The sequence below is a fragment of the Neopelma chrysocephalum genome, unplaced genomic scaffold (assembly GCF_003984885.1).
Source record: "Neopelma chrysocephalum unplaced genomic scaffold, ASM398488v2 Primary Assembly neopelma1_25, whole genome shotgun sequence".
Taxonomy (NCBI): domain Eukaryota; kingdom Metazoa; phylum Chordata; class Aves; order Passeriformes; family Pipridae; genus Neopelma; species Neopelma chrysocephalum.
The window spans coordinates 21,414,992-21,559,170 of record NW_020897694.1 but is presented as its reverse complement, the minus strand read 5'-3'; positions in this window follow the sequence as shown (position 1 = coordinate 21,559,170).

Genomic DNA, 144,179 nt, shown 5'->3' with positions numbered 1-144,179 from the left:
TAATAGCAAATGTGAGGGGAAAAAGCAGTCTAAATTTCTAGGCATTATAGGAGGGAACTGTAATCTCTCTGTGTTTACAGAATAAATGAATTTACAGGTAATTGCATAAAAATACTTTTCTGAAAGATCCCCATGGTTCAGATCATGGTATTCCTCAGTTCCAGGTCTGTTTTCAGGGATGCAAACAATCCACTGATTTCAAAAGAACTCACAAAATAGAAGATGACTCAGGAAAAAATATCAAGTATGCAATCCAATACTACTTCAAGTTAAAAATTAAAGTTTGAAAACTTTTCAGCATCACCTCAGATGTTGTCAAATGGACAACACACCACAGGGTTTTTTTATTTTTTTAGAAATATACAGATATTTGGACTAAATGTAATAGTATTTCCATATATTATGGTAAAACCCTAGTCTTATGGGAGTTAATTTACTTCTGAAAATCACTAATTTCTGCAAGAGATTGGGAAAAATGGATGGCATATTCCAGGCTTTTTTTGTGAAGTACTTAATTTTATTTTGAAATCGGCCTTCATTATTGCATAAATGAATGATTACTGCTTCACTAGATTGCACATACATAGTTGAGTCACTTGAATAGTAGAGGCATATTCTCTTGAAAATTTTCTTGCTTCAGCCTGGCTTAGATACACCCCAGCTAGTGCTGTTTCCAAGATATCACCATTCTGTGATGATGAAGACAATGAACTGAAGATGAGAGGTAATCTTCCATGCTTTTAGAGTTCCACTTTCTAGCCAGCAGTTTTACTCCCTAGTCACTCAAATATGAGTGAACCCCAAGACTTATGTGAGTGAGGAACTTGTCTGGGTGCAAGGATGGAAGAAAAAATCCCAGTGCTTCCAGTTCAGCATTTGCACAAGGCTTTGTTCTCTAACAGAAACATCTATCAAGGTCTTGAATTATTAGAGAGATGGGAATTAGCAAGTGAAGTATAAGTGAGAGAAGAAAAAGGGAGATCTGCTTTCACTTACAATATCCTTCAAATCTTATCTTCCTTTGCTTTAAAATTATAATTATATGCAATTTATAGTGATGTCATGAACTTTTCATTTTTATTCTCTTTTGTAAAATCTGTATTGTAAGTCAAATATATTATGGTTACTAGAAGAAAAGGGAAAGAGCCCCTCTCTATGTTCATCGGCAGTATAATTTTGAGGGTTTTGTAATGTCTTATTTCTGTCGTAGATAGAGATCCAGAAATTTCCATTCTGCACTACGCACAATAAGACATGGAAGATATTATGTCTAAAATGGAAAGGAATGACATAGTAGAAGACTATAAAAACTGTAAAAACATGATAATTCTTATCTCAGATCTCAGGATAATGAGACTTTAACTTCTAATTCAGCACACTTTCTTCTCTAGTGTGTTTCCTACATAAATATATCTGATGGTCTTGATATATTTTTCTTTTACGTGTTTTACTCAAGGGAAAAAAAAAAGATGTCTTGTTGTCAGCTGGCTTCACTTTATGTAATATTATTTTAGATGACCAACTTATTTGCACCAGCATTTGGTTTCATCAGACTCCTTTTACAGTCTGCGGAGCGTAGTAAACCCTTCTGTTGTGCAATCCCTACAATAAATATCTAAAGCAGAAAAACTCTGGTCTGGGAAATCCTGCTTTTATCTTGTGTAAGCCTAGTGGATGAGATACAAAAGAGAAGTTTCAGAGTTCAAAAATGTTGGAGAGCCAGGGCGGGACAGCATTGTGTTTAAACCAGTAGGAAAAGAATGAAGTTATTCAAATAGCTTTTTCATAAGAGCCAGCTGAGTTATGTTGAAAATATTTTATATGAAAATTAAGATATGTCTATGCAGGAGAAAACCTGAAGGTCCAGAGTGCAAAAATGTAAAGACTGTTTTAGAAGACTTTTTATAGAAAGCATTATATGTATTTATAAAGAAAATGTTTACTTCTTTCAAGTTAAATACCAGAAGACTAAAACCCATGTGCAACTCCTTGGATTGAAGGGCAATCATTTTAACACTACTTACCAGTAGCAGACTTCATGACACTTGACAGAGCTCTGTGACTTGGCAACTGCGATAGCTTTACTGAAAAAAGTAAACATTAGGAAACTGCCCAAGCAAATTGCATATCAAGAATTAAATCTTCATCTAATTGTTATTTTATATCAGAAATTCATCATGGCTAGGCTTCGCGAACGAAGATTTGGGAAGGGCTCTACCCACTATTCTTGCAAGCGCGTTGGTGGCTAAAAAGGCCAATACGGGAAAGACAAGTCCGGTTGCAAAAGACACAGCAGAAAGACTCCTTAGATGGTATATTCTGCAAGGCTCGATTCTTTCTGCGTTGTCTTTTCTCCTCAAGAGTGATCCTGCGTGCTTTCTCAAAAGCATCAGCGGCGTTATAAATGGACTGTCTCCAGGCCTCCCGGTTAGAGGCCAGAGTAGACCAGTTATGGTGATCAATATGCCCGAGGCTGAGTTGTTGCTTCAGGGAGTCCTTGTATCTTTTCTTCGGAGCTCCTCTCTTGCGGCAGCGGGAGGCAAGTTCACCATAAAGCAGGATCTTAGGGAGGCGGTGGTCCTTCATCCTGGAGACGTGCCCTGCCCAGCGCAGTTGCGTTCTCAGTAGCATGGCTTCAATACTTGTGATTGCTGCCTGTTCAAGAACAGATGTATTGGTCACATAATCTGACCAGTGGATGTTCAGGATTGTACGGAGGCAGCGTTGATGGAAGCGTTCTAGGAGACGCAGGTGGTGGCGGTAGATGACCCATGTTTCGGAACCATATAAAAGAGTAGACAGCACTATGGCTCTGTAGACACTGATCTTGGTACCTTTCTTCAAGTGTTTATTACGCCATACTCTTTTATGGAGTTTTCCAAAAGCACTATATGCCTTCGCTAACCTATTGTCTATCTCCCCGTCAATCTTACCATCTGAGGAGATGAGGCTGCCTAAGTAATTAAACTGTTGGACTGATTTGAGTTCTGATTGGCCGATGGTGATGTGGGGATGATGGAGGACTTCCTGAGGTGCAGGTTGATGGAGAACTTCAGTCTTCTTTAAGCTGACTTCCAGCCCAAAGAGCTCAGCAGCATCTGCAAAGCAGGATGTTAAACGCTGCAGGGCTGCTTCTGTGTGAGCGACAAGGGCGGCGTCATCAGCATAAAGCAGCTCCCGGACAAGATGGTTCAGGGTCTTAGTGTGGGCCTTCAGTCGCCTTAGGTTGAATAGGCTTCCATCAGTACGATATCGAATGTAGATACCGTCCTGATCATCGAGGTCTGCCGTGGCCCTTTGGAGCATCATACTGAAAAAGATTGTGAATAAGGTAGGAGCGAGAACGCAGCCTTGTTTCACGCCGTTCTTTATTAGAAAGGGCTCAGAAAGTGTGTTGCCATATCTGACTTGGCCATGCTGATCTTCATGAAGTGAGGTGATCATTTTAAGGAACTTGGGGGGACAACCTAAACGTTCCAAAATCTGCCAAAGACCTTTTCTGCTCACAGTATCGAAAGCCTTGGTGAGGTCGACAAAGGTTACAAAGAGACCTTTGTTCTGTTCCCTACACTTCTCTTGCAGTTGTCTGAGAACAAATATCATGTCTGTGGTGCTCCTGTTGGCTCTGAAGCCACACTGAGATTCAGGTAGAATTTCTTCTGCTATAGCGGGAATTAGTCTGTTCAGGAGTATTCTTGTCAAGATTTTGCCAGCAATGGAGAGCAGAGTAATACCACGGTAATTTGAGCAGTCTGATTTAGTACCTTTCTTCTTATACAAGGTGATGATGACTGCATCACGAAGGTCTGAAGGTAGTTCACCTAGTTCCCAGCAGCGCACCACAAGCTCATGAAATTTAGCATGGAGTGCAAGGCCCCCATGTTTCCAGACTTCAGGTGGAATTCCATCAACCCCAGCTGCCTTGCCGATTTTCACCTGCTGTATGGCCTTGAGGGTTTCTCCTAAAGTGGGGGCAGTATCCAATTCGTATTTCACCGGTCGTTGTGTGATGGACTGAATTGCTGAGTCTTGGACTACACGGTTGGTACTGAAAAGAGTCTGAAAGTGTTCAGACCATCTATTCAGTATGGAGGTTTTATCTGTCAGAAGCGTTTGACCATCTGCACTGAGTAGTGGGCTATGGATTTGGTATGTAGGCCCGTATGCTGTTTTGAGGGCCTCATAGAATCCTTTGTGGTCCCCTGTATCTGCACAAAGTTGAGCTTTTGCAGCTAGATCGGTCCACCACTTGTTCTGGATGTCACGGAGTTTCTGTTGGAGTTTGCTGCATGCAAGACGAAAGGCTACTTTTCTTGCGGGACAGGATGGCAGTGCAAGGTGTGCTTGGTGGGCGGTTCTCTTCTTCCTCAACAATTCCTGGATTTCATGATTGTTATCATCAAACCAGTCTTTGTTCTTCTTGAGGGAGAACCCTAAGGATTCTTCGGAGGATTGCAGGATGCAGCTTTTAATATGGTGCCAAATTGCTTCAGGAGAGGAATCTGCAGGATCTGTGGAATGGTTATCAAGCTTAGTTTGAAGGTTTGCCTGGAATCTTTCTCTTACTGTGGCTGATTGGAGATCGTTAACTTGGAGTCTTCTCCTTGGGATACTGCCCTTTTTGGGTTTGAATTTGAGATTGAAATTGAGTTTACAGCGCACAAGCCGATGGTCTGTTTGACATTCTGCGCTGGGCATCACACGGGTATGGAGGACATCGCGGACGTCTCTCCGTCGCACCAAGACATAATCAATGAGGTGCCAATGCTTAGATCTGGGGTGCATCCAGGTTGTCTTTAGGCTATCTTTCTGCTGAAAGATAGTGTTGGTAATGGTAAACTGTTGCTCCGCGCAGAATTCTAGCAGAAGTCGACCATTATCGTTGCAGTTTCCAACGCCATGCTTGCCTAATATGCCTTTCCATGCTTCAAAATTTTTGCCTACTCTGGCGTTGAAATCACCAAGGATAATGATCTTATCGTCTGCTGGTACCTTTTGGGTAAGGCAGCGCAGGTCAGAGTAAAATTTATCTTTTTCAGCAGGGTCAGCTTGGAGAGTTGGGGCATATATGCTGAAGATGACAACGTGTTGGTTGTTATTTAGTGGAAGGCGTAGGGAGATAATGCGATCAGAGTGACCTGTCGGCAGATTTTCGAGTTTAGGGACAATAGAGTTTTTGATCATGAAGCCGACACCAGAGAGATGTTTTTCGGTTCTGGACTTACCTGACCAAAAGAGAGTGTAACCGGCACCGTGTTCTCTGAGGCTGCCTTCCTCATGAAGGCGAACTTCACTGAGAGCAGCTATGTCGATGTTGAGACGGGCCAGCTCATGGGCAATTAGGGCAGAGCGACGCACAGGACGTCCGCTGTCCGCAGAATCGAGCATGGTTCTGATGTTCCAGCATGCTAGAGTTAATTTAGGTACACCTTTGGAGGCAGGTGCGTGCCTTTGTCTTTTGCTCTTTGTGCGACCGCATTGGAAGAAGATGCCCGTCGGTCTGCGGTTAACCATGGTTATCACACAATTATACTGTTAATTTTGTTTCTTGCTCTCTATTTTTTCTTTCCCTCAAAAATTAAATTTTTTGGTTCTTTGTCTCTAAATCAAGAGTTATAAAATACCGAGTATCAAGACAACTTATTTTCCCAGATTTCTGAGCAATATCTTGAGCCAATATTCATTAGTAACCCTAGAAAATTAAGCTGCTTTTTGTAGATACCACTCATGTCTTGGATAAAGAATTTCACATCTAGAAAATTAGTTCCAGTGGTAGATTTTTGTACTGCATAAATCTGAAATGAGGTGAAGTAAAATGCAAGGAAACAACTGAGATACTGATAAGCTCCAAGCAGCTACTTGGTTGCTTGTGGAGCCCTGTGGAGCATAGTGATGTATATTAATAAACAAGTGTAGACATGGTCTAAATGCCCAGAAGATATTAAAAAATCTGGTTCAGATAGCAATCAAAGAATGCCTTTGGCACTGTATGACAAAAAATTGCCTTGATAGTATAGCAAAGGAGGACGGCGTTCCTTATCTGTTCCAGATACATGTGAGGGAAGAAAACATAAAAATATGTATAAGAAAAAATAGAAGGAGAATAAAAAAATATTTGTCACAAAACTAAAGAGATTTAACATTTTGACCTTTTCATTCAAAAAATATCACAGACTTTCACATAAATAGTCACAAAAGCTTCTATTTCTGAAAACTTATCTAAGCCTACTTAATACAGTAAAAAATGTCAACAGCAGCTATTTTGACAGGTTTGTTGTCAAGTGATGTGGACAGTAGGAATCAAAAATTCCACTAATATGTAACTTCAAGAGGACTGAACTGGATATCTTATTTCTCAGGAAGCTATCATAGACTAGTTTTTTACTTCTTAGAACACACATTAAGTCAAAAGTCAGGGTTTCTATAAAGCAGATAGGACCATATTTATGAAAAGCAGCTTTTGTTTTGTCCTATTCAGCAGTGCAATACAAAGTTTTTATCCTTGAAGCAATTACATATGATTAAAAGTTTCTTCACGTTCAGAGATATCCCCCTTTTTTGTTTGTTTTGTTTGTTTGTTTTTGTTCTTATTTGACTTTGTGGTTGGTTTTGTTGTTTTCTTGGTTTTTGTTTTTTTTGAGAAGGGGAGGAATTATGGCAGACACTAATTTATTCTAGATTTTGTCTTTAATTGTAGTATCTTTGTAGATGCAGGATATTGATATAAAAACTCAGGGGTTTGGATGAGAGAATGTTACCTGTAACTAACTGTCAGATGCATTTTTATACAAATTTATTTATTTATGTCCACATGTGCACACACTCAGAGAGAGAGCTAGACACAGAGATGCATGTGGAAACAAGCCGAGGGACCATACCAATCACTACTTTTTGTTAAGGTGCCAAAAGCCGTGTTAGGACAAGGTCACATATGCAATTACTTTGTTAAGATAAGCAAAAGTTCTCCTGCTGTATGAGAACAGGTCTTCAATCTGTGTATATCTCCAAGTTTTCTCTAGCTTTGTGTCAGGAATATATCAGTTACATACCAGTTCCCTCTCATTTTATCTTGTTACTTAAGGAACTGTCTTTATTTTTCTATAGAGGAAAAATAAAACTTGCAAGTTCTTTAGAAATGAGGGTACCTCCCAACAGATCCCTAACAAGAGCAATGGACCAGTCCAAGAAGTGTACCCAAAGGCAGATGCATTCAGACACAAATGAAGTATGTTAATATATCGAAGGTTTGGTTTGAAGGGTTGTTGCAGTAGATAAACTGGCACAGGTTTTCAATACATTACAACAGGTCTTTTTTTCTTTGTTGTCATTTCTTTTTGGCATAAAATTTTCAATAAGCTGTTTATTATGAGTATTATTCTTTTGTATGTTTCAAGTTCAGACTTCTGAATACATATGAGTGCGTTATTTGAAAACTGAGACCTGTTTTGCTCTGCAAACACAGTTTTTTTTGTATAAGCTTACTTGAAAACAATCTGAAAGCATATTAATGAATCCAGGATACAGACAATACATACACAACCTTCAAGGCTGAGCAACATTTAGTACCTGTAACTTCTAGTGGTAGCTTCTGACATAGTCTGAAACACTGGTTGCTAAAAATGTTGGTGAGATGGACTAATAAGACACTATTAAAATGCATTATTCAAGACACAATAGACTGATGAAAGTCGAATTCTATCACACTGCAGCATTTTGCCATTAGTAAAGTCTGTCCTTGTAATCTTGCTTAGTAGTATATCTTTTTACAGATTTCATAAACGTTACTCTATTAAAAATGTTCACAGAATTTTTATGATGACATCATTTTAGCCTTGGATTTTATTTTGGGGTTCCTTTCTTCCATCTTGCTAAGCACTAATCAGCTTTTAAGTTGAATGCAATTTTACAGAAGCAAACAGTCTAAAAATGTTCCAGTCTCACCATCAAATATATTTACATTAAACCTTAAATTACATTGAGCCTCCATTTATAAAGTAAGAAGATTTGTTTTATTCACTTTTACGGCTCCAACTTTTTTCAAAGTTAATACAGCTTTGTAACAGCTGTGCATTTATTTGTCAAAAGTATTGTTCATGTCTGGTTTAAGCTTGAAACAGAATGATTAGAAATGATTGTTGAAGTCATGTTTAATAATTTGTTTGTGCTTTTTTTTTCTCAGCCATTTATGTTTCATTAAGACATTCTGCATTTACTAGTGACTGCTCAAGGACCATATTTTGATATCCATCTGTTCTACCATTTCTGTTGCTCTTGAAATACCTTTAACTCAGTATGCCATCCAATACTGGACTATAGCTCCACTTCCAATTTTTATTCATTTTACTCAATTTTGCATTGCCCTCCTGAATTCCAGTGACGTTCCCTTCTATCCTCTGTCAAGCCCTCAGTACAGTGTATGGCACTATACTTTCTCCAGTGTCCTGTGTCTCAATAGCAAAAGGTAAGAAGGTAGATATGACATCTGTCTTCCATGTAATCATCAGTCGTTTTCACAGTTATGTCCTTGATCTCCTCTCTATTCCCAGTCTCTTCTTATACATTTCTCCAAAGAAATTATTCTTCACTTTGCAGGTCCTAAAGTCATGTTTCCTGTCTCTGATGAGTCCTACAGGCTTTGCAACTATAAACTCTCTGCTCAGGAACAATTTAGTTTATAAAGATTTATACATGTTTAAAGCAGGTAGCTTAAAATTTGTTGTTCATATACTCTAAAAACCTCCTTTTGTCTTTACATGCACACTAAATCATTTCCCTCTTGACTTTTGAATTCCTGAACAGAAAGGAAGTTTTTAAAAGTTTCTTTTTTACCTAATGTTACTGATTAGATTTTAAATTTTGCACTGTACTGTATTTATCTGACTAATTTTAAACACATTTTAAGGTTTGTTTCTGCTATCAGATCATGGCAAGATGTGCTAGGATAAAAGAAAATGTGTCTTTAAATCCACACAAGTCACTCATATCTATACAACTCCCTCTGATGTCTAACAATATGTAACAATAAAACTCAAAGGAAAATCCAAATCATGAGAAAAAAACCCCAAATGCTGCAATAAAGAGTGTTATGGATAATTTCAAGGTCTTATTTCTTCACAAAGAAGTTCAACAGACAACACTTCTATTAGGAATCTTTTGCAGTGCTGCCTGTAGATTGATTTTTGCTGTTATAGAATAATAGGATAAATGCATATGAAAATGGTGAAGATATTCAGGAAGCACCAGAAAGTGAGGTATAGATATTATGATTTTAAATGTCTACACATCTACTGATTTACTCTAATGTAGGCATTTAACTATAGAAATAAAATCAGATCCAAACCTAATTTAAAAACCTGTCCAGTTTCCAATTCTACCTCCTACCTCCAGCTAAAATCCCCTCTGTGATAAATATATGTTTGCTTATACACTTACTAAACAGAATAACCTTAAACGTATTTTGTGATATAGTTTTCAAATTCAGTTTTGATTACAAAAAGGAAACAAATCACCATTTATTAATAGACTTCATTTATTATTAAAAAATAATGTGTAACTTTATTGGAAAGGAAAAATGTCACTTGAAGTATCCAAAGGCTAAAATTGCAATTTTTCTAAAGCTGAATGCAGGAAGATTTGTTTCCTTAAGTGGCTACAGAATGAAAATAATTCCAAATGTTTGCAAAAATTTGTATTCACTTTAAAAGCAGTTTTATGGCCAGAGATAAGGTTCCTTTGCTTGTGACAATGTTTTTATCTGCTTGAAGAATGGAAAAAAAACATGTCTTAGGAAAATTATGGCAAACTGTAAATAGCAAATAAATTCTTGTGGAGGACTTTGTGTTTGTTTGGTATTTTTTCTGGTTTTTTGTTTGTTTTTTTTAAAGCAATAACCACAATAAGTAGTACAATGACCAGTCTGCAGGCTGAAAATTCTCGATAAAGGATTCCTCAAGCAATTTTGAAAAAGTTTTAAAATCTAACATGGGTAATTATGAAATTGGCAAAAAGCTAGATTTGTTGAAAATATATTTTCAAGAATCAATTCATAAGCTTGGAAGGGATCTTTACTCCTTGTCCTATTGCAACAGCCTCTACTGAAAAGTTTGTCCCCGTCTTACAAGTCCCTTTTCAATTACTGGAAAGCTGCTAGAAGCCCTTCCTAGAGCTTTCTCTTCTCCAGGCTGAACAACCCCAACTCTCTGAGCCTGTTTTCATAGGAGAGCCTTAATCCCTCTGATCATTCGTGTGACCTTGCTCTGGACTCGCTGCAACACGTCCACGCCCTTCTAATTTTGGGGGCCCCAGAGCTGGATGCAGCACTCCAAATGGTGTCTCATGAGAGAGGAGTAGAGGGGGTGAATCACCTCCCTTGACCTGCTGGCCTCGCTGCTTTTGATGGAGCTCAGGACACAATCAGCTTTCTGGGCTGCAAGTGCACACTGCAAGCTTATGTCCAGCCTCTAACCCACCAACACCCCCAAATCCTTCTTGTTGGGGCTGCTCTCAATCCATTCATCACCCAGCCTGTAATGATACTGGGGGTTGCCCCCACCCAGGTTCAGGACCTCACCCTTGGCCTTGAACCTCACGAGGTTCACATGGGCCCACTTAAATGTGTCCAGGACCCTCTGGATAGCATTCTGTCCCTCAGGAGTGTCAACCACACATGTGCTTTGATATTCCTTTTCTGTCTAACATACTTGTAGAAGCCCTTCTTATTACTCTTTGTATACCTTGCCAAGTTCAGCTCCAGGCACACACTGGCCATCCTGACCTCATCCTTACACAACTGGGCAGCATCTTTATATTCTTCCCAGGATACCTGTCCCTGCTTTCACTGCCTGTACTTTTCCTTCTTGCTCTTATTTTGACCATCAGGTCTTTACTCACCCGTGCCAGTCTCTTGCCTTCCTTCATTTCTTACAACTAGGGATTAAGAGCTCTTTTGTGCTGTATGAAATGTTCTTAAAGAACTGTTCTGCTTCCTTGTCCCTGAGGGCAGTTTTGCCATGAATCCTATTGACTAACCACTTGAACAGCTGGAACTGAGATTCTTTTATAGGGGACTCAGTCAGGGCACTTGCTGTGGTTATCAAGCCTGTATTTATTCACTGGGAAAATGGAGGGGTGAGAGACATGATATAATGCAGGGCCTAAATCAGAGCTAAGGAGTAGAAGAGATGGAAGCCTGTGACTGTTATCTGGATGTTCTTATTCTGTTGAGTATCTCCCAGAGCTGCTGTCACAGACACATTCATAACTATATGGACATGTTTTTTAATGTTCCTGTCAGATACTTATTTACATTTATCTCTCAGGTTTATGGGTGGAATTAATCTGCTCTAACCTGAGAATGTGCAGATCAGATGTCTGTGGCAGGAAGAGCATAGCAGGGAACCATGGGAGTTGTAGTCTCCTGGGCTCTCATGCATGCTTAGACAATACTTGACTGTCATTGGATGGAAGATCACATGACATGTAAGGCGCTGTATTTAAACCTAACCGTTGGAAATAAACGACAATTCTGCTCTGGCACTTGTCCGTGTCTGAGTGGGGTTCGTGCCCATGTACAACACCTCAGATGTCTAAGCCTGAGTAGGTCACCTTAGACTTGTCTTATTTTAATATAGAGAAATAAATGTCTTCCTGATGTAATCAATCTTATTTTGTTAGAAGATGATGTAAATTACATGAATGATTCTCTGAAGTGTCTGATTTTACCTCTGACTGTAAAGGCAGTTTGGCATTTTTAAACAGATTCATTAAAGTACAATTTTTATATCTAAGAATGAGTTGAATCTTTTGCTTAATTGCTTGAGATGAATATGCTCAGCACTGTGACTTACTTGATGTGGTATTCTGTTTCACCAATTTTCTGCCCTTCCAGATATTCTTATATTAATTTCAATACAAACACTCAGGATAGGATTAACCTCACTGGTAGTTCTCTATCTGTGCCTTTCTCTAGAGGAAGACTAATATATATGAACTAGCCACCTTAATTTTTAGTTTACAACAGACATCTAATTAGTTTTTGGAGTTTGATGTCCATATGAGCTTGTCATGGCTTATTCCCTAGAAGCATTTTTTTTTAAATCATGTAAAAGTTCCCCCTCATAACTATCTCAGAGGTCTTTCCATAGGATTTCGAAAATGAGACAGTTGATTCTTAACTGTTCTGCTCTCAAAACCAAGAAATTTTCAGCATGTGCAACTGTAAGAAAATTCTAAATTGGTCAGAGGAAATGCTATTCTTACTTAACTAACTGAATCCATATACAAGTGTCCCAGTTTTTGCTGGGATAGAGCTAATTTCTTCTCAGTAACTGGTATAGTGCTGTGATTTGGATTCAGTACGAGAATATGTTGATAACACACTGATGTTTTGCTTCTTGTTAAATGCTGTTCATCCTAAGTCAAGGACTGTTTTTGTGTTTCATGCTCTAACAGTGAGGAGTTACACAAAAAATCTTGGGAGGGAGCATAACTGGGACAGGTGACCTGAACTGCCCACTGCCCAATATAAAAACTGGGGGAGGTACCTGGAAGGGGAGCCAATCAGGGTGCAGGGACAGGGTCTGGCATTGGCCAGAATGTAGTGAACAATTTTATTTTGCATCTCTTGTTTTTCCTTGAGTTTTATTTTTTCCTTTTATTAACATTACTATTATTTACTATTATTATATTTTACTTTTGTTTCAATTATTAAACTGTTCTTATCTCAACCTACGAGTTTTGCTTTTGATTCCCCTCTCCATTCCACTAGGATTAAGGGAGTGAGGTGAGCAGCTGCATGGTACTTGGTTGCCAGCTGGGCTTAAACCATGACAAGTTGGGCATCTAGTATAATTCCTCCAAGAAAATTCCCTCTATTGTCATAGAAAGAAAATAGGCATTTCCAAAGTAGGAAACAACTTGGCAACAACCTTATACTTTTTAGACAGTGAAATTTAAGTGAGACAAATCCAAAATGGGTAAAGAATACTTTACATATGCATACAGGTCAATTTGCACATACTGAAGTTCAGATTTGTATTCCCTGTTATCTTGGGAAATTCATATCATCTACAAAGGTTGTTTAGCTCTGTAAAATAGGAATATGATATTCTTCTGTTTTGGAAACCAAATATAAAGAGTAGTTGCTATGTTTATGATGCCATTAGCAGACTACGAAAGGTATTTGGCTGATAAAAGATAATTTGCCTGGAGTAGATAAAAAAATGGAGGTCTTTCCACCAAACAACAAACACCTAGCTGATGGTCACTGAGCAGGAATATGTTTATCTGGGCTTCTTCCCTAATAAGTAGGAAGAGATAATCCTCCTTGGATGTTTTTATACCTAACGCTAAATTGCTTTTTAAAGTCTCTTTTTTCACCTTCAACTAACCGCACAGTGAGTTCATGATAAATAGAATCCCAAAGTATTTGAATAGGTGGCTAGAATTAAGGAAAATGAAAAAAGGTCAGACAACGAAGTCTAAGGAATGGAAATTGCATATGCAAATATGTGTCTCCAAAGGTGACAATGTTTCTCCAGTAAATATATATATCAAGGAAGTTTGTGACAAGGAACAATCAAGATGTGATCTCTCAACGGAATTTTCACACTAGAGTCAGATGTTTTTATTTATGAGAGATATTTCTCAGGACAGGTAATTACATTTTCACCTTTCCAGTGTCAGAAATTTTGAGGAAAATTATATATAATTAATATATACATATTGTATGTATATGTGTATACATAGAAATATGTATATATATTAATTTTTTGTGCTTTTTATATTCAATTTGAAAGAAGATGAGCATGTCCTGCAGGAAAAGCTAGATGGTGTAAGACAGCCTGTCAGTAAGATGCAAAGTAATGACAGGTGACTATTTTCTTCAGGACTATCTTCCTTCAACCTGATTTACTTGTAGCAATAATTATTTTTTGCCATTTTTTTCACATCATCTCACACAGCTTTACTACTATGATAGAAGCAGGTGACAGACCCTGTCTTCTGAATCAGCACAGTAGTTGTACTAGATCAGCAAAACATAAAGGTCTTACTCATCAAGTAAGATCTAAATAGTCTTGAGCTATGACAAGCATGTAGACTCAGCAAATACACTTCAAAGGAAATGTAGATGTTAAAAAGGAAAGAGTGAGCATAGATTCTTTTATAAATGCCTTTAAAGACTACAAAACCTGTCACACTGTGAATTCAAACAGTTTAAATAGGTTGGCACGATAACTTAGGACTAAAATTAATTATTTTAAAACAACTGATTTTGGGTTTTTTTGTTTATTTGTTTTTCTTATATTAAGATGAGAGTGGCTGAACATATTTGCTGTTAAATAGATGAAAACTTACATAGGTTTTGTTCTCACAGTTAAGTTATAAATTCCATACCACAGGCACTAGTACATAGTTTGATATAAACTGTGTTCCTGAAGCTCTTCCACTTTATAGAAATAATAAAATAAAATTGCTGTACATGGAGCTGCAATGCAGTGATTCCCCTTTTGTTTTCTGTATTAATATTTTGCCCATCAGACCAAAGAAAGACATTCTCTGAATAGAGTATTGGAGTATTTCTGAAGTAAAATTGGATCAGTTGCAAGAGGAGAAAAGAAGTCACTGTTCTTGCCACTGTAGTAGTTTACCTAGAATCCCCAAAGTACAAATATGTGTCTAAATCCCTTTGGCAGAGAAGGGAATTGAAATTTTCCATAATCTGAGTCCTCAAACCACTGACCTAAGAGACTGCAGAAAAACACTCTTATCACAGAATCACAAAATATGTCATTATTCATCTTCAGTTACCCAAAATAGTTTCTTCCTTTTTTTTTTTGTTTGTTTGTTTGTTTGTTTTTGTTTTTTTTTTTTCTTTTCCCCTCCAGACAGAGTAGCTGGTAAATTTCTAAACACACACAGAGAAAATTTCAACTCAGGAAAAAACACATACTATTATATACCTCTAAATGCTATACAATTTAAAAAAAACCAAAACAATAAAACATCTTCTGAGAAGGGACTGAAAGTTTCCCAAGTCCTCAATTTCTAACTCCAGCATAAGTCCAACCTTACTATTCATATATACAAAAATGGAGTATAGGGATCTTAACTGCACTATGAAAGTTCTCTGTAGGACAATCTTGTCTTTTTTTTTTTTTTTTCATAAAATTATGCTGCTCCTGTGCTCAGTCTAATATTCACTGGTCCATCTGATAAGTCTGCTAGTGTGTCTATGTCAATTTGTAGAATCATAGAATCAGCTGGGTTGGAAAGGACCTCTAAGATCATCAAGTCCAACCCTTGGTCCACTACCACCGTGGTTACTAGACCATGGCACTAAGTGCCACATCCAGTCTCCTCTTAAAAACCTCTAGGGACAAAGAATCCATCACTTCCCTGGGCAGCCCATTCCAATGTCTGATTACCCTCTCTGTAAAGAATTTCTTTCTAATATCCAACCTAAACCTCCCCTGGTAGAGCTTAAGATCATGCCCTCTTGTCCTACTGCTGGTTGCCTGGGAGAAGAGACCAACCCCCACCTGGCTACAACCTCCTTTCAGGGAGTTGTAGAGAGTGATGAGCCTCCTCTTCTCCAGGCTGAACAACCCCAGCTTCCTCAGCCTCTCCTCATACGACTTGTGCTCCAGTCCCTTCACCAGCCTTGTTGCTCTTCTCTGGACCTGCTCCAGCACCTCAATATCCTTCCTGAACTGAGAGGCCCAGAACTGGACACAGTACGTCAGGTGTGGCCTCACCAGCACTCAGTCCAGGGGAAGAATCACTTCCCTGGTCCTGTTGGCCACAGTGTTCCTGATACAGGCCAGGATGCCATTGGCCTTCTTGGCCACCCGGGCACACTGCTGGCTCATGTTCAGCTTCCTGTCAATCCAAATTCCCAGGTCTCTCTCTGCCTGGCTGCTCTCCAGCCACTCTACCCCCAGCCTATAGCACTGCCTGGGGTTGTTGTGGCCAAAGCGCAGGACCCAACACTTGACCTTGTTGAATCTCATCCCGTTGGAATCAGCCCAACTCTCCAGTCTGTCCAGGTCCCTCTGCAGAGCCCTCCTGCCTTCCAGCTGATCAATACTCCTCCCCAACTTTGTGTCATCTGCAAATTTGCTAATGGTACACTCAATCCCCTCATCTAAATCATCAATAAAGATATTAAACAGGACTGGGCCCAACACTGATCCCTGGGGGACACTGCTAGTGACCGGCCACCAACTGGATGCAGCACCGTTCACCACCACCCTCTGGGCCCGGCCATCCAGCCAGTTCTTAACCCAGCACAGAGCACCCCTGTCCAAGTCATGGGCTACCAGCTTTTTCTGGAGTATGCTATGGGAGATGGTGTCAAAGGCTTTACTGAAGTCCAGGTAGACCACTAGAAGTTACTACTGTAAGTAGTAATTTATAGATTAGCATCTGATCTTGTGAAGTGGGCCATATCCATCAATGTGTACGGAATTTTACAGGGTAGAACTAAAATTTACCCTATTCTCTTTAACCCTGTGGGCCAAATCAGGAAGTAACTAAACCGACTAAACTAAGAACCAGAAAAAATCATTTGTTTACTTAGAATATATATCAACAAAGGATTATTGGTTAAAAATAGGTATATTCATTTGATTACTTTGAAATAAATTTTCATTGTTAAAATCAAAATTAAAAATATCTCTACATTGTTAAATCTCAATATATACTATTTATTATTAAATTAACAATGAGTTGTTATGTCGTAAAGTAATACAACCTTTTTATCCATTAGTGGGTAATTATAACACGATAACATAATTCAGATTAATTTTTTCTTCATATTATTTGCAGTCAATATAGAAGTAAATATAGACATTGTTTCTGTTAAGAACTTCAATACTGTGAAGATGGTGCAAAGTTTCTTAATATTGACATTTTTCTTTAGAAACAAGTGATCTATGTAGTTCTATATTGTTCTCAAATAAAAACCTCTGCTCAACAACTAAAAAAAAAAGTATTCATTCCATAGTTAGTTACAACAATCATGAAGCCTTGTAAATGAGGATGATGGAAATTATTTTTTTAGCTCTGTATATTGAAAAGTCAAAGTTACTTTTATTTCTGCAATGACAAATATACCAATCTTTCTACACAAAGTGATAATTATGGAATTATCACCATAAACAGTTTGTTTCATTTTTTCATTGATGTTCAAATGTTTATAGTACATGAATAAATTCAACAAGGAAAAAACCTAAAAAAAAATAAAAATTGGGACATGTGCAGAATAGTTTGTACTATATATATAAAAAAAAAAGCCGGTAAGGATGGTCTAAGGAGTTTGATAAAATAATCCAAGATAGCTGAATACAAAAAAGCCTTGCTGACTTATGAACAAAAGCAACCCATAGAATTTAAAAGACTGATGCTTATTTTTGCATTGGTTCCTGCAAATAAACCTTTAAATCTAAAAGAGGCTTTCATACTGTCTCTTTATAGACCTTGATGAAATAGTCGTGATAAATAATTTATATACTGATGATTTTTTATTTTCCATGGGGAATGGAAAATAATTTATTTGATTACTCCACTAAATATGTAGACACTATATGGCTATGTCCTGTGAAACATTTACTTGTTTATTTTTCTGATGGCCGCAGGATCACAAGCACATGAAGGTTCAGCTTTGTCAAAACAGTTGTAAACCATGGTCACCATCGTTACATAAAATACAACTTTGCTAGTTCGTTATGAACAAAATAAGATCATAAAAAAGTATAATTATTCTTTGTTTTCAGGGTAACATTTCCTGCACTATATTGTGCCCATTTTTACACGATCATTTGCCTGACAAGCATAATTCATATGAACAGACAAATTTCTCCTTTGCTGCTATTCGGCACTTTTGGTCTGTCACCAGTGTCCAGACAGTTAGCAAATTTCTCCTAAAGCAAATTCTGTGTTTTTAGGAGAAACTAAATGACAGCTGATACTATTTCCACAGAATAGGCAGCTGAGAACTGGTTTGACTTTTAGTCACCTCTTGTTGCTCTTCAGTTGGCTTCTTGTATCTACTATACCTCCATGAATGATCATGACAGCAGTGGAAGAAGACAAAACCTTGTCCATCAAAAGGCAGCTTCTGACTCACCTTTTCACTTAGATAACTGCTCTCCCACCCCTTAGGTTGAAATTGCAACTAGAATACAATTGTCCCTTTTCCTAGATAATAGACTTGGTTGGCCACTGTAAATGTGTAAATTCATTAAGCTCAATGAAACTGCTTCTGCCTCTCCTTTCCCCGCTTTCAGAATGAGTTGAAGTGGGAATGGCACTGTGAACTGTGCAGAATATTATATCAAGTTCTCATGAAAATTTTAGTTATGCAGCCTTTGCACCTTTCCTCTGGACAATGGTCCTGAGTAACATGTTAGGAGGAGAAACATTATTTTGCAGAGCTTCAAGTCACAGTCACTTCACTCTTTTTTTTGTTTTAACCTAAGGTGGTTTTTTTCCTGTATAAAAGAATGAATTCCTATTGTGTTTCCATGAAAGAATATTCAGTCATTCTCACCTTTTCATTATGACCAGAATTTCACCACAAACACAAGGAAAGAGAGACTAGTGAGATTTTGCATTATATATTATCAGGAACAACTGTTGATTTTGTGCTGAACACATTCAGCTTGCTTCAGTATGTGCTTAGTAGATGTGGCACGTCTGTTCCTGTATAATATCAATACACATTAATGTTTACCATGTTTATCTCAAAACAGGATTACTAAAGGAAAATAAACACAAACACGCACATTATATATATATATATATATATATATTATTATTAACATATGTAGGCAGATGACTAGGCCCTGTCCTTGCATTTAGCTAACTGAACAGACCATGAAAAACATGACAACATGAGCTTAACATGAGAAAATGTTGAACATAACAAATTAGAAAATAATAACCTGACAAAACTTTCAGACTGTACTTTGAGAAATTACAGGATTTTGCGTGGGGCTAAGGGAAGTCATGTGAAACAGACACACTTCTCAGCTAATTGGAGGGGAGCAATGAGGACCTGCTGAGTACTAGGACCTTGCAAGGGTAGCAGGGTCTCAGTAATCCTATCAGAAATACCAACTTTGGGTACCGATGCAGCAGACCTGAGACTAAAAGGGAACACTCCAGATGTGAACTATTTAGCTGGGAGAAGTAAAGGGAAGAAAAAAGGAGAGATAAATGTGGATGAGGGGGGAACAAACGTGAAAAAGTGGGGAGATGGGAAGCTACAAGTGTCTAATAGACTCTCAGTCATTTTGCTTTTCTGCTGAGCTCTGTTCCCAGTGATTTCAGTCTGTCCAACCTTCTTACTGAACTTTACTTCTCACTTCACTCTGTGAGTGTGCTCTATACTCTGAGGCAATGATTGTGACTGGTAGTGAACTTTAGGCTAAATATGGATATAGGAACCAGCAACTGGAGAGACGGAGGTCTCTATCTGAGGTCTCTATCTGTGGTTAGCTGCAGGATAGACCTGAGTTTTGTGTGTATCTGCATGCATGTTCTGCTATAAAACTTCCGGTTGGACTAGCCAGTGTGTAGAAGAAGCCTAGGAAAGATCCAGGGTCTGAGTTTCTGAATGAGTTGCGGACCTAGGATTCAGGCATGGGTGTTAAGTGAATTTAAAATCTGTGCTAATAATCAAGAGACCAGTGAATGTGGGTATGACTGTGGGTTAAGGAGTGACTATCAACAGAAACCTTCAGTCCTGATCAGCTGGAGGGGAGGAACGGGATTTAGTGTTGTCTGTGTTCCTGCATTAAAGGTTTTGTTGGTTTCTGTGTCTGTATACGTGTGCATGCACTTGTGTTTGTGTGTGTGTACACATGCACACAGATCTTCTGGAAACATGTATTTACTGGCTGGATCTACTGATGGAAACAGTAGCAGCTACAACTAGGAGATTAGGATTCCCTAAGGAGTGAGTGTGTACCAAACTGAGCTCTAGCAGACCGGGAAAAAGGAATTCCCAGTGCCCTGAGGACCATCAGATTCAGTTTCTTTAACAGCGAGGAGCATGGGGAAATTTAGTTTAAGCACTTTGATAGTTGTATTCTTGCATGTGTATTTGTTTTGAGCTTTACCTGAACTAAGATGAGCTTTACTATGAAATACTACTGTTTATAAAATGCTGAAAATCAAACAAGAGTCTTTGCTGAGCAGCTCTGATATGCTGTTTGCATTTCCTGCATTTCTCCTGCTGTGTGCTCCAGGCTGCTTCTTTTGTGAAATTCAGTGTCATTGCTAAGAAACATACTAGATATAGAAGTGAAATTCAAGGACAAGTCCAGGAGAAAACAAATACAATCTAACCTGATTATAATTCTTAGGTACCCAGATGCTGAAACATAGACAGGTATTGAATATGAAATATTTTCTTTTCTCTTCATTGTGTGAGAATAGTTGGTTGTAGGACAGTATGTTTGACAACAGAATCTATGGACCTGAAACTCTCCTAAAGGCAAATGTTTACAAGCTTTCCTCTATATATGAATATGCGTACTTTTACAATTTTTCTTTGGAAATTTACCCAAGTGAATAGGAGTTAATCAAATGCTTGTCCGTCTTTTAATACTATTGAACCGTGAATGAAATCATGGCTAGGCTTCGCGAACAAAGATTTAGGAAGGCTCTATCCACGTTTGTTACAAGCACGCTGGTGGCTAATGAGGCCAATACGAGATAGACATGTTCGATTGCAAAAGGCACAGCAGAAAGACTCCTTAGGTGGTATATTTTGCAAAACACGATTCTTTCTGCATTGTCTTTTCTCCTCAAGAGTTATGTTGTGTGCATTCTCAAAGGAAACAGCAGTGTTATAGGTGGTGTGTCTCCAGACCTCCCGATTTGAGGCCACAGTAGACCAGCTATGTTGATCAAACCGTGAATGAAATATGCATCTGAAAATACTTGTTTCAGTACCTCTCTGATCAAAATGACATTCAAGCCAATTCTAGAAAATCAGCAGCTGCTTTGGAATACAATGTGGTAGAAATATTTGCTATGTAAAAACATTTACTATGCAAAAACATTTGCTATGCCTCTTATTGCAACTATAATATTGTGACTACAGGGACCTAAGGACGAGGGTGGAGAGGATGGAAAGTGAGATGGTATAGCATTCCATCCCCATGGTAAATGGTATAAGTAAAGTCCTGTCTCCTGTGTATGTATGTGAACATATGAAGCAAAAGAGAAAGAAGGTATTAAAAGACTGCATCTAGTCAAATAACCCCAGTATGACTATGATGCAAGACATGTAGTGCGATAGCTTCAACAATTAAAGTGCTTGGATGGATTCCGCCTCTTTAAGAAGCATAACAAAGAAAGGACACAAATTCTTGTACTCTATTTGAAGGAGTAGCTTGAGTGTACATTTATATTTCTAAGAGATGGATGATAATTTGCGGGTCAGGATTAGAGATTAGGTTAGCAGTGGAGGTGAGATCGTGGTGGAGAGATTCTGGAGGTCACATTGTTATGTTATGTGGTAAACGTTGTCTGCACAATCACAAGGATCAAGTTGGAGACCACTCAAGCAGATTGGGAAGGATGGATTGCATCCAGAAGACCTGGTTAATGTCTTTATGAAGCAGATCTATAACATCTTTGAAAGATTTGACAATCACAGAATTCCCTCATAATGTGAAGAAAGCAAATGTCACACCTTTCTTCAAAGAGTATACACGGAATTAAAAGCAGGTCAGGCTAATCATAGTCCTTGGGGACATAATGGACCAAATCCTTCTGGAAGATTAGTCCTTGGGGACATAATGGACCAAATCCTTCTAGAAGCCATGTTCAGGCATGTGGAGAACAAAAAGTGACAGGGAATGCCCAGTATTAGCTTACCAATGTGTAGGGCCAACAGGTTTGTCTTCTGTGATGAAATGACTGACTGTGAACAGGAGAGAAAACATTGTATTTACTTCGACTCTAACAATGCTTTCAATGTGTTCTCCCACAGTACTCTTTTAGTACTGTTGGTGAGTTATTGACTAGATGGATAGATGGAAAGGAATGTTGAATACCCCATGGACTACTGGATGCAAATATAATGAGTTCAAACGTCCAACTTGAAGCCATTAATGAATGACAGTTCTTAAGTGTTGACAGTGGAACCAATATTACCATTACTGACAAGGATGATGGGCCAGAGTGCAAGCAGTTCATAGATGATGTGCTCGAGAACAGGAGTACCAGAAAGGGGGACATCAAAAAGCTGGACAAATAGGATGATGGAAACCTCAAGGTTTTGAATCAAGGCATATGCACAAACAAGGCATGGCTAGACTGTATCTCAAACTTGCCGGAAAGGAGCCTTTCAGAAATTAGACTTTGAACTCCACATAGGCAAAAAGTTACATGTGAGTCGATTGTATGCACTTGTGGTGATGAAGACTTAATTTAGACTGGGCTGCATTTGTAAGCATATAGCTAGAAGGCTGAGGGAAGTGATTATTCTCTATTTGCATTTATGAAACCATATCTGAAGTTTTGCAACCAGCTGTAGGCCCCCAGGAAAATAAAAATTGGAGTTAATTCAACAGAGGATTATCAAGATTGTCAAGGGGCTGGTGAACATGTGGAGAAATTAAGAGACCTGAATTGTATAGTCTGAAGATGAAAAGGTTTTGCGAAATTTTACTGCTGTCTTCAACCACTGAAGAGTAGGTGGGAGATAAGTCAAACTATTACCAGTATTGCAAAGTGAAAAAGGCAAAAGGTGAACAGGCATAGCTTCCTGCAAGGAAAACTCTGATTAAATAAAAGGGAAAAAAACCTTCACATTGAAAGTGGTCAAATACTGAAACAAGTTGCTGAAAGAGGATGTGGAATCCCCAGCCTTTGAGATATTCAAAACAACTGCACAAAGTACTGAGCAGTGCAAGGTAACTTTGAAGTTAGCATTGCTTTAAGCAGGAGGTAAAAACAGATTATTTGCAGTCCTTTCCAACCTAAATTATTTTCTCATTCTCTGTTTGTATTAACGCTGGCATATCACAAAAAGAAAGATTTAAGCATTCAACCAAAAAGAGCATAAGAACAGCTATGACTATGCTGTTTAATATTAATTTTATATTAGAAAGGGAAAAGAGACTACTGTTTCAAGAACCCTTTGAATAGTTTTTGGAGCAAGACCTGTTATGAGTTTTCTAAATGAGTAGTCTATATTAAACTCACTCAAACTCAAAGTATAGTAAATCTACCACTATTATTTTGACCAAAACGTATGAAAACTGTTTCTTCATTTTTCCATTTGAGATACTCATATATGATTTTATGATCTTACACAAGATAATCAGGTAGCTAATCTCTGATTTTGTCGTATCTTATGCAAAGTAACAGAAGAAATTCTCAAAATTCTTAGCATTGAAAAGCTACCACTGAGAATGCAAACTCTGAGCCCAAAATACTGTGTTGTGAATAGAATGGTAGCAGGCACATAAATCCATATCTTTTATATTCTGCTTGCAATGACTAAAGATTATGAGAAATTTTTTTCTTTCCTAGCCAAATTTTTCTAAGTTTGAGGTGGTCTAAGACATCTGAAGATGCTTTTTGACTTGTATACTGAGAAACTCTCTTTAAGGCATATAGAACTTTCACATGATAGCAGAGTAACTACAGAGAAATGCAGGGGTTAAGTAGGCCTTATGTATAATTGATAGGAACTTAGATATTGAGCTTGAATCTTAATGGTGTTTAAGACCATTTTAGCTTCTCATAGTGGCCTGAGAGTATATATAAATTCATAGGAAACTTGGGTTATGGTCTACCTATGTTCTAGACTCTTTTTACCAGTGAGAAAGTGGCTAAATTGTTCCTTGTGAGGTGAATTTATTGGTAAATATATCTCTTCCCACAACAAAAAAATGGTCATCTAAAAATATCAACCATCTGTTGAAAGATATTTAAAAAGTCTATATGTTTGTCTTAATTGCCTACTTAAAATGACTGAAATAACCCTCCCATCCATCCCTTCCTATTATCTAGGATTATGAATAAGCCTTTAAACAAATGTACAGTCTTTTAAAGGCCTGATTCTCAGCTGGTATAAATTAACATATGAAATGTGTAAATTGGCAAACCTCTACTGCTAGTAAAGGTGAGAACTAACTAAGAAACTTCCCAATATTCCAGTGAAAACTCTTCAATAGTTTATTTAAAATAATGTATTATTTCCAGGATGGATTGTTGGGATATAAATGTATTTCCCTATGGAGGTAAAAATGGTTGATATTTCCTGTCTCAGTAGATCTCCAATAAATTTCCATAGGGCTTTCTTATACAGAATTTGAAACTGCTAAGTATGTTATCTTTATGTCTATTTACACAATAGACAATAACAGCCATGATTTTAAACCAAAATTATTTTATTTAATTAAAAGTAAATAGAAAAACAATCTAGTTACATTTATTTAGCTCTGTGAAGATTCTTTTGCTGTGAGCAGGAATGACTTTAAAAATAAATTCTAACTAGATATGTTGATTTTTTAATGCTTCTGACAGTGTCAGAGTCAGAAAGTTTCACTTCTTGCACTTTTAACTATACTGTACTATACTGGTACTGCTTTTCTTTTTCTTCAAGTGAGTTTCATACTTTGTACGTAAAAGTTTAACAGGTTTAACCTACTTCATGTCCATGAGATATACCAACATCCTTTCCAGTGACACTCTGAAACATATGACGAGTTATGTAAGTATTTTGGGACACCTATACTCACAGAAGAAGGCTACAATGACTTTGTACTCTTTAGGGTGGAAAGTGTGTCTCTTCTACAAGCAGAATGCAGAGTGGAAAATCAAGAAATATAATATACAGGAAACTTGATTCTTCTCTCAGGATCACACTGTAACTCACTTTTACCTATGGAAGGATCCAAAAAGATGGAGACATTTGCCTATAATACTGCTTGCTTTGATTGGGTTGTTTGAGATCAAATACATGAAATATTTTTTAAAAGTTGTATAATTTATAGCGTTCTGATGGAAGTACGTACTTGATACTGAAAAGTCATTCAACTCATATTAAAATACTCCCAAATTTACTCCTAATACTTAAGAAATAGATATCCAGGCACCAGCTCACCTTTTCAGTTATATATTCAGTTATATATATCATCCCTACAGATGATCATTAGGAAGGCCAGAACTGTACTTTTCATCATCGCAAGCAATATCAGAGAACTCGCATCTTGCTAATAATATGTCTAGAATAAAGACAAAATTAACAATCTTGAATTACATCCGTCAATATTAGATCCTAATTATAGTATCTTTTTCACTAGAAATTCAGATTATATTTAGCATTAGTCACAGCTTATGTTGTTCATATTTAGTGATAACAACATAGAGAAAGTAACTTTACTTCAGTATTTATGTAATTTTGCTTTTCTGCACTCTAATTTCAACATATTTTTAACAAATTATTCTTTGAGAATTTTAAAAGCACTTTGACAAACAAGAATGAAAATTGTCATGTAAAAGCTTATTTTGCTTTTTATAGAATGTATTCTATGAAGGTTTTCATTTATTCCGAATAGCAGATCTGGAAAGACACATATGTTGGTTCTTGCTTATAAGATATTTGGTAGCTGTCAGAAAAATTTGAGAAACAAGACCTTACCAAAAAAGAACTAAAATATGAGGATTTATTTAAAGATATTTTTTGAAGAGATTGCAAAAATATAGTAGTCCCTTATGTTAGAAGCAGTGTATAGGGCAATTACATTTTGAGGATTAGTAAGCAAAATAAATGCAGAGAAATAATTCCTGGAATCTGTTGTATTTGCATGATCTATCCTATATATTTTATACATAATCTAAATAATGTTTCATTTTAATAAATTAATGGTGAGTTAGGACAAATACTTAATAATTTTTCAGTTTCATGGCTGCTTACATTGGGTCTGGATGTCATGGAGTTAATTTCTCCCATAGCACCACTCATAGTGCTGTTTTGTGTTTGTAGCCAGAAGAGTGTTGACAACTCACCAGTGTCTTGGCTGCACAGCATCAGCTCTGTTTCTCCAATCCTTTCCCTCTCTCCAAAGGCCTGTAGTCTGCGGGTATGAAGAGGCTGGGAGGGGCACAGTCAGGACAGCTAACCCAGGCTGACCAAAGGCATATTCCATACCGTAGTGCTCAGCAATAAAAGCTAAGAGAAAGGAAAATCGGAGGGATACTAATTATTAAAGTATTCTCTTTGTAAAGCAACCTACTTCCCAGGAAGGAGCTGGATGTCACCTGTAGATGGAAAGTAGATGATAAATTTTTTTGCCTTTATTTGCTTCTATGTGTGACCTTTGCTTTTATTTATTAAACTGTCTTTGTCTCGACCAATGAACTTTTTGTCTTACTTTCTTCCCCTGTCCCACTGAAGAGAGGAAATGACAGAATGGCGTGGGGGCAAGCCAAGGTCACTCCATCCCATTACGGCTTCCAGCTTTCAGGTATTTGTGGCACTTATTATTTTCATTTAAATTATTTCATGTTTCAGTTTTCTTCTGGAGTTGAAAAGCAAGGAAGAGAAAAATAGACCTAAATGCCAATCATTCTGTTGCATGTTCAGACAAAACAAGGCAGAAAAATAATTAGTGGGAAGTTTCAATATAAAGATCACAAGGGGACACCAACAAATCTCCTGTCTTCAATTCTGGAAGGACGACTGAGTTTTTGTAAACAAATAACTCCCTTGCTATATTCTAGTTTCTCTTCTTTGTCTAGTATAATCTGAGAAAAATGTCCAAAGTAAAAGAAATACCTTCATCAGTAGTTTAGTCTGCCTAGTTCTGTGTCTAAAATTGTTTTCTGAACTTGTGTTATGAAATGATGAATGGAAACACTGTCTGAGCTGATGGTTTTCTATAAAAGACCCTGTAGATCTACTGAAGTTTCTATGTAGCACTGCTCCACTGCATGACAAAGTGAATCCATTGAAGTGGATCAAGTTTAGCATTAATAATAATATGAAATTTGATTTTTTATGAGAATTAATTTTCATAAAAAGAAATGTTTCTGTAAATATTTACTGGCAGACATACTGTGTTAACGACTGAAGGTACTTTTTAGGTACAGTAACTGTAGGGATTTCCACAAATATTATTCTTCTAGTAATTATGTGGAGAATAAGAAGAATTAAAAAAAAAAAATTAAAATCAGTACCTTTCAATTCAAGCTTTAATTGCATTGAATAATACATACTAAATGACATGTTTGAAATGTTATAAGAACTGCCCTTCACATGTCCTGATGAATCAAATCCCAAATAAGTGTCTTATTTTCAAAGCACATGACAATAAAATATAGCAGCATAAAGCCAAACAGAAGTAGCTGAAGATCACAAAGCTAAAATCCAAAATGTTTCAAGTTCATTCTGTATTGATCTGCTAATTGTTTCATAGATTGGAGGCCAGACCCAAATAAGGACTTAGCTACTCAAATGCACAGCCTTTTCAATATACTGGACTATTCAGTAATAAAAGTTATTAATAATACCAATAAAAAAAATCTGGAAAAAGCTAAAGTTAAACCAGTAAATTTTTTGTGCAGTTTTGATTCTTTTCGGCATTAACAATATCTTTAAAAAGAAACTTTAAAATCAAGACCTATAGAGATTCTACATGCCAAGAACCAGTTGTGACCCTGAATACTTCCACTCATTAAATTTAGACATGGGGGTAACTGATGCTCATCAGCAGACTAATTTGTTATTTTCAATTACCTCAACATAACCAAATTTCCCAAGAAGGGACAGTGTGAATATCTTTGGATTCAGTTCCTATTTAAGTACAACAAACCTGCGAAAATACATTCTTCTGCCATTTAAAAAATGCATTTACTAAACACACCAAAAAACTCATCCAGATCTGAACTAAGCAGTGTTGCCATTATTTACCTCTTTATTTTCAAACACTGTCATAGGATGACAGAATTGTAACTTTTATTCAATTAATTTTTATTGAAGCATTCATCTAGACCAAGTAACAGGGGTGAAGCTTCTGTCATAGTCTGAGGAGATTCCCTTCTTCTCTGATAAAAGAGTACTATAATAACTGGGCAATGCATTTCCATAAGTAAAAATATTCCTTACCCATTTTGAAAAAGTTGTTACAATGTGTAAAAAGATATATAGAGGACTTAGGCCCAACTAGCTTTTCTTTTTATTTCACTATGGGAGATTTCAGCTTCATGCAACCTCAGCAACACAGAGGCAAAGTGAATACTTGCCTTTTCCCATTGTATCTGACAGAATGGAATTTTTTTCTATAATGGAAGTTCAAGTGTGATTCATGGGCAATATCTGTTTTAGGTAGGTAGTATCTTGTCTTCACCAAGGGCAAGTCTTGCTTGACCAACCTGGTGGTATACTACGATGGAGTGACTACATCAATGGGCAAGGGAAGATAAATGAACAGATGTCATTTACCTGGACTTCTGTAAGCCTTTTAACCTGATCCCTACAACATCCTCCTCTCTAAATTGGAGAGAGATGGACTCAATGAGTCCATTTCTCTGAGACTGTTGTTGGACAGTGTCACCCAGAGGGTAGTGGTCAGTGTTTCAGAGTCCTGATTGAGATCTGTGACAAATTATGTCCCTCAGGGGTCCATTGTGGGACCAGTGATATTTAATATCTTCATTAATGACACAGACAAAGGGATCAAGTGCAACCTCAGCAAATTTACAGATGACACCAGGTTGAGTGGTGTGGCTGACACACCTGGGATGCCATTCAGAGGGTCCTGGACAAGCTCAAGAAGTGGGTAAGGTGTTGCAGTTGGACCAGATCAACCTCCAGTATCAATACAGGCTGGGGGATGAACAGATCATGAGCAGCCCTGCTAAGGACTTGGGGTGCTGGTGGGTGAGAAGCTGGACATGAACCAGCAATGTGTACTTGTAGCCTAGAAAGCCAACCATATTCTGGACTACCTCAAAAGAACTGTGGGTGATTGAGGAAGATGATTCTGCCCCTCTTCTCCACTCTCATGAGACCCCACTGAGAGTGCTGCATCCAGCTCTTGGGTCCCCAGCACAGGAAAGACATCGATCTGTTGGACTGAGTCCAGAGGAGGATCACCAAGATGATTAGAGGGATGGAGCACCTTCTATGAGGAAAGGCTTAGAGAATTGGGCTGTTCAGCTTGGAGAAGTCTTCAGGGTGATCTAATTGTGGCCTTCCAGAATCTCAAGGCAGCCTACAAGAAAGATGGGGAGAGGCTTTTTACAAGAGCATGTAGTGATACAGCAAGGGGAAATCGCTTAAAACTGAAAGAGAATAGGTTTAGATTAGTTACTAGTAAAAATTCTTTATTCGTAGGGTGAAAAGGCACTGGAGCAGCTTCCCAGAGAAATTGTGGATGCCCCATTCCTTGAAGTGCTCAAGAATCGTAGGTTGAATGTGGCTTTGAGCAACCTGCTCTAGTATAATACTGGGACTTGAAGAACTGGCCCTGAGCCAAAGTTGATCTATAAGCTGAACTTTCCAACCTAGTATTGTGTTTAGCCATATATCTGCTTATTAACCAAGATGTTATGCAATCCTTAGTAATGCTTTAAGAATACACGTTTATGCTTGTTAGAACAGTATATTATTAACAATTAATAAGGCTTGAATGTGCTTTAAATATGCCTTTTCTTTCCAGCCAACATTACGAAAAACAGTAGAGCCTCACATGGCCGAAGCTAGTTCATATTTGAGATATCAATGTAGCCTCTGCTGGGAGGGAGGAGGGAGAACATGGAAGGAGGGGTGAGAGAAAGGTGTTTTTAAGACTATTTCTCACTCTTTGGCTCTTATCCTGTTAGTGATAAATTTAAGTAATATCACCACTTTGACTCTGTTTTGCCTGTGAAGGTAATCAGTAACTGACCTCTCCCAGCTGTTATCTCAACTCATGAATCCTTAGCTGCTTTTTTACCTCTCTCCTCTAGTCCCGTTGCAGAGGGAGAGTGAGAGAGTGGCTGTAGTGGGTAACTGGTATCTGGCCAGGGTCAACCCACTACAAGCTTCTAAAAGAAGGCATCCCTGTAGTCTCCCACCGCTACCAAAACCCAGCCACAGAAACCCACTACACTTGCGTAGAGGTTGTACAAATGCATAGCAAAATCTCATCCATGTTCTTTATCTTGACACACTTTGTTACATTGAACGGTTCATATAGCGACAACCTGCCTTTACACATAGGCATGTGTGTCAGTGTGTTTTGAGTTCAGCTTCAGTGAAGTTTTTTTTGAAGTGCACTGCTGCTCTTACCCAAGGTATGTGCAAAGGGCACTTTTTCTATTCAAAGCAAAGGGGAGCGTGGGCTGTGTCACAGAGCTGCTTGTTGAGGACCCAGCATCCAGTCAGGGTCAACCCTGCAATACAGTTACACACCAAGAAACCACTATTGTTTTACACATCCAAAAAGTAACAAAAATAACACACACACATACACACATTTAGTGTTACGAAGTAATCATATCAAAAGGGATTATACTGTAACTTTCACAGGGGTGTTAATATCTGCTTATTATCTACTCACTGCCTGCTCAGAAAAGAGAGGGAAAGTGCATTCAACCTTTGAATTTTTAAATAAGGGGAGAATAAGATGAAAAAAAAAAAGTAGAGATGGGAGAAACTGAGACATCAAACTGAGTAAATGGCTGACTAACAGACTAATAATTTTTTCAGCCTTTTCCTTTGTTTTCCCTCCAGATACACCACGTCTGTTCATAGGCCTGACTTGTTGTGTCATGTTCGATTTAGTCTGTACAGGGCAGGAATCCTCTTTGTGCTGCATCTAGGTGGTATATGACATATTTCATGGGAAAATGAAGTATGCCAGTCGAAGAAGTGGCGTTCATCTCAGTAAGCAGAAGTGAAACACTATAAAACATTTTTGTAGAGCTGGGCTCATGTGTTTCACCAAGGTGAAGGACAATTGCCTTTCAAAGGTAGATATTTGTATGCAGTCCACAAAGAGTTTAGGACAGTTACTATGTGTAGGTTTGGCAGCACTAATGAAATTAACTTTTCTATGTTACCAAAATGAATATAACAAATTTTCTTGTTTAAAAACTTAAATTTTATTTCTCATTTTTTTGTACCTTTTCCAAATTCCTAATCATTAAGTGGACCACTAATAATGTAAAGTAAAATAGTATAGAATAAAACAGAACTAGTACCACTTCTAAGGAAAGATATGTTTAAGATGCCATGAGTTGCACAATGAACTCTACCTGGAAGGGAAAAAAAAAGAGAGAAAGACAGAGAGACCTAGAATGCTACTATGTAGGAATCCATCTCTAGGGGAAAAGAGAAATATTTCAAAGAATATACATGTTCTCCACTTAATCTGTGGAAATTTAACATATTTTACACACAATTTTCATCTATTTTTGGCCAGATAAGAATTGTTCAATTGCTTATAGTTGATTGGTTGTTTTTTTCTTTTTTTTTTTTAAGGGAATTATAAAAACCTTTTCTTTTTTTTCTTTTTTTCTTTTTCTTTTTCTTTTTCTTTTTCTTTTTCTTTTTCTTTTTCTTTTTCTTTTTCTTTTTCTTTTTCTTTTTCTTTTTCTTTTTCTTTTTCTTTTTCTTTTTCTTTTTCTTTTTTTTCTTTTTCTTTCTTTCTTTCTTTCCTTCTTTCTTTCTTTCTTTCTTTTCTCTCTTTCTCTCTTTTTCTCTTTCTCTCTTTCCCTCTTTCCCAAGGGCACCTAATTGGAAGATAATAAATACGTTTTTATGTTCTGCAGAGATACTGAAAAATGGTAAACATTTATATGTTTTTATTATTTTTATTATAATTTCAAACTAATATTTGTTAGATAAACTGTTAGCTTTTTGATGATAAATAAGCAACAAATAAATGAAGTTTATAACTGGATTATCAATCAGCCTGTATCAGTTCTAGCACCATGAAAACTAAAACCGACCTCAATCTTTATAAATTTTCAGACTAACATGACTTCCCTGTTCCAGCTGAACTTTATCACTAATCAGTGCACAACCATGTCCTGTTAAAATATATCTGGTAATATCATTCTTCAGTTCACACTGCTGTTTTAATAAAACTGAGTAGCTAAAACTGAAGACAAAATTTTAGTCTTAGTAATTTATTTTATATGTCAGAGTAAGAATATTCTGTTCAGCAGTTTGACTTCTTTTATGCTTCTATTATTTTCTTCTGTTTTCCTTTTTGCCACTGAGCGTGCTCATCAATATATAGACTTTTCTTTACAATTTACCTTTTCCATCTGAACCTGTATCTTTAGTTTATTTATCTTCATTTTAATATTACTTTTTTTTAAAGAAGCAGGCCAGAATGCAGGAAGGAGAGCAGGGATAAATATAACCTACATGACATTGATTCTACTGAATCTTGAGAAGAATTAGGAGGAAAAGAATGTAAAACCATTGCAAAAATCAATGAAAAGGGCTGAAAGTTCTGAAATATTCATTTTAAATTTAAGAAAATATTTTGTCTAGATTTTTTTTTTTTGAGTATTGAATTTTCCTGCCAGTATAGAAAAGCTTTATGGTTAGGAAGAAATAATTTTCCACCATTCAAAGGTTCTGGTGGTCACATTAGAAAGAGCTTTCTCATAAAAGATAAAATATATGGATTAAAATGATTGAGTCTTTCACATCTCACAGAAGAACATATCAGCTGTAATCTCTAATCTAAAACACTACGCATGCAGAGTTAAGGAATGTTTCTATAAAATCTATTTGATAAAAGGATATCTCTAGCTCACTGTTAAAGATGTGCTATAAACAGTTATCTTCACGAAAAATAGTATCTGTAAACTCCAAAATCTCGAGAAGTACTTGCCAGGAGGCAGAGTTAAGATACCTGGACTTGAGAAAAAACTGAGATTTGAGTAACACTAATGTTGTCAGAAACCCTGTCTGAATAATATTGTCAGAAATTCACCATTTTGTCTTGTTCTAACTGTCTGGACAGTATTTGGGTCTGAGCCTCGTGATCAGAATCGCAGAGGATGAATGACACCATTGGTGATATTTGTGCTTCAGTCTTGGCTGGATCTGCAGCCATGTGGCAAGAGCCACTTGCTCCCTCACTTGCAAGGAAATACAGTATCTGTGGGCAGTAGAGAAGGACTGCTGCATGGCCAGCATTCCCACCAGAAAAGGAGTCTGGCTTGCTCCAGATTAAGACTTGGGAAGTGTAACAACCAGATTAGGGGCAGGGGTTGGAGGTCTGGGCACACGGGGGAGTCATGTTCCAGGGAGCCTATTCTTTTGACAGGCATCAGTTTGCAGGATCAGCACAAACAGTTCATTCCAGACCACTGACAAGGGGTAATAAAAGCAAGGTCTTCAGATTAGGAGTTTCTCATTGTCTATCACTATGAGTGTTTAGGAAGCTATAAATTCGTAGAGAGAGAATTATTTCATTGCACATCCATTCTTCATGCATGGTCTCTAGTAACTACAGATCTCTTGCATGCATTAAGAAACAGATGTATCTCTGTAATAAGATGTTTGACAGAACTTTACATGTAGGGTGTTTTTAGAACACTATAACTTCAGAAATGTTATGTTTTATCTAACCTTTTTATTTGGGTGGGAAAAAAATATTGTATCCAGGAGGTCTCTATGGGATTGGTGTTGGATGGGTAGCTGGCAGGGGAGGTTGGGAGAGTAACAGAAGAGCAGGAAGTTGTTAACAGCAAAACCTTGGCATGTGAGTAATGGGTTATTTCACCATTCTACTAATACTGTTGATACTAACAAGGACAGACCTGTCAACAGAGTAGCTGAACTACTGACATTTGTCATCGCTTGTCAGCTCTCACATCTCTTTTCAATTTGGGCTCTGCTTCCCTAGAATGTCAGATTTTTGAGAAGGGCCCTTTTATGATACTCATAAGGCAAGCACAAGGGTACAATGAAGTGGATTTCCCTGAGTAATTACATCTGTCAGCAGTGGCAGTATTTATGATCCAGAATCATTAACAAGACACAAAAGATACCAGGATTTTGCCTGTACTATCTGAATGAGGGACTGCTACTGTCAACCATTGAATGGCCAGAGGAAAGGTGGGGATGATGGCTTTCAGAGATCCCAGCAAGAGTGGTAATGTGCTGGTGATAAACAAAGAAGTTGGTGTTTCGTTGATGCATACCTGCATAACTGTTAGCCTCAAGCAATATAGCATGACTAGCTTATGAATGATTGCATTTTGAGTGTTAGATTGATTTCTGTGCACTACCTTTCAATGACAGAATGAAAACAGCTATTCATAAATATAGTCCCAGTTCCTCTCTGTTCTCTTGTCAGCTTTAACTGAGAGCAGAGGATCTTATGTCAAAAGAGTTGGAGTTTCAGGTACAAAATTTCAGTATATCTGTAATTTCAATGATGACAAAAGGGCCCTGGCTACATGACTCTCTCACAGGGTTAATTAGTCAAAATTTTTAGGGATTATGCATATCTGTTGTAATAGCATTCCGTCCAGCACTGTTTATCAAATAGCAGAAAATATTATCCCTTCTACAGTTAGTATTTGCCTATTCAAGGCTGATATGAAAGCAATCTCACAGATATCTGTAGATGGATGATACAGATAGATGTGTAGTGCAGATCTAGCCATAGACATACATATGAAAAAGAGATGGAAAGTCATATCAAAGAAGGGTGAATATTTGAGGGGATGAAAAATCTTTTGTCAACTCATTAATTAGATAAGGATTCCAGGAATGGAGGTTAGTTAATACGACTTTTGCTCGTTTGCTAGGTTTTGGCTTTTTTTCAACTAAGAATTTCTCAAATGTTTGAGATACAAGTATGGACACATAATCATAGTATAACTTTTAAGAAATTAGACCCCCAGAGAAAGACATTATTTTTTAATACATTTTCTGAAGAAGACACTAATTTTTTTTTCAAGTGTATAATTAAAGTTTATAACAAGAAAAATTGTTTCTGCAGTCATTGATACAGAAACTTAACAGCAAAATAGTGTAAGTTGCTAGTGAGAACTTAAGAACAGATATTGCATACTGCAAGGGTATTGTGGTTCTACAGTTCACACAGCAAAAATAACACTGGATCAGCAGAATAGTAATATGGTCTTTCACCTTCAGTGTCAAGTTCTCAGATTTGCAGTAAAGTAGTTTCTATCAAAAGCTGTAGTAATACTAATGTGAATTCCTTCCTGCTTTCTATAATTTAATAATCCATGACCTGGGATTCCAGCAAAATTTAGATTGTATACAGTGATGTCAGTTGATTCAGAACAGATTACAAAGGAAATTAGAATTTTAGGACTATGATTCATTTCATGAAAGGAAATCAGCCTGGAGAGGAATGTTCTGGTGTGTACAGTGAGAAACAGAGATTTTCTTTAAGCAAAACCTATAAAATTAGGCTGAAATTATCCTAGTATTAATTTTTGTAGTTCTAATTAATTTAAATTAAACTTTTTAAATTGCTTTGCCCATACACATTATTTTCTGTGTCTACAAAAGTAATTTCCGCTTAATATCATTATATTGTAAATATCTATTGAATTGGGATACAATTAGCACAGTGAATGCAGGGCTTCATTTGAGTTAATGAAGATATATTTATTTATAGGTATTTTTCCGGTTCTCAGTGGGATGGCTTGAAAGCAGGCTGAAACACAGCATGCTCTGTGACCTTTGTTCCATCTGTTCACACAGGGGCCTTATGATACCCATAACTCACTATCTACATATTGCACCCAAGAAGTATTAAAAAACCTTGTCCTTCCTCCATCAGTAACATGATACTTCTTCAAGGCATGTAAAATATGTGTTGATGGTTAAAGATAAGCAGGCAATCTGTGACCATTTCCAGCTCATCTACAGTCCTTGTAAATCTGTTATTGATTTCACAGAATATCACAGAATGTTCTGTGTTAGAAGGGACCCACAAGGACCATCAAGTCCAACTCATAAGTAAATGGCCCATATAGGGATGAAACCCACAAGCTTGACAATATCAGCACCAGGCTCTAGCCAACTGAGCTAATCTCAGAGTCCTAAAACAAAGAATAAGTGCTAACTTTCTTTGTCAGATGGTGTATATTTTTTTCTTACTCCTGTACTTGAACACAGAGTCCTGCCTATAGCTCTGAGGTCCATAGTACAGGAAAGACATATGCTTGTTAGTACAGATCTGGAGAAGGTTCACAGAGATGACCAGAAGGCTGGAACACCTCTCCTACGAAAACAGGCTGAGAGAGATAGGTTGTTCAGCCTGGAGAAGAGAAGACTCTGGGGAGACCTTGTTGCAGACTTTCAGTTCTTAAAGAGGGTTTATAAGAAAGACAGAGAGAGGTCTTTTAAGAGGATCTGTAGTGAGAGGACACAGGGCAATGATTTTAAACTGAGAGAAGGTAGATTTGGATTGGTTATAAGGAATAAATTCTTCCTGTAAGGTTGGTGGTACACTGGCAGAGTTTTCCCTGAGAAGATGTTGATGTCCCATCACTGTAAGTGTTCAAAGTTAAGTTGGATGGGGCTTTAAGCAACCTAATCTAGTGGAAAGTATTCCTGTGCATGGCAGGGGATTGGACTAGACATCTTTGAAGGCTCCTTCCAACCCAATCCACTCCATGATTCTATGAAAATCCACAGAGAGTAATTTGAAGAATAAGTACATTACATTTGACACAGACAGGTTGAAGCACATATCCATACCTAAAATACAGAGTAGAAACAATCTAAATTAGTTCTAACATTTTGATACTATTATAAGGGGACACTACTCTTAAACTTTACTACTATTAGGGAACATGAAAAAGCGACTAAGAGGTCTAATAAGTTCGTCAAGCTTTGAATTCATAATGTGTGCATTTAGTTCAGCATGTTTTTCCCTATTGAAACATATTAAGTAAATTTAAAGTCCCATTTCCAAATGTTGCCTTTTAATTATTTCTTTTTTACTATATTTTAGCACGTCTGCTAATTGCTTCAAAACTCTCTTTGTAAAAGGACCAAAACCAGATCTCTGGTCTATCAATCTTCTTGTAGTATCACATATATTTCTCATTTATTTGTTGGAAAATGGAATATTGAAACAATTGTTCTAGCCATATTTGTGTCTTTGTACATGACTAGATTTATGTGTCCCTAACTTAAAGATAAAAAAAGTCTTTCATATTCTGATTTAAATTTTTGGAGAAGGAACACAAAACTAAATTTGTGTTTGTATTACATGTTTGAGACTCTTGCCACACATAATTTTCACCTCAGAAATAAGTCAAGAGCAGACTAAAAATGTTAAATATGCTGAATGTTGGAAGTTCATATCTGGTCTCACATTAAACCCCACAGAGGAAATATTGCATCAATAAGTATTAACAAACAGTGAGTACATAGTAAATTTAGACCCTCATTTCAAATATTCCAAGGGAAAATCAGTCAATCTATTTTTTTAAAAAATATATGTAATTCATGTCAAAATGGAAGACAGATAAAATCTTGCTTTTCCATTCAGACCTCAAAACAGTAACAACAAATTATATGCAAAGTACTTACACAGCTATTATTTTCCTTTTAAGTTTTTAATTCTCCATTCATTACCTGCCTATCTTTTAGCTTGAATCCTATTGGGGTTTTTAATGTAAGTAGAATTTTAACAATATATTATGATATTTACATGCTTTCACCCTTTTTTCCTGACTCAAGTTTCTAGTTCTCCATCTTTTTCTAGGAAACTATAGCAGCATGGCATGCAGCGAGGGAATGGGTCAAGTCATAAAAAGCAAAGGATGAAGACAATGCAAAGGTAATTGCTTGTCTGAGGTCCAACACACAGTGACATCATATGTAAAGAGTGAGCTGCTTTTAATTTTTCTAGTAGGTATATAGGCAAGCAACCTTTGAACTTTCAGCATTCCTTTAACAGGATCCTTTTCTCCTAAACAAACATCAGAAATAAAAGACCTTTTGAGTGTTTAAGTAATATAACCACTTATTGTGATGGTATTTAGTCTCTGTGTAATTGAACATACTAAGTTCCTCTGTAACAATGTGAACCTAAATGTGTTATGTTTATAACAAACAATTGTAAAATAGAAATTTCTTCCAGTTTCATGCACATATCCACAGGTACCAGCTTGCAAACGGGTTATATATATATATGAAGGTTTCAATGCATATACCCAATTAACATTCCTCTACATAGTATTACAGAGTTTACAACTTGGTGTTCAAATGTATTAACATCCACATGCTAGAGTGACTTTAAATTAAAAAGCCAGTAAGATATTTTCTGTGTTTTAGGTAGACATTTTTTTTGTTAGACTAGAAGACCCAATGATACTGAGCAGTGGTGTACAGATCATCAGGGCTACATACTGTACCCATTAAAATATTTTTTTCATCTGTTGGATCGTCTCCATAATTTTTTTCTCCATATAGTAAATATGAAATGCTAATTGTGTTGTAAGAAAATACAAATTAATAAAAAATGAGAGCAATTATTTTTTTCCTGAATTTTACTTTAATACTATGAGGTTAGTGATCTTTTGGTATATTCAGTTCCACGTGTAGTTAAAATGTACATGCTTACTGTTCATTGATAAAGTGGAATAAACTCTGCCAGCATTCAGAAAAAGCACAAATGCAACTTTTTCTCAAAAGAGTTATTTTGCCTATAAAATTGATAGAACACCTTGAAATATTCTGATTTGTTTGATCAATTCTAAGCTTGCTGGCCTACACAAATTTCTGCAAGCAGTGCTTAAATATATTAGAGTTTTTGACTCAAGCACTATTCTATAAAAATACATGAAAAAATTTTTGACAAGCAAGTCACTGTGAAATGGTGCATTACTGAATTTTTATTCAAGAAGAACTATAATATTTTAGTGTATTGTTTTCCTATATTAAAAGATAAGATGTAATAATCTAAGAATTATTATCATCTTTGTTCTCTGAGAACATATATATTGTATGCTACAAAGCATCATAATATGTTTCTACTACTTCATTACACTGATTTGACAACATAGAGAAAACCCAGAATATTTATTCAGAATAAATTGTACATGAAATATTTGACATGGGTTCTTAACAAAATATGTATATGTACTTACTTTTACCAACATGCAGAAAATATTTTACCAGTGCAATATTATACAAGAAAAGCCTATTTTTTCATATAGGCTTAAGTCTCAACTTCAAGTTCCTCCTCTTACTGAACTAACCTTTTGACTTACTATGCTTGACAGTAAACAGCCTATGGCAATTTTTCCCTTGAAAATATTCCCATCACATGTTGTACTGTCAAAGTGATTTAGGCCACTGTTTCTGAAAATGGTTAAAGTTGTTTTCTTTTGCTACAAAAGTATTTGCATGGTAAAAGCAATCGCATATTGTGTGTCTCATTAAGAATGTTTTTGACCCTTACCAAACTTCTTAAAATAAGTGACAAACTTCATATGTACATAAATAACCTTCTCCTGGAAGTGTCTCCTAAGAGAAGTTAAAATATAATAAAATAAAATATAATCAGGATACCTTGATCTGTGAAGGATGACTGATAGGGATTGTTATTGTCATATAGATTTATTTCACCAAAAGAACAACATTTGTGAGTGAAATGTTATTAATACTGGATTAGTCTTGTCGGCAACAACATATTATTGCAGAGAATTGAAAAAAAGAAAGAGTTGTAGAAGTTTTATTTTCACAAAAATTTTACTATCCAGATAAATATTAATGCCTAAGGTTTTTGAAGATTTTATTGATATCACTGAAATCCCTTTTTTTTTTCCTCTGAAATAATTTGTTTCTGGAAAAAAAAAAGCAGTGTCTCTGGAAAGATGTAACACATATGCTTTATGCTTTTTAAATATGCCATCTAGATGAGAGGTCTATGATGTACTCTGCCATTTCAACACTAAGGGAGAGATTGGTATCAAATTATCAAAGCAAGCATTATATTATTAAGGAGTCATCACATCACAGTGTTATTTTCAAATTTACTTTTTTGAACAACCTGGTTTATTCTGACATAATGTGACACGTATGTTAAAACTCAGAGGCATAGGACTTATATATTGGGGGATGGACTAGATGACCTTTAAAGATCCCTTCCAACCCAAACTGTTCTATGATTCTATATAGACGTAAACATTATATAGTGAATAGGTGTGCTGGGAAATATGAGTAGATAATAGTAGTAGTAATGCATATGGGATATACAATTTAGCATATTTGCAAGTATGGACTTAGTATTTAGGCACAGTAATAGGATGCTTGTAATAGTGCCTGATTATTAGGGTTTGCCTTCCTTTTTTCAGACCTTATTTCCATATAGTTATGTTTCTGAGAAAATTGAGCTGAAGTTCTGCATAATGATAGTCTGCATCACCCTGAATTTTGGGAAACTTTTGGATTACATGATCATATGATTCTGAGAAAAAGTTTAGAGTTCTTGTGTTTTTACATTACTTGAATGAACCATTGGCTTTTTCATCAAGGATACTTTTTCCTCATATTATTGCACAAATCTGTCTACATTTTGTTGATTACAAAATCTGTGAATAGCTTTATTTTGCTTGTGCATGAGCAAATATATCTAGTACAGCCTCCACCCAATCCATCTTTACCTGTGTATGGTCAGACTTACGAGTGCATCTAATACTGTACATACTGCTGTACGTGCAGAAGCAATGGGTTTTCTTACAGATGGTCTAAGCCGCTGAACTGTATATACATCATCATAACAGAAAAAATGACATTTGTTTTAACCCATCTATAGATACGAAGAGCTGTACTGTTTGCTCAGGGCATGATTTTTTTTAAATCCATAATTTTTGAGGAACTTTTTTCATCAGACTACTGGAAGTCAGGGTGCACAGAGGATTACACCTGTATGTCAGACTACTGATTCTCCCATTCACTTACATATTCCAGTCCTTTGACCAGACACATCTCATAAACTTTAATTTCTTTCAGGAAGTTAGTTATGGAGCTACTTCTGAAACAAAACTCAGGTATGCTTCAAAAAAAAAAAAAGTTCTTTTATAATTTTAGATGCTCTGGGCTGAAAACGAATATCTATACATAATTGTGCCTTCTAGTTAAAGAGTCCTGGGGCGATATGTCATTTCTCAGAATTACAGGATTGTTCAAGTCAGAAGGAGCCTCTGGAGATCATTTAGCCCACACTCCCTGATTGAAGGGGATTCAGTAAGAGTAAGGTATATGGGATCATGCCTGACCAGGTTTTTGTTGTCTTCAAGGCTGGAGATTCCACAGGCTTTCGGACACCTGTTCCACTGGTTCACTGATGCTGCGGGTTCACCCCATCTGATAGCTGAACGCCCATACAGCTGCTCCTGCCTTTTTTCCTTTCTAATATATACTATCTCCAAGGCACCATTTTGGTTGCAGGTCTCAGCTGTGCCTTATGGTGCATTCGAGATGTCTGGAACCGGCTGTGTTTGGCACAGGGCAGGCCCTGGCCTCTCTTCACAGAGGCCACACTTGCAGCCCACCTTGAAACCTAGACCCAATACAACCATCATCATATTAAAAAAGTGTTTGCTTATGTATAAGAATTCCCTATATGTCTGCTTTGCCCATTGCATCTCATGCTGCCACTGGGCACCACTAAAAAGGCTTTATTTATTCCCTCACCATCAGATATTTGTACATATTGATAAGATCCCCTCAGCCCTAAAGACTTCACCAAGGTGAACAGTCCCAGATCTCTCAGTCTCTCCTCATGGGATGGATGCTCCAGTTTCTTTGCCATCTTGGTGGCCCTTCCCTAGACTCTCTCTATTATGTCCATGTCTGTCTTGTACTGGGGAATCCAGAACAGGATTCAGCACTCCAGATGGCCTCACCAGTGCAAAGCAGAGAGGAACGATCGTCTTCCTTGACCTGCTGGTGACACTTTTCCTAGTGTAACATAGGAGGCTCTTGGTTTTCTTTACTGCAAGTGTGCATTGCTGCTTTGTGTTCAGCTTGTGTTTTACTAGGACCCTAGGTCCTTTTCCTGCAAACATGTTTTCATATTTGAGTTCCCCTAGAACTCATTGTATACACCATCAGATATTAGCATTTTTTTACTGTTCTTTTCAGTGATTTCTTTCAAAATCTCTTTACTCAGGTACAATACTCTGACTAATCCCCATTAGAAATAGTTTCAACGATCAAATCTTTCTACTGGCCTCTTTTATAAACTTTGAAGCAAATAATTAATTTAGCTTCATTTGCACTGGTTTCATTCTCTTTGAAATCTTATTTTACACTCTGATTACCCCTCATGCCTTTTTGATTCTCTGGCAGAATTCTTCCTTCTGACTTTTTCATTAAAAAACAAATTGAATCTCATAAAGGAAAAAGCATTTCACAAACAATTTTTTTCTTACACGAGACTATGGTTTGTGACTATTTTATAATAACTGCTACAGAAATTTTAATAATAATATCTTACTTAGAGACTCCAAAAATCATCACCTATATGAAAGTATCATTTCTAAGGGGTGTTATAAATGTCCACTGCCTCCAAAACCTGTGGCCCAACTGACCCTCTGTCAGTTGTTGGAACCCAGCCCCATGCCCTCGGGAGTCAGGTGTCTGTCCATGTTGAGGAATGTGTCTGCCACTTTCCTGTTTCCTTACTACACTGTCAGTAGTAAGACTGAATGAGTATCCAAAAGATAAGTGCCCACTGATGCACCAACACACACACACACACACACATCTAACATTAATAGAGCCAGTTACAGACAAGGTGCTGCCTTCAACAGCACCCACATACAAGACTCACATCAAACACAAGCCCAGACAGCCATGTCTCTTCCTCTCGGTCTGCCAGAAGCAGTCTAGAGGCACACACACCCCTACCTGGATCCCAGCTCTTCCTATCCACCCAATGGGTCCTATACCTATTTCTTACATCACGGACCCTCAGGTCTGCATCTTTACCGTTGTCAAAGCTCAGGTTTGCCTGCAGTTTTCTGATAGCCCTTAATTAGTGTGACTTGTAAGGATTGTTTCTTATCTTAGTCTCATCACGGTTGTCTGTCAGATTTGTTTCTCTGCATATTTTCTTTATGGCTTCCTCCTTTTTCTTAACATACCATTTGACATCATCTTTGATCAGACAATTTTACTGGAATAAACATTCTCACATTCCAGGTACTGTTGTCAGTTAGTCTGACTCACCAGTTTTGATTCTTGTTACTGCCTGCTTAACCATTTGTGTGTCTGATTTATGTTTCTGTATGTTTTGTTTACAACTTTCACTTTTTTTTATCCATTTTTGCATTGAAAAGTCACAGACTATGTACTCTTTAGGGAGCAGAACCTTTCTCTTCCACTTCCTACTACAATCAGTTTCCATATCCTAATTTAATGGCTGATAGAGTCCATGAATATTCAAAGACAGTTAGACATTTTTCTCAGTGGCCTGTAGCTGGGATACTTAATTCTGATAGATGCTTATTCTCTTCTATTTGCCTAGAACTACTGGTAAATGCTGAATTTTTTTATATAGTTGATAATATAATCCTACTACTTAAATTTTCCAGATATAAGTATGGAATTTACATATGAAATAACAAAAGTTTTCCATGTAAATGAAGGATCAGAAAGTTAATTCCAATTAATTTATATGGTGCATTTGTTTTTTTCAAATTTATGGTGCCTTGAATTTTAGTCCCTGGTGGAAAAAAGAGAAACACACAAAGCATTCCAGAAAACAACTCAAAGGATCCAAATGTCTTTATTCCTATTTCTGCAGAAGTTAGGGAAATGGAGGCATCCAATAGTAATAGAGCACCAAGTATTAGAACACGTTGGTCTTTCCACAATCATCGTTTACAGCCTTAAGTACTTTGTTAAAATCTGTATACAATTTTCATGATTACATTTGCAAAGGGGCAGGGGAGATTACATGACCTGAAAATCAAAAAGCTTATGATGTTTCGAGATCACTTTAACTGAAGTTTTCTTGTGTGGTTTGAATACGTATTCTCTGTATTTGCAAGTGAGAGAACAGACCCAAAAAATAAGGCTAGTGAGAAAAGACAGAATTAAGACACAAAGTAATTGATTATTCTGCACTGATGATCTTTCCTCTTCCAGCCTTCTTTGAAAAATCCGGATATGACTGATAATTCTGCTGTTATGAAAGAAAAAACCGGCTGAGATTTTTTTTTTTCTTTTCCCTTCTTACTGCTAGCAGGATAGAGCAGGATTTATTAGGGTGCCTATCACAGAACAGAACATGAGGAATTAAAAGAACCAGAAAACTGACCATGAGGAAGTTGTTTTAGGAACACTGCTCTCAAACTATTCTTGCTCTCTGTATGGAAGAATAAAGGAGCTTAATGGGGAGGAAAATACATAGTCTCTCTCAGCTTTACAGGTTTTAAAACAGACTTTGATCCTAAAAGCTTGACAAGGCAAGATGTCCTGACAAACATGTAAATAAAAACTCTAGTATATTTAATCAGAAGTAGAAATGGAATATTTATTTCTGGAAAGCAAAATTCCTCTAAAGAATATAATTACATGAGGTGACTAGAGTTACGTAATTATCCAGGCAAAATACAGGAAAAAGCATCTGAGGAAATGTGATTAAAAAGTTGCAATATTTCTTTTTGTTGGAAACAGATGCTAATGTATTCTTAAACATGGATGAAGAAGTGGACAAAGAGGGATGTTAAATAATTCAAAATTATATGGTTTTTTAAAATTTCCGTTCTCTGCCTAACACCTAGTTTTGTAGGTGGAAAACAAAACAGAAGAGAGTAGACTGATTGGAAAAAAATTGTTTTTAAAATATTTATGTTTCAATTTTTTTAACAACTGAAAGAAAAAATTATTTATACAAAATCATTTCCAGTTAGAATACAGTTTCAATACTGATACAGAGAAGAGGTTTTTCTGTGTAGAACTGCAAAGTGAAATATTTATTATGATATTTGGAAATTTACCTCATAAGCATAAAACTGTTTTTCTATCATCTGTCTCTGCCAGAGGTGTAAATTGCTGCCAAACCCTATGAGCTCCTTTTAAAAACAGAAAAATATATTCAGACAAATTAAGATCTAAAGATTACTCATGGACAGTCTTTAATTTACCTTACCACATTCATGGATTTACTCCATCTTACACTCTGTTTTTAACAACATTATAGAAACTAAAGCTAAATTTTGTTGGTTTTTGTTTTGGTTGGATATTTTTTAAATAATTTGCAAAGCTTTTGTAATTGGTCTTTAGTTGTCTTTGCTGTCATTAGTGGCTATAAACTTTTAAAGAAAATAGAGTTTTAGTTCATACTTGGCAGGAATTCTTACTAACTGCTTTAATATTGTAGCCTAAATATGTTTGGGGCATTAAATCCAAAATTAGACACTTGAATTGAAAAATGGTGACTGATTACACTGTTCTTTGCATGACATCTATTTTAGAATTTTGAATTTTTTTTTTCATGCTAGTCCAGGAACCAGAACTCAAAAAGCTCTGATTTCTTTTTTCCCAGTAATTTTCTCTTGCAGAGAAATTAAAGCTCTAAACCTCTAAGGACTCATCTAGCACGTGTATTAATGTGACATCTCTGTATTCTCACAGATCTATACAAACAGTGTGATAAATGTATTTCTAACAAAATCAGTGAGGTATTGACTCAATATTTGGGGCTATCTAAACATCATGCATTTACATATAAATTCGGGGGAACACAAGAGAGTAATGAAATAAGTAACTACTGAAATATCACTGACTTTTCAACAGAAAAAGCAGAAGTCTTCTTTATAATGGCTGTACTACTGTCAAAAAAGAAATTAATACATTTCCAAATAATATCTGTTAAAGGATTAGCCACTTCTTCAAATAGTATTAAAAAAAAAATTTGCTTCCCCTATTTATCTGTTCACTGAGAACTATACTATTGTAGGATATCTAGCTTGTGTGTCTCTTAGAAATACAAGCTTTGTCTGCATTGAATTTTGAGAATAGTCCTTAGACTATTGAACATACTAAAGACACTTGTTTGCTGTATATAAACTCAACCTTCAAGAGGAGGCTCTGGCATAGTCAGTGCACATCCTTCAAAATATAGAGGACCTTCTTATGCTTGAACGTGTTCCATATACAAGCTTCCCATCAGGCACAGACATCATAGGCTGGCTACAAGTAACCCTCAGAAATTTTCAGTCCATGTGGCTAGAAGACTAACAGGAGGTAGAGCAAATTTAATTTACAACTGGTCTACAGACTGCTCTTTCAGATACAGACACACTGCTAGAGTTTCCAAAATTCACATTGTTCAGTTGCTGTAACATAGATACATATATCTTTAACGTCAAATTCTGTCATTCCTGAATATTCAACCTTGCTTCCTTCTCTCTGAACCTATGTGAATTAAATGAAATATATTTGACAGGTTTGACTGTAGTGAATAATGTCATTTGAACAGTGAAGTCTCAGTATATTTCAGGATGCACAGATTCAAATTCCTTTTCGACCCTGTACTAGCCAAATTTTTGTGTAAGATTAACACAGAAAAGAGAAGTTAGGCAGGTGGATATTTTCTTGCACACTGAGGTCAGTAGCCCAAGCAAAATTGTATTAAAAATTACTAGTAACATGCCAAAAATTTTGTAGCCGCTCTAAAAGGCCTCATAACAAGGACTTGTCAGGTTTTTTATCTGAACCCCTGTCTGAAGTTTTGTTTCAGCTTGTGGAGCTGTAATGGTAACTGTCTAATAGCCTGGTTGTTCTAATATTAGCTTCATTTTCTGCTGTTGTGTGGTATAAAGTTTATCATCATAGTAATTTTGATACATTTAAGTAAAAACTAGAGACCAATGACAACTTGATAGACTGCGTAGAGTGAAGCATGCGATGAAACTGAATATGTATGTGTTTGTGCATTCATATGTATATTATACACACATAACAGTTTGGAAAGAGGTATCTTTATGTCAAGACTATTTAGAAGACCAAAGTTAGTTCAGTTAAAAAACTTTAAGAACAAAGCCATTTATTAACAACGCATTTTGTGCTAACGGTTAATTCTTAATCATTATCACTATTTATCACTGCATAAAAAAACTGTTAGGTCTTAACACTCCTAAACTAGCTGTGAGCATATGCTGCAGCAAAGATGACAGTAAATAGCATGGAAGAAGCATATGACCTCTTTCTTCCCCGGTTTTCCCTACTTACGCCTGTAATTCTTGTGTTGTTTACTCACCCTTCCCTCATCCCCTGCTACTGATGCTGATCAATCTTGTTTTCAGTCTTGCCAGTCATCCTTCTGGTATGCTCAGCAGGATGCCCTGCCTTTTCACAGTCCACTGTGATTATTTTTTTCTTTGTTCTCTATCTATTACTTCATGGGTCACTGTTCACACATTTTTGTATGCCCCCTAAGTGTAATTATACATGTCTTTGACTCACTGGTGATCAGATTGCTCACATACTTTTGAAAAATGATCATGTTGTGTTTACCTATGCCATCACAGTGCTACAGAGTACTTGTGATCTGCTAGTGACTCTGACAAGTCTAAATATATTCTTCCATTTGGATTTATGACAAACTATTACCCATTATATCTTAATTAACAGTTTTATTACTTACAGATGCCTCTGGTTTTTCGCTGCATAGGACCTCAGAATAAGAATGTAGGTCAGTGAAGTGCCTTTTATGTGTGAAATCAGCATGATGCTGAGATACCGGGGCTATTAATAAACCAGCAAAGATAAGGTAATACTTATTGAAGGATACAGTTTTAGGAGAGTATATTTAGAGAGTATATTTAAACATTTCTATTCCTATATTTCAGTTCAAAACATATTTCAGATTCTCTACAAAATTGTGCTTGTGTGCCACGTTGGTGTATTCAGGGGGAGTAGAGTTTATCGCATCGTGAAGTGTTCATAGGATCATGCTGTTATTGAGTAATTCAGAGATCTTAGATCTCTAGTCCAACCTCCTGCTCAAAACAGGATCAGCTAGCTGTAAAATCAGATAGGGTAGCTCAGATTTTTTCCTTGAAAACCTTCAAGGACAGAGAGTTCACAAAACCTATGGCCAACCTGCTCTATGCTTGATTCCATTAAATTATTTCAAATTGTTTGTCTTTTCTGAACTTAATGTGAGAAAAAAGGCATTTTAATGCTGCTGCAGGAATGTACTGATTTTAAATGATTTTTTTCAGTTCTATGCTGAGTAGGTCAAGAGAAAAGAATAATTCTTATGAATAGCATAGCTTTCAGTTTTTATACAAAAGACTGTGTATACTTTGTATTCTCTAAATTGAGTACCTATATTTGTAGAGACCATAATTCTCTATCCCCTCTTGTGTATAAGGAAATAGGATTAATAAGGTTATATTTCCTGGATAATTTTACTATATATTTAATTTCCTGTCTTATACTGTTATTTTTATTTGTGGAAAAAATATTTTGGAAGTTGTTTTGCCTGGTACTGGAACTAACTTCCTAATAATCAGAATAAAAATTACCAAAGTGGTGGTGAACTCTTTAATAAAATGGGCAGTAAGCAGCAGTTGAATCTGTTATACATTACTGTCGCGAGGAAGTAAGATGAAGGGGCCACGTATATACTCATAGAAACCTTTTGGTTAACTAAACAGAAATTTTAAAATATTCTGTTATGAATGGTAACTGTGCTTTGTTCTGTTGCATTAACACTAAAGGTAAAATGCCTGGCTGCAAAACTCCATTAATGAACATTTTCGTTCTGTAGTTTTAACATGAATGTCAATAGCAGTGCAGAGAGGCTTTTATGAGCTTGCTTGAAGTGCTTTTATGAATACATAGCTTCATTGTCATATGTGTACTTCTAGTTATGTTATTGTCATATGCATCTGTTCCTTTTAAATAAAAAGCGTCCTCTGCACCACTTAATTTGAATGTCTTGCCCCAATATTTCTAAGGTAACTCTGAGACATGAACTGTAATTAATGAATTCACATGAAAAATGTTCCTGCAGAATTTCCTTTACGGATATGAGAAACAGCTTAACTGTTCACATTGAAGATCTATATAAGAATTTCAGATTTCAGCTGCACCATTAGTTGCTGGCAAAGTTAAGATCTTTTCACTAAAATCTTTACTGTGTTAAAACAGATGAGGGTGTGCTTGTAAAGTTTTATAGCCACCACCAGTAGACAATGTTATGATTTCATTTTGTTCTAGTATTGTCACCATTGCTACAACCAATAGAAGTAAATAATTATTAAGAACTTTGCTTCTGGAGAGGAATCTATATACTCATATTTCCACCTATCTTTTTCCCTTTCATCAAATATATTTTCCCCTTCTATTAAATATATAGACAAGATGGCTCTCTCTGTGTTTTTCAAGCAGAGCAATTGACTCTCCATTGATTATAAATTTGTCCAATGTTTGTTGAAGTTCTACTGGGAATTCAAACTGTATAAAGAGATCTCAAGGTAATTGTATTTAATTTGAAGGAGAAAGTTTGTAAAAACCTCGCTGATAATATATTTAGTGTGACTACTTGTCAATTTGACTGTACAGAACAAGATATAATTCTTGAAGTTAAAAATGTTCAACTACCATCATTCCTGGTTAGAAACACACACATATTTTCTTATTTAACTATCTTTAGAGAGTGCTTATTTTTACATATCATTCATTTACATCAATACCGAATATTCCTTTTTTCCCCCCTAATTTTTTATATAAAGCATATTTCCTGAGATGGAAAAACAGATTTCTGAAACTGATTTGCTAGTTTTTAGGTCCCTATGGTTGCATAGAACTTATTTTAGACACAGATTTTTGTGTATGTTGGCAGGTTGGAAAGGATCCAAGTGCAAAACTTCTAGATTTTAGTTTGATGGTTTGTCAAAGAACAATATGTGAAATTTTAGATCATTTTAGTTTCATGTTTAAAATGCTAATTCAATTAACTTTTCATTCAATTTATAATCTCTCCATCTTTCCAGAAAAGTAGTGAAAGCTTCATACATACGTATTTCGTACAGGCAGTGTTGCCAGTCACCATGTGTAAAATAGGCAGTGAGAAAAATAGTTTTGTTGAATGCTTTGTCATGTAATGGGAATCTCAGACTTTATTAAATGTCAGTACTGAAAAAAAATGGTTCTGCTTTTATTTATTGAATTTCCTCCAATAGTCAGATCCAGATGTGGGTTCCTGTACCTATCAACAAGGTAACCAACTTAGTTGGTCAAGGGAAGCCAGCTGATGTAATCGTTTGGAATTTCAGTAAAGCTTTCAATACTGTCTCTCATAGGATCCTTCTGGACAAAATGGCCAGCACACGGCTGGATAAACACATCATGTGGTGGGTGAGCAGGATCATGGGTCGAGCACAGAGGGTAATAGTGAATGGGGGAACATCAGACTGGGGACTTGTCACTAGTGGGGTTCCACAGGGCTCCATCTTAGGTTCTATGCTCTTCAACATCTTCATAAATGACTTGGATGCAGGACTGGAAGGGATACTAAGCAAATTTGTAGATGACACAAAACTGGGAAGTACTGTTGACTCCCTCAAAGGCAGGGAGGCCCTGCAGAGAGACCTCAACAAATTAGGGGACTGGGAAATCACCAGCCATATGAGGTTCAACAAGGGGAAGTGCTGAATTCTGTACCTGGGATGGGGCAACCCTGGGTGTACAAACAGACAGGGGAATGAGATGCTGGAAAGCAGTGCCACGGAAAGGGACCTGAGGGTCCTGGTTGATGGCAAGTTGAATCTGAGTCAGCAGTGCCCTGCCAGCCAGGAGAGCCAACTCTGTCCTGGGGCTATCAGGCAAAGCATCATCAGACAGTTAAGAGAAGGGATTGTCCTGCTCTGCTCTGCACTGGAGCAGCCTCACCTTGAATATTGTGCAGTTTTGGGCACTGCAATATAAGAAAGATATTAAGCCATTAGAGGGCATCCAAAGGAGGGCAACAAAGATGGTGAAGAGCCTTGAGGGGAAGCCATATGAGGAGTGGCTGAGGTCACTTGGTGTGTTCAGCCTGGAGAAGAGGAGACTGAGGGGAGACCTCATTGCAGTTACAACTTCCTCGTGAGAGGAAGAGGAAGGGCAGGCACTGATCTCTGTGGTGACCAGTGACAGGACCCAAGGGAATGCCCTGAAGCTGTGTCAGGGGTGGTTTAGGTTGGATATAAGAAAAAGGTTCTTCACCCAGAGAGTGGTTGAGCACTGGAACAGGCTCCCCAGGAAAGTGGTCACAGCACCAAACCTGCCAGAGTTCAAGAAGCATTTGGGCGATACTCTCAGGCCCGTGGTGTGACTCTTGGGGATGGTCCTGTGCAGGGTCAGGAGTTAAACTTGATGAACCTTGTGGATCCCTTCTAACTCAGCATATTCTGTGTTTCTGTGATTGTGTGATCCAAACATACTCCCAGAATGCATGATCTAAGTAGGTGCATTGGTACTTTCCTAAAAAATTAAATTCCATTGTGAAAAACTAATAAAATTTAGTTAAAAACAACTAGGAGTGTTATGCCATTGAAACTATCTTGATTTAATGGACTAGAAGAAAGACACATACTAAGGTAACTTGCCCACAGTAGCTCAGCAAACAAATCAAAACCTCATCTGTGAGTATCAGACCACTGTTCTCTTTACTAGGAAACAATATTCTTCATAAATATATATTCAGTACTTTTCCTTTAATAATTTGTTACAAATAGATGGATTAATTTCTTTAATCTTCCTCTTTTCTTCTTCCCTCACAATGAAAAAATAAATCTCCTTTACCAGTGAAATCTATCTTACTTAATTAGCTTACTATTTCTTAATGGCTTCTCAAATGGGTAAAATTAGCAGCAATAATGGGATAATGAAATGACATTAAAAGTGGAATGCCTGAGAAATTAAAAACATATGTAAAAGGTACAATGGAGACATCTGTAATTAAAGACTTGTCATGCCTTCCACTACCATAATAAGGCTGAACTAAGAGGATTTACCTTAAAAAGACTTCAGGCATTTGAAGATAGGGAAGGAAAAAAACAAAACATGCCAACCCTTGAAATGTACACTAAAAAGCTAAACTTAACCAAAGAGTTATAAGGACAAAAGGAAGAGGGCAGAAAGTGTAAGAAATGGAACACATAAGAAAAAGAAGAGAGATAATTTTGTGTGGGTAAGGCCATTATTGTTCATAACTCATCTACCTATCTGAATTTATATTTAAAATCTCTACTTTAATTTTGATTCTTAGTTTGCAAAGCATGCACAGGAAGAGATTTCCCATCTTTCAACTCGTATATCTCATTATCAGAATAAACACAGCAGGGAAGTGGCATATAAAATCATTTGACCTTTCCTTCTTATATATTTTGCAACATATTCAGAGTACATTACTAGATTTTTTGGAACAGCACACAAACCACCACTAGCATATGTATAGAGGGGTAGATTGAACGACAGGATAATGACAACTTGGCTGCTTCCATGAAAAATGTTTATGAATAGAAATAAAAATACTGCTCCAGAGAGATGAAATAAACTTACGAGTTGTATGTTCTCTGCTGTAAGTAAAACTTATTTGATAATATACTTTCTTTTTCAATTAGTAATCTCAAATACCTAGTTTGTTCAGTTAGGGGAAAAATTATGATAATTTTTAGAAAAAAAATAATGTGTGTGTTTGCGTGTGCATTTTCATAGGCATACTTACATTCTGAGGTGTCAAAATGTATGTTTCTCCTTTAGTTCTCATGCTGCTTCAGATTACTGAATATGAATATCTCTAACTAGAGACAGAAGGAATAAAATAGGGGCTGGTATAGCTAAGAAACCGACAAAATGATGATAGTTTATGGAAACCTTGATGGTTAATGATTTCATAGGGAGAAAGTGTTGCCTGGTTTGGGTAAACTTGTAGACCAAAAGCTCAGAGTATAAACACTGTAATCTGAAATTTTGAAACATTTTCTTTGAAACAATTGATATAAAGAAAGCCCACGTTATTCTTTTTAGCAGTGACTATAACTGGTACCAACACTGGTAATAGAAGAATTAATCACTAATTGGCATCCCTAGGGTAGGACTGAGTAATTTTAATAGTTCTTACTCAACATTTTTCATCTGAAGATCTGAGAGAGCTATATAGTAGAAGGTAAGTTTCACTATTTTCTCCAAAGTGAAACAAAAACAAAAACAGAGGCTTTACAGCAAGATGCTATAAAGTGGAGTTTTGACCAGAATTCAAGAATGTCAACTCCCTGTTCATGCTTGTCTGTCACAGGTTATTCAATTCGTCTCTCATTTCAGTCACCAACACATTAATTAGATTAAATTTTCATTAAAATGACTAGATTATGTAGAGAGTGACTTGGTACGGTCAAATTTGTGATTTATTTGCCTAAGTTCAGATGTTGAATATTATCTTCTGAGACACCTTAGGCTATTCAATGCAATCATATGGAGTTGGCAGATAGGGTAGAGGACCCAGTTTACCTGTGGTCTTCCGGAGGAGGCATAAGAGGCCAGATGGAGTGAATTAGGACATCTAAAATGGCCTTAGGAAATGTTGTTTAAGGAACAGACTCCTGCCACAGCTAAGTAGATTCAGGAATGTAATGTAGGGCAACTTAATAGTTCACAATGGTCACAGAGGGAGCTTAGACATTTGATTTGTCTATGTCTGAAGCTTAAATCTTTTCAAATGATAACTTTTACCCAGTACTACTGGAAAAATCAACATATATCTGACTATCTGCTAGGAAAAATGAAATGTTTTCATCCTTTGCTTTTACCTCTGTGCAGAATATTTCCCTCTACTATGATTCTCTATTTTCTGCAAAAGCACTTTAGACTGTATAAATGTCCCAATAATCTCATTCCCCCAAACTGTGTGCTAAGTGATCCTTATTAGTAAGTTAACTAATATCCTTAGTTACCATAATGCTTTCTTGGTTATGCATATTTCTGGAAAAAAATTGAAGAGAAATATTACTGTACATAATAGTCTACCCTTCTATGAACTTTTTAAAATAGGTCTAAAATAACTTTGAAAAAGGAACATAATTATTCCAGCTTTATAGATGAGGAATCCAAGTGGTACAGGACATCACTTCACTAGTCAAAGGATCTGTTTCAGTTTAAGTGAACTGAACAACTGAACAACTGAAAATCTACATTGCTACCTCATTTTCCTTTTATGAATTCCCACTCTTACATTCATGTTAATGTCATTCAGGACATCATAAAGGATTAATAATTAAGAATTAATCTTTTTTTTATCTTATTTTTTCCTCATCAACTCTTACCAAGTTAATCAGTTAACCTAAACTACCTGTGATAGTTTACTGTATTCTTAATGGAAATCTGAAATTTACTTGCATAGAAATATTAATATTATCATTAATTTTAAAAACTAAATTAGGTAGTTCCAAAATAATCAAAATTGTCGATTATGTATCTTTAAAAATCATAGGCTCACAGATTTGTTTTGGTGGGAAAGAACCTCAGGAATTCTCCAATCCATCCTCCTGCTCAGAACAGGGTCATCTCGGACATGAGACCAAGAAGCTTAAGGCTTTGTCTAGTCAACTACAAAGAATTTTCAGACCTGCAGATGAAAAATGTTGTGCAAGAGCTATTAATGTTATTCAGTGCTGTCCTAGGAATGTCAATTAGGTGGTTTTCAATGTTTATCAACACTTCTGTGGTCTGAGACTTTCTCTACTATCCAATACATTTGAAAGATGGTAGAAAGCTGACTCACAAGGAATTCTGATAGCTCTCTTTGCATTCTTTGATGCACCCCTTTGGGCGTCAGGGCATTGTACAGGTCCAGTTATCTCAAGTAACCCCTGACTCAATCCCTTTCCACTGCTGGTTGTTCTCCTTCTCCTTGGACCCTTCAACTAATCACAGAGGCCTTCCTCTTAGTGAAGAATAAGTCAAAGATCTACTGTATCTACTGTCACTAAATATACCTACTCCTTTCTGTAATAATCCTACATTTTCTTTATTCAGCCTTTTAATATTGACAAAGTGATAAAAGTTATTCTTGTAATCCTCCATATCCCTTGCAAGTCTTAAATTCAGCTGAACTTTGATTTTCTTAACATCAGTTCTCAGGCAATGTCTTTAATGTAAGTAGGAGTGATTTAAATAAGGACTAAAATTTTCTCTAACTTTTAAATTTGGCTACAAAAACATTGGGAACAACTGTCCTAGACCATTCAATTGATGCAAAAAGGCATACTTCAAGCTGTATATGAAGACTTAGCAAATAGATGCCTGTTTCTGTTAAACATCCTTTAATTAATGAAATTTTAGATGCTTTTTCAATAAAGATAGTGAAGAGACAATTCGTTTCACTTTATCTTAAAGTTTTATTAAAAAATACCCCATCTGTTTTGAGTAGAAAATAAAGATGCTTTAATGGAAAACATATAAATTGCTGATGTCTTCATTACTCTACAGTGTTTGTATGTTAAAAAAAAATCTCAATTGTCTTCATCTTGAAGAAAAGCATGGTTGCTCCTTGCCAGACACAGCTGGTTCCAGGCAGCTACAATGGACTCACGACAGGGCATGGCTGAGTCCCTCAGTACTGACACCCTGATGTGTTGACACCTCAGGGACAGCATACTTAAGAAAGGGTAAAACATTCACTGGCAGTGTGTGAGAAGTGACAGAAAAGTAAGTCCTGCATTCACTAAGATGAGAGAATGAGGAAGGAGAGGAGATGCTTCAGGATGGGGAGGAGGTAAAAGAATTAGAAATAAGGAAAAGAGTTGGGGAGAAGATGAATGGGAAGAAGGTTGTTTTTGTTTTGTCTTAGTTTCTCATCATCCAGCTTCAGTTTTAATTGGACATTAAATAAATTATTTTTCCCCAAGTTGAACCTCTTTACCACCAGGGACAGCAATTGCTAAGTGAATTCCCTGTATTTACTGCAGCCAGAAATATTTTCATCTTATTTTCTCACCTGTCCTGTTCAGAGTGAGGGTGGGCGGTAAGAAAGCAGCTGAATGACTGTCTGGCAGCTGCCCAAAGTCAACCTACCACAGCATAACAGGTTAGAAAAAGTACATGAGAACAGGAATTGTTTAATCTCCTTTGATGCTATTGCAATGCTAAATGTAGTAAGAATTAAAAGTACTGTTTATAATTTGGATTTTTAATACTTTGAAATTCCTAATAAAATTTTGATTTCTCATTTTAGGATAAAGTTGGAAGGAAAAAAATTAAATAAGGGTTAAAATGATTAGATACTTATACAAAGTATTTGTGTACAAGCTGCCAGCTGTGAGGTGCTAGGAAAAATACTAGCCTTATCAGTTTCTGATCGTTTTCTTAAGTCAGAATAAAAAATCCTTGTCGTCTAAAAATGTTCCAAAGCCCAACCTAAAACACTGCCCGTCTTTTTATTTTTTCTTTTTTTCCTGGTTTCATACATGATCCTATAACTTAACATTTAAATCCTATATACTTCTTGTTTTGATCTGCATGAGTGGCTCAGGAAAGTGACAGGATGAGCAAATAAAGCTATTAACTCACTAATAACTCACTTATCCATTTTAACTCATCCCTAGTATATAAACATTTCTCTTTTTTTTTCATTTTTCTAACTCTTCCATTTTTAATTTCTTGTTTGCTGCTATAGTATTAACTTTTAGTTTTTCATTCACTTTTCTCAGTTTCATTGCACTGAGCATATACCTGTGAGAAATGGAATGAAATCCTGTATCACTGTACATATGCTTCTCTTCATTGTATTTCATTACTCTTCATCTTGATCTGATGAAGTCATAAGAGTATGAGAACTTTTACCCTTGAAACTGTTTGTGAGCCTTTTGACTGAGACTTAGCTGCATCATGACTGAAAGATATTCAGTTCTGAATCCAGCTGAGCTAGAAGGTAATCTTACATTCATCCCACCCTGACCTTAAAAATAGAGGCTAAAAAAATAACTCCCAAATCAGATAGCTGATTAAAAAACATAGATGTGTCTATAATTAACGAGTAGAAAAATAACAAACTACGTGAGAGGGATGCATGAAGTCAATCAAAACTCACAAAGCCTACATAGCACAGTTCCAGTATTTTAGAAAGAAAACAGAAAATTACATTATTGACAATCTGAGACGTTTAATAAAAAAACACTCTTAGTGACTGGCATTTGAGTGTGTGCTCAGCATATGTATAATGTAATTAGCAAATATACAAGTATAAGGTACATGTTGCTTAACATCTAAAATTAATGAAACAGTTTGTAAATTATTAAACAAAAAAAGACCTGTGGCTTTCATTGACTTGTGACTTGTGCCACTGGGTGTTTGGGATTAATTTTGGAAAACTTACATTGGGCCAATGTAAATGACCAAGTTGGGTATGATCGAAAGGGGAATAATCTTTTGCATTCAGAAGATAGTAGTAGGAAAGAGAAATTGCTCTTTTTTTTCCTTCCCTTTATTGTATTGGCTTTTGTGGTAAATTTTTAAGTGAGGGAAGGGAGGCTTCAGCAATGTCTTATGTGAGAAGATGCCAGAAGCTTCCCTTGTGTTTGACAGAGCCAATGCCAGCTGGCTCCAAGACAGACCCTCTACTGTCAAAGCTGAGCCCATCACTCAGCTAGTGTGATAACATATTTAAGAAGGGGTAAAAACTGCTGCACAACAAAAGTGTTGTCAATAGGTGGTTTAATTGGCTTAAGCAAAGGTATGAGCAAAAGCAGTTTATTATATACTTGAAAATCTTGACAAAATTTGGTGGTAAGGTTCACTCTACTACTTACTACATGGATGAAACACACAAAATAAAAAAAATTATAATCAATTTAGAATGAATTGTACAGAGACTGGGAATTAAATTAAAAGGATGGAAAACAGCAAGAATGAAAAGGTATAAGGGAGACCCTTGTCTTGAGTCATAAAGTTCAGAGTGGGTAGTCTTGCAAACCTAGCCTCAGACTTGATCAATGGTTTATGTCTGAAGGAGTTAGCAGCACTTAATCAATTGGCTAATTTAACATTAATAAAGTGATTCAATAGAATTTACCACAATTTTGGTCAATTGCAACAGTGACTTAATTATAGATCTGAGAGTGTAATATTTATGCTATAATTGCTACAGTATCTTCCTACATGCACACACACAGACACAAAGATGTACAAATGTATAAGGGTACCTGTTAAAAATTCCCCTCGAGTTCAGTGAAATACATTCAATGCCTTTGCATTTCTCAATAGATGTGGGTTGAGCCTTGAGGACTGGGTGGGTATCAGCGTGGGCAACATTGTCATCTTTTGGTGACAATTTTCCAATTTTCACAAACTTGAGAGTTCATGAGCTCTGGAAGATGTTCCACTCAGAGGGAGATTCTGGTTACAGCCTGATGCTGTCCAGGATGGCTCAAAAGGCCTGACCTATAAACTGCTGTTTATATGGTCATGAGATGTTTGACTTTAGTCATCCAGGAACAATGGTACCATTCCCCTTGGACTATAGTTCAGGTAGCAAATCTTTCAAGGCTGTCAGGGACAACTCCCTGTACTCACTCTTGTGCTTCACCTCAGTGCAATTCCCACCTCAGCCATGCAGGAGTTCCTGTAGAGTCAAAGCACACTTCACTGCCCAACTCACTACACATGGGTCTAATGGGGATTCCTAATGTTGTAGTAATGTCCCTGGAAAGGGAGGGGGAAGATGCACCACCACAAGCAGCTGAGAAAGGAGAGAGAATACGTGAAGCAGCCCTGCAGACACAAAGTTCAGTGAGGAAGGAGGAGAAGGTGGAGGTGGTCCAGGCTCCAGAGAAGAGATTTCCCTGCAGCCCATGGTGAAGAATACGGTGAGGCAGGCTGTCCTCCTGCAGCCCATGGAGGTCCACAGTGGAGCAGACATCCACCTGCAGCCTGTGGAAGACTGCATGCTCAGAGCAAGTGGATGTCCTAAGTATGCTATGATCCCATGGGAAGCAGTTGCTGGAGCAGCTTTACTGGCAGGACTTGTGACCCCATGGGAAGCCCTCACTGGAGAAGTCTGCTCCTGAAAGACTGCACCCTGTGGAAGGGATCCACACCAGAGCAGTTCATGAAGAACTAAAGCCCAAGGGAAGGACTAACGTTGGAGAAGTTCATGGAGTGGGGGAGGGCAGGGGGATGAACTCTCCCGTGGGAGCAGCTGCAGCAGAGGATAAGCATTGAGGAGGAAGGAGCAGCAGAGACGACACATAATGAACTGACTGCAACCCCCACTCCCCATCCTGCTATGCTGTCATAGGAAAGAGGTAGAGCAAATTGTGAGTAAATTTGAGCCTGGAAGATGGGAGGTGTGGAGGAAAGAAGTTTTAACAATTGGTTTGATTTTTCATTATCCTACTCTGATGCAATTGATACTAAATTAAATTAATTTCTCTAAGTCAAGTCTACTTTGCCTGTGACAGTAACTGGTGATTGATCACTCCCTGTCCTTATCTCAACCCATGAGCCTTTTGCTATATTCTTTTTCCCTGTCCATCTGAGGAGAGGAGCGGCTGTGGTTCACCTCTGTCATCCAGGCAGGATCAGCTGTCCACATTTACTGAAATATTTCCCTCTCCACTACTGCTCATATAGCTGTTCATTAAAACAGTTCTTAACCTGTTAAAGTTAGCCAAGTTCAAAAAGTGGGCACATTTGAATCTCTGAATCTAGTATTACCCATTTTGTCTGAAGGGAATTAGAGGGAACTCACAACTTAGGACTTAGTTTAAAGTTTATTGGTATTGTTTTTGCAATCAAATTTTGTGACTTGAAAAGAGAGGGAAATGGTACAGGCAGTGTCAAACTGCTGCTTCTATTCTAAGAGAGGGAGGAAGCAAAGGGATATGTACAACCATAAGCAGGGGACCATGCCAGAGAACTGAGTGTGCTGCTCTTCTGACTATGAAGAGATGGGAGGGAGGGAATGGCTGCCTGTTATTCTCCCAGATGGTATCTAATAAATTAAACAACCCACTTCTCTCAGCAGAAGTAATCCTTGTTTTTCATATCTCCACCATATGCATATTGCCGTTTGGTCAGTCCCAGCAATTTCCTGCCCAATTACTCCCTAGTTTGTCTTTACTCACACAGAGTTTTGTAGACACCACTGCCAAAACAACAGAGGCAATTGTTGCCAGTGGAGGACTAGTGGTGAAACACCTCCTGATTCCAGAACTACACACGGAAGAATTTATCTGTCCAGAACCTCACTTAGTAATATTCTCAGACCTTTAAATATTATTTCAAATCAAATTCATTCTTAAAGTCTGCTAGTTTGATTCTTAGATATCTTTCTAATTATGTCCTGTAATATTAGTTAATACCTTAATGAAAATTTAGAAATAGTATTCAATATTTAATTCAATCTTACCTAGAAATAAAATTAAAAATAATTTTTTCTTTTATTTTTAACTCCAGAATTTGAAAATTAATTATTATTAACTAACAATAGTAATTATTATTACCATTAACTAATTTCTTGCAGCAGCACTGGCTGAATTAATGTATGCGGTTTTTTTGGTCACATTTCTGTTGCTTCTTTGGAAGATAAGTTAAGCTTTTCATTTAATTTTTATTTCTGGACCCACCCAGTTTTATGAGAGAAGACTGTCATCTTTTGAATATTCTATTTTCCTTTATTGTATCTTATGTACAAAATACTGATAAATAAAGGTGTCAAAGAGTGAGTTGAAGCAGTGAATCTGTGATTCTTCATGTTCCTTAGCTGTTGACTAAGTCTTTGGTTCAGCCTGGAATTGGCTATCCATGTCTAAAAGTATAGACCTTAAGGATATAATAGTAAGCCAGTTCATACAATTTAGTTTTGTCCTCACTGTACACACAAATTATGAGAAAGAATTAATTTTCTAGGACCAAGTGTCTCCCAGAAATCCTTCTTTGCTATGGGAAGTCTTTTCTGCTAATAGATAACTTAGTAATATGTTAGTGAGATAAATACTGCCAGAATCTCTACAGTAGCTATTAAGGGGTGGGACTAGAGGCCCAACTTGTTATAGACAGCTATATCTATGCTTTCATACATTTAGTTAATATTCAGTGAGAAGGAACAGAGTCTCTTATTTGTTTCATCTAAGAAATTTAGGATTTCTTTAGCATGATGCAAGCTGTCCAGTAAATGCTATCTTCAGTTTTATTAACAACCTAAGATGACTGAATTTGTGTAACTAGTTCACCAAATAGATCTCTGCCTTGGTTCAGGTAGATCCCATCATTTCTTCTGAGATGTAAGCTGACAAACAGGTATTACTAAAATGACAGCATGGATTAGCAGTCCACTTTGTACACCATACAGTCATGAGACCATTCAGGAAATAATCACCAGGAAGTCTATATTAAACATATAAGTTATAAATATATACATGTATGAGAATGTCAGATTCACTTCTCTAAGTGTAAACTGGAAACATTCTGTCTAACATCTGAGCCAACATCACACGTCATGGAATATCTCCTTGGTCAGTTTGGGCCAACTGTCCTTGCTGTGACCCCTCCCAAGGTCCTGTCCACCTCCAGCCTATTGATGGAGGGACAGAATTTTGGGGAGACAGTGCTGATGCTGTGCCAGCGCTGCTCAGCAGTAGCCAAAGCACTGGTGTGTTATCAACGCTCCAGCGACCAATCCAAAGCACAGCGCTAGGAGGGCTGCTATGGGGAAAATTAACTCCATCTCATCCAATATACTTACCTCTTCTCTTTGCCTAAAAACCACTACATACATACCTACAGTCAGAAATCAAAATAAAAACAAGAGATGTTCTTACTCTTGTTCATCTATCAGAATCTTAACATATGTGTGTGTCTATTCTTGATAAGGGAGTTATCTCTTTTTACTTATTCCATAGACAAAAAGAAAAATAATATTATAAATTCTGAGGCATTAATTTGTAACACAAGTGACTTCATGTCTGTTTTTCAAAAACTGTTCAGACTAAATTAATGTCCAGGAATAAAACACTGAATGAAATACTATTAAAACACTGAAGTGGTTGTACTAGACTTAAGACTGTGTTATATTTGTAGATTTGTTATGGTTTGGTTTGGGTTGGGTTTTTTTTTATTATTTTTAATTCCTTTAAATCCCTTCTCAGAGTGTCCAGAGCTTCAACAAGGCTAAGTGCTGGGTCCTGCACTTGAGTCACAGCAACCACATGTAACACTACAGGCTTGGGGCAGAATGCCTGGAAAACTGCCCAACAGAAAAGGACCTGGAGGTGCTTGTCAATAGCCACTGAAAAAGAGTTGGCGGTGTGCCCAGGTACCCAAGAAGCCCAACAGCATCCTGGCCTGTATCAGAAATAGTGTGGCCAGCAAGACCAGGGTAGCGATTGTCCCCCCGTACTTGGCACTGGAGAGGTCATACCTCGAGAACTGTGTCCAGTTCTGGGCTCCTCATTACAAGAAAGACATCGAGGTGCCAGAGTATGTCCAGAGAAGGGCAGTGAAGCTGGTGAAGGGTCTGGAACACAAGTCTGATGAGGAGGAGCTGAGGGAGCTGGAGTTGTTTAGTCTGGAGGAAAAGAGACTGAGGGGAGACTTCATCACTCCCCACAACTATCTGAAAGGAGTTTGTAGGTAGGTGGGAGTTGTTTCTACTCCCATGTAACAAGTGATAGGACAAAGGCATCAAGTTGCACTAGAGGAGGTTTAAATTAGATATTAGGAAAAATTTAGTCACTGAAGGGGTTGTCAATCACCATAACAGTCTTCCCTGGGAAATGTTTGAGTCATCGTTCCTGGGGGTGTTTTAAAAATATGTACCTGAGGCCCTGAGGGACATGGTTTAGTGGTGGAGTTGGTAGTGCTGCGTTAGCAGTTGAACATAATGATTTTCAAGGTCTTTTCAAACCTAAATGATTATATGATCCTATGATTCTTGAATATATTTTATATTTGGAAAGATGAACTTTTTAAACTTTCTCTTCCCACAGAACATTGGTTTTATAAATGTAATTGTAGTACCAGCATACTTTCCATGTCAAAGTGATAAGAATTTTCAGTTTCCATATCTTAATTTCAGGCAAATCAATAGTGTTTTCATCAACTATTAATACATTTTAGGGACAATATTTGAGTATTTATAATGAATTTAGTGTTATCACCTTATGCAGCCAGAAAGCACCAACAAAATTAAAAATAACTGTTTTCCAGGCTTGTAATTTCCTTCAAATACACTAAAGACAATGTTTTACATGGTCACAGTTCAGATGAATAAATAGGTCATGTTGCTGCAGAATGAAGAAAAAAAAAGAAAAATAAAAAGGAAAAGGAAAAATAAATGGAACAATTTGGAGTTATATTTAACACAAGTCATATCTGGACTGCAAGTAGGTAGATATAGTCAGAAAGGGAACTAATGGAACTAACACAAACTGCTCAGGACTACTATTTCAGCAGTTTAGATATAGGCAAAATAACATTAGGCATTATGAATATTATTTTGCAATACCTGAAAGCTACTGGCCTAGCTCTAAAAATGGAATTTGCAAGGATGATTTAGACCCTCTAAACTCCTCAGAGAGTAGCTAGAGAAGAGCTTTGACTTTGGGATGGCTTAAAGAAAAACAACTAGTTGATGGTTTGAACTTGTTTTGGTTCCGTGGATTAATTCATTTGAGCTTCTACATCCTTTGCAAGGACTCCAAAAAGGTGTATCTACGAAGTAGATTTTAATTGTTTCAAATATTTTTGTGGCCTTATATATTTAAGTATTTGATTACCTTTGTATGCATTTAACTTAGCATACAGACCATTTGTTCAGAAATATGGGGTCTGATATATGGGGATTCTCAGACTGGGAGTGAAGGGCCCATGAATCTTACATTTCAGGAGATGGCCTTCATCCATTCAGGAAAAACATCTTAAGAAGAGGCAGACTTTATGTGCCCAGCTGAAGCACAGTACTGATAAGTAAAGAATACAAAATTTTGGAATCTGAAAAGGCAAGCCCTAAGCAAGTGTGTCAATGTGTAGCTTGATTTTTTTTTTAATCCACTCAGATCCTAAGTTGAAATATAGAAACAGTTCAAGATTTAGAAACTCAGCATTTTAAATATGGTGATTAGAGTCCTATCCAGTAGAATAAGAATTCCAATATAACAAAATTTGTATTGTATTCTTAACTTTATTTTGGGTTGGCTGTGATGGACAAAAGAGGAGAAGGTGGTGTTAAGAGAATGTAAGGGTTATGTAGCTCTGGGGTATGCAAGAACTATCTGGCTTTTCAAGAATATAGCATCTTTGTGGGAAGAGTTTGCTTTAATTAGCTAAGAACAAAACAAACCATTGTTAAAATTACTAGAGCACTGAAAATAGTATTGCTTTTATTAGAAACTCTCTTCTCTCCTAATACATAGGAGGGTCAATACACTTTTGACTGAGGAGAGTTTAAAATCCAATTTAACTTCAGGGATCGTCCTGTAATTTCAATACATATTTCTGGTTTTCTGTTTGAATTCAATACAACAATAGCCAGCTAGGTATAAATAAAGTCAATCCAGAAAACTGGATTATTCAAAGAACTGAGATCTAGGTATTGCTTTCTCAGTTTCGCATAGCATTGAGCAAGAGGCTGAAATTTAAGCAAATAACTCAGAAAAAAATAACAAAATTGCTAAGCATGTCCTGTACTTTTCTAAAATTGTTCTGGGGAAATGTTTATGGTTCTTTACTGTTTATTTCTAGAGCCTCTAATATAGGACTGATGGAAGTTGGACTGATTTCTATCCTTCAATTTCAAAATGTTCACATGGCTTTAGAAGAGTAATCTAGAGTATATGTAGTAAGGAAATATTGTAGTAGGATATCAGTGTTTAATGGAAAATTATGTGAAAAATATTCAAAGAAGAGAGATATAATTTTCAGAAGTTACTACCTATTTCATATCATCTTTAATACAATTAATAACACACTTTGAGAGAGTTGCACTAGTTCTGACATGTGTCAAGTGATTTTTAACCACTATTTTTAAAAGATGGTGATAGAAATTAGTGCAGATTCTGGCAATTAGGTTTTTTTTTTTTTGTGGAAGATACTACCTCTGTTCAAAGTTATGAAAATCTTAGAACATTAATATGTTACAGCATGCATAGCTTTCTACATTATTCAGTAAAATATAGATTGATGATTATTTTAATAATTCTTAATAATTTTTTTGTCTCTCACAAGATGCATGGCAATTTACATTAATCAAAATAAGTGCAAGTGTGGCTTGTATGTGTGCTTTTGCTATGAACCTATTCCATAAAAAACTCCAAATCATTGTTCTGTGCCATAGTTCAACATGTAGAAATAAAAATTATCGTATTTTAAGTTAAATATTTTTTGGAACAGTGCTGACAGTTTTAGCATTTCAAGGCAGAAAACTACAGGAAAAGGAATAGTTTTGTACACGTACATTATGCTGAAATTTATACTTCTGGTGAAGAGGAGAAATACAAAGCAATTGAAATAACACTTTCAAAGCCTTGATGTTTGCCAAAAAGTTCCACACATCAGTTCCTTCTGTCAGGAATTACTACAGGTGGTACTGTTAAAAGAATACCAAACTTGGTCATTATGACTGACACCTTCCCTGACCTGGAAACTCACTTTATCTGTGGTTTTCAACAAAACAAAATAAAACAAGCAAACCAGCAAAAAACCACAAAGAACAAAACTTTTCACCTGCTACTTTTACAGCTGCACCAAGAATTGTGCTACTTACCAGTCTCATTAGTTAGATATTAAGGAATGAATCTGTATTTATCCAGTCATAAATTTGTGTTCTGTTCCTCAAAATTTTCAATTGTGTATAAGTGAACTGATTTATATTGTTTGAAAAGTAAAAACTGAGTTACAAAAACTAACAACAATTTATGTTTTTAGGCAAACTGATTCACATATAAGAGCTCTCTAAATTACCACTTAGCCTAGAGCACATATAACAGCTGCTAAGAAATATTAAATGCAACTTTAGTATCTAGTCCCGTAATCTGGTCTGCAGAGATTGGGTTTATTTTTGGGCAAAAAATATGTTCTGGTAACTTAACCTTGTTGATTTTGTTTGTTTCTTTGTTTTTTTTTTCTTTTCTTTTTATTCAAGAGCTTGCTGATTAAAATACTTGTTTACATAACTGAACTACATATCAATTTGCTTTTGTCAGCTTCAGGTTTAAAAATGTTCTTCATTACTGAAATAAATCCTTTAAGACAGCTGTGTCAATTTTATATATTGGAGATGTTTCAGAGATAAGCTAGTGAAATACAGGGAACACATCTAGAAGCTTGCAGTTAGGATATAACTTCTAAAATTAAGTTCTTGATTCTAACACTAATACTAAATTACCTGTGCATTTTTTTTGTAAACTTCAATGGAATTAATATCAGATTTACACAAAATAGGTGATGACATGATGTTTTATTCAGACTTCTGTAGTGCAAACCTTTAGGAGGACACTACAAAATCCTATTGGGAAAATTTTCTAATATGCTGGTAACTCTAACACTGCTATCAGATGCCTGTAAAAGGGGAACATCACCACCTTCAGAATTGACTCTGAATGTGTATTCCCAGTTAATTTGTATATTGACTTCCTAAATAGTTTATCAATGACCACATTTTTATGTATTCAATCCAAAGTATTGCTCAGTCATAATGGACTCCCAGCTCTACTGAAGCACAAGATTAGCTTGTAAACTGGCAAGTGAATTGATCAGCAAAATGTGACTGCACTGGATCCCCAGTACAGAAAAAGTATTGACAAATTGGAGCAAGTTCACCAGTGACCACTATGGTGGGTATCCTCTTAGCACGTACAGACCAGGAGGAGCTCACTGGGGATGTGAAAGTTGAAGGAAGTCTTGTCTGCAATGGCCATGAGCTAGTGGAATTCAGAACCCTGAGAGGAAGGCAAAAAATAAGATTACAAACCTGGACTGCAGGAGAGCAGACTTTGGCCTCTTCGGGGATCTGCTTGAAAGGGTCCCATGAGATAGACCCCTGGATGAGAGAGAGGTTAAGGAAATGTGGTCAGTTTTCAAGAATCACTGCCTTCAGTCTTATGAGCAGTAGACCTCAAAGAGCTGTAAGTCAGGCAAAAATGCCAGGAGGCCTGCACGGATGAACAGTAAGTTCCTGGAAAAACTCTACACAAAAAATACAGGAAGCAGAAGCAGACATAAGTAGCTAGGAGGAAAACAAAGGCACTGTCTGAGCATGGAGAGAGATGACTAAGAAAGGCAAAGCCTGGAGTTGAATCTGACAAGAGAAACAGAGGGCAACAAGAAGGGTTTTTATAAGTACATAAGTAGAAAAAGAAAGACTAGGAAAAATGTGCCATAAACAGGGAAATTTTTCACTAGATCAGGTTGCTCAAAGCCCTGACTTTGAACACTTCCAGTGATGAAGCATCCACAACTTCTCTGGTATACCTGTTCTAACATCTGACCATCCTCATCATAAAAATGTCTTCTTTATGTGCAGTCAAAATCTACCCTCTCTCAGCTAGAAATTGTTCTGTGTTCTCTCACTACAGCTCTGGTAAAAAAAAAAAGAATCTTCATCTTTCTTGTAAGTCCCTTTTAAATCTCGAAAGGCCTTAATAAGGTTTCCCAGAGCCTTCTCTTCTCTAGGCTGAGCAACCCCAACTCTCAACCTGTCTTCATAGGAGAGATGCTTCAGCCCTGTGATCATTTTCATGACCCTTCTCTGGACCCACACTAACAGGTCCAGAGTACTGGGAGTCACTGAGATGGATACAGTGCTCCATTTGGTGTCTTATCAGAGCGGAGGTGAAGGAAGTGATTCTTCACATCTGTTGAGCGTTGGTGAGGCCGCACCTGAGGTACGACATCCAGTTCTTGGCTACCCAGTAAAAGAGACATGCAGCTACAGGAATGAGTCCAGCAAAGGGCCTCAAAGATCATTAAGGGTGTGAAGTACCTCTCATATAAGGAAAGGCTGAGAGAGATGAGACTGGTGACGTGGAATACAATTTAGATCTTCTCAGAACAGGAAAAATTCATTATTGCAACTGCAGAGGAGAACACAGATCACCAGAATGACCACCTCTGTCGTGAACCCTGCCCAAATGAGGCTAGGGGGCATCTCATCAATATCTGTAGTATGTGAAGGGAGAGTTCAAAGAAGATGGAGCCAGGTTCTTCTTGGTGGTGCCCAGTGAAAGGACCAGAGGCAATAGGCACAAGCTCAAACACAAGACGTTCTCTCTGAACATCAGGTACTGACGGTGACTGAGGTTTGGCACAGAATGTACAGAGAGGCTGTGTAGTTTTCCTTCTTGGAGGTACTCAAAAGCTGTCTGGACACGGTGCTGCACATCCTGCTCTTGGTGGCTCTGCTTGAACAGGGGCATTGGACCAGATGACTTTCTGAGGTGTCTTCCAACCTCAAGTATTATGATTATGTGATTGCCAGGGCTTGAGCATTTGCCTTGAAGGAAAAGCTGAGGGATCAGCACTTGTTATTCCTGGAGAAGAAATGGGTTTTGGGTTATGTAAGAGCTGGTATCTATGTAATGTTCATAAACAAGAGGGAGAGAGACTCCTTATGTGCATGTCAGGAATGAGCTAATGTTCATAAATTGTGACAGGGATGGTTCAAATGGGGTATAAGAACAGACTTTTCCACCAGGAGTACAGTCAAAAAGTGGAACAAGTTGTCATATACAGAGGTTGTGGATATTCTGTTCATAGCAGTTTTCAAGACTGGACTGGACACAATACTAGAGAACCTAGAATCATAAAATCTTTAATGTTGGAAAAGACCTCCATGGTCACTGAGTCCAACCTTTGACTGATCACCACCTTGTCAACTTTGCACTAAGTGCCAACTCCAGTTGTTTTTTGAACAATTGCAGGAATGGTGACTGCGCCACTCCCCGGGTACCTCACTTCAACACTTGACAAACCTTTCAGTGAAGAAATTCTTCCTGAAACCTAGTCATATATGTGGAAGGTTAAAGATTCATGTTTGAACCCTGTCCCTCTAAGACTCTATCTCCTACGGTGGTCTCTTAAAGGAAGGAAATTAACTCATTTCAGCTTCAGGGAGCTCTATTTAGGGAGGAACTGACACCCTTTTATTTGAAATATCATCCTTAATCATTGTGGTGGCTTTGATAAACCTCTTGTGTTGTACATACACTTTTTCAGAGTAGGGTATTTTACTAATAAGTAATGCAAATGGTCCCAAGAATCAGGAAAAAAACAAAACAAAGCAATTTGAAAAAAGAGTCTACACAACCTCTACAAAATTACCTGACTCGGGAATTATCTGAGTATCTAAAGGCATTATGGAAGGTCTGGGTCCCATCAAAAACTTATCTGTGCGTTTAAGTTTATATATAACAAAATACAACTGCTTAACTTCAGTAAAAAGCAAATATACATGTATCTATTATTTGAATAAATTAGAAACATAGTCAATTAAGGTGTATTTCTGTTTGGCCTATTCAATCTATAAAATGTCAGATTTTTTTACCCCAGTAACTAGGACTAGTCATGTCAGAAAGCAAAATGTCATAATTAATTAGGCCCAAATTATTGTGGCAGTTTGTGCTAGTTCTCTTAATGAGCAAATCAGAATGTTTTAACATTATTTTTCTTTCCTTTTATTAGTTAGATAATTATTTTCAGAGGGATAATGACATACACACAGTAAAACACTTGTTTTTGCGGAACCGATGGGTAATGTATAAACCAGACATGATGCTCCAGATTTTAGGTGTGTATGCTTTAAAAGTCATTAAATATCTGCAGAACATGCTCATGCAGGACCCATTTATTAAATAATCAAGTAACACAATGTGTACTTATAAGCTTTTATATATGTATAGCCACACAGAGATTTAAAGCTCTTAAGGAGAGAACAGAAAAAATTAAAAAAAAATGAAAGAGTGGAGTGAGAGCAGGAAAGGAGGAAAAATTTTACTTAGTTTTAAAAGGAATGATTTTTTTAAAAATTTCAGAGGAAAAAACTTATTCCAAGCAGGGATATGAAAAAGGTTAAAAAGATACTTTAATAATAAACCAGAGGCAAGTGGGCATGTCAGTCTGATTGCTTCTGGGTGTTGTCAGCAGATTTAAGATGTGTTGCCATCACTTCAAAGAATCTTTTTTCTCATGCTGAGAAATATCTGTGAGGAGAAAAACAAGAGGAGAAATAAAAGTTTTACTGAAAAAGAAATAAATGGGTCCAATAATTTTAAGCATGTTTTACACTTGTTTTTGTTTAAAGTAATAGAATGGTATGTATGTTGATGTTGAAGTGATAGCTCCACAGACAACATTATTAGAGTGTGTAGCACCTGTTCAATAAAAGTATCTTAGGTCTTGGGGTACTGTTGCAGGAACTACTGTTTTCTCATACACAGACTGTTGTTCTGTGACGTATTCAGTTTCCCAGGAACAAACATGGCAAAAGTTTTCTTATCCATAAGCTTGATGGACTGACACTTATTCCTGTGATTAATCTCAAACACCTAAATTCCCCTAATTTTTTTTTTCACATTCTCCTGAAAAATCACACTATTTTGACACATGGGTCCGGTCTGCAACCCACTATTGTAATTGAAGACATTAGGGATTATCCTTAATGTTAATTGAAAAGGAATGTATATCTCTTCTGCAATATAGAGAAATTAATGCAAAAAAGACTGCAAAGATGAGCAGCCATCAGCATCTCAGAAGATTCACAGGTAAGGTTATGGAAACATTTAGAGAAAAGTATGTGATGATCATAATAGTAATTAAATAGAAAATACTGTTTTGGAATCATGTTTAGAAACATAGCTTAAAGCAGGGTAATAACATTACCTTTTGTTTTGTCATTTTCTTTTACACACACTTTTTTTAGAAAATATTGGAACGGTTCTTTATTGCTATTTTACTGGGGATGGCAAGTCCTTGTTCTCTCGGGAATGTTCTGTGAAAATAACAGTAGAAATAATAAAACAATGAGGCTCTTAAAATTACAAGTGTGGCAGAATAAGTATCAGGTACACGAGAAAACCTGGCAATCCTTTTTCAGACTACAGATTTCAGAGAATCACAGAACCATCAAGGTTGAAAGAGACATTCAAGTTCGTCTAGTCCAATTGTCAACCTTGCACCACCATAATCACCCCTAAACCATATCCACTAGTGTCATGTCCAGACACTTCCTAAACACTTCCAGAGATGGTAACTCCATCACTTCCCTGGGTAGCTTATTCCAATGCCTAACCAGTCTGTCAGTGAAAAAAAAATTCCAATATCTAATCTGAATCTCCCCTGGTGCAACTTAAGGCCATTTCATCTCGTGCATTCACTTAAGGTATGGCAGAAAAGACCAAACCCAACATTGCTAAAACCTTTCAGGTAGTGGTACAGAGCAATGAGGTGCCCTCTGAGATTCGTCTTCTCCAGAAGAGTTCTGTCAACTGCTCCTCATAGGACTTACTCTCTAGACCCTGTACCATCTTCATTGCCCTTCTCTGGACATGCTCCAGCATGCCAATGTCCTTTTTGAAGTGAGGGTCCCAACACTGAACAGAGTACTTGAGGTGAAGCCTCATCAGAACCAAGTACAGCAGAACAACAATTTCTTAGTCCTGCTGACCATACTATTCTTGATAAAGGCCACGATGCCACTGCCACTTTCCAGTCACTCTTCCACAAAGCCATAGCACTGCATGGAGTTGTTGTGACCTAAATGCAGGACCCTACACTTTGTGTTATTGATCCTCATGCAGTTGTCCTCAATCCAGCAATCCAGTCTGCAAAGATGTCTCTGCAGATCCTTCCTACCCTCAAGCAGAACAACACCCCCACTTAACTTGGTGTCATCTGCAAACTTATTGAGGATTTCATGCAGGTCTTGATGATTACCATCTTATAAAAATGCTAGTATATTTTGAATAGTTTTCTGTTAATGCTGGACTAATAAAACCTTTTAAAGTAAGAAAATTTTAAACTTTTTTTAAATCCTTATTTCTTCTATCTGATCTAACATTCTGCAAGCAAGAAAACACCTTGTCAAGCAGAATTGTTTTGAGCTGAGTTATTATCTAGTTTGATATATCTCTCAACTGAAAATTTGAGGGAGAAAGAAGTTGCATAAAATGCTTAACAAATTATAGTCTAATACACAAAGAGTAAAAAGTTCTGTGGTGAGGGTTTTTTTCTGCCTTTCCTTTTACTTTTTTCTCCTCTTCTGATTGAGGCTTTTCCATGTCCAGGTTATTTTTTGTCTACATTTCTTTAGCAATTAGCTAAAGACACATACTGTAGCTGCCTTGAATATCACTGAAGGCAAAAGGAAAAGTTGTAGAGACTGAAACTGATCAGGACAGAGAAATATTCCTTCCCTCTCATATAATTTAGGAATCCTAGCTATCAGAGTGAACACTTGTCTGGAAGAAGTGTGTAGTTTTCAGGTCATTTAATTTTATCTTGGAATTTTTTTAGTTTCTGATTTGGATATTTTTATATGAGGCTTTTGCTGACTTATTTCTTCCATTTCAGGGAAGAGAAAACTGGAAAAAAGCCTCCAATCTTTCTTTTTATTCCTAAATAAAACCAAGTGAAAATCAGCCTTCCTGCTTGTCCAATGATACTCTGCCTCAAATTGTTATTTCCTTTATTCCCATTTAGTGGCCAAGGTATAATTGATTTTTTCTTAGAATTATCATATACTCTTACAGAAATTACTACACTGACACTCAAGTATATGGTTGTTCTTAATTATTAAACTAATCTGTAGAACTAATGTGTGAGTTTGCAATTTTTTTAAGGACCACGAACATTAAATGTAAGTATAGACATCTTTTTACCTGTTTAAATTGAAGAAGACACATTTTTTTGTTTTAGGAATGCCAATGTACCTTTATTTTGAAAAGACAGATGTATGGACTTTCATCTAGGGGCATTCAGCTGTTTAACTGAAACCTTCAGGTTTTTAAACAGACAACAGTATCTGTACTTAAATGTATAATTAAACACAAAGAAATCCATCTAAAATAGTAATGAGAATATTATAAATTAAGTGTTAATTTTTAAGTCCTTTTGAATAAATAAAACACATTTTTGAAATGTACATGATCAATAGATTAACTACAAGATTTGTAGTTAATACTTGGAATGTGTTTTTTATAGAATCACTGGAAAAATAATCTAAAACAATGGAAAGGAACTGGGATTTATTTAATGAGGTATATTAACTTGAAATAACAAACTGTCATATGAAATAAAGATAGTGTGATATTGTAATGAGTGCACCAAGAGTTGGTCAGTGGCTAGGAAACCAAAAAGAGATTGCATAAGTGGAAAGACAGCACCATTATGAATGATGAGTAAGAAGAAATACATCAAGTAAGTGATACTAAAGCTAGAAAGAGTAAGATTCATTTATATATATTAGTAAAAAAGAGGTAACAAGGAAACCTTTTGCATATAGGTAAATTATGAAGAATACAGATACAGTACATAAGAGGAACAGAAAAAAAGTAATAGTTATAAAAATGTCTTCAATAGCTTGCTGCACTTTTTTGTTTCAGTCATCACCAAAAAAAAAAAAAGGCTAATTTTAATCATATACTGCATAGCGTGCAAATAATTTTGACAGGGAGATAAGAATATAGGCCAGAAGAAAGAAAGAACAAGCAACAAAAGTTTTATGTTATCTCAAGTACAGCAAAGCATAAGGAAATTGACCCTAAAGCAACAGAACTATTCAAAAGGATATTTCAAGTAATGCTTGTTACTTTATAGAATTTATAGAAAAAGAATATGCATTCCCTAAGAACTAAAGAAAAGGAGGTCTGGAGGAATGACATATCTGTCAACCTAATTTTTATCTGGAAAATGGCTTGTCAATATATTATTCAAGAAATCAGTTTTAAAGTAACTAGCATAAGAAAAAGGATAACTTTGTCAAAAATACAAAATTAATCCAGCTTCGTTCCTAATCAGTAAATAATGGCCCATCTTCACGAACGAAGATTTGGGGAAAGGTCTTTTTACCTTTCCAGCCTGCGCAATGGATTTTTTAGGTGAGACACAGCCTGCGCTGAACTGAGCCCACCCTTTAATCCTAAGGTTCATCTGCCGGGGCCAAGCAAGCTTGGACAATGGCAGTGAGGTCCTCAGGACGTAGGTTTGTTTAGAGTGTCCTTCTCATAGATGGATGGCCACACAGGGCTAACGACCTCCATCAGGCCAGGAGACCGGGGACTAGAACCCGTGGTCGCAGCAGTGAAAGTCCTGCACGCTAACCACTAGGCCACCGTATAACTATTCTAATCTGCTGGGGGAACAACTTATGTAATATAGTTTTTTATTTGTCACATTTGTCACTGTCATACATGTCATCTCATAACAAAACTTAGGAAACATGGCCCATACGTAATCACAATATCACAGTGCATGAGTGGTTGGAGGGAAAAGTAGGCACTCTAAGTATGTGTCAGTGATCACAGTCAAGTTGTGAAGACATATTTGTTAGTTATTGTAAAGGTAGTTCCTTGCTATATGGATTAACATTTCACACCTCATTTCAGCCTATATTTTCAGTAACCTGTGTATTTCAGGTATTTTTGCCATACATACCAAAAGGAAAACTGGATTAATCAATCTTCTTCCCAACTCCTGGGTTTGTTTAGGTTGTTTCTTAAAATATTTGCTAACCCAGTTTACTGACTTATTCTCTTCTCTCTAATTCACAAACTCCATATTACATCTAAGTTTTACTCTATATGGCATATTTTGCAAATGCTTGAGATTTCCTTTCTGTTTTCTTTTTTGATCTTGAAATGGTTTTCACCCAGCTACTAAAGTTGTGTTCCTTTAGAAATCAGTAATTAATCAATAGTGATTTGTGATTATAACTTGGGACTTTGTCTATTGTCCCATGCTTGTCCTTTCAAGGCTATTGTTGTCAGCTTCTGATTGCTCTTTTGGGAGTCCCTGATACAATCCTATATTTCTTCAATAGCCTTCAAACTGTAGTTTTATTCACATAACCCAGTCACTTGTGAGTACAGTTGGAAGGTCATCAAAAAGTCCACTGCACAAAATATGTGATCTATTCGGAGACACACATGCATTTAGACACATACAGACAGACAGTAACCACTTGCAATTAATTTTTTTACCAATTACTGTAAAACCACTGATTCATTATCAAAATTAATTTTTTTGCATTTTCCACAAATATTGAATACTTCATATGTTATTATTGTTGCAAAAATTCTTCATCTAACTTATTTCATTTGAAAAATAAAAGACCATTTGTTTTTGTATTTCTGCACAGGAAAAGTCAAAAGTCAGGATACTTTTACTCTTCCTCTTCTGGATTTTTTATTTCTCCGGTTTACTACCAGTCACCTGTATAATTCATCACAAGTTATTTATATCTTCTCTAAACTCTTTTGGGCCTTATATAATTTCTTTCAGTGTGTGTAACTTGCATCATACTGTAATGAAATAGGGTTTGTATAGTTTGGGGGGGGGGGGTTTTGTGGGTTTTTTTTCCTGTTTGGTTTGATTTTTTAATAATACAACAAGATTTCTGAAGCCTTACTTGTAAGTGGTTTTTGGCAGTTCATCTCTTCCTGTGAGCATCAGCACTACTGAAGAAGAAAAAATGTCTAATAAGTTTCTTGAGACATGAGTTTTTTCTGATTTTGAAAACAAGACAGTGTGCCCTCCTTCCCTTTCCTGAAAGACTATAGGTGGAAAGGTACAGTAGACATATTCTAAGAGGGCTTTAAATTGCTAAATTAGTTTTTGTTGCAGCCACATAATTCACCCACACTATGGTTCATAGCCAGACAATAATTCCAGAAGAAAGAGGAAAAAAACCCCAACTAATTTATTCTCATTTTTAGCTGTGGCTTGTTTTGAACTTTATCTGTGCTTGATAAAACATTCTGGTAGACCAAAGTTGTATTTTTTCTTTTCTGTTGAAAAGAAAAATAGACAGCATAGTGATGGGAGTTTTGCCTGAATTTCCCACAGAAATCTCCATGATTACACTTAGAGATTCATTTAGAGGTCCTCAGGCTGGAGTGGGTGGAGCTAGCTGAAAGTAAACAAAACCTGTAAGACACTTTTAACCTCCTACATTAAATTTCTATTTTGTCTTTGTAATATCAAAGGTTACCTTCCTACTGGTTACTAGTTCTTTGCATTCCTAATTTAGGTGTTAACTAAATCAATATTGTTGACGAAGAAAACTGAAAACTTTTAAAGGCCCCATCAGGGTGCTAAAGAGAATCTTTCCTTTTCCATCCACTAAATGCCTCTGTTTCATTTAATGTATGGGAGGCAACTATTACAAAAATAAGAAACCAGAAGGATGATTAAAACAGGCCCTTCACATGTGGTTTTGTAATGTTTGTTTCTATCTGGAGTTTAAAACACTGAATTGCCTTTTGAAGAGAAGAGATTTAATAATAGACATAAAAAACATATTTCTGTAGAACTATAGCTCATCAAAAGCTAGGACACCTAGGATTTCTCTAGAGAAAAACAAGAAAAAATACTATTCTCAAATCCTATCTACCAGCAGACAGGCCAGGCAGTACTTTTTTGAAACTGGGTCACTGTGAAGTCAAGAACACATCTGAGTTCAGAACAAGGCAATACTAAAAGAAATGTGAGTTTTCCAATGAGTTCCACACATAACTAAGAATATGTAGACCCAAGGTGCCTTTCCTACTCTTAGTTTTTTGCAGCTTATACTTTACATTTTTTGGACTAGAAAAAAAAAAACACACTATAAACCAAAAATTAAAAAGTGAGTAGGAATTAAACCTGTTATGTCATCTAAGTATCCTAAAGACAAAATTCCATAAATTAAAAACAGAAGAACTAAAGCACCTAAATTCCAATACAAACAACTCAATGTTCCTGTAAATGATTCCCCTGATAGTCTATCAGAATTTTTAAACCTTGATATGGATTTTTGCTTGCTCCTCTCTATCCATCTCCTGCATATCTACACCAATATGCTGGAGTGCGAAGAGAATTTCAGATAGTCATCACTGAAAAATCAAAGGTCGTGGAAGTCAGTTCAATATTGCCTTTATCTGGTCTTCCCATCCTAAAGGTGTGGTTATACGTTTGTTGTAAACTCATCTAAATCAGGATACAAGAGAATGTCATACAGTAACAGCTTCATAGACTCATTGAGATCTTATTGGATCCTGAAATTGCTAGCAATAGATGACTGCAAAGTAGTTCCATCTCATGCAACTAAAAGAAACACCTCAAGATTTTTTTACATATCTTTTACTCATTGAAAATGGTAGTGATTAGGTGGTATAAAGGGTAGTACTGAGAAGGAGGAATGCTTACTAACTTCTAAAGAAAACAGAAGACTCATAGACTTGGAAAATGTTTTCAGTACAGAAGGTATAGTGGAGGCTTAGGTTACTTGCTCTCTAGTCTCTAGTACTAGTCAAACTACACTTAACCAGCTGTGTGATGTAATACTGCCAATATGTAATTTGTACCTAATCTATTTCTTCAGATGTATTACCTGTATAGGCAAAATTTATGGTTCTTTCTTTCTTTACAGTCACTAAACTGCTATCTCCTGAATAAATTAGAGTGGATTTATTATTAAGGGATGAAAGTTACTCTTTCTGAGCATAGCAATGCTTGAACAACTAGAACTTAATTCAGGATGTTTCAGAAACTACCTTATGTGGGAAATGCCGTGAAATTTTTGAATAATTAGATGGCCTGTATTCTTGGTCAGCTAACAGCATTCTTTCCCTTTTAATTAAGTTCTTTGTCTGATAAATATGCTACCAGGCAGTACTTTTGAAGGTAAACTATTGTGTTCAATGTTGACACAATTTTCTATGCTTCTACACATCTCATGAGCCACTGTTCAGATTCTGAGTTTCCATGAAGACAAAATCATGTAACTTTTAGCACAAATTTAGCACTTGAATTGAAATAAATTGTAGATTATCCTGAGGTTTGTGTTTAATGTGTAAATTAATTGTTTCTTCACTTTTGCATGAAAATTAAAGAAAAGTCAGATTAATTTCAAAACCAAGGAAAGCTAATGACAATGACAAATCAAGGGCTGGCTTTTATATTAATTTTGAGTGAACTTACTTCCTTTTAAACCACTCTAAGCAAGAAATATTATCAAATCTTAAAGGTAACAGGCAAATGGGCACAGGTATCTATCACCTGATTCAACTACTTATTCAGTTGAATTGATTTCAAACCACTTATATTTTATTTCTGTCAAGATACAATTCAAATGGGAGACCCATGACGTTCTAGACAATAGCAATATGTTGCTTATGAACACTTTTCTCACAATTACAAAGTCTCCAGACACTTACTGTCTATAAAACATGTTTTATATTGAAAGCGCATAATTTATATTTATTTTTATAAAAGAACTTCTGATATACAAAGACCATAAAAATGTCAACAAGAAAAATACATACTATTTTATCTGAATTGTATTAAAAACAGACAAATAATTACTATTTTAAGGATAAATATAGTCCATATTCTGTAATTCCCAAAGGTTTTCCTGTTATTCAAGCACTTTATAAAAAAATACCTTTGAAGAAAGAATTCTACTTTTGGAATATAAGCTTTTTGACTTTAAAGATCACAAATTCCTATCTCCCTGTAGCTTCCCTCTCTTTCTTTTACTCATTTGAAAATAATTGTAGACGTATACCTAAGTGAATGCATTTCCACTGCTTGCAAATAAATATATTACCATGTAACTGTGTTTTCCCATCTTTTTTTTCTTTTTTCTTTCTTTTTTCCCCTCCCAGTCAGTCTGAAAAATGAATACCTGGATAAAAATGCTGCAGAAACATTGCACTGCCTAGATCAGCAAAATATCCTTTTGAATGGACAGAAGTATTGTTTGAACATTTCATCCAACAAAGAATCCCTTGTTGTTATATGTTATACTTAGGAAGATGCATGAAATTAGCAATGGTAAAAGGTTATATATTCAAATTCCAGAAAGTTACCATGTTAGAAGCAGAACAGATTTCCTATTGAAGTGAATTGGTTGCTACGACAATAAAAGCTGGCAAACAATAATTACAAATTCATAGTACATATATAGTACATTGCCAGTAGCACTTGACAGAACAAATTTGCATATCCAGCTTTCAAACCTTAAAAGCAAACAGCAAGGTCTATGAAGAATCATTTCTTCTTCTCCTGGAGACAACAGAAATAAATTTTTGTTAAAAGTTTAGTCTGTGGGAAAAGTTATAGGATAGGATAGGGAATGAGGAATTGATCTGTGTAATAATATTCTTGAAGAAACTAATAGATTTTGTCTCTGTCTTTTGACAGCTGCGCTTCAGCTCTGCTTGCATGACTTCATACAATTGGGCATTTGTACCTCTAGACAGGACAATTGTAGTAATACATCTTGAATGATTCCAGCTTTAGAGTTGTTTCAAAGAATTTTTTACCAGAATTAATCAGTTTTTGGAATAGTGGTGTTATGAAAGTTATGCACAACCTCTGCTCTCAAAGGATCCATGTACTTGAAAACACCCCCACCTAAAAGAGATTATGCATAATTTTGAAAAATTAATCCTGTAGGTTTATTATTTCTGTGAACATTTTTCAGTACTAGGCAATCAGTCTATTAGTAGTATATTGCTAAAAATGCATGTCACATTTTTTTTACAAATTTTAATCTATTTCCATGGAAACAGTTTTTCCTTTCTGTGTTTGTAGTTATGAAAAACAGAACAGGATAAAAATGGCTGTTAACTGTGGTAAAAAAAAAGGAATAGTTTGAGCATTGCCATTTTTTGTAAGCAGGTTATGAACTGGTGAGCATGATTTCAAGCAAGGTCAGTGTGCTTCTGAAGATGTAAAAACCAGGATCCTCACCCCCTCTCACCAGACCCAGCAGGGGCAGGATAGGGATTCCTGAGAGGGGCAGGGCAGGTTTCACTGGTTGGAGCTGGTTCTTCCATCCTGCTCCCCTCCCATGTGGGGATCCCCAGGAGGCAGGAAACGAGGTGCAGGGAATGCACACCCAGATCTCCAAACATGACCACCAGGCTAAGGAGAAAGTAAGGCCCAATGTCAGCATCAAAATCATACTCCTCCAAGTAAACAGACAACAACTCCAACAATAACTTCACATCCCTCCAGGCAGGAGTACTTGTGTTACTGCATTTTACTGCAGTGCTCTAAAGCAGAAATTTTTGTAACTGGATTAATTCTGTGGACTAGTATATTGCTAAAACACAGATTGGACTGACAGTAGATTCTCAGCTCCACCTATAAGGTATGTTTCATTTTTTTTCTTTGGTAAGATTTTCAGTGTAACGAACAAATCCAGTGGCATCAATGATTTAGGAATAGAAGACTAGGGCACCAGTGAGAGATGATACTTCACCTTAACAATTGTTCTTTTTCTATAAATACCTCCACAGTTAGTCATCCACAAGTCAGTGAAGATGAGCATGATTTGTATTAGGGATGTTAGGACTGTTGTTGCCTTCTCTGGTTGCTCCAGCACAGAATCCCTCCTGTCCCAGTAGATGGAGACCAGACCTGTGACCTGCAATGAGGGTGTGAGCTACAGATGAAGCTGCTGCTCTCCTGTAGCTGATACCAATGGCCGGGGTGTCCACCTCCTGTTCTGACTCCAGTAGCTGCTCCCAAATTTCATTCACACACTCTCAGGTCTCCCCTGTGTCCTTGCAGCACATACACACACAGAGCATAGTGAGTGAGATTATGGTGAGAGGTAGTTAATAAAAGATATAACAAGGAGATATAGAAAGATAGGAAAACCTGCAGGGATCAAGCACAGGGCTCAGCTAGACAAGCATACTAACAAGTCCTATTTTACACACTACTAATGCCTTTTATATGCTTTTTTGCCTATCACCCTCTCTGTTCCCCTCTGCTACCCCTTCCCCTGCACATCAGTTGACACAGTCCCATCAACCCACTCCAACATGCAGAACCACCAGGTTCTCATCCCCATCCACTGCAAAGTCCTGGACAAGAGGAAATGTCCCCAAGCTGTGCCAGGAAAGGTTTAGGTTGGACATGAGGAAGAATTTTTTCATTGAAAGGGTAGTTAAGCATTGGAACAGGCTGCCCAGGGAAGTGGTGGAGGCACCATCCCCGGAAGTGTTCAAGAAACGACTGGACGTGGCACTTGGTGCTATGGTTTAGTTGACATGGTGCTGTTTGGTCAAAGGCTGGACTGTATAATCTTGGAGGTCTTTTCCAGCCTTAATGATTCTATGATTCGATCAAAATAGAAAGAAGCAGAATGGAACAATTGTGAATTCTGACTAGAAGAGTTTCCTAGGTAACACTTCTGAAACTAATTCACACTCAATGTCCTGTAGCTTCATCATTTTAAATGAGAAAATAAGATTGCAGGAAGTAGGACTGAGCCTACCATATGTTCATGTTTGCCAAGATATTTCTTTTTCCTTTTTAGATATAAATTTTGTTCCAGTGGAGCTTGAGGACTTCTGACATGTTCAGAATTTGCAGTTTTGACAAGGCCACAGGACAACCAGAACTGTCAAACATGTAGTACACAGATTGCTGGCACAATATAAATGAAAGATATAATATATTGGGTGTGAATCAGATCTGCTACTGATGCCAAAATCTGCGTAAGTTGAATAAATTCAGCATGCCCTGAATATGTCAAACACACTATGTTTGTATAGAGTAGTGGGGAAACACATTCAGAAAGAGGGCTAATGTTGGGGGGTTTTATACTGTTTAGAAGTGTATAAAAAAATGCGTGACACAGAATACAAGCATACTTAGGTAGCTATATGAGGCTGATGGCTGTATTTACATGCGTATTCAGTATTGAGTCTAATTGGCAATATTAGGCTTCTAGCAGATGAGACACTCAGTGGCTAATACAAGAAAATTTCAAAAGTTGCAAACCTTTTTTTTATAAGTAAAGTAAAATAAACTTTTATTCTGTTTTTTTTTCCTGATTATATTATTTTTGTTTATGACTACTTATTTAGTCACTGTATATTCAAGGAAATCTTCATTAGAAGAGAAATTAAATTCCCAGAAGAATTTGTTTGAAGATGTCTCAAGAACTTACTGCTTTTAGAAACAAATCCTTTGTGAATTATCATACTGTTCTTGCTTAAAACCTGAGGAAACCATAGCTGTTTTACTAGCATGCATACACAGGGCAATGTAGTCTATGTCGATCTTCTAAATGTACATAAATGACTATCCAGATGCCCAGCAACTGAACAATTTCTCACAACCTATTTCAGAAACCCCCAAAAAACTGAAGGAGAAAAATACAAAAGGTGAAGCATTTTCCTATAACTCACAAATGCAGAAGTGAAACACTTTTCTAGAAGATGCTTTACACTTCCTAGTATCCACTGGCTGGTCTAATTATCATAAACCTTAAGCTTAAAATCTTTTAACAGCAGGTATTAAATGATTGCTCTCTCTAACTCTGTTTTCAGAAAAGATGGATGTCTCTTGGAAATTATGTCAATCAAAGCAAAGAGATAACAAGTGTTGCCCAAAAACCAGGTATAAAGAAACTCTCTAAGACCCTTTTTGAGTCTTAGGGAGCAAGCATTCCTTTATTTCAGCATGCTGGATGCACAAGAGAATATTTTCTCCAAATTGTGCATACCTGAGTTACAAAAGCCTCATGCCTTTTTCAGTTATCTCGTTAATAATTCATACATTCCTCAGATCTGTCCCTCCCCTTTCCCAAACCTCTTCCTCCCCTTGAGTTGGTGGTCCCTTTGGGTGGTCATTCACAACCCTCTGGTGGTCATTTGTCAACTTCTTCATGCTGTCCTTTTCTTCATGCTGTGCCAACAGTTTTGGCACATCTTCATGCCCTTTGGAACTGTGTCAGAGCACAAGGCCAGTTTTTACTGGCCTGCTAGCTTTCTGTTCTTTTTATCACTTCTACTTTAGAATAAGGAGACCTTCTGTCTCTTAAGAAATTTTTTTCTTTTGAGACTGACAACCTTTAATGATAAGCTATGTAGGTCAAGCTACATGGTTTGCTACGTTCATAGTTCTATATGGCCACACAAGTTATTAGAATAATAGGTTCATTTTAAAAGTCCAGTCTCAGAGGAAAATAAAGGCAAAAGACAGCTTGATGTAAATTATTGTCACCATGAGTTTTCCCCTCATATGACAAGACTTTCTACAATTTACAGTGAAGAAACCCAGGTTAGGTGGGTTGCACAGTTAAGTGTTACATTGGCTGTTTCATCTTAAAAAAATAATAGCTTAAAAAGTGATAAATACCTAATATTTACTCTGTAAATGTAAAATATTTCCAATTTTTTTAATTAGAAAATCAAAGGTAGATATAGCTGCTATGCAAAAAAAAAAAAATCATGTTGGAGTTCAATTTTGAGAAAGGTATAAGGAAAAGTAAAGAAAAAAATTCACCATTCTGTTTTGACTAATTAGATTTAAAATTCATTGTCTCTGCATAGTTTATACAAGATTATCATATAAGTGATTTGCACATTCCTAACTTGGTCTAAAACAGAGATGGAGTAGATTCAATTCAATAGAATCATATGGTTTATGGAAAATCATATTTTATTCATAAATAGATTGTTTGACAGTGACTCCTGTAAGCTCAGTTCTCCAGTGGAGCTGTTAATTTTTCTTGGGGTGACATTGATTCTCTGTCTCTCAGACCCATATGCAAAGTTCCTGTGACCACCCTGCTTGGCTTCTGCCCTCAAGACCTCTTTGCTGTTAAACACATTTTATATCTTCAACTTTCTGTTCAGGAAGAATATACAGCTTTCATAGCTTGCCTGTATTTAAACTTATGATTTTCAATTCTACTAACAGTTGGGGTTTTTTTCCTGAACATGGTAGTTCATTTCTTAATCTAGAGCTTTTTGATTCTCATAACACTTGCAAGAGTAAGTGAAAAGCAATTAGCATGTTACAGGATCCTTTCATCATCATCTTCATCTCCGTTTAAAAACTCATTCTTCCATTAAAGAAAAGTACTGAAAGAATGCTACTCAAATATATATTTGGGCTGTAAACTCAGCATTACTTCACCCAAACATGTGTATCTAGACCTTAAGACTCTCTGTATTTTTTGGTAAAGTTATGCACAAGAGGATTAACTATTTCAAGCATCCTTGGGAAAGCCCTGTCTTTCTGCACAGGAAGGCGTGCAGAAAACTTGTTTTGTCAAGATGTCCAAATATGACTAAATTTCAGATGAATAAAAATAAATAAAGTTTTTACACACCATTTTTTGTCAGCTGGAAACGATTTGAATGTTTTACAGGATACAATTTACTCCTTTGCTTTGTCAGTTTAATTTTGCAGATCACACAGTGGCCTGCCCACAGAGAGATTAAATGAGTAGCTTCAAATAATTAATCTCTTACAATAAATTTTTCGATAGAGTATCCACAGCAAGCAGAGAAGAAAAAAATGGCAATTCTGTTTTATATTTTTCTTAGCTATAATTAGCGGATACTGTGAAGAAAAAAAGCTGGAGCCATCTCATTTTGAAAGCCTATTTAAGGGAAAGAAAATGGAAAAGACAGTGTGCTAGAGCATATTTTATGCACCAATTTGAAGAGGCTTACATTTATTCCCAGGAGCATTTAAGATAGATATTCTGATAATATGCTATAAAGCTCTCTTTTTGTCTATTTTGACCATAGAACTGAATGTATGGGGATCTGTTCCATAGCACCCCAGAAGGCTGTCCTAATTCTGGAGAACCATCTGGAGACTTTTAACAGTTTCTTACTAGTAGACCATCACCACATACTTTTCCTCCAGAAATTAATATGAGAAATATGATTTCTACAAAATGGAATCACTAAAGTTTCCCAGAAGATGTGGAAAACTATAACCCCAGATTGTAAAGTCTGAATGCACCTCAAGATGAAATATATGAACCATGGGTTTTATGAGGGAATTTGTAAGAACTTTGAACTAATTTGGGTTTTACCACTGTTACTCCACAGTTGTCCACATACCAAAAATAGTGTCAGAAAAAAAATCAGAATTAGAAGGGTATGAAAGTATTGTAAATATTTTCTTTCCCATCTCACTATGATTTCATGCTTCTTTTGAAACAGACAGAAAAGGATGGTCAGGTTCACACTCATTACCATGCTTAAATAGAAAAGGTTCTCCAAATCACCTTACAAGCTGAGAAGAATTGCTTCCTAGTGGGTATGGGACAAATTATAAGACAGGAGGGAAGTGCATTTTGGGATTGTACAGGACATATAGGATGCTTAGAAGAATCAAAGAAATGGAAAAGGAATCATCAAGGTTGTTTGGGAGGGATCAATCATGAGAAAATTGATGGAGAAAGGGTATGGCTGTATGTTAAGTAGGTCAATGGTCAGTACACATGCTTGACCATGTTCTGCACCTGATGAACAGTTTTGTCATACTGAACTCGACTTCTAATTATTTTCTTGGATGAGATGTTCTTTCACATATTCTGTGTACCCAGGTGTGTGTGTCTGGAAATTTATATGCCAGGAAGTGGAGTGGGATCATGGGTCAGAGAGGACAATGTTTTCTCTGGTACCAACAACCGGAGCAAGAGGTACATTGGTGTGTGATCACTCACAAACAACAAGCCAGACTAGTCAACAAATTGAGTAAATGGCTTGGGAACCCTAAATTTGGGACAGACCAGATAATGGAGAGAGGAGAGGGTCTGCAAATTGGCTACTGGAAGGACCAGTATATCCAAGTCAGCTGCTGGAGAGGCTGTTGGGTCAACTGAGAAACACATTTGCATGTGTGTTTGCACGCATGAGGCAAGTGGAGACACAAAGATCCAAAGGGGGATGTGTGTGTAGGTGTGTGCATATGTGTACACTCAGGCATGTTGACCTGTAGGCCTCAGGGACTCCCATACCAAAATACCAGCAACTGAGGAGAAGGAGAATACAGGGATGGTCTGGGGATCCACTGGCAGACCTTCATCCTGAACTGCCATAGACGAGAATGGAAGAAGGCCATTGGTGCTGTTTGTGTTTGCATGAGTGGTATGTATCACGACTGTGTTAATCTGTGTATGTGGCTGTACTTGCAAGTAGATGTGTATTGCACACGTGATTTTGTATGTCTGGGGAGAACATATGTTTACCATCTCTACTGGGGGCACTTGGGATTAGGGAGCTGAAAAAACCTTGCCTTTTCCCAGCTACCAGATTCAGCAATGCCTAACTAGTCTACTTCTTGTTTCTTCCCAAATATCTGATTAATTATCTCATTATAATATTTTTAATTTCACAATAACTGCCTCATATTCTATGCCTCATGGAAGTGAAAAGCAATTAGAAAAAAAATTTTTAAATTGTATTTTCAGTAACTTAAAATACAAGAAATGATTTCTGATTTTATATATATATATATATTCAGAAAAAAACCCCACAGCTTCTCCTTACAGATTTTCCTTAAACTCAACTTTAAGTAGAATTCTACATAATAATTGGAGAAACAGTACAGAAACAGAAACATGTACAAAACTTCGAGGAAGACAAAGACATTGTGCCTTTTATAGTAGGATGTGTACTTTTAAGTATGCTTTAGCAAAGGGAAAATATATAAATATTCAGGTGTTCAGTAAATAAATGGTCCCAAATTAAAATGAGGACAGGAATTTAAAAATACAGACAGCAAAAAATAATGAATAATTAACACAGATTAAACACAAGTACTTGAAATGGTTTGTTATGCAAATTTACCTTGCGGATTGCAAGCGTTTCTCATTAGGAATGTGTTAAATGGATCAGTGAAGGTGTTGCTAATTTGAACTGCTAGAGCTGTCTGAACCAAATCTGAAAAATTTCAAATGTTTCTTAAATGGAAAGGATTCCAGCACTTTTTAGTGTCTTGTCAGCAATGTGGACAGTAGGATTGAGTGCAGCCTTAGCAAGTTTGCTGACAAAATCAAGCTGTGTTGTGCAGTCAATGTGCTGGAGGGAAGGGATGCCATCCAGAGGGACCTTGACAGGTTTAAGAGGTGAGCCTGTGTGATCCTCATGAAGTTCAACAAGGCCAACTGCAAGGTCCTGCACTTGGCACAGGGGAGTCCCAAGCACAAATACTGTCTGGGTGGAAAATGAATTGAGAAGAGCCCCGAGGAGAAGGACTTGGGAGTGTTTGTAGATGAAAAGCTCAATATGAACCAGCAATGCATGCCTGCAGCCCAGAGGGATAACTGCATCCCAGTCTGTGTCAAAGGAGACAACCAGAAGGTCAAGAATTGAGGTGATTCTCTTCTTCTAGTCTGCTTTTGTGAGACCCCATGCAGAATACTGTTTCCAACTCTAGGGCCCCCAACACAAGAAAGATGTGGACCTCTTGGAACAAGTCCAGAGGAGACCTGCTAAGCTGATCACAGTGCTGGGACACCTCTACTATGAAGACAGACTGAGAGATTTGGGGCTGTTCAGACCAGAAAAAAATGACTGATGGGGATTTTATCCAAGGTATTGCTCAACATACTAAAACATTGAAACTGATCTACACAGAGCAGGAGCTGCCTGTACGACAGCCCAAAACTCATATTGGAAGAGTTCTTACACAAATCAGTTAAAACTTTTATTGTGGAGGTCTGGAGTTTAGTCCATCACCTTGACTGACATCTGTTCACTGTATCAAACAAGACCTTTAACTCATCTATACAAATTTACCTCTCAAGCAAACTTCAGTTTTAGGCATGATGACTGTGCTCTTGAGATACCCACATATTCACACTGTCTTGCTGATGCTGGCTGGAGCCCTAACCAGAATTTTCAGTGTATAGTCTAAACTGAGATAGGGCAAAATCAAGAGAGTAACAGTATATGTACGTTTTTGCCTGTCAATTAACATATATCTTCTCATTTTAGTGTGTTACTGGGATTAATGGGCTTGCTCTGATATTACTTAAATAACAGAACTATGAATAAAAAGTTTTTAGCAGAAGTTTACCATTATTTTCTGGGATCAATTTTCTGTTGCAGAACAAATTATTTATTTATTATACTTTACAAAGCAGTAGTAGGTAAAATTTAAATATATTCATAGATTGCAATTTTACTTCATTTCATTGTAGACAATAGGCTTAGTCCTTGGTGTTAATTTAGACAAAAGAAAAAAAAAAGAAAAAAAAGAAAAAGATAAAAGAATCTAAGTTGCAAATTTGCTTACAAAACAAACTTGCAAATATTTTCATGAAGAAAATCACTGATACAAGCATGACAATTAACTACTTTGGTTACCAACCAGCACTTACACCGGCACAAACTAGAATAGAAGTGAGATTACTTTGTACACTGGCATAGAATCCATGCAAACTGAAGTTGTACAGAATATTATAGGCACATCTTCATGTTGAGGAAGACAGGTGGTTTTACTACTACACACAGAAAAACCATTCCAGGGCAGAGTCATGGCTAGGCTTCACGAACAAAGATTTGGGAAGGGCTCTACCCACAATTGTTACAAGCTTGCTAGTGGTTAAAAAGGCCAATATGAGATAGGCACGTCCAGTTGCAAAAGGCACAGCAGAAAGACTCTTTAGGTGGCATATTCTGCAAGGCACAATTCTTTCTGTGTTGTCTTTTCTCCTTGAGAGTGATCCTGTGTGCGTTCTCAAAGGAAGTGACAGTGTTATAGATAGTGTGTCTCCAGGGTAGAGTAAAAGTGGTTAAAATAGCTGAATTTTTTAAAAGAAATACTGTATTCATTAAATCATTGTTAATTTAATAATTAATTTTAATTAGACTCAGACTTAGAAATTATGTTGCATGTTAAGTTCAGAAAGTATGCATAGAGTTTCTCACTTCTTTATTTTTTTAAAACAAAAAGTCCATGCATAGCAAATTCTGAAAGGTTGATGTGAGACTCAGGTTTGGACACACCTTCTTTCTGTTTGCTTGCTAACATTAGAAGTAAAAGAGTTGTTGGAAGAGTTGTTGTATGGTGAAAGAAATGGAGAAAACTAGAATGAAACCCCCATTTTTTCTGCCCTGGTTTATTCTCCAGACATCAGTTACTGTGGTTGTTATTAGTAACTATTTCCAATACCTTCAACAAATAATATTATCTTAGATAATCTTGTTAAATACTTGTATTGTTTATTAATATAACTTAGAATACACAGTAAGTACAACCCATTATTATGATCATAAACATCATTTCATTCTGCTTTTATTAAATCTCTAGCTATCCAGATCAATCTGCATTTCTTTATATCCTGCAGATTTTAGCTGTCTGTTGATTTCAATTTTTTTCTCTGAAATTATATTCCTTCACTGGAAACAAAATTGTATTTTATCCAAGGCATTTCTACAGTCTTGTTTGATGACCTCTATCATTTTATCCCACTTTTTCCATCTGTACTATAAGAATAATAATTTTAATATTTCCTTGTCTATTGACATTATACATGAAGGATGACATGGGGGAGAAAGAGGGTTGGACAGCTGAACTAATTAAAGTGCTTCAAATTCTAGCTGAGTGAAGTACTGCAAATACATGTATCACCATCTGCTTGCTTATTGATCTTACTAGTAACACTAACATAGTCTTTTCAAAATAATTTGTTTACAAAAGTAATATTTATTTGACTTATTTGAACACATATTTGCCCCTACCATGATATATTTAACAAAGTATTGCCTGTTATCTTAGATAGCATTTCACCAACTCCAGTGTATTGTCTTAGAAAAAAACTCCGTCATTCCTCCAAGCTTCACGTTCAACATAACCAAAGGCTATTCTATATTTGAAGCATCTATGGAGCTTCCTATTTTCCATACCTTACAGTATGTTATTTTAGTCTACTCTGTCTTCTTAGTTGGCCTTTTTTTAACTAGTGCTTGCTTGGTTGGTAGCTTTGCCCTCTGGCAAGTGTTTGATGAGCTTATGAATGGGCATGATGCCATCCAAACAGATGTGATAGAAAATAATCAGCCAACAGTCCCTCTGTATGTATCAAATGTGTTTGATTCTAATTGTTCCAGATTCTAATCTGGAATTGTTCAAATAACTGCTTACACTATGTAGTATTTGGATAAAGGATTTACTATTGTTGATGTAGTTCTGAATTTTACTTAAGCACTTTGCTTTGGAAAATAAGAAAACAGTTTTTGAAATCACACGGAGAACTATTTTATAGTTGAAAAAAAAATCAACTTGCTAGTAGAGCAAAGGTATTCCTCTTCTCTTTTTCTGGGTAAGAAATTTCATGCAATGTGCCAAATCTGATTTCTAAACTTTATTTTCCTGTAGTATTGAGTTACGTAACAGTTTAAGCATTAACATTTACTTTTATCTCAAGTTCAGGCATTCGAAAAATGAATAATTTTTTACATCAGTTATATAAAATCCTTTTATATTTAAAGGGAAAAATATATTTCTTTAGGTTACTTCTCAACCTTACTATCATAGATATCTAATATGGAAGAGAATACCTTACCTTCTAGAACATCCTGTCATTTATTTTCATTGTTGCTGTAGCCTTGTATTGAGTTTGTGTGGACAGGCTTTGATAATGGGACAGCAGCAGGGGTGACTTCTGTGACAAGCTGCCAGAAACTTCCCCTATGTCCAACAGAGCCAATGCCAGCCAGCTCCAGGATGGACAAGGCCGAGCCCATAAGTGACAGTGCCTCAGAGATAACATATATAAGAAGGGGAAAAAAAAACTGCTGTGCAAAAGCAACTAAAAAAGAAGAGTGAGAATATGTCAGAGACATATTCAGACCTGAAGACACCAAAATCAGTGAGGAAAGATGGGGAGAAGGTGCTCCAGGTGTTGGAGCAAAGATTCCTTTGCAGCCTGTGGTGAAGGTCATGGTGAAGCAGGATGGGGACTGCAGCCCATGGAGGACCCCTGGCCAGAAAAGATGGATGTTCCCTGAAGGAGACTGCGACCCCATGGAAAGTCGGCACTTGAGTAGGCTCCTAGCAGGACCTCTGAAAAGAGGACCCCACACTGGAGCAGGTTTGCTGGCAGGATTTGTGATCCCAAGAGCAACCGACACTGGAGCAGCCCATTGCTGAAGGACTGTAACCCGCAGAAGGGACTCCACTCTGGAACAGGGACAGATTTTGAGGAGTCCTCCCTGTGAGATGGGAGGAGTGGTGGAGACAACGTGATGAACTGACTGCAGCCCCCACTCCCTGTCCCTCTGCACCACTGAGGGGGAGGAGGTGGAGAACTCAGGACTAAAGTTGAGTCTGGAAGGAAGGATATGGAGGATGTTTTAAGATTCAGTTTTCATTTTTCATTATCCTATTCTGATTTGATTGGTAACAAATTAAATTAATTTCCCCATCTTGAGTCTGTTTTGCCCATGACAGTAATTTCTGAGTGATCTCTCCTTGTCCTTATCTCAACTCATAATTCTTTCTTTGTCTTTTGTCTTCCCTGTCAAGTGGACGAGACGGATGATCAAATGTCTTTGATTGGTACCTGGCATTCAGCCAGGGTCAACCAACACAAGACTTTACAAATGAGGTAAAATTTAGACCACTAGAATGTTCATCTAATAAATAATTAAATAAATAACATGGATTAGTGTGGTGACTTGACTTTCCCTCATAGTGCTATCCTCTCAACACATCTGTATTTGTGTGCATAGACTCAGGGTGGTCCTCCTTCAGTCCTGATTGTGGTTTCTTTTTATTATTTTTAAGATCATCTTTCATACTTCATCCTTTGCTTGCCAACCTGGTACACTGCTTTCTCATCTGACTGTGAGTCATCTTCTCCCTCTCTTGATATACTTTGTTTAAAACTCTGATCTCCAGGTTGACTAGGTTGATAATTTCCTCCCACACACACTTGTAGACACAGAACTGAATTGAATAATAAGGGTGGACTCATCATGTAGACTATAAGCACCTAAATTTAGACTCTTAGACTTAAAAATCTATGGATTGCTGTCCAATGTCTTAGTAAGTATTAACTTTAGAGTAGATTCTAGTGTTCCTACTTCAGCTGAAGCTAACTATATTATCACTGTTAATTATAATGGGATTTGAGAGACTTGGATGTCATGTAGATTCCTATATTCAGTGTTCTCCTCAGGTGTTCCCTAAGCATGAAACACCATCTGGAGTGTCCTAAATTATCCATCTTGACCTCCAGCGACTAACCCGAAAGCATGTTGATATATTCTGTATATTCTGTCAAATATTCTGTCAAATCCACTCTGTTTTCTCAGATATCCTAAGAACCTTAGTAGATAGTGAGTAAAGTGCCTCAAGGTAACTTGTTTGAGCTGTCAGAGACCTAAATCTCACTCTAAATGTTTTCAAGGGCCTAAGAACTAAAGTGAGCTTGGAGCTATTATTATTCTTACATTGAGGAAGAAATTAGGAGACATAACTCCTCCTTAATTTTGTTTTATACATGCGTTTGTCAGGCAGGCAGAAGCACAGTTCCAAAGCAGACAACAGATCTGCAATTTCTTGCTCAACCAGCTTAAGATCCAGAAGCTACATGCATCTGTAACATAGACTGAGGCACATGGAAAAAAAAACATTTTAGGTATAAAAACTTATCGTAGGCATTCAGTCACAGCAGAGCATGAAGAGATTAATGAATATAAAGTGAAGAGAAAATGGGTTTTTTACGTCCTGTGGCACAGAGAACAACTTGTTTGCCTTTTTTTTTTTAATAAGGAATCTTATAGTTTTGCAAAATATTACCAAAAAATATAATAATAGAAACATATAAATAAATTTTATTTTTGCTTTATCAGTTAAAAAAAAAAATCTATTTGTTACTGTATAGTTTAGCACTTACCTGGCATTTTAAAGCTTTAAAACTGTCTGCAGTCCTATTTCAGTATTTGACATTGTCATTAGCTAATAAATCAGTAAGAGATCAGCTGTGATTATTCCTATTATTGATATAATCTTAGGACCAGCAGACATTTACTACTCCTAGTTTGCATTTTGTATGAAAAAGCAATAATGAAAAAATGCACTTTCACAGATGAGTAATGAAATTACAATGAAAATTAATGAAAAACAAACCCTGACTGATTTTTCCCACAACGTAAATATTTTTGTATTTCTTGCTCACTAAGTGAATAGCAGTGTAGACATTCTGTTGACATGTTGTCCATAAGAGTTCTTTTTCCGCTGCACAAATAAAATTTAGATAAACAACGTTTTAGATCAAAGCTTTTAAATAGTTTTATTTTTTACAACTTCTTATTTCATTAAACCAAATGACAGAATCTTTTTTTACCTCTCCCCTAAGTTCCTCTGCCCCAAAATAATTTGTCAAGAGTTGGACACTCAGATTGGATGTCACTAAAAAGAAGGAAGTGAGCAAACTTAATGAAAATATCCTAAACATGGTATTTCAAGGTAGTTCTGTCTTAAGAACAAAATCTCCAATATGCGTAGATTGAATTTGAAACCTTGGATATTGCTATGAATATAAAGTATCATTCTTAAACCAACTATAATAAGCAGTGATGCCTTCATCAAAAGCATTTCTTGTAAAACATATGTTCAATAACATTTATGAAAAGTACCCAGTTAAAAGAAAACAGTTGTTCAGTCTTATACACATATTTTTCAGTCTATTTGGCCAAAGAATTAGGAATCTAGTGAAATTTTATTTGGGAAAGGAATTATATAATTTATGACAAATATAAATTGCATAATCATAATGTTTCATTTGTTGTTATTTATTAGGCCCTCTCAAACTTTTACATGTTGAAGCTTATCTCACAGTTGTTTTGATCTTTAACTGTTTAAGTACTTATAGCACTTAATTTCAAAACTTTCCCATTTCAAAGCTTTCATCTTCTTGGTAGACCTTCTAGATACCTTCTGCATTGAACAAAAACACCCACCAAGACTATTCAGTTATTATATTTCTTATTATAGATTTTAATACCAGACAAGAAGTTAATCCTCCTTCAGCAAGAGATTCCATGGCTTCTTAGACAGAGTTAGTATAGACAGTTATATCTGCTCTTCCTCTTGTGTTACAATATGAAATCTGTATTACATCTCACAGAGAGCTGCTAAAATCACTTTTTGTGAATTTTCAGCCTATCAGGTGATGTGTTGTAATAGTAAATCATTCTGGCCAGGTTCACTGAAGGGTCCTTCAGCTCTGGTGTGATTACAGTGGTTAAATGAAATATAGCTCTGGTCTGAACTGAATAGAGCTATCGAAAAAGGAAAGGCAGAGGGGAAAATATTGCAAGTAATACCAGTCTCTCCTTTCTCTCCTCGCTGGCACTGAGATTGAGTGACTCCTTATAGTAGGCATGGGAGAAGCTACCCAGCACTTCACAAATTTTTCATTATCCCCTTTCCTCCTTACCACCCTGCCCAAGTAAGGGCTGTTTTCCAAGCATCCTTAGAAAAGTGGCTTGGTGCACTACTGGTAGTTATGATAACAGCAGACCCCAAGATGTCCCTTGCATCATCTTTCATCAACAATACAGTGACAATTTGCAGGGCCAGGAATCATGGATCTTTTACTTTTTCATTATGTATGTCAATCATAGGCTTTACCAGATTAAGTTGCACCTCAGCAGAAGAAATTGGGGGCTTTAAAAGGAAGAACAAGGTATGGTGGACCAAAAGGTTCAAAGCAGAAAACCTCTTTTTATTATCTTCAAGGACTGGCAGTATATCTTTTTGTGCACTGTTCCTTCCAGTTTCCATTAATGATGTAGACTTCTTTCTTACCGCAGTTTTAGTCTCTCTTTGCTCCATGTCACTCCAGAAACTCTAGTTATATTTTCTATTTACAAAAGATTCTGTCTGACCTAGACTGCATCAGCCAGTATCTTGGAAGCAGGAAACCTTTTTGCCACCCAGCCACATCCTTTTAGCAAATATCCAGTAAATATTTAATAAATAATTATAATTTCTTACTACATTGGGTTTGTGTGGCAAGGCTTTACTAACAGGATGGAGGCTTAAGGAATGACTTTTGTGAGAAGGCACCAGGAGCTGCCCCTGTGTCCAGCAGAGCCAGTTCCAAGATGGATACTTCACAGGTTAAGGCTGAGCCCACCAGTAGTGCTGGTGGAGCCTCTGTGATAACGTATTTCAGAAAGGGTAAAACCTGCTGTGCAGTTCCTATGTGAGAAAGGAGTGAGAAAATGTGAGAGAAGCAACTCTGCAGATACCAAGATCAGCAAAGAAGGAGAGGGAAGAGGTGCTCCAGGTGCCACAGCAGAGATTCCCCTTCAGTCCATGGTGCAGACCAGTCAGGTTGTCCCCCTGCAGCCCATGGAGGTTCACAGTGGAGCACAGATCCACCCGCAACCCATGGACCAGGTGGACATGCCCTGAAGAACAGGGCACACCAGAGCAGGTGAATGTGCCCTGAAGAAAGCTGCACGCCGTGAAGAGCCTGTGTTGGAGCAGGCTCCTGGCAGGAACTGAGGCCTCTGAAGAGTACACACAGGATCAAGTTTTCTGGTAAAACCCATTGCCTTTGGAGAACCCAGAACTGGAGCAGTACTTGAAGAATTGCAGCCTGTGGGAAGGACCAACATTGGAGAAGTTCATGAAGGACTGTATCTTGTGGTAGGTGCCCCACACCAGAGCAGGAGAAAAGAGTTAAAAGGAAGGAGCAGCAGAGACAAGATGTTACGAGTTGACTAGAACCCACATTCCCTATCCCTCCTGCACCTCTTAAGGAAGGAGAAGGTAGAAAATTTATCAGTATAATTGAGACAAGGAAGAAGGAGGGGGTTGAGGAAGTTGTTTGTTAGGGATTTTTTTATCCTACACTGTTATTTATTGGCAAAAAATTAAACTAATTTCCTTTAAGTCAGGTCTGTTTTGCCTACGATGGTAACTGATTTTGATACACTAGTTTTTTACATCATATTTCCTTCCCTTGTCCTGCTGAGAAGGAAGAGTGACAGAGCAGCTTAGTGGGCACTTGAAGACAAGCCAAGGTCCATCCTCTATGGTTAATGTAGATATTTCTTAAAAAAAATATATTTTTTCAACAAAGGTAAAGGTGCAAGTTGTATTACAGCCATGGCAGTATGAAAGGGTATGAATGTAGATGTATGTCAAAACTGCAGAGTATGTTCTTAAAGATGGGATTAATATGAATGCTACAACAGTCAAAGTCAGTAATAGACCAAAGAGGCCCAGAGAAATAAAAAAATCTGACTCATCTACAAGGATTCAGGATGTTTTTGGTTTTGGTCTGTTTAAAAAGCAACAACGTTTTTAGTGGAAGAAAAAGGTGAGGAAAGAAAAGGCAAAGTGTAAAATATCTTTTTCCAGTGATGTAAAAGATTTTGTTCTGACATGAAATAGCCTGTCTGTTTTTTACATACACAGAGAGTTTATGGTGGAGCCCTAGGTAGTGTTTGGAGATAGGGGCCATCTCAGAACTGTAGAGGAGCATTAGCCCTCAGGTCTCACAATTATAACCTTTTGTCCAATGCTGGCAATCAGCACAGAGAGGAGACAATTGATGACTGACTTAGTAGAAATCATCTGATTCCACTAAAATACTGCAAATGTGATACTAATTGGCCAAATGCCAATAGTAGCAGAGAAGGAAGAAAAATGAAAACAATTTTAATATCTTCTTTTTCTTGTGAAGTCTTTTCAATACCACTATCTCTCCAGTCCTTTTTTGGATAGTTTCCAGAATAAATGAGATTTACAAGGAAACAATATTGAATATATAATAGTTTTACCAGAGGATTAATATATTAAATACATTAAATAATATATTATTATTAATATATTAAATGAATATATTAAATAACTTTTGCATTGTAGGAAGTGTAAAACTTCTATTTCTTTTAGCTCTGTAGAAGCTTACATTGTGTTCTTGAGGGTTAAACCTCTTTTTAAACCTGTTGTTTCCTTTTCATTTTCATGGCACGGCTTTCTTTGTCAAATTTTGTTGAGTTCATTAATCTAGAAGTGCTTAAAAGTATAATGAACGTGCATTCAAACAAGCTTGCACTAACCATACAGGAAGTTAAGATTTTATATCTAAAAAATTTAAAATTTACATTTAAAATGTAAAAAGTTAAAGAAAACTTTGTCCTTGCAGTTTTGCTGTTGCTATGATTGAATGGAAAGTTTCTTTGTGTAGTAAATACTGAAAGCTTAAAGAAATTTTCTTCCTCTTTAGGGAACTTGTTCAATTCACACTTGTCTTGGTTTTATTGATGTTCAATTTCAAAGCAAAATGAAAGAGGACCTCTTCTTCCTGAGTACTTCAACACATCTAGCTTTCAGGATTGGTTCAACTCTTTTTAATTAAGTGCTTAATTTCAAGTAGTTTCTTCAAGGTATCAATGAGTCTGTCTTGTCATTCTCTGCAAAGACTCGTTGAATAGGACCATGTTTCTATAGTCATTTCTACATCTAAGGTTTCTCCTTTGGTTGTCTCACTGACTTCTCACATACAATGAATTTTCCTGTTTTGGTTTCCAGTACAAAGCTTTTTCTACTTTTAATCACTAAAATGAACACATCTGGTAGCATCTTTGATTGTCTTGTCTGTTGGCCTGTAATGATCAGGTCAGTTTCTCATCGGCTTTTATTGCTGTCACTAATTCTCTAAAGACATTTTGTGTCAACAAGTTTACCCGCTTGAAAATACCACATGTTCTTGTTTGGCATTCTATATTCTATTATTTGAAATGTAATCTAAAGTCTTTTTGAGTCCTGTGGAGTTATTGTAGTGTGTTATATAACAGATGATATTTTCCAGAATGTGTATTATCACAAGAATCTGACTATTATTCACTCTTCTGGAAAAGGCACTGACAGATACTTTGTCATTCACGTCTCTAGCATCCTTTTAAATGCCAGTAGAACAAATAAGTCAATACCCAATATTTCTTTCACTTGTTCTTTTCACCTTTCTTATAGATGGGTTTTCTCATTTCCTCATGCTTGATCTTTTCTCTAATTGATGTTAAATTTATCTTCTGGATGTTGTAATTCTTGTCTTTCTCATATTTTCTTGCATGACTGTGGAAGTCTCACATTTTTTAGTCCACATTATTTCCTCTTCCTGGATTCATACTTGTCAAGCTTTGTACTGATATTTGTAATTTTTCTTGCAAGAATTCTGAGACTTGCTTTTCTTCACTTGCTTGAGGTATATCTCTTCTGAAAGAAAGTTCTCCAGGCTTATTTCAGCTCCTGTAATTGCACGTTGTACAGCTCTTCAAAATCTTTTCTCCATCACTTATTCATTTCATATCCTTAGTAATCTGTCAACACTTGTCTCTCACTCCCAACATCTTCAGTTCTGGTCTTCCAGTTGTCTCCCTTATCTCATCACACAAAGCCTGAGGCCCATTTCTGCTCCCATATTCTTTTGTTGTTTTGCATTCTTTGCTTATTGTTTGTTCCTGTATTCAATTTCTGTTTTGTCAATTTACTGTATTCTACTTTAAGTCTTAACTCTTAGATTTTATTCTTGTTCAGACTTAACTCCTAGATTTTATTCTTGTTCAATGTCTTTTGATTGTTCATCTTTTTATGCCTCATCTATTACCTTCTATTTAGCCTAGAATATTGTTTCTCTGGCTGCTCCTCTAAAATTTCAGCTGTCCAGTTGCCTCCTCTTCTTTCTCCATAAGTATTCATCTCTATAAGTGGTTTCATGAAACAAATCAAGCTACTTTCTTTTTACTCAAATTGGACAACTTGATCAGTGCCATTTTTTCTCTTCACAAAAATATTGATCCCTTTTTCCACCTGGGATAAACCCATTTCTTATTACAGAAAATAAGCCCATTTTCTGTAAATTACAGTTAACTTCCACTTAGCTTATGAATTAACATGTCCGTCTTGATATCTTTCACATTTCACAGTGAAATGGAGATTACACAATGATACTTGAAAGCAGTTTTGCAGAAATGGAGATGGGGGTCCTGATGGAAACCAAGTTGAATGAGACTCAGCAGCACACGTTTTTGGTGGGTAAGACCAGCTCTACAGTGGGCTACATGAGTGAGAGCACAGTCCCCCAGTTAGAAGCAGCCAGTGGGTGCAAGGAAGTAATTATTCTTCACTATTCACCGCTTATAAGACTGCATTTGCAGAAATGCCTGGTACTGACACACTCTGAAGCACACAAATATGAGGAAAACAAGTGGCCACAAAGATGGCTAAAGACTTGGATGGGGAGATCAAGAACTCTGGGTTTACTCATCCCAAAGAAGAGACCTAATTCCCATGCCCTGCCCACAGAAGGGGGAATTGCTTGTCTTCAGCTACCTAATGAGTAGTAATAGAGAAAAAAATTATCAAACTCTTCTTAGACATGTACAGTGAAAGGGTAGTAGTCAACAGGCAGGAAGTGGCAGGAAGAACAATTTCAAACAGATATAAAAACAAACAAACAAATAAACAGAAATCATAGTGACAGTTGGCAAAAAGTGGAACAGGCTGTCCAGAGAGGTTGTGTAGTCTCCATCACTTGAAAGATGGACCCAACCCTAAGCAATCTAATGCAATCTGACATTACTCTGGACAGGGAATTGTACCTCCAGATGTCCCTCTCAATCTAAATTATTCCATATTTACGCAAACTACAGCTCCGGAATGCAATTATTAATTAAAATTTGTACAGAGGATCATTGCCTCAACTTTCTGTAATGTGTTTTTAAAGAGAGAATAATAAGCACTAATCAGAATACAATCAACACCAAACAGACACAAGCAAGTTGAGCAACCAGCTCCAATCTGTTTTCTTTCAAGTTTTACAAGACTGTTGTATACTCTCTTGCTGCTACACAGCACCACAGTTTTTTCCTGTTAAGAGGAACCAAGTCAATAGCTAATCAATTGTAGTCTATATGGGAGCATAAATAGATGAAAGAAGTTAATGATATTGCACTGAAATGTTTGAATTCTCAAGTTTGGGGTGATGGGTGTAGGTTAGAAAATCAGGATGTGACTTATACAGTTTTGGATATATTTATCTTATAAATCTACACTCCTTAAAGAGCACTTCCTAAAAAAACCTACCAGCACAGAAGAAAGGCTTTTTGTAGGATCCCAAAATCAAATATCTGTAGAAAGGAGTCTGAGCAGTCTCAGCAAAAGGCCTTGGGCTACGAAAACTGGGGAAAAAACCTCAGATATCAGCGGTTTTGAATGTCCTGCCCAGACTCAGAGAGACTGTACTCTGATTTTATCAAGCCTCTGCTTAAAATCCATTATTGTTTTGTCCCTCCCTGTGTATCCTGTGTATTCTGTAAACATTGGATATCTCTCCCCCATGTAAATCCCCAAAAATGTAATCCTAAGATAAATGGGTTTTCCCCATGCTGCAAGTGCTAAACCCAAAAGGTGTAACTTGGGTTTTTCCCTTACCTCATCCTTGTAAAACCCCCTATTTGTAATAGCTCAGTCCCCCTATGAATATCAGCCTGTATGTCCAATAAAGCATTCTAGATTCTGGTTTCAACTGGGATCGTGTTAGTTTCTTAGACTCCCACATCTTTTTAAGCTAAATTGTTTTTCTTAAAATGGGTACCTAAACCATGCACAGGTGTAATATGCTGCGGCCTGGGATACAGTGAACAACCTCCATTCTATACCTCTTTCTGTTCTACATTATGAAGGATACTGATAATCTTGAAGTTATGAAATTAATTATTCACATATTTTTGGCCTTCCTTAGAAAGTTATATAATTTCACATTCAAATTTTTACAGATTTCTCTTGGGAAACATAGGATAACTTTCAGTTTTTCTTGGAAATACCAGCAAAACTTGCTATGAATATCTAAAGAGTTGGGATTTCTCCCATTGATGCTAGCTAACCTTCATAATCAATAACAGCATATGTTCTCTTGATAGATGGCATTTGTTCTGTGAAATCCCTAAGCATCCTATAAACTCAAACGTTTCTAAATGATGAAGGTTATCTCTTAATGCTCAGACATTGCTCCCTCTTCGTCATTGTCAGACATCATGACAACAGACCTGTGTATAGAAAAAGACTTTCATCAGGAAAAAATGTGGTGGAAAAGTATTTTTTTAAAATTAAAAGTGGATGATGCTTCAAAGTGATTAGTTGGAAAATTTCTCAAATTTTCACAGTTACTTAAAATTCCATTTTTTCAAATCATATGATATACCATTTAATTATAAAAATCTCATCTCTTATTGAAATGTGGGGGCAAAAAGTGCCTATACAATACAGTGTACTAAAATATCAATATTCATTATTCAATACTGCCAGGAATTTATAAGATGTACTTCTCACTTCATTAAAACATGGGGTTCTTTAAGAGTCTCTCTAGAACATAATGAGAAATACTGGAAAAATCTAATTTTGTTTCCACTACCATATCCAACAAAATTCCAGATTCATAATAACTATAGGGTGTCGTATGAAGTTTAAACAAGGCAAAACTTTCTTTGATGCAACCTTTAAGCCATAGAATCAGTGACAGTTCCTTCAACAGCCATGGATGAAGTCCTTTGGGTCCTATTGCTTTATATAGGTCAAGATTGCTCAAGTAACACCTGACTTCATCCTCATGTATTACTGAGCATTCTCCTAAAACCCTTCAATTAAGTGCAAAGGCCTGTAAGAATTTCTTGATGACTGAGGCAAAGAAAATGTAGAACACCTCAATCTTACCTGTGCCTACTGCCACTAATCCACTCACCCCATTCAGCATTGAACATATTTTTCAGCTTTAATCAGATACTCCTTTCTTTTGTCGATATATAAAATGCAGTTTCAGAGGCCCATTCTGCATTTTGTTAGCCACATCATATCATATTAAAGAATTTCTATATTAAATAAGAAATAAGCATGTAAAACCAGTTGCATTAAATTTTGCTGAGTTTTTTTTTTACCTTTAGTTTTTCAATGGTCTGTTTATTTCCCAGGTGGTGTTTCTTGGCCATAGACAATAGCATCATGTATTTGGTCTGGGTTTTGTTCTGGTATGTTTTTTATTATTATTGTCTTGTTGTTTTTGTTGTTGATATTATTATTGCTGTTGTTAGTTCAGTAATAGAGTGCTTCTAATGTGAAAAACATCAAAAATGTCAACAGAACATTTTAATTGGAAATCAGTCTTTAACAAATAAACACAGGTAATGGAATTTTTTCAGGTTGTTTAGAAAACTGCATAATATTGTGGTGAAAATGTTATCTTTTGACCTAAGTTAACATTTGCACATTTTACAGAGTGATCATTTTAGAAGGCATTTAAAAGAAAATAAGTTAATTTACTTACAGTATGAGATGACTGAGTAGTTCCAGGTAGCATAGAAATAGGAAGAGAAAGACAGTAGCAGAGATGGTGGTTATGAGACAATACATGGAAGTGAACACAAAGGAATCAAGAAAAGAATCATAAGAAATGGCAGAGAAATGTGAGCAAGAATTAAGCTGTACTTTTCAGAATATGCAATGTTACTTGTGCAATACTTATTGTTATGTATTTTTACATTAAACTTTAATTTGTATAAGCCATCTGGATGGTCGACAAATAAAAACTGACAAAAAACACACAGAGATTTGACTGAAGTATCTGTTTGTCCCAAATAGTTAATTCCTTGCTGATTTGGGTAAATACCATCATTCCAAGAGCTTATCCAATCTTTTAAAGTAGTAATTCAGAGGAATGTACCAGTAGGTCTTTGACTTAATCCTCCAGTGACAGGTATTACCAAAGTGGGTGCACGCACACCTACTTTTTCTACATGAGAACTATATTTTTATTGTGTGCACATTTAACAAGAAAGCATAACTGTGATCAGCGCAATAATCGACTTTTAGTGTCTCGGAAATATTTGCAATATTGCATATCTAACAAATTTAAAGGATGATTTTATTATGCTTTACGTGCTTTAGAAACAGCAACCAAGTTATCCTATCTCAAGATTGTAAAAAGTTTTATTGGCCTTGTGTGGGAAAAGATTTTTTACAAAGCTTTGTATTTTTTACTTACTTTCACATATATGTCTGCGATTACATTTAGGATATAGTGGCTTTATATGCAGATGAAATAACTATTTTTTTTCTTAGCTACAGGTATATTAATAGATAAACAATATATAATTTAGATATAATTGTATAGCATTATCTGATAAAATATTTTCACTTGGATTAAAAACATTAACAATCATTTTTAAAACCAAAAATTTTGTATGTTAAATGTAAAAGCAATAACTGTAGAAGTAAGATGTAACTCAAAGCACATAAGCATGGAGAACAAAAAGAGCACCTTTTTTGCATTGTACAGCAACTGTACTTGATTATCTTGATATTCTTGCTGTTTGCAGGTCTGCCAGACGCTGTCTTTAGTTAACATATGAAAAAAATATTTTTCAACTTTGCAGTGGCCTCTCCCAAATTGTTATATCTCAGATTTGATAATGTTTTGTACTTCCTAAAGCAGAAAGTTTGATTGAACCCATATGAACTTTCCTGTGAAAATATAGCAATTAACTTAGACTGACCCATTACAGGATCCTCTATGTGTTATATTACAGGTATTTCCCCATACGAACAGGGAACTAACAATAAGTCTTGCAGCAAGACAACCAAAGATTTTACTTCCTTTCTCCCCTCTTGTCTATCTCACATGCAATCCCATTATTTTTTTTATTTAAACCTTAGCAAATCACTGATTTTGTCAAGTGTAAAGCATATTTAAAGGATATCACACATGCTTTATGTTAAGTAGATTTCAGGCTTCTGGCAAATTTCTCTTGTATGCATCCAAAAATAAGTGCCTCATAGGCATCATAATTCACCTTGGCATATGTGGAAGCTTACTTCACAATTATTATAGTCAAAGCTGAAAAGAATGAAGAATTTCCTTACATATGCGATGTAAGTTCAAATGGCAAAGGGACAAATGTGATCGACCTCCATATATTTTTTAAATCATTGTGAAAAGAATGCTTAGCTCATTTGGTTTGTCAAAGAATTCCCTTTATTACATATATATTTTTCCCTCTTGTATAAATTCATTTTATAGTGTTCCCAGAGTACATAAAGTTCCCAGCTGTACATAACACATCACAGCTGTTGGAGCTCCATATTTACGTACTATTTACTTTTTGTATTGGGTTAAGAGTAGGGCGAGACTGTATTTTACAATGCACTGCTTGAAACATCTAATGATATACTAAACGTTTCCTCAGAGACTGACATTTTCCATATATTCAGTATTCAAGGCTACCTCCTCCAGGCTCAGGAGCAATGCATTCCAACAAGGAGGAAGTCAGGCCAAAATGGCAGGAGGCCTGCATGGATGAACAAGGAGTTCCTGGACAAACTCAAATGCAGAAAGGAACCTACAGGAATGGAAGCATGGACAGGTAATCTGTGAGGACTACAGAGATAGATCTTACCTGAGTAAGATCAGGTTAGGAAAATTAAAGCCCTGATAGAATTAGATCTGTTTAGGGACATCTAGGTCAACATGAAAAGCTTCTATAGGTGATAAAAGAAAGACTGGGAAAAATGCAGGCCCTCTCCAGCAGGACACTGGAGACCAAGTTACCTGCTATATGGAGAAGTCTGGGGTACTCAATTACTCTTTTTCCTTGGTCTTCACTGACATGTGCTCCAGCCACACCACCAAGTCATAGAAGGTAAAGATGGGGACTGGTAGAATGAAGAATGGCCCACTGTAGAAGACCAGGTTTGAGAACATCTGTGGAACCTGTAGGGCCACAAATCCATGGCAAATGATGAGAGACATCCACAGGTCATGAGGGAACTGATGGAGGAAGTGGCTAAGACACCCGTCATATTTGAGAAGTTGTGACAGTCCAGTGATGTTCTGACTGGAAAAATGGGAAGCACAACCCCCATTTTTAAAAAGGGAAATAAGGAAGGTCTGGGCAACTACATGCCAGTCAGCCTGTGCCTCCCAAGATCATGGAGCAGATCCTCCTGGAAACTCTGCTAAGGCGCCTGGAAAATAAGGAGGTGATTGGTGACAACCAACATGGCTTCACTAAAGGTGACAAATTTGCCTGACAAATTTGGTGGCATTCTATGATGGGTTTACAAGACTGGTGGTTGAGGGAAGAGCAACTGACTTACCTGGATGCCTGTAAAGCATTTGATTCTGTCTCACATGACATCCTTGTGTCTAAACTGGAGAAACATAGATTTTGTGGATGAACCTCTCAAAAGAATTGGCACTCAAAGAGTTCTGGTCAATGGCTCAATATGCAAGTGGAGAGCAGTGACAAGTGGTGTTCCTCAGAGGTGAATACTGCATAACAGCTAGTTAAGGTACTTTACCTTTAAACCTATGTAGAGTCTTAAACTGGTGCTCTTAAAAATTGCAGAATTTAACTGTCAATGAGACTCAGCCACCTTATGTAAAGAGCACCTCCTTGCATATTGTGTCTCTCTCCACTTTATTATAGATTGTAATTAAGTCCAAAGAAAAATTGTTTTATTGAGAAAATCTCTATATTGCATGCAGTTTTGGGGAGATTTTTCTACAGAAATATTCTTATGGGAGTTTTCTCATATTTTTACTTTGATTTTTCCCATTCACTGCATCTAGAGATGCATCTAGAGATGCAGTGAATAGATAAACCTTTGTATTTCACTACTATGCCTGGTTGCATCTGCTTTAGAAATTCTGTTCCAACAAGTATAGTATTTTGCTGCCCTTAATTAATTTTGTTTCGGTACGCATAGTACTACTCCCAAGAACTACAATATCCAGGAACAGCTGGAAAGACATTAATCACTTATCTAAACATGCAAATAAGTACAAAGTGAAGCATGAAATTACTTCCTGTACACTATATACTATATTTGTCACTGATATGCTGCTTTAAGTGTGACAATGCTATTTATTTGGATCTGTAATGATATAGCTTTGACTCCTGTTTAATGTATTTTAGCAAACATTACTTGGAGGTAAAGCCATTAGTATATTGCACATATATTAATTAGGCTGTCTCATTTATTGTGGTTGACAAAAATCCTTTTCCACCATCTCATTTTAGATGAGCTAAACCCAGCATAAAATGAGTAAACCTCCTTTTTTTATTATTTGCTTTCCAATCTAAGTCATAATAACAAAAAAACCTCCTTGTTTTCCTTAAAACGTTCCCTTAAAATATCATCTTTGTATTTCAAAGTGAATGTATCCCTTTTCACTCTAACTAAAATATTCAGAGAACCACTGCATGTTTAGCTGAGGTTACACGTGGAATTCTGTGTCCAGTTTTGGGTCCCTCACTCTAAGAATGACATTGAGATGCTGAAGCATGTCCAGAGGAGGACAGTGAAGCTGGTGAAAGGTCTACAGAGTAAGTTCTATGAGGAGTGGACGAGGGAGCTGTGGGTGTTTAGTTTGGAGAAAACGAGGCTCAAGGGGAGCCCTTATCGCTCTTTACAACTGCCTGCAAGGAGGTCGTAGCCAAGTGGAGGTCAGTCTCTTCTCTCAGGCAACCAGTGACAGGATGAGAGAACATAGACTCAAGCTGTGCCAGGAGAGGTTCAGGCTGGACATCAGGAAGAATTTCTTCAAGGAAGGGATTGTTAAGCATTGGAGCAAACCCCCCAGGGAGATGGTGGAGTCACCATCCCTGGAGGTGTTCAAGAAACTACTGGACATGGCACTTTGTGCTATGATCTAATTGACAAGGTTGTGATCAGTCAAAAGTGTGAATTGATAATCTTGGAGGTCTTTTCCAACCTTAATGATTCTGTGATTCTGTATGAAACAAAACACTCAAATAAGTAGAAAAAAAATTGTATGTTTGTATATTTCCTTATAGAACATATCACTATACATTTTGAACTGAAATGAGGTCTGAGGCAGAAATAAGTATAGTTATACCATTCCATCATCTCAGCAGCTGGAAATATGACCCTCATGGTGTGAGGAGGATGCTTAAAAATGGAAATCTAGAGCTTTTTCAGAAGCTGTTGCTCTCATTCTTGAACTCTTGCTTCTGCTATGTGGGTCCAATAAGTCCTATCCTCCTGTTCCAGAGTTGTATATATAAATATATGATTCATATAAGGGATCTAGATACCTATATTTAAACAACAGAATTGTTCTCCTGTCTTCACAGAATCTCAAAGTGTCTTTCAAATGAATTCCAATGCCTCTGCAAAATAACAGCCTTTATTTTTCTTTCTTTTGAATCTTCATCAAAAGAACAAGACAGAATAAAAAAAAACAAAACAGGTTTTGTTATGTTTGTCTACCTACATTCTTGTAATTAATATTATGTTTTTTCCCCTAAATACAGTAAAAAAATTATGAACTTAATTGAATCCTATGATCTATAGTAGATTTTTATTCTCAAGGGAATAAGTGGGAACCTACTTATTTATTTTCAGTCTTTTTTTACTTTGATATCTCTTTCTATAGCATATGTTCACATATCAATTGATTTTCATAGTATTGATAAAGTGTAAAAGAATTTTAGGATTAATCAATTTATTGTTTTTATTGAAAACATATGGTATGCATTGTGTATACTGATAGTATTATGTCTCTGTCACTAAATTTCTTCTGGCAGTTTTAGAGTTTTGTCAAGATGACTTCATTTGTAAGAAAATGGATATTCAAAAAACTTTTATAAAGTCTTTCTGAAAATTCTGGATGGAGGGGAAAAAAAATAACATCTCACAACAGAAACCATATTCAAGCCTGATTCTATTTTTCCTAGTCTTTTAACTTCTCAAGGAAAATATTCTGGAAATGCAACAGAGGAGACATAAGTAAAGTGACTAACAGTAGACAATAAAAGATAAGCTTTTGCACAGGGTTTAAACAAGTTCCAAAAGTTACAGTTGATTCATTGCTTTGATCGTCAAACAGAATTAGTAACTGAAAATGCAATGAAAGACATTACTGGGCTTTGATCAACTTAACAGTTTTAAAATAAAGTCTGTTAAGTGTCTGCAGTCAATCAGTAGCAAAATGGAAGAGACATGCATAAATGTATATGTGAGGCATTACAAGAGCTACTTTCACATCAGCACAACTTTCATTGTGTGATGAGCAGCCAGCAGTGTTTAGAGGGCTGAATAATCCTTTTTGAGGACAAGCAGTTCTGAGCAGTACAGTTCATGTCTGCCTCATTTCTCTCTTACAATACAGATAAATCAGTTCTGATGTGATCACAGTTGTAAAGAATCATGTACGTTATTTTTAAAATGATGATTCTTGATTTACGTCAACTTGTCTTTATCAAAAATCTTCTATGGAAAGCTGAGGTTTGGTTTGGTTTCTTCTTCAAGAAATCTTGCAAAATAATCTTTTTAACAAACTGAGGGAAAATCTCTTCATTGAAGAGCCAGGTTTGCTTCAGTGTTGTTTTTTTTTTATTTTACTAAAATCCACATGTTAATGGCTGTTGCATGATACTCTTGAGACTTTTCATGTTGCGTTTGCACATATACACTATTAGATGCAGCAATTCAGAAATCTGAAATTCTTCTGCAGTTACAGAAGGAATTTTATTAAAAGGAAACAACCATGTCTGGTTTAGCCAAGCAGGAAGATGAAATAGAGCACCATGAACTTTGGGGGAAATAAGCAAGCCTGATGATTTATCATCTTTCTTGTTTTTAATACATATCCATGCAAAGTCTGAGTCAAACATTACTCTGGACTGTTTTTTAAATTCACACTTTGTATAGAAATAGCAGATAGTAAGACTTGCTTTAAAGCAGGTTTGATGTTCGAATACTTCATCTAGCCTTCAAGACATGGGTAGTGTTTATATACAAGAGTGAATGTATAGACAATTTTTGCATTGATACATTGCTTTCACTTAGACAAAATCACCCAAATAAAAGATGGGGTTTTGTTTGTCTCTTTCATTTTGTTGAGTAAGGGTCTAATTGCTTCACACTTTAGCTTCCCTTAATTTAGTTTCACATAGTGAAATTTCCACTTGTCAAAGATGAATTGTCTTCCATACTGTTGAATTTGATTACTACTCATATGTATTTTCCCTCTGAAGTATGAGGTATCCTCATATTCTGAGACTTCTCCAATTAAAAAAAACCATCAGAAGATTAGTAAGGTGAAATTCATTTGCCTTAAAATTGGACATCTGTGGGTAAAGTTGACATGTCGTCGTTTAATAGTCAAGGAAGGAAATAGATACTTTTCTGGCTGTAATCCATAGATATTATTTTGATATGTGCATGAAGTCAGTCAAATTCCACTTATGAAAAAAGGAAGGAAAACATGAGAACTATTACTAACAAATACCAAATAAAATCTGACTCACAAAATCGATTTGGTTAAAAGAAAAATAATATTCGTTTTCAGTAAATGCTGAATGCTGCCTATGAAAAACATCAATGTCTTTTAAAGTGTTTCAATGTTGTAACAAATATATTGCCAGTAATTTATTGGAGATTAGATACCATGTATAGTTGAAAGTTGAAATATCACCTTAGCAAACACTTAATAAAATAAATTTTCAAATCTTATCTATAGGATGCTACTGTTTTGAAATTGCATGGGGTTTGGTTAAGAAATTGATTAAAATTATAATATAAAAGGAAGATCACAAAAGTTTACTTTTTACAGGTTATGTGCACTGAAAATTCATTGGCTTGTTGAAAATTTTGAGAAAGTTATACTTTTGACATTATCTAATAGTCTTTATTTTTCAATAATATTGTATACCTTTTTTTGTTGTTTATTCTGAGTTAAAATACTTATGTATATCTTTAAACTATAATGTATTGCTGAATTTAAAATCACACTTCAGGGATTTGCTGGAGATTCACCTAAATCTATAAACAGATTTGTGGAAAAGAACAGTTAGAAACCGAATAATTAAGAGTGTTAATTTTGTTGTGTATTCCTGTTGAGCAATCCCTTTTTCATGCTATTCTTACCATTATATTTTGTTAATAAATAGTGTGCTTTCATTTAATAAAATTAAAAGCCCTCTTTTGCAGAATTTTTCCATAGCACAGCAGCAGACAATTTTTTCTAGGTGAAGATATGTATACATTTGTAATAACCTGAAAAAGCATATCAAATTGTTTTTCTTGACTATAAATTTGCTTAAACTGAAAGTGTATATACCAGACTTGAAGAAGAAGTTATCTTTTTACCTCTTATAATCATCTCCCCATTTTTCCTTCCTTCTATAAGGAAGCAATTTTTAAATAAACATTTTTAATGTTCAGACTTCATACATTTAATGATTTTGGTAGAGGGAGGTTAAACATGTTAGTGTTCTGACCTGGAAGATAAAGGATTATCTGGAGGTTTTTATTTCTTGAAAATTCTAAGGTTTAAAATGAAGGATGAAAATGCTTGTTTTAAATCTAATACATAAAATCTCAAAATCAACCTGTCATATTAAAATTAATGTTTTTGATAGTTTGTCTCTTAGTTAGGAGAGGATTTTTTCCTTTCTTCAGGTATCTGGCCATCTACTACATCACTAGTCATGCATGTCCTCTCATGAGTACTAAAGATAAATATTTCTGAGATTAATACATAGTAGAATGGGAATGTTACTGCTCAAAAAGAAAAATAAATTGTCCAATATATTATTATAGTCAAAGTCAGTCTTTCAGAAGAAATTGAGAGAATTGCTTGTAAAAAGGAGTAGAATGTGATTTGCTTGATTAAAAAACATATATGCAAACTGGATATTAATCCTAAAGTGGGTTTATGTGTCTTTTTTTCCTTTTATTTTTTGAGCAACATAGTGCACTAATGGCACTCTGTGCCACCTGTCTGATGCTTGTAAAAACCCAAAGCTTGATCTTAACTAACCTAGAAAAGGTTTATTTTGTGTGCTTGCATGTATTGTGACATTTATGTATGATATACAGATGTATTTATGGACATAATTTATTTTTTCTCCAGGGATCATTGCATGAATAGGAAAACAATCAGACTGCAAATCAAAAGCCTCAGAGTGAAGGAGGACAGAATTATACAACCTTTATGTGAGATATCACAGAATTCAAAGTATATTTTATTTCCAACACTCTTGGTTAGATGATCAGATGATTCTTGATTGCAATCAAATGCAACCAGCCAGGACTTGGAGTGTACATGATTTTTAACTTATTGGTTCACCTCTACTTAATAGCTTACAGGTTGAACATTCATTGAACACAATGTAAGTGAAGTTGGAATATCAACCTTTTGATTCACATTTAATGCTAGTGCAAAATTTTGACTTAACGGAAACACATTTAAACTGCAGAAAAATTAATGAGCTAATATCAGTGTTCAGAACCAAATACACTTATTAATGGTTTCTGCAGCTTGTATATCATACCTCTACAGTAATCCAAGTAAATATAAGTCAAGTCTGAGTTATGTGCCAGCTCCACATAAACTGAATGTATTACAGTATTCTGCAATTTTTTTTTTCACACTATCTAACACATTACAGCATTGCAGAATTCTGTCTGAATTATTTGATGGAATACTTCTGTTCATCATTCCTATTTGCAGAGTAATAAATGAAATTAAATATTTAGTAGAAATTTAGACATTTTCCTGTCCCATTTCTTTTTTAGAGACAAGATCTTATTTCACTTATCACTGTCAGACCAAATCTTATAAAATCTTATAAGATCTTATAAAACAGTTTGTTAGCAGAAAAAGAAAACAAAGGCATTAGGTCATTCATTTGAATATAGCCTTTGTCTGTTGTTTGTAAAAGTTATTGTTTTCAAATATCTTTTCCAGTCTTCTATAAAATGAACTCAAAATCCTTGAGCAAGTCTTATTGGGCAATATAGTAAAACCATTAGTTACCATTAGCAAAATTCTTTCTTGATTGGAAAGATTTGGGTTGCTAGTAAAAAATTCTGATGTTACATACCTATAACTGAATCTCTGCCTTGATAGTTCAAATGGTAAATTTCACTGCTAGGATGCTTTTACTACTACATGTTTCTACAGAAACTAATATATCAGACTACAATATAAACAGTGAATTTCAGTATTTCCACTGACGTATAAACATCACATGCCAAGGTGAATAATATGTTTTGAGGGGCTTTTGGAGAAGGAGCAGGAGGAGTCTCCAAATTACAGAAAGTCTTATAAATGTCTCACTTGTTTCTCTGATGTTCTAGTTTATAATTCAATATAAATGTTTTAATTGAGAATCTAAAATTAATGTATAAAAAAAGTCTTCAGGTTAAAGAGATAAAAGAATTCCAATTGCTGTGGAAACCAAGAAATCTATTTTGAAATAACACTGAAACTACCAGCTTAGGCAAAAAAATATCCATGTTGGCATTCAAAATTGAGTTTTTAACTTACCCTCTCATGAGATCTTATAAAACTTTTTTTATAGGCCTGTAGCTATTTCTTCTTTTTTTTCAAAAGGTAACAGAAAAGATGCCTCAGTTGCAAAAGAAAACCCAAACAAACAAAAACACAAAACAAAACAAACAAAAAACCCCAAACCCAGAAATAGTATTTTAATTAATATTAAATTAATAATTAATCTTAAATATTTGTAATTAATAACACTTAGTAGTAATAAATTTGCAGATTCCCTAGTTTTCATTTTAAGTTTGATAAAATTTAAGCATCATGCCTTCAGACTGTAATACAAATAAATACTCTGAATCCAAAAATTAAAGGTAACAAGTAACACCTTCTACCTTAACATGTTGTATCAACACCATATTATTAGAAATAGAGATTTTATTCAGCATGAAAGAACATAAACAAAATTCAAAAACCTCAGCTTGCATTTGAAAAGGGTATCCTTTGACTTTATGTTAGTAACATTATCCTAGCCATGGTCACAGTAGCCAAAAACCCTCTTTAACAAAGATTCTTCAATGTATTTGTACAAAATTATGCCTCAAGAAATTTGCTTGTGATACTACAGCAAATTGGGTCTGGTATCAACCTGTCATTCTATGGGTGTCCCATAAATCCTTTGTTATATCTGCTTCTGTTGTGTGGATATATTTTGATTTCTAAATCTCATCAAATATTACTAGACACCTGTACATATGCAGATTTAGCTCAGATTTCCATTAAACTCAGTGTGAGCTTAGATAGTCAATTTCACATGTAAACATCTATAGTCAGACAAATAAACTGAGGTCTCTAAAAGTTGGAGCTATATCCCAGATGGAAATTCTGGCTTAATCTAGAAGATATTAGAGACTATGGAGAAATATCTTAAATGTGGTGAGACAGGGAGGCCAGAGGCATTAAGCTGAAGAATTTATTATGCTAGTTGAGTGAAGACCTTAGCAACAACTTACTAACAAAGTCTAATTTCCGCTTTTTTAGTGATGAGAAACCAGTTTCTCACTTTTTCCTTACTTAGGATGTTGCAGTAGAAATGCAGTGACACTGAGTGAGACACAGCAAAGGTATATGTGCAAGGAATTTGATGGCACACTTACTTTTGGATATGCTGTTATTGAAAATATGCTAACCTTAGACCCACTGAAAAATACTGAAATGTTTACAGTCAGAAAACCAACTTCCTCAGTTTTTATTATCAAATATAACTTGTCATATCATCTCTCTTTGTAGTATTATTTTTGATTCTTTTATTGACAGAATTAGATTACGGCTTATAAATTTTATAGATTTCATAAAGGAATCTTAGGGTACACTTGAAACTCCACAAGTAGTAAATTATTTTCTTTTTGATTAAGAGAGAGAATATAATAAGTATTAAAAATACATTTTTTCCTTAGTTTAATATCTAGACAAATAATAGGAGAAAACCCACATACTTAAAAAATTTCTGGTTCTGCTTTGTCATACATTTGTCTTGGGTCTCTATCAGCCATGACGCACTTCACTGATAATATGTGATTCTCCTGTGATTTCCATCTTGCATAAAGTTACACATATTTACCATGGGTGTTTCAAGGACACTAATATCCTTTCCAGTTTTCCACTGTTACCTACATGGTGTTCCTGAAGTTTTTACGTGCCACAGCTTGTTTACTGAGGAGGGACTGCATTTTTCCACTTAAAAATGTTTTGAAGAACAGTGATAGATTATCTTAATTTTCAGTGCCCTTCAAAGGTGTGTCCTACTTAAGACCAGCAGTTTTAACAGCTCTAAAACTTCATAAATGCTTTTGAGGACAAAATATTGACCACATATAGTTTTATATCTGATATAATAAAAACTATACTAAACGTGCCTAGAGGAGATGAAGATATGAGATTAGTATTATTCATTCAAAGCAAATTTGTTTATTGTAGTTTAGTCTGTTTTGTACTCAGTTCCTTATGAGTTTCAAACCTATTGCTACACAGTCTACACATATCAGAAACTGTGTTAAAATAAAACAATATTTCATTATCAGTGTTTTTTTCTTTATTAATATTACTTTATCTGCAGAATGCACGTCAGTTTTTACAAACGTGTTTTCTCTGTCTCTCTTGTTGTTTTCTGGATCGTTTGTTTTGGGTTTTTCTGTTTCCTTGTTTGTTTGCTTGTTTAAACTTTGCTGGTTCTCTTCATGTTTGAAAATGTTTGGAAACCCCAAGAATGTCTTTGGATGCATCTACACATCCATAATGCATGAATGTGCCATTCTATCCATCCCTACACTGCAGCAAAGGTCTAGGTTATGTTGCAGGTCAGTGGCCTTTTCCACGTATACAGTCTCTTCTGTACATTCTCTACAGTGCTCAGAATGCCTTTAACTTAACACATCTAAAATGGAAAGGTGGAACATATTCCTTCAACTCAGGAAAAAAATCCCAAACAGCCCAATACCTAAAACAAACAAACAAAAAACCCCTACAATAAAAAAACCTACAAACCTTCCCCCTCAAGCACCTTTACAAAATCAGAGAATTTATTTTCTTTATCACTTTTTTTTCATGTATCGCATACATTTAAATCAGAATTGTAACTGCAAAACTTCAAGGGAAACAAATAGAAATATTAAAACTATTTATTTCTTTAGGTCTTTGTAAAAAGGCATGTGATCACCCTCCAGTGATGCTCCAACAAAACAAAAAGATTGAGAACAGACAGACATGAAATTCAAATAAGTTCATCTCTGAAAAAAAAAATAACGGCAAGGAGCAACAGTTCCTTGAACAACATTTCTTTTTAAGTAGCTGGACACAAAAATGAACGTGGATGTAATTGCATGAAAGTGATTAGAAATTCATAGCATGCAGTAAAATAAGAAGGATTTGGTGTGAGCTGTGAGGCCTTTTAAGAGAGAAAAAAAAAATGGCCGGGAATTGTGTATAATGTCTTTAACATAAAACAGTATAACATTACCAGTTTCACATCTTAAATGTCTTGTCTCCTACATGCAAAATGACCACTCCATTTTGAAAATATTTCTGATATAATTGTAAAATTAGAAACAGATGGCTGATATTAGTCCTCTGTGATGGGAATCCTAGCCACAGTAGTTGCAAGGAGTTTCCTTTTAAAAGTTAATTGAAAACACAGCTTGATGCTATTTGCAGTTTAAATACTGAAACTCAGTGCATTAAAATACAGAATTAATATGTTCACATACTTTTTAAAAAAAAAAAATCAAAGAGAGGACAAGTGGAGTACATCTCTAAATAGATAACTGCACAAACAAAACCTTTCATCCCTTTGAGGAAACAAAAGAATAACATATTGTCATTTCTTATTCAATTTAAGTAGCTGTAAGTAATCTTTTCCACCAGTATGTTGAAACCTGCTGATATGTTTAAATATCTATCATACAAAAAAGGGAGACAAGGCCCACAAGATTCCCTATTTTTACAAGATTTCAATGTCACCTTTGTGTACTTGGCTTGCTTGTAACTACAATTATTATCAGGGGCTCCTTGGGAGGGTTTATATTGTTCTGCAAACTATAAAGCCTTAAAGAAACTGGAACTATTGTAGCCCATTTTGCAGAGAGTGTTGCCTACACCGAAAAACAGCCTTAGATATTGAAATAAATTAAAATGAAATAAATTATTTTGCAAGTCTTATTAATGCCTCATTAATATTTAATTAATCTAGCTCATGTAGATATAAACATCTTCATGTAGACACAAAAGCTTTTAACCTTCAGCTGACTCCCAACCATGATGTCTTTATTTCCTTCAGATTAGGAGAATAAATCTTCAAATTCAAATGTAATAGATGGTTTATGGCTGTGCATTATAGTTGCATATGGCATTGCAAAAATCCATGGGGATTTTATTTAGGTATCCTTGATACTGCTATAGAAACCCCAAATAACAGATGAGAAGTAGAACAAGCACTTGTTCTCTTCGTAAAAGAAATACATATAAGCAGGGATCTGTATGATAAGATAGAGCATGACAAGTTTTTAGAGAATTTCCATCCATATGGACAAAATAACTGGTTGCAAGCAGATAATTCTGATAGCTGAGGCACTTTAAGGGTTTACTTTGTGTAACAACTTTTCTGTGTAGCTTGCATATAGCTGTAATAGGATGCACGGTTTAAAAAAAAAAGGGGGAGATAGATATAGATATAGATACCCAAGAATGTCCTGATAATGAGCTTCATAATGTTCCTCTGAGATCTGTGGCACCATGTAGACAATAGGAAACATCTGGGGATTAAGCAAAATATTGAAGACCTCCCTAGTTTCTCTTTTATACTATTCCCTGCCCAGTATTAGAGGTTACTGAAGAATGTTCCTTGGTTTTCCTTTATGGTTTCCTTGTGTTCCTGTTATTTCAGGATATTATAACAATAATGCCTGGCTGTGGCTATTAGCAGTGAGTTGAATTTGCTGAGTTTCATTTATATAGAGCAGACTTTCCAATAATCATGTGTAGGATTACTTCTCCAATTCAGACCTTATTGTGGGGTACTTGGCCAAAAGTGATGACCGTAACTGCTTATAGTGGGTATTAATGATGCAGTTCCCTCAAGATACGACCTTTGGAGAAAAAAGGAGGAAAGTGGACAAAGTTGGTGATGTTTTCCATTTTAGAAGCACAGAATAATTTTCAGAAAGAGGTTATCAATTCTGAAAAGCAATCAGTGATTAAAGTGATACTAATAAGCAAAAAAAGATATAGTATTTTAAGTCTTTTTTCCAAATTGTAGAAACATAAGTCCTTTGAATGAAAAAGAAACATGGTCCTCAGGTCAAAATGAAACACAATAAAGCACGTTCAGTAAGCTTCATTCTGTGTAGGACATAACATATCATGAAAACATGACAGTGTAGTCCAGATGCATTTTATTAAAAACTAAAGAAAGGCAAAGAGAAAAGGGCATGAGACTGATTCACACATTCACGACCAGATTGCAACTTTACCAGCAATGATTCTCATGACAGTTTTCAGTCTGAGACACAGACATCCCCATTCCAAGGAGGACACTTCCAAAGGTCCTGTTGCCATGGAGTTTTTGATGTTTTTAATTTTTATAGGCTTTAGAAGTAGTTATGTAGTGAATGTAGATTTTAAATGTAGCTGTAGAATCTTTCTCATAGCATCATATCTCTCATCAGTGTTTCCAGCAGAAGTAACAGTCGTTTAAGAGTTGCACATACCAAAAACCCTTTCTCATAACAATTCCGTTAAGTCCATTAGCTGTTTAGTCTTCTTTTAACATAGAATTGTAGGAAAGCACCTTAACACTTGCACCAAAATATGTAAACATAGGCCCAACGGCCTTCAGGCCTGGAACCTTGAAAGGCCTCCAAGGTTTGCACGTGCTGAAGAAGATGAAGATGAGGAAGAAGGGGTCCCAAAACACCCCCAGACTCAATTCCCGAGAGGGTGTGTCAAGGGGTGGAATGGGGCAGAGCCAGGGGGTGGACGAATGGGGATTGGATGGACATTATTATAACATTGTAACACCTGAGCCAAAAGGTGCGTGCGAGGATTGTATTCCCCGGAGCCTGGTGGCTTATTAAAGCTTTCTGCTTTCTTATCTTATACCCTAATTTGGCCCAGAGCCTCTTTTTCAACGGTCTCTTAAGGCAACAGTCCCCTAGAGTATGGCTTCTGTCCTAGTACTACAAATCATGAAAAATGAAACCACCAATGACACCCTTGAGTGCATAGCAAATACACGGCAAGGGAAATTAGCACCAAAAAGACTTCCTCCATGTTACGGCATTGCATATATGCACTCTGTGAGGAATTGGGGAGGGCCAGTTATGTAAGACAAGCTGTGGTCCACATGCCAGAAAATGCCATGGAGTGTACATGGAAAAGAATACTGCCATTTAATGGGTTAGTTGAGAAAGGGGAAATGACCAAAACTTCTGCCTGTTAGAAATTCTTCTGTAATTCTGTCCATTTTTATTTGAAATGTGAACTTAAACTGCTTCTGCTAAATTTTTGCTATTCAGTATCCTTTTTTTCCTTTGGTTTACTTTGTTTAGATATGTGGGGGTTTTTCATACAAATGTCTCCTTTTTCCAGCTTTAAAACTACATCTTTTTAATAGGACTTCTCATTTCAACTATTTTATGTCTGTACTACAGAGATCTATTCACCAGTTCAACTGGAGAAATGTTAAAATTATCATCAGAATCTATTTTCTTCAGGAGCCTCCTGAGAACACTAAGATTGACAAAAGGCCTCAGAAAAACAGCAATCTATTCTGGAGCTATTTATTCCTCTTTCTTCATTCTTGCTGGTAACTGTTCATCTGAGCTCTCCCCTGGGCAGAACATCTTGAAGGACCTCTTATGTCAAGTAGAAAGCAAAAGAGTGTCAAAATAAGACACTTGTAGAAGTTTTCTAATAGTATAATTCCAACAAAATTCGGTTGTGTTTGATCTATTTTAATTCTGTGTGGTTTTGTTTTTCAAAGTCTCTAATCAAGAAGGTTTAAATACATTAGTACATATCATCACCTTGGTTTTTATTGGGATTTAGTCAGAGTTTCTATTTGAATTGATTGAATTTATAACTAAGACAAACCCTCTAATTTTACTGAGGCACATTATGTTCTCTGCTGCATGTATTATGATCTCATGCCATCCATTTATCATAATCAACAGTAACACTTCAATGAAAACTGATATCAAACTCCCAGCAATGACATTAAAGTATTTTGAGATAAAAGACACCACACTTTACTTCTTTTCAGCATTAAAATATAATAAATGCTAGTCTCTTCACTTAAAATTGTTTCTCATTATAAGAATACATTATTTTTCATGTGCAGTCAACATTCATCACCTCTTTTGTCCATAACAGACATTGTTTGCTCTGCTAGTGAAGCACTTAAATTTTCTGTTTGTTTCTAAAACAACAGACATATTGTTATGGCTTAAAGAACAAAACAAGGACATATCTGTATTGCTACTTTTCTTCTTTTTGCCTGTAGTGTAACAGTGCATTTGTAAAATGATCCCTTTTCACTGACCAAAAAATGTTTTCCAGTCTTCTAAATAACATTGTACACCAATTTTCTATGAAAGCTTTTAAAGGTGTTTATGTTCAACATGATTATATATTCAACACTATACTTCTGCCTCTCCACAAGCTTCATAAATACAGGGCTGTCAGTATTTATTTATTACTTGAGATTATTTTTTCTAGGACTTTTCAGTATAAACTACAAACATTTAATTAAGTTTTGTTTTGGTTTGAGCTTAACTCATTCACTGCTGCACACTTAAGTCATACCTTTGCATTATTGATAACAGAGTATGTATGAGACAGTATTTCACATCTATAATAATTAACTTATTAAAGGTGATGAAGCAACTCATAACTTTGAAAAAAGTTGCCAAGTGCCCCCCAATTGTTTTTTAAGATTTTGTTTGACTAAATCTCATCAGTAGTTGTATCTGTATATCATCTTAAGAAGTTATATCTGCATTCTTTTTAATGGATCTAGAGACAACTCTAACTGTGCAATATTTCTGTTTGGAGATTACTTCAATTAATAAATGCATAAGTGTTATATCCATAAGACATTGTAGTGATTTAGAAATGGTACTTCCCAATTTAGTGCTCCCACTGAAACCACACTGCTGCTCACTTTCCCCCCTCTCCCTCTCCCCTCCTCCTGTGGAGGGCTAAAGAGGAGAATTGGAGTCACAAAGGTAAAGATCACAGATTGAGATAAGAACAGTTTACTGCAAACAGCAATGAGATACAAAAATGAACAGTAACTGCAACAATAATAATGACAGAGGGTACAATAAACAAACAATTCACACAGAACCTCCCCCAGAGGGGACAGCACCCTCCACCACTCTACACCGACTGGGAAGAGAGCCCTTCTCCTCCAAAGAGCCTCCCTTCCCCTGCTCCCCAGAAATGACTGAAGGTGGTATAGAATAACTTCTAGGTCCTAGCCATTTCTCTTCCTAGCTACAGCAAAAATTAGCCCTGTCTGATGGGAACCAGGACAGACATATAAAACTCCTGGAACAGCCATGATCAATTTGCAAACTTTATAGGTAAAATGGCCTCAAACATCATAAACTGCTTTCAAATTTTACACAGCTAGCAATTTGAAAATGCTTATCACGGACCTTTGTTTTAGGCCATTTACACAATCCGTAGTTCAGGTTTTTTTGACTGAGAACATAGTTCAGGTTTAACTTTATTAAAAATAAATGTGCTTGACATCTTCAATTAATGTCTTCTGAGATCACAACATTTCATTTCACCTCTTTCAAAATATTATAAATGTAGGTAAACCTTGTACATTACAAACTAGTGTAATTGGTTTGCTTTCATGAGATGTTTTTTATTTCAAAATTAATTACTACTCTCACCATATGTGTTATTTCACCCGTTTTATTTTCTAATTTGTATCATATTTTTATGTAAGTGGCCTAAACAGCTTTCAGGGAGACATCTCCCTATATATTGTACTTCTCCTAGTCTTGGGATAGGAGAGGGGTTACTCAAATTAAACAGATACGCTTTAACAGAATCTACGAAGTGTGCAAAATATATGTCAAAAACCAAAACAGTTTATTTTGATTGGGTTACAAACTGTCTTTCACATGCTAAGATGTTTTGTTATCTAATGCTTAGTCTTTTAGTAATGACTGTGGGGTTTGTCTTTTCACGCAACATTAAACGTTGAGTTGGAAGAGCAGAATCAATTATTTTATATCTGTTGAAAAGAACTGATCTTATCTTACATTTTTCAAAATGGAAGATAACTTTTCTGAAATGAGAATATGAAAATGAAAATAAGAATCTCACTGTAATTATTCAAAGAAATGTGGTTTTAATTATTAGTATAAGCCTTTTTAATGAAAAATATGTATATCTGTATATATATATAGTTATATGAAATCATTATAAGTCTTTAAAGTCTCTTTTCATTACTTTATTTATTTCAGGTTATATCCTTATATCCCATTTAATTTAAGGTAGATTCTTTAAGAATGTCTTTAAATATTAGACTTAACTATACTGACCCTTGACTACATATTTATCTTTTTTCACAACTTTCTTTTCAGTATTGAAAAAAAAACAAAACCCCACTCTTTTACATTGTACATTGTTATTTTATAAGAGTTAATACAAGCACAAACTTCTTTGTCTTGAACATGACTTGAGTGATTTTTTTTTCTTTCTCCTGTCTCTTATTTATTTCTAGTAAGAAATTTTGACAACTTTTCTAAGGCCTAAAAATTCTCTCTGGTGTAGTCTATTTGAATAAAGGGGTTGGATCTTTCAGATATTTAAACTGTAGGCTTCATGTTTAAAGAAGGAATCTGCAAGTTGTATTGATATGGATCCTTGTAGCAGCTGCTATTAGAAATGATGTTCTAGTGATATATTATTTAAAAAACAAAGTATAATTAGAAATGAAGAATATATTTTGTGGAAAGTTTAAGATTATTCTTGTAACAAATTCCAGAAAATATTTAGAAATATGGGAAGTAGACAGTCTTAGCCTTATTCCACCTAAGTTCATCATCTGTATAATTGTTGCTTGGAAAGTGCTGTGTACTGCAAGATATATTAGCTTTATGCCCGAATATATATAACATAAAATACAGCTTTAATTTTTGGAGCCTGAACTTTCATTAATATAATGTTTTATATTTACTTTCCAGTCTTTCAAAGAATTGATTGATACATGAATCTTCATTAATTTCTTCCTTCTCCTACACCCCCTAAACACACATATTGATCTTACTTGCCAGACAAGCATATTAAATGCCTCTGGCTTTTAGAACCGTAAGACATTTGATCAGTAAATGAAAACACTGGCATGTAGTTGACATTGTTCTTTCTGGTTTAGATGGCTTTTGTACAACATTCACATTAGCTCAGTGCCCACAACCTCAAACTGAATAACATTGGAAGTGCAATGTATGGAGGAAGCTTGAAGGCAAAGTGCCAAATGAATATTGGCCTTTTATGTACTTCTGTGGTAAGTACATGTGTAATTTGGATCCAGGATGGAGAACAGAAAGATGAATATTAGATATTCTCAATGCACACTTTAATGACTTTAAAATTAATTTCCTTAGGACAAATCCAACATGTCGATCCAACTCAATATTTTTTTTAAAAAATCTTGGTCTGGATAAGATATCATTTACTGTAATAGGCAGCCATTTCCAAAAGTAATGAGAAACGTAAAGAATAATTTTTGGGCATAAATAGAAAATGAGTCAGAAAGGAAATCCCCAGAAGCACGGACATGATTTATATAAAATTCCATTTCCCAGATCTCAAACATGGACCATTACACATTGTTTTACTCATCCTTATAAACAGAAATTTTTATTTGTTTAAAATGATCACAATCACATTAAGATCTAATCTTTGACCATTAATTTCTGATGGGGAGTTTAGATGCTGTGCAAGAGGTTTTGTACAGTTAGTAGCAGTTAATTTATTTCTTAAAGGCAATTAACTTTTTAATGTTTAAAAATTTATACTTTGGCTGATTCAGTCTCTGACCTGAGTCTCTGACAGGTATATATCAATATATTACTTGAAACATGTACGTTTTCCTTCTCTTCTGGTGACGTAGGTTGCCGCCCTGCAGCCGGTGAGGAACCCTGTGAAGAAGGTAGCCACTGCAGCCCATGGAAGGGACCACGTCAGGGCAGACAACCACACTGCAGCCCATGGAGGACCCCACACTGCAGCAGGCAGATGTGCCACCCCACTGCATTCCATGGAGAACCCACACTGGAGTAGTACTTCCTTGAAGGACTTTATCCCATTGCAGGAACCACATGTTGGAGCAAGGGAGTAGTGCAAAGAGTAAGAAGAGGCAGACATGAAGTGTTATGAACTGATCAGAAACCCCTTTCCCCATCCCACTCTGCAGCCTAGGAGGAAGGCGGGGATGGGGGGAAGATGCTTTAGTTTTTGTCTTTGTTTCTCACCATTCTACTATTTTTATAAATTGGCAGCTCTCTACAATCATATGAACAGTTCAGTAACATTTAATCTAGACTTCTTTTTGTTTGGCAGGCAGATAATAATTTTATGGATGCAAGAACAATTAATTGATGTCCCAAGTTTCAGAAAAACATACGTAGACAAATATGACAGTAAAAATACCATTGATTAAATTCTCAATTACTATATGTATATGTTGTGGTTTAAGAATGGTATTCTTCAATATTCCCACTGAAACTACTCCAAACCATGTGCCACTTGGTCCCCTCTCCCTCCCCTCTACTCCTCTCCCCTGCGGAAGACTGGAGAGGTAAATTGGAGGCACAAAGGTAAAATTCATGGGTTGAGATAAGAACAATTTACTGGAAACAGCAATGAGACAAGAAAAAAAAACCCAGTAACAGCAACAATATTAATGACAGAGGGTACAAGAAAAGAAACATTATTGCTCACCTTCCAGGGAAAACCCCTTATAATACCCTACCACTCCATCCACCACACTGCATGGACCTAGAAGCAAGACCTTCCCCTGCTCCTGGAAAATTATGTGAGGTGTTATAGAGTAACCTCCAGGTCCTAGCCATGCACCCTCCTGGCTAATACAAAAATTAACCCTATCCTGGCTGGAACCAGGAAAGTATAAAATGTTTTGCTGTGGCTGTTCATGTCCTAAAGAATATTAACAGGAGTGTAAACTTTCCACAAGGGTTTTAAAATATTTCAGAAAGATATATTAGCGTAAATTACACATTTAAGAGACTGGAGATGTTTTGAATTGATTCAGGACACAGGACAATTTTAACTTCTACCTGCTTGTACATTTTTTTCAGCTTCTTGGCAACTAAGACTGACCCATTCCTTTATAGAAGTTGTAAGTAGCTATAAGGAGCATTTCTCTCTCTCCCTCATTCCCTCTCCCTATATTTCTTCCCCCCTCTCTGTTTCCCTCAGGTCACCATCTGAGTTAACTTCTCACATTTTTTGAATTTATCCTGCTATATAGATACCTATTTTCAGTCTAACAACACCAACATTTTCCTGAATTTTTAAAGTGTCATATATTTAAATGGGGTTTTAGCCACATGATTCTCCATCTGTTTCAAAACTCACCTAAAAATACTTTTCTCTTGTCTTCTCAAATTTTCCTCTTTTTTCAGTATTTCATTAAAGTTATAAAGGAGATTTTTGTTATATTTTATTTGGGGTATGCAAAAAAATTTTTTTTTACATTCTCCTACCTAATATTATTATTAGGGTTTGAATTTCTGATTTAACTTTCCCACTCCCATTCTCCACCCCCAGGTATTATTGTATAAATTACTGTCACATTTTCAGTACCCTTTGTTATCAATTGTTCTATATTGGGTTTTAGTTAAATTTTTACAATTATTTTTGTTTCTGCTCTTGTTATTCCTTACATATAAATAAGGCAGAATTCTTCATATTCAGGAACTTACACAGGATCAAGACTTTCTCATGTATGTCCTTTTCTGTTTTATTTAATTTTAAAATTATTTACTAACAGAATCTAGTATTGCTTTTTTGGTCTTAATTTGTCAGAAGTCCTATTGACTGTTGTAAGCACTTTGCCGGAGTACCTATAGTTAGCTATAGCTTTTAACAGACTGACATTGGAAGGAATATTCTGCCTTATGGATTTCTGTATTTTTAATGTGTATTTAAAGTAGTTTTTGATGCAAGGATATTCATCTTCAGGTAGATAGCCAGAAAAATGTTGCCAATATCTTTATGACTGTAGACATGTATTTCTGAATTCCCCTACTGGAGGTTCAACTTTGATGGGCTCCACAGGGTTTATGAGGTCTGCAGATGCTCCGGGACAGAACAGCTACACTGATGTCCAGAGGTAGTCACGTGCAGAGAAAACTCAAGATCTCTTCTACAGTCATTCAGATAATATAATCCTAGTCTTAGTCAGAATAAATGAGAAAATTATGATTCATCCAACAGAGTTTAATTCGCACAGGGATTAGATTCTAAATGAGATTACATACCAATGCCCAAAGGCCAGATTAGCAACTGCATGAGGCAAAACAGGTGTCCATTCAGGTAGGCAATATATATAAGCAGACTCTATGTATAGAGTCAACCCTGTAAATGATAATTCCTGCATCTATTTTTGTCACAATTGTGGACCCAACTCCAGAATTGAATTTTGCATGAATTTTTCATATCCTTCATTGACTGCCTGGTATTTAGAAAGTTTAGTGGTGGACATGGCAATGTTAGTTTAATGGTTGGACTCTATGATCTTGAAGGTCTTTTCCACCCCAAATAATTCTATAATGATATAATTCATAGACTATCAGGCTGACATCTGAAGCTGATTAGTACTACTAACATCCATAGCAGAATTGTCTTGGAAAGAGGCAACAGAGGTTGTACAAAGCAGAGTCAGGAAAAGAGCTAGTGCTACAGTGTTCCCTGGATACATAGTTCAAGCCTTTCCATTAGTAAAATAGTTTAATAAATTAATATAATAAACCAGTTTCTAAAGGAACAATTACAGCTCAAGTTACACCACAACATGAATCATAGATAAGCTTTGACACTGCCATCAATAGGCCATCCTTCTGTAGGCCATCAATATTCTCATACAACAGTTACAGATCTGTAAAATTGATGATAACTATATATTCACATGAATATTCAATTGTCATATGGAAATCTAGAATACAGATTGTGACACTATAAGAGCTTAATCCTTTAATCATAATCACCACAGGAGTAATTTGTTTGAGTAGTACCTACCTATTGGCACTGAGGGAATTGCTCAGTTAATTTTTAAACTGGAAAATTTAAAGCAATGTGATGGAGTTAATCATATTATTGGATTCTGAAGACAAAAGGATATCGAGAAGTATTTAACTTAAAAAGCTGTAAATAAACTTCACTGATGTTTGGTGCTTTTTAGAACTATTTCTATGCAGGAGCCAAAACAATGGGAATCTACACCGTCAGAAAGTCAGACAAAGAAATGATGAAGCTCTCATTTTCACACTGAAAAGTGAAAGATGTTTGAGATCATGAATGATATTTATTACAGAAAGTGTGATTTTTGCATTGCAAATTGAGACACTCTACTGTTCTATGCTAAGTAATTAAAATTTCATGACAGAAAGGCATGCTTCATTGTATGTAAATTGGAGGACTTAAATTCATGAATGCTGACGTAAAATAAAAAAAATCCCATTTGACTTGTCAATGAATATATATGTTGTTCAAAATATTTATTAGTTAGCTAATTTCTGTGTAAGTTTAATAGAACCAGACAAGTTTGAAAATCTGAACATATATGTAAGATAAAATACCATAAAAATTAAATTCTGTATTCTTGGAGTCAAAAGAAGAGTGTGTATACTTTACACTTATTCATCAGAATAGACAGCTATTTTGTTTATTAATAAATTCTTTTGGATGAATGCATGACTACAACCAAAAGAGAGTAGCTATTACTTTCATACATTTAGTGTATGATAAAGGAAAACTTGAAGTGGAATTCATTAGGTATCTATTTTGTGATGAAAATTGGTCCTAAAATGCCCTTACTAATGGCTACATAAGGAAAGGTACTTTAGAATCACAAACATTAAACAAATAAAAAGTAAATAGTTTTTCTAATCCCACCTCCCATCATTACACACCCAGGAAAAAATAACAGAACAAGAAGCTTTCAAAAATAGGCAACTCAAAAATTGAAAACCTGGATGTCCATTAGTGCAATTAGACATAAATGAGAGAAAAAGGTACATTGTAGGACTCAAATTATATCATCATAATCAAAAAGAAAAATCTGAATACATTATTGTTACTATCATTATTGCTATTACTATTAGCATTAGCACTGATATTAGTTGCACAAAATGAATTTTTAAAATACTTAAGTAATGCAAAAATTAGATCAGATATTTTAACATATAAGCATTTTCAATTCTATATGTAGAACACATCTTCAAAAAATGCGTATTCACCAAAACTTCAAGTATTTTTTCTAAAACATACTTAAATGAGAACTAGGGTAAGGTAATAAAACTACCCTAATATGTTTTACAAAACTAATTTCTGAATAGTAATAATCCATTAACTCTTAATGATGTAATAAAAATTGATTAACCAAAATTAATTAGAAAAGTGTTATTATTTTTAATTTTTCTGTTTTACATGTAATTCTAAAACACATTGATTGAATTATTCTTTGACTTTTCTTAAAATTATGTCAGGAGAGAAACTTTCTGGAAAATGAATGATTTTTTGAGATTTCCTGTAATAGATATGCTGCCTTTACTACAGTAAATACTGTATTAGAAAACAGTGTTTAAAATTTGGGCCTGTTTTTTATGTAGATTTTTTTTTCCAAATCAATCTTATTGATACCAATTAACATTTTAAATGATGGTTTAGAAGTCTCTCATTGACATATTAGAGCTTTTTTTAAGGTTTACTTATTTAAAATAGATCAGTACGTAAAATCATACGCATGGTTTTCTTCAAATTAACTTTGTTGTCAAAACATTTCTATCAGGGATATGTTATACATTAGAGCAGTAGATTAATCAAGCTCCATATTCATCTCACTCACAGATGTGTTTCTTTACATTCAATAAGAGATTGCAAATTTTAACTTTACATGTTTTCACACATGACCAAGGAGGCCAAAGTTTTGAGGTGAATCTGACTAAAGATTTTCTAGTCTTTCTAGTTCCCAGTTGTCATTCCTAGAGAGATACACAAACCTGAAAAAGCACCTGCAAGACAGTTAAAATACCTGAGGACATTAAAAGTGACTTGTGGACATCCAATTGCCAGCAGCTGAATCAAGCCCCAGAAGTAGAGCAGAGATTCCAAAAGTCCTCTCTTGTACCTGTCAACCTCCTTTTGACTTTCAAATATCATAGAGCTTCTCAAGTGGAACTAGAGATGGAAATGGAAATGCACATCTCGAGTGGGCAATAGAAGAAGATGCTTCTGAAGTTAAGCTTCTGAATCTCAAGTTGAGTATCACCATTAATGACTAAACTCCTTCAAATAGCTTTCTTACATCCACTACAAAATACTAATCTAAAAATTAGCGCTGATCTAAAAGGTCTATTTAATTGAAATCAACAGTGAATGTCATCAACAAAACCACATTAAAAGAAAAATTATCTATAGTTAGCAGAAACTGAACTTACCAACAAGAAAAGATTGGTTTCAGGGGGTGGAAAACCAGCTTCCATCAAACTGGTATATTTATAGAGCAATCATCTGACAAGATGTCAAAACATCAGAGGAATTCCTGGAAATGAACACAATTGCAGTGTAAAGGAGGCTTAAATGAACTTTCAAAATGTATAAAGAGCAAACTCTATCTAGACTTTTCGGGTTTTTTAGGGTAAATAAAAAATATTGAAAATAAAGTTGTCCATACTGATCTTAGCCATACTATGTAACTGAACATTATACTTAAAATAAGTAAATACTGAAGTGGAGATGTTGAGTAAAATTTCAAATTGAAACATAAAAAACAGTCTCTTACTAATACATGTACATGGTATAAAAGACACATTTTCACTTCAATGCCTTCCTGAATAAAATCTGAGATTCATACATATGGTGGATTATCAAGCTATGCTTCAAAAAATACAAATCTATCTGACTTTCCAGACCTCAAGAGACTGACTTCTATTTTAGATGAGCCACTTATGATGTCTGTGCTTATACAGTAGTTCATGCATCTCTATTCACAAATCTACTACAAAAAATTATTGTGGATACAGACAAAACACTGTTTTCCTCAGTTATTGTGGTTCAAAGCCCAGCTATGTCAACTTCTTCTCTACCCTCTTATTCTCTGATGTATAATGTTTTGCCATATGTCAATGTATGAAACGAGGAGGATAAAAATTGGATGAGTTAGTAACTTTTATTGCCCTGGTTCTGTATTACTTCTTAAAGTCGTTTAGACGTTTTCAATTAAAGAATTTACAATCTACATTTATTATATGAGATATAAGAAGAGGTTTTTTTAACCTTCTATTGTAAACACTGAAACAAAAAGATATATTCTAAATACCACTATCCACACTGTAAGGAGAATTAGTAAACTTGTAAGTACTTTAAAGTCTTTTAAAGATGTTAAAGGCAGCAGAAAACAGCATGTGGTTATGTCTATAATGTCAATTTCTGTTGTTCAGGCTCTCACCTGGTCTGATATACATTTAACATATTGATTTTAGGGTCTTTAATGTAGTTAGTGAGAACCTAAGACGACTGGTCTGCATAGCCCAAATGGACTACATTAAGCCTTCTTACTATATAATATATACTCATAGCTATGATGCTAAAAATAAATATACAGCACACTAAATAAGATTGATGGTGCATATAAATAAAATCTAAGTTATTTGGATAACAGAACATATACAATATAACACTATTAAATTAGTTAGATTTCCATGTAATAATAATAATGTTAAAATAATCTGTTGGAGCTTCTATAAGCTAGTGAAGGACATGAAACCCTTTCTTGCTGTGAAAAATAACTTTGTGGCTTCTGAAGTTCTTTTGTGCTAAATTCAAAGATCTTTGGTTTAATTTCAAAAGGAATAAAAAGAAATTTTCAAAAGAAATAAAAATACCAAAACAGTAGGGCAATGAGTTTTATTTCCCTGCTTGTCTACATCGTACATTTAAAATTCAGTTTACCACCTTGTGGGGTCTGATCAAGGGATTACAAGCCCTGGTACCAATACAGGCTGGGGGAGGAAAGATTAAGAGCAGTTCTGTGGTGAAGAACTTGAAGTTACTGGTGGATGAGAAGCTGGACATCAGCAAGCAATGTGCACTTGCAGCCCAAAAATCCAATTGTATCACTGGCTGTATCAAATGCAGCCTGGTCAACAGGTCAAGGGAGTTGATTCCGCCCCACTATTCTGCCCTCGTAAGAACCCACCTGGAGTGCTGTGCCTATCTCTGGGGTCCTCAGTAAAATAAAGACATGAACCTGTTGGAGCAGGTTCAAAGGAGAGCCAACTAAGTGATTAGAGGGCTGGAGCACCTCTCCTATGAAGACAGGTTGAGGGAGAGTTGTGGTTGTTCAGCCTGCAGAAGAGAAGGCTCCAGGGAGACCTTATTGTGGCCTTTCAATACTTAAAGGGGGTTTTTATAGAAGATGGGAATGAACATTTTAGTAAGGCCACTTGCAATAGGACAATGAGTAATGGTTTTAAAGTAGAAGAAGGTAGGTTCAGAATAAATATAAGGAAGAATTATTTTTTTTCAATTGAGAATTGTGAAATGTTCAAACAGGTTACCCAGATTGGTGGCAGATGCCCCGCCCTGGAAACATTCCAGATCAGGCTGAATAGGGCACTGAGCAACCTAATCTAGTTGAAGATGCCCCTGCTTATTGCAGGGAAGTTGAACTAGATGTTTTTTTAGAGTTTTCTTCCAACCCAAACTATTCAATGATTCTATGCCATTTAAAGGTATATGTTCCTGTCTTTGATCAAAGTCAGGAATTTTTACCCTGTCTTGAGCAATGGTTCTCAAGAAAGTTAATGTTTAAGAATGATTTTGAGAGTTTACTGAGCCTATTTAAAGATCTAAAATGCTTTCTCAAAATTCTGAATTCAGAATAGATCTTTTCACATGTAACCAGATTTTCCATTTTGCAAAACTTTGTTGAATATTTCAGACTTGGTAGGAAATATTCAAGTAAGAACAATGCAAGATAATGTATTCAAGAAACACAAGATATAGATCATCTCTGTTCTTCAACAGCCTTAGATTTTTTTATATTATGAAGGGCTTTTTTTCTTTATATTCAGCAAAATAACATGTAATTATAGACTTTTTTTATTAGAGGATGCTTATGATTCCTTACGATAATGTAAAATTAATAATTACTTATATAAAATATAAATATTAATTCTATATTAATGCATAGTATAATTATACTCAGATATCTCAAAATAATAATCTAAATATCAGACTATAATTAACAAGATGTTATGGTGAACATTCTAACAGTGAACTGAGGTCTGCATAAAAAACAACACAATTATTTCAAGCTTAACATACACTGGTCACTGTTATAAAAGAAATGTATGCCATCAGCCAGGGTTTAAACCAATTTCTGCTTTAAAATAACTAAATTAGTATTTCAGAATAAAATCCAAAGTAATTTATCTACACAACTTTTACAATATCATCACTTCAATTATGCTATGAAACTGTTATGAGTTCTCTTGGTCGTAATGTGTTACACCATCAAAAGATCAATTTCTTTATCTTCTTTTAGCAATTGCAAAAAAAAAAAGATCAACCAAACTTGTTCAGAGGGTAAGAAAATTGTCATGAAACTTGATCTTTTTCTTGTTGTTGTTCCAAATCAGTCACAATAACTCCACCACTCTAGAATGTGTATTATCTTCATCACCATCTTAATGCCTTCCAAGTGCTCATTTTTGCACCTTGATGACAGCAAACTTCTCTAGGAGAATCAGCTCTGACCACTTTTTCAGAAACTTTTCTCCCTTATAATAAATAGCTACTTGATTGATTTTTAGTAGTACCCACCTGGCAATTTTACTGAGATCCACTGCTTTTTATTTAAGCCTTTTATATATTTTTTATGATGATAATTTCAAGAAAATACTCAGGATTAGCTGTGCTGAGCTATTTGTCTGTGGAGTAGGGATCTGCAGATGGTGGAAATGCAACTGGATTTTGATTATACTAAAAAAATCAAGGAGTAGTCAGATACACAAGCATGAACATCTCTATGACTCCAGGGGAAAAAAATAAATATTCTTGTGATCTGAATGAAGAGCAAAAATCAAATTTTTTGTGGTTCCCCTACATCAGTCACATGTGAAGGTAGAAGATCATTTTCTTCAGTCTCTGTAATACACTCCACAACAAATCCAATGACTTGTTTAATATGTCTAGATTTGTTTCCCATGTATTCTGGAAAGACTGCTTTATGTCTATTTTTAGGACACAAAATAAATAGATAAATAAATAAAAATAGATAAAAGATGCGTAGTTGAGCTGTCAATTCTGGCTCTGAACAGGCAATATTCTTGTTTTGCCTATTTCTTCCTGCCCTATAAATCAAAGGCATTGCCATAATCTAATAAGTGTTATAATAGAAAGATTTTGGACCAGCTATCTATCCAGCTTTCTTTGGAAGAACCTTTTAGGTTAATGATTGCTGATCCTGAAATTGCTAAATCTATTACCAGCCTAAGTCTCTGAACACAAGGCATGTTGATGAATCAATCTTATCTTGTGAGGAGTGCTGCACGAATATACAGTTCATGAAATATCCTTCAGACATCCTTGTATTTTTGCTTAGATTTATCTGACATGTAAAGAATCAATCATGTCCAACACAGTTAGGTTTAGGTTGTGGGTTGGTTTTGTTTTTTTAGTGGATTTGCAAATGATTTCTGTGTGAACAGCTATTTAGTACTGGTTGTTTACAGATCTGCATGGATTCTGAGTTAGATTTTCATACCTGATAATATTCAGTTATTTAAGGACCTTATAAGTTATACTTCCCCGTTGTGGCACTTTATTTGACTATTTTCTTTTGGTCCCTCTGACTAAGTAGAAATTTAAATCTGTTTCTGAACTGTGGTCAAAACAAACCTTTTTACTTAAAGTAATCTTAAATACGATGCAACTTCTTGATCCAATATGGCCCTCTGACTATTATCTTCTCTTAGTTGTCCTGGTTGGTAGTAATGAGATTGAAGGAAGAAGTCCTAGAGCAAACAAAAGGGACTTCAGGGCACTGGGACATTTGGTCAAAGGAGTAGGTGCAGTCCTCAATGCCTTCAATACCGAGGTTAATACTGAAAGAAACAGGAAAGCTAGCCTGAATAATACATGACATAGAGGCTAGTGCTGTTGGGTAAATTTTGGGGCAGTTTAAATGGCCCTAGGCCTGCTCATGACAGATGGGGTCTACATGTCTCAGAGGGGGAAAATGATTATGGCTCATGAGTTAGTGGGACTGATTAGAGGACTTAAACTATGTTTGAAAGGGGAAGGAGATGCAGCCAGGCTTACTAGAGATGAGCCTGTGGATAGCATGCCAGTGCTGGAGGTGAAATCAATGCCCAGCTGAAGTGCAGCAATGCATGCAGTACAAGTAACAGACAGGAGGAGCTGGAAGACATTGTGTAGAGGAAAGCTATGAAGCTATGATGTTGTCACTATCATGGAAATGTGGCGGCATGACTCTCATAGCTGGAATGACGCAATGGATGGCTCTGAGTTCTTCAGAAGGGGTAGGCAAAGGAGGAGAGATGAGGGGGTAATTATGTAAATTTTTTTTGATTGTAGGGGTGATAATGGTGGTGCTAGGTTTACAGTCAGACTAGAATGTCTTGAAGGTCTCTTCCAGCCTTGATAATTCTGTGATTCTGTTAACTACCTGTAGAGGACCAGACATAAGCATGTTTTGCTTCAAGCATTCTGAGTATTGCTACAGGAAAGGTGATCAGAGGAGAGGGTCCTGTGGAGGTGGGGCAGTGCTGTTCTGAGCCAACATCCTGCTCCACCTTGAGACTCATGCTCAGTCCCCCCGCTCCCTCAACTCACTTCCTGGAGAAGACCTGGCTGGACACATGAACAAAATGCACAAAAAGTCTAATTTACACAAGAGACGTGCACCAGAAAGGTTATAGATTAAAATTATAAAATAATAAAATGGATTAGATAAGGCCTTGCTCTCTTTTCCCTCTTTTTTCTCTGCCTCTCTTTCTTTTCTCTTTCTCTTTCATTTCCTTTGTTTGCTCCAGCTCCAGACCATCCAGTGGCAGGACAAATGTGGGATCTTGGGATAAGTGATATTTTTTGTTTTCTTCCCTTGCTTTGTCTGAGCAAAGCACAGCTATCATATTCTACTCCACACTCCATACTTAACTTTGTTGTGGGAGTAGAGAGCATGTATAAGGGTGTGTTGTGGCTTGTGAGACATCACCTCTGAGGAGTGTTGTGGGAATTGAGAACTTATTGAAGTGTATTGTACAAAATACAGGGCTTGTTCACCTCCACTTTTGTGGAAGTCTATTATATTAATTTAAAGGCTCGTTAGCCAGCACCTTTTCAGATTAAATAGTGAGCTGGTTTCTGGAGTTATGGTGACTACATAAAAAAAACATAAGATTCCCTGATACATGGTCCAGTGTCTTTGCTCAGCCTGACAAGAATTTGTAACAAACTTCACGGCCCCTACCACTGGGTCATGGTAAGAAGTGCCACAGACAAAATTACCTGCACAGTGGAGTTCTAAAGCGTGTGTCTACGTACTCAGTTTTTCACCTGAAATAAAAACAGTTTGTCTTGATTGATATGAGTACTACTTTCTTTTTTGTAAGTTATAGTGTGATATTTTTTTCCCAATAACTAAAATTTTAAAACATTTATGAATATTCAGAGACTCACAGGATCTAGAGAAAGGAGTGAGTAACAGGATGCTTCTCAACATCTCTCACAATGGATCTTACTTTTCAGATCTTATTCATGGTATTTTTGATTGTACATATAACTGGTAGTCTGAAAACACTGCATAAGCCATTTATTTAAGATTTAAATATTTTCTATTAGAGTTTAATTTTTTTTCCTTTACTAGTAACTCTCCTTTGATATCTACATTTCTTCAGCTAATTTAAAATTAAAGGGGGTATCAAGGCTTACTGAGAGTGACGATGTCATCTAAGAAGAAAGGAAGAGAAGAAACAGAAAGGTTCCCATCAAAGTAGGTACTTTGAGAAATGCTTCTGACAAGATCCAGACTGAAGCTGACAGCAGTTGGATTATGCAATCAATTTATGTAACTATGTAAAGAACTCTTCAAGGGTATGTAAAGGTGGATTTGAGTTTTTTTGATTCTGCAACACCTGTGAATACGATTTCGCTGCTATGCACAGGAAAAGCTTTCACGTTGCAACACATGAAACTGAAGATACGTCTGCAAAATACAAACCATTTTTCAGTAAAATTAATTCTTTTTTTGTTACTCAGTGTATATTAAAAAGTAAAAGCCATCAGTGAATATGCCAACTGATATTTTTCATGGATAACAGATCTGTGCTTCATGGAACCTTCAGGTCAAAATCAATAAGGGGAAAATACTTCCTCTCCAGGTTTTCTTTTGCTATTGCTATCCTTCTGAAGTGATTATAGTAAACCTATTCAAACAGTGTCCTGGCATCAATTTGACATTTTAAAAGATCGAAAAGTGCCATGTTAGATAGCTAGGAAGCCCCCAGACTGTAATAACACCAAAAAGGAAACTAATAAAGTAAGGAGCAAGCATATGGCATGCAGTTGCATTTCTTGCTATTGATTCTGAAACTGCTGAAGTGGAACTTCTTTATCAGCAGCTACATAATCAGTGAGTCAAAGCAATGCATCTCTGTCTGAAAATACAGTAAAACCACTGTGTCAATTTAATCAAAAGTTATCAGTTAGAGAAACCTGAAAAATCATGTGACATTACATACTGATATGTGTAAGATTGTCAAGCCTGATAACTGACAAGCCGGTAAACTCAAACTGTGAAGAAATGCCTGGAAACACACTGATCTTTTAATTATTAGACCAACATGGCATCTGTTGAATCTTCCTAATATGTAGAGGAAACACTTCTATTGTTATATTCTTTAAAAAGAATGATTTTTACACTCAGAAGTGAACCAGTTCTATTGACTGCATTCCAGCCGATGTGGCAATGTCTTTGTCTCCAATTTCTTGCTTTTGGGTTGGTCACCATAATCAATGGCACTTCATTATATTCACAGAAAAATTTGATACTATTAATAAACCTAAAAAGCCTTTCTATTATAGACCTAGCTTACTTCAAAGCTGTAAGTAAGACCAGATGAAACTTGAGATGCCCTCTTTAATTCTCTCAGATCCAAGGAGATTTGACTTCCAGAACAAATGTTTTAACAGATTATAACAGAAAAATTAGTCCAAAGACTAAGAATAGGGAAAAAAAAAAGATTTAACAGTATACTTAACTATGCCAATATACCTCATTATTCTGTGTCCATAACAACCCAAACTGTAATCCATCAACATTCCACTGTAAAAGCTAGCTCCCTGATTAAGATTTGGAGAGAAGGAAGACTGATGTCCTTCTACATATGAAATAAAGTTCCCGTGGCTGTATTCTGCAGCACGTGGCTATGCAGTACACAGATGAGGTCCTGAGGCTGAAAAGTCATTTGATTTCATTGCCATTCCATACAGAATCACAGAGAGAAGACTAAAACATCTATAATACCATAAATAATATTTTTTAAAAGATGCATTAATTTAGACCTTAAAAAACATTTCTGTGTAGGAAACACTTTGTATCTGTATTATTTTATGCGTAGAAGTAATAGAAATTAGTGTTCTGCACAAGAATGCTTTCATTTACTCATTTTTCAAGTAAATTCATTATAAGAAGGGTTTTTTTAATCTGCTGGCACTATTCATGTTGGCTTTTGATCTATCATTTTAACAGGATTGTTTTAAATGACAGTAATTCCTTAGATGTCATCATCATGGCTAGGCTTCACAAAAGAAGATTTGGGAAGGGCTCTACCCACGTTTGTTGCAAGCACGTTGATGGCTAAATAGGCCAATACGAGATAGGCATGACCGGTTGCAAAAGGCACAGCAGAAAATTCCTTAGATGTATTGAGTATGAAACCATACCTGAAGATTTTTTTGAATATTTTTGGAATTTTTAGGACCAATTAGAATTCATATTTGAAGTATCAAATTTGCAGAAACAGGGAAAAAAATCATTCATCTTCATAAAAATTCTGGCTTAAACTATTAGAAAAAGAAGACAACTTTCAAAGTTAGTTTATGTTATGAATTTGAGGAAAATACTCCATCTTCTGTGTATAAAATCATATATAGGACCAGATCATTAGTTGGTGTTAGACATTATTGAACCTTACCTACTGCAATATATTAACTCATTTACTAGTTTTATGACTTTAAAATCCATTTGTATATATAAACATGACTGATCTTCCATAAAAACTACTATGACTTTACAGAGGAACTTGGTCTTTATACGACCACACCTGCAGTAGCAGGGAAAACAGATTGGTAGAAATAGACATAGAGTGTAATATGTTGCCCTGAGAAGTCTACACTAGATAGCTTTCTTATTTAATTTATGTACGTATGTATTAATTTATTTATATCAGAAATAACTTTGGATTATTCTACAGACTCAATGCTCACTTGCATTGAGATATGCTCCTAGATATCTTTCAACTCAATTATATCTAGAAGAAATCCAGCTCATGAGCACAGCATTTATTTCATGAAGCAAGCACAGTAAGTGGTATGATAAAGAGATTTTTTTCAAAACCACACTGCTATGACTTACCAAAACACTATGACAGACAGTTGTGGCTGCTCATCAATGGAGCTCCGACATGATGTGAAATTTGTCATTAGAGAATAATTGAGAAAATAAGAAGCTACTTTTTGCCATAAAGGAAACAAAGCCAGGTGAAATGGTGGCGTCCATGCCTGTTTAAATCTCATTGCCCGTATTTAATACTTGTTTGTGCTTCTTCCACTCCCAATAGTCCTTTAAGAATGGGTACTCCCGATGTGTTTTGTATTTAGAGTTCATTTGAACTTTGATTTTTTGTTGAGACATATTCTAGAGCTAACAAAAACAGCCTTGTTGCTTTTCTCTTCAAACAGCATCTAGAGTGTTTGCATCTGACCTTGGATACAGATTTCTAGCACTTCAATAGTTCTTACATATTCCCATGTTCTCTTTACTGCTTATGCTTATGGGGTTTGTTTGTTTACTTGTTTTTTTCTTCCTGAAAGTAGTTGTCAAAATAAGTTACCCTGTTGAACAGCTTAAGTCTAGCTTGCTATTAATTGGTGTCTCTGTATAACCATCACATATGCATATATTTTCTTATACATGCACACAGACACATTTAATAGTGACCATATAGACAGAACATAATTTGTGCCTAATATACATGTATATACTATATAATTCAGATTTTGTATATGGAAACATGAAAATGACTGTCTCACTCCAGTGTAAGACCGATGAAGGAATCTCTATCTTCAGTGGCCTCTGTTCTTAATGTTGTTTGGTGTTATGTTTGGAATGCTGTGATTACTTTGAAGCTGTACATGTTGCTGTCTTTATAGGAAAAGTCCTGTTGCTGTTTGAGACCATGAAGTTAGGCAAAAACCTCAGCTTTACTGTGTCCTTTCTTTTCAGCCACAAATACATATACATCAACCTAACTGTCTTGTTACATCTTTTCATAATCATGAGTTCTATGAGCCAAGGGAAGTTCTGGATCGGTACTATGACAGTATAAGGAGATTCTAAGTTTCAATTATTCTAAGTATTCTCAGTATCATTTAAGTATCCTAAGTATTCTTAGTATTCTAAGTATCAATAATAATGGGCCTTAGTATTATTTATTCCCTTTAAAATTTCAAACTTGGAAAATGTGGTAGTTTAGCCTAGGCCTTCCTTGGTGACCAGTTTGTAACCAAGGAAGTGCCCAGATTTACCCGGTATTCCCTACGATTTTTACGAAAGCCAGGGTATAAGAAGAAAGGAGGAGAGGCCTTTGCCCTCTTTCCTTCTGGCGGCTTTGGAGGTGCGGGTTCCCTGCTGTTGAGTCTGTCGGGTTGGAGAGTGAGGCCTGGTAAGGCCTTGTCGACCTTGGGAGGCGGAGGCTGCCGGCAGTCGCTCCAGCGTTGTCCCAAGAAGAGTAGTAAGATATTCTTTGCTAATTCTTTTAGTTGCTAGATCTTGGGCTATTGATCGGGATATATATATTTTATTTTGGTTTTGTTCCTTTTTTTTCCTTCCCCCTTCCCTTTCCCTTTTCCTTGTGAAAATTGTATATATATTTCAATTGTATATAAGTGTAAATATATTTTTATATATTGCTTTAGCTGTCTCTCGTTTAGGTTCCCTTGGGGTTTTTTTCCCCTTTTCTCCCTTGGTTTGGGGTGGAGGGGACTTCTTGTGGTAAGGTTTGGAGACTTGGTAGGGAGCTAGCTCCAAACCATATCAGAGACCAATGATTCGGATTCACAAAACTCTCATAGATATAAGTGAGATCCAAGCTGTAGAGTGCTTGCCCTTGAAAAAAAATCTGTATTTTCTGAGTCACAGCACTATTTGCTAAGAGTTTTACACTGAGTATACTGACATAATGATTGCAGCAGCAGATTATAAATAGCTGTATTTATACATAGCTCTAAACTAAAAGAGCAGCAGCTATCTTGAGACATTTTTAGTAAGATTTTTTCCCCCACTCTTTAATTTATTCCTTTCTCCGTTATGCTTCAAAGAATCCTGGGCTTGAAGCTTTAAAACTTATGACTCCTCAACATGAAAACAGACAGTTCTTAATCACAGTTTAGGTGGTGTGGTTTTCAGAGAGAGGAGCAGCAGCTGTACGCTCTTCCTGTTCCTTAGCAACAGAGCAAGGGGAGATCAGGAGACTCCACTGGAGGGAGTCTGAGGTGCTCACTTGTTGCTCTCAATATCTTTCTCCACCTGCCACAGACTATGAGTGGACCAAAACCAAAAACAGACTGCCAAGGAAAGGTTCTGTATAGATGATTTAATACTGCTCCATACTAAATGTGTAATAACAAAACACTAAATTTGCTCAGTTAAGCATTCAGTGGTCAGGAGGGGGCAGAAAAAAAAAGTGAAAAACATACATGTTCAGCTCTTAGCTATGCCAATTAAATTTCCTTATAAATTTTACGGTGTTTCTTTAAAATACTTGCTCACAGTAAAGAAGCTGAATAAAATAGAAGGAACACAAAGCAGACTTATCTTTACTTGCTTATCAGGCTAAGACAATAAAATAGGGACAAGAATGGTACAGAACAGGCTATTATTTGCAAAATCTGGACTTTATGAGTGTTTAGAAATAAGTTCAGGACAATATGTAATTTAAACATTAAGGTATTGTTAAATGGTTGAAATTATATTACTTAAACATAAATATATCAATTTTTGAAAAAAATCCTATGCAAGACTAATTAATCTGCGGACTCACATGAGTCCAGGCTGCAGATTGTAATTTTCAAAGGTGGCCTTCTGTCAAAATAAATCACCACATGTTACATTTCCATGGATACATTTTTTTAATTCTTTATTATATTTAGGCTTTTAAAGTAGTTTAGTTGTTTTACACATTCATGGTTTTATGTTCCATATGTTTCTCTATTTCACAAATTAGGATATGGAATGCCCTTATGATGTCTTGAAAATCTCTTCTTTTACTACAGCTGTTGTAACTGATTTGCTGTCTAAAATGAAGGAACGTTTGACTTCTCTCTAAGTGAACAGTTGTGTTGTTTTTTTTCTTTATATCAGAGATTAATTAAAACATAAAATCATTCTGCAGTATGATAGGTAAAATAACTATAGATAGATAGAATTAATACAGAACTGAAGAAAACCTTTTTATAATGGAATTAACTTTCTGTAGAATGTTTAAAAAATAAAGACTAGAAAGAATAATTTTTTCGTTATTATTATTACCTTATAATAGTCAGATATGCTAATTATAATGTACCTTAATAAATATTAGCAATAAGAAGAGTTAGAAATTCAGGTGGATTTCCTTCCACAGATTGGTTGTCTACCCAGAGGCAGGAGGGACAAATAAAAGAATAAATGCTTTACATAAAATTTTATAACCCCATTTTAGTGCTTTGGTTAAACCACAATATAAGTAAACAGGTTTCATGTAAATACATTAATTCAGTAGTTTAAGTTGAATATTAATCACTTCTTGTCTTAATCTACTGCCTAATGATGCTATGAAGTCTTAAAGAGCTGGCACATATCCCCACGAAGGTGTTTGCATTTAAGTTGCATGTAAAATGACTCCTCTGTTCCATTCCTTCCACATGAGACCAATGTGGATTTAATTAATTTGAGTTTATAAAGCATTCTCATATTCTTGGATGAATTGCACAATAGAAATGCCAAGTGGTAGTGTTAAATGGCAGAATTCAAAAGAAAAAAAATTGAAAGAAAAGAAAAATTACGTAAGTTATTTAGTATGAATAGAATAGGAAAAGGTTATATTAATAATTTTAAAAGTCTGTATGTTTTAGAAGTTTGTGTGTATGGCTTGAGTTTGAAGGGAACTTAAAGATCATACAGTTTTAACCCTACCACCATGAACAGGGATGACATCCACTAGACTAGGTTACTCAAAGCCCCTTCCAACCTGGCCATGAACAGTTCCAGAGATGGGTAATCCACAACTTCTCCTGTTCCTGTGCCTCACTGCCCTCTGGGTAAAGAATTTCTTCCCAACATCTAATCTAAATCTCTCTTTGTCCTATCTGTCCATGTAAAAACCACTCTCCCTTTTTTTTATAATCCCCCTACAAGTCTCCCTGGAGACCTTCTCATCTCCAGGCTGAACAAACACGGCTCTTTTAACCCATCTTTGCAAGAGAGATGTTCAGCCCTATGATCATTGTGGCCCTCCTCTAAGACTCTCTCTAACAGGTCCATATCCTTCTTTTGTGGAAGAATCCAGACCTAGATGCAGTACTCCAGGTTACAAATAAAACGCACTTTAAAAATAAATGTATTTGTTATAGATTCAGCAGAGATTTTAAAGTTTCAGAGAACCAAATTTCACTATACCAGACAGTCTGATACTGAATCATTCAGAAAAAAATTCTGCAGATACCAGGTACTGCTTCAAAACTGAAATTGTTCCAGGCTTAATCATGTAATGAGCTGAATAATATAGAGATAATGCTAGCAGCTTCAGACAAATAGTTTTATTTAGAAGAATGGAATTTTCTTATGATTTTAATAGCATTTTAATTAGGAGCATTATATGAGTCTTCATAAATTTTTGCTTGTGAAATTCCAAGACTGTAGAATGCTCTTAATCCCATTAAAAATAAAAAAATATTAAAATAAATTAAAAAATAGAAGAAGAATTAAAAAAATAATAAATACTCTGCAGTAGTTTAATGCTGCAAGCCTGAATAGCACTGAGACTCATTAACTGCCATAGACATTGGTGAGAAATGAAACTGCTTAGATCCTTACAGAAATTCTCAAAATTTTGGTAGAATTTCTAGTATCTAAAGAGGAAAAAGCTGTGACAGTCTGTCTTTTACCACAAAAGGCTTGCTAAATGAGAAGTGTGATGGATTTTGCAGTCATTCAATATGCTTATGTATGTTGTATGTTGAAGATCATTTTGTGTGCCCATGAATCGTTGACTAACTTTCCATTTTCTCAGGTGGGTTATTTTGCTGTGCAAATACCATAACTCCAGTTCATTGCAATGCCTTCTAAGCAGCTTTCCTGGGCAGCATACCCTATTTTGTACAGTTTATTTATTACCTTCTCTCTGGTGATGTCCATACTTCTTGACAATGTTTTCTTCAACACCTGAATTGTCTTCCTGGCTCCATGTCTAAAAGGGAACCATTTGTGTGATGCTTTACATCGCTATTATAATTTTAGTTGCAGGGACTATCTGATGACTGGATGGTCAATACCCAACTTCTTACTGCTTGCTTGAAAAGTATTATATTTTTGCTAAGATTTCCCAGTTCACAAATGAGATGTCATTGTCAGATCAGAACACTTCCCAGCTGTAGAAATATTTTCTGTGCTACCTCTTATACACTGACTCTTCTGCATTTTCTTATGATTTTCTGATGAATAAGAGGAAGAAATCCTATGATATATTGCTTAATAAGCATGCTACAGGACATCTGTCCTTTGTATAACTAACATAGTTATCTATTTTATCTTTTCTTTGATATGTTAAGACGATTGAATCAGTGAAATAGCTTAAACAGACACTTCATCTTTGAATTATCTTGAACATACTTAATTTTACTACTGATATTTCTTACTGATATTAAGAATGTGTGGGTGTTCTAAGGAATGTGGACTAACTCTCCCTTAATGCTTGGAGAGTAGGAGGAAAAAATATCTTCAGCCTACAGCTGCTTCAGATTAAATGTTGGAGTTCTCCTGCATTCCAAAACAAAACCATTTCTAAGTGTGTTTTTTGACAAATGATCCTATAGATTTTCCACCCACAGATGCTTAAACATACAGAGGTAGCTACTGTGCAACTTCCAAAATGAAAACTTGGAAAAATATTGTGAAATAAAGTCAAAACAAAAAGCATTACCTGAATTTGAGAGAGAAAATTCTTCCATTTGATAAAGAGATCAAGGCATTAATTGATTTAAAATCTGTACAGAGGCCATGCTTCATGCCTTCTGAAGTCTTACATTTGAACTAGTCTTTGTGAACAAGCCCAACAGGTCTTTGGTATTATGTCCTCTTGGGAATCTCTGCATTGGAAACTTCCTTGCCTTTTTTAATTTCTTCTTCTATTTCCATTTACAGGTTGGCTTAGAAAAGGTACAGAATCACAGAATTACAGAACATGTCAAGCTGAAAGGGACTCACAAGGATCATGGAGTCCAACACCTGGCCTTACACAAGACCATTCCCAAATGGGAAATTTTGTTTTAAATTGCTTTTAAAAGTTCCTGCTAATTAATTATAATCCCTCATGTCTTCCTCTCTTGCCTCTTTCAACCCAAATGATGAAACTCATATTTTCTTAATTTTGGGGGCTTTTTTTTTTAAGGAAAAGTGAGAATTTCAGACAGATTTTTGTCTTCCAGTTATGTTGATGTATGGAGTTAAATATGATAATAACTCTCATTGCTTTCAGTTCAGAACTTAGAAGTTGCTGTAGTCACTCGCATTTC